Genomic DNA, 122034 nt, shown 5'->3' with positions numbered 1-122034 from the left:
AAGCTGTAAGGTTACTTAGACGGTCCGTAAAATTATCGCCACAAGGTGGAGATTTGCAGTTAGTGTAAGCTCGAGGATTTTTTATGTGATAACAGGTGAGGCTTGACCGCCAGGTTTCCTTGTAAGATAAATGTATTGAACCTGTATTTAGGATTTTTTAAACTTAGGATTTAAGTTATTCTGATTTCTATGTGTTCCTGTTTTTCAGAAGTGCACCAATTGGTTATGAAGAAATGTTTTCTAATGTGTTTCATGGAGTCAAATGAGTCTATTTCAAATTAATATTTTGTTTTTATATCTATGTAATGATATAAAAATCTTGATATTTGAGTTGATTGTCTGTTAGCATGATTTTATTTGAAATGGCAAAAAGGCCAGTTGTTGAATGAGTGACCAGTTGACTTTGAAGTGAGAACATTTGTTGTACCTTTACACATTAGTGAATACTTGAATTATTCAAATAATTTAGTTTTGGGCAATAAACATAGGAACTGGTACACTGCTTTTATACTAGCTTACAATAAAAGGACCATCACAAAAAGATGTTATTGCTTGCTCGTTTATTTCTTTTTCACAATTGACACATCAGACAAAAACATCATATTTTATGATTTCTTGACTTGTGTTTCAATCGGTTTCATGTTCACTCTTCAGCCTCCTTTCCCTTTAAATCAACAAGAAGCAGTAACGTATTAGAGGATCGGAAATGCTGAAATCATTACAGTTAAAGTGAAGATGAAATGCAGCTAAAGATCATCATACCCTGCCCATTTCGCGGCTCTTGGCCCGCAGCTTGTTGACCTGTGACTCAGCGATGTCAGCTCGCTCCTGGGCCTCCTCCAGCTCATGCTGGACCTTCCTGTACCTGGACAGATGAGCGTTGGCCTGCTCCTCCTGGAAAGCACAAAGTCAAACTCTCAAATCGTCTCTGCGGTTTGCTCTCCGGATCATTTTTCATTATGCTGTCAATAGTCTGGTGTTAACACATTTTGAGTTAGGGTGTTGTTGGTGTAACACCTATTTATTTCACATGTCGAATACTTCACACTCACAGCGTCCTCAGATTGACGCTTGTAGGATTTCACTTTGAGCTGCAGCTTGTCCACCAGATCCTGAAGACGGGCGATGTTCTTCTTGTCCTCCTCAGTCTAGAAGCAGTGCACAGCAGAGTCTGTTCGCTTAATTACTGCTTGTTTTGTCAAAAAAACAAGTCTAAAACTGATTCAAAGAACACTTAATCCTTCATTTATCTTATTAAATAAACAAAGACCAACAAAAACAAAAAACGACAATATGTGTACGTAACAAATAGAGTAGACTTAATAAGATTAAGTCTACTCTATTTTTACCAAAGTTTATCAAAACAGATCATTCTAAGCAGCAGAAACATGGTTTCATGATTTTTCTACTTTTTCATACTTTTTTTAGGAATACTCTAAACATTTAAGAAAAAAAAAATTGCTCAACATATTCATGCAATACTCAGGTATTTCCACAAGTTTTGAAACAACATACCGCTGAACGTCTTCAGATTCATTTTTGGCATCTGAATTCAATTAGATCATTTTGATTGAAAAATCTATGCTAATCAAAACACAGTTGAATATTTGTGATACCTTTATTCTGTTTATAGATATAAAAAAAGGTGTTTTAGTTTAGTTTGTTTGGCAGAATCAAGTTAGAACATCCCTCAGTTCAAGAACCACAGCTCAGGTTTGATACCCTGATTTAAAGTGGTCTGTAAAAAAGTGAAAATGAAGAAGGATTGTTCACAGCAACAGACAAATGCTGATTATGTCTGCCGATCCCTTAAACGGTGAACCCAAGTTGTGACATATTAAAGTGAGTTAAATGAATGTTACTTACACATACATCCATCAAAAGACACTTTATTTCTATCTATATTTTATATTTTCTCATAGATAATAAAATAGACACTAGGGTGTGCAATTTCACACATTTTCTAAACCCAGTTTAATTTTTTTATATTTATCCAGACTTTCAGAAAGGTTTTTGAAAATTCAAACAAATGAAACACCAAACTATAAATCTTTACAGATGACATCGGGGTGTTTACTTTTAGTTGTGACCACCTTAAGCACTCTGGTAGCCAAAACAAAACGATTGTGACTCATGCCCCCTATGGGTCCTAAACGTATTCTGCATGTCTGTTCAGCAGAAAAAACCAGAAGCTGCAATTTTCACATAAAGCAGAATTTATGTTGTTTGCCTGTTGGAATGCATTTCTAGGCAAGTCAGAAAAGCAAAAATAGTTTAATCTTACCTGATAGGTGAGCTCCTTTACTCTGCGTTCATACTTGCGGACACCTTTGATGGCTTCAGCTCCGCGTCTCTGCTCAGCCTCAACCTCCCCCTCCAGCTCACGAACCTTCCCAGAAGAAAAAAAAAATCAGTGAGATGTTGTTTTCACATTTCAACTGAGAAAATAATCTACATATACATCACTAGCAGAGGCACAATAAAGCAAAACAAAATCTAATATTATGTAATAAACATACCCTAGCTTCCAGTTTCTGGAGCTGCTTCTTGCCTCCCTTCAGAGCCAGATTCTCGGCCTCCTCCAGACGGTGCTGCAGGTCCTTCACTGTGACCTCCAGGTTTTTCTTCATCCTCTCTAAATGAGCACTGGTGTCCTGCTCCTTCTTCAGCTCCTCTGCCATCATGGCTGCCTGTAATTGATACGCATTGAAGATGTTGAGATTTTTAGACAGGTTTGACAGAAATGCTAAATTTAAGTTTAGCTGTGACTGCAGGACCTCCTAAAGCAATCATTAGACACAGAGAATACACATTTCATGAATAATTCAATTTAGTTGAACTAATGGAATGATGTAGCAATTTACAAAAACTGACTTCTACCCTTCACTTGAAATAAATCCCATTGCAGCATCTAATGCAGCATTGCTATAAATTTATCTGTTCTTTGTTGAGGGATTTGTCATATATCAGATTCGTTCTACTCTATTCTTAATCTGTTCTATCACACTTGTACAGTTGTAGAGTTGAGCTTCAGAGTTTATATTTTAAAATATAAACTTGCTTTCTTCAGCCCTCAGAAAAAATCTGACATTACCAAAGAATTACAATTATCTGCAGTCAGCATGAATAATTTAATAATGTATATGAAGTGAATCTGATGTCTTTAGTTGGCTCCTACTAAAAGATGAAGACATGTGGCAGCAGTTTATACATTTGCCACTAGGTGTCAGTAATAGCTCAATTCCATCACTAATCATGATATAAAACTAGAGAACTCACATCAGTGATGGCCTTCTTGGCCTTCTCTTCAGCATTTCTCGCCTCCTGAATGGCATCCTCCACCTCACCTTGAACCTGGACAAAGTCGGCCTCCAGCTTCTTCTTGGTGTTGATAAGGCTGGTATTCTGAAATAACACGAAAGTAAGCAGGTTCAGTTTATTTGTCCTCATTTATCCTTTCACAAGCATAAACATGCAGATGAACTTGTAAAAAGCATACTGTGTAGCTCAGAGATGTAAAATTTCATCCAAAGAGACCAGATGTCACAGATAAGAAGCTTTTTAGGTAAAAACCTGAGAGTGCAGCAGGGTAACACGCTCACTAGCATCCACCAGCTCCTGTTCAGCCACTTTGCGGCTTCTCTCTGTTTGCTCCAGAGCAGCTCTGAGCTCCTCGATCTCAGCCATCATCAGGGTGTTTCTGCGCTCCACCATCGCAACCTGCTCTTTCATGTCATCCTGGCCTCTGAGGGCTTCGTCAAGATGAAGCTGTGCATCCTGAATTAAAAATGTTAGATATTAAGAAAAGTTTTAAACACTTTTAAAAATGGGTTCTGTATCATAACTTTCTGACTGGCTGTACCTTAAGCTGTCCCTGAACATTTCTCAGCTGCTTCTGGGCTTCTGCCGCCTGCCGGTTGGCGTGGCTCAGTTGTATCTCCATCTCATTGAGATCTCCCTCCATCTTCTTCTTGATTCTCAGGGCATCGTTCCTGCTCCTGACCTCAGCATCCAGAGTACTCTGCATGGACTCCATCACCCTCTGGCTGTTCCTCTTGATCTGCTCGATCTCTTCATCCTTTTCTGCAATTTTTCTATCAATTTCACTCTTGACTTGGGTAAGCTCCAGCTGGACACGGAGAATCTTAGACTCCTCATGCTCCAGGGTGGCCTGCACAGAAAAGTAAATTATGCAGTTAAAGAGTTCCTCACTTTGCAAACGTGCTATTTCATTTACCTCAGCTTCCTCCAGGGCTGTTTGGATTTCTACTTTCTCATTCTCTGCTGTTTTCTTGCCCTTCTCCAATTCATGAATGGTCTTTCCCGTTTCACTAATATGTTCGGTCAAATCACTTATTTCCTCTGTTGAGGGATCAAAATCCAAAATGTTACAATACAATAGAAAAAGATAAAATACATAACTCTTTATCAATTATCAACAAAGCTTAGAGCTATAACTTTGGCTTTTTAGTCTTGTCAGACACATGCATGCTTTTTGTCTTACGTTGCAGGTTCTTATTCTCCCTCTTCAGAGTCTCCAGATGGTCCAGAGCTTCTTCATAGGAGTTTTTCATTTTGAACATCTCTGTGTTCAAAGAACGAGCCTCCTTTTGAGCTCCTTCCAGCTCAGCCTGGCTCTCCTCATACTTCTGCTTCCACTCTGCAAGAACCTGAAAACATAAATAGATCAAATATTTGTTGCCGATTGTTGACTTTGTGTCCCTCCGTAAGAACAGGACTGAAATGACAAGAACAAAACCTTGTCAAAGTTCCTCTGCTTCTTGTCAAGATTTGCAGCCAGAGCATTAGCTCTCTCCACGTCGATCATCAGGTCCTCCACCTCACCCTGCAGCCTCTGCTTGGTCTTTTCCAGTGAGGCGCATTTTGCATTCACAGCCTCAATGGACTCTTCTGCATCCTGAAGACGCTGGGCGAGCTTCTTCCTGCAGAGAGTATGTTGGATTTAAAAAACTTTAAATCCGTTGCAATTTCAAATCATCATCATAAGAGTAAACGTTAGACTTACTTGGCCTCTTCCAGCTCCTCAGTGCGCTGAATGGCATCAGTCTCATACTTGGTTCTCCACTGAGCCACCTCGCTGTTAGCCTTGGACATAGCGCGCTGCAGCTCAGCTTTGGCCTCCTGCTCCTCTTCATACTGCTCTCTGAGCAGATCACAGTCATGACGAGCCGACTGAACCGCATGAGCCAGAGCATTCTTGGCCTAAATGGGTCAAAACAGAACATGCAATATTCGTTATTCTTGACATATGAATTTTTTTAAAATGAAAAAACAAAGGAAGTTTTATTACCTTAACCTCTTCCTCAAGGTGTCTTTTGAGCTCCTCAATCTGATGCATAAAGGCTTGTTTTCCTCTAGTAAGCTGGGAAACAAGAGATTCTTTTTCCTCCAGCTGACGACTGATTTCACCTGGATGAAACAAGCAGAATAAAAGTGGGTAGAGGATGATTGGATGGATGCAAAATGTTCCTTGTGTTTCTAAAAATTTGACTTTAAATATTCGTCACTCACCATTCTCAGACACCAGTCTAGCTTTATGAGAATTAATTTCATTAAGTTGACGAATATGCTCGTCATTCTTGGTCTTCACCTCACTCAATTGATCCTCAAGAGAGCGGCACAACTTCTCCATGTTAGCCTAGAAGACATCCAGAACAATCAAGGTTACATGTTCTTCAACTTTTAGTTCTAAAAAAATAAATATTAATCAATTTCACCTTTGCTTTTGCAGTGGCCTCCATGTTGCTTGAGAGGTCATCGATCTCCATCTTGTATTCACTTTTCTCTTTCTCCAGCTTCTGTTTGACTCTCTGGAGGTTATCAATCTGCTCTCCCAGCTCCGCCACGCTGTCGGCCTGCTTCTTACGGAGAGATGCGGCCGTGGCCTCATGCTGCAGGGTGGCCTCTTCAAGGTCACGGCGCAGCTTCTGAAACTCAGCCTCGCGCTTCTTGTTCATCTCGATCTGAACAGATGTGGCACCTCCAGCTTCCTCAAGCCTCTCACTGATCTCCTCGAGTTCCCTGGAGAGATCGGCCCTCTGCTTCTCCACTTTGGCTCGAGCAGCTCGCTCAGCCTCAATCTCCTCTTCCAGCTCCTCAATACGAGCCTGTAACGCAAAAATGGAGATGGAACATTGAGTCATCAAAACTAATGGCAAGAAGATCTTCCTGGAAGCATTTTAATTGCTAAATACTGTATCTGATGTAGTACAAATTAGACAGCATAGTAATCTCGTTTTCTAAAGTATTTTGTTTGAATGGCAACAGTTTTAGCAGTCTTTAGTTTTGGGAGGAAACACACAATATGCTTCATGTTGTAAGCAATAATAACAAATCACCACATTCAAAGTCCTCAAACTATTTACATCTTACCTGTAGTTCCTTGATCTTCTTATGTAGCTGAGAACCGATGGTCTGTTCATCCTCTATCTTGCTGAGAAGCTGACTTATTTCAAAGTCCCTCCTTTACAAAAAATCTTAGATTTACTGCAGGAAATCCATTTATCTTCCACATAAGTTCAACTGCTAACATGTAAATTTTATATTTGACTTGTCTTTTTTTTTACCCACTTCTTTATCTTCTCTTCAGACTGCTGCTTGTCATTCTCCAGATCCATTACGGTTTCTTGAGCCAGTTTCAGATCTCCTTCCAGCTTCCTTTTTGCTCGCTCAAGATCCATACGGAGTTTCTTTTCCTGCTCCAGGGAACCTTCAAGCTGGTGCAAAGAGAGAATCATAAGTCAGTGATTACATGTATTTAAAAAAACAGAACTGTTGGTGACTGAAACAAAACACTGATGCTTACATCGTCCACTTGCTGCTCCAGTTTTGTCTTGGCTTTTGTCAGAGTGTTGACTTTATCTTCCTCTGCCTGCAGATCATCCAGGATCTGCTGATGGGCCTCTTGTAGGGCTTTTTTCTCTTTTGACAGCTTAGCAATGGTCTCATCTTGAGAAGCCATTTCCTCTGCCAGGTTTTTAACCTGCATTGACAAATAAATTGCTTTAGTAATTTGGTCAAATTGCATTTAACAGTAATGTGATTCATAAACTCAAACCTTGTTTTCAGTGGCATGTTTCTCCTTTTCCACTTTAGCCAGAGTCAACTCCAAGTCATCGATGTCCTTCTTCAACTCAGAGCATTCGTCCTCGAGTTTTCTCTTCTTTGCTGTCAGCTCAGCATTGATCTCTTCTTCATCCTCCAGTCTCTCATTGGTCTCTTTGAGTTTGGCTTCAAGCTGGATTTTTGCTTTGATGAGCCCCTCACACCTTTCCTCTGCATCAGCCAGGGTTTCGCCCTCCTAGATTCAAATGAACCGCAGGTATTGTCAGTGTTAGTGACCTAGCATTGTCAAACAGTAAATTGCTCTGGTCTTATACATACCGACTGAATCTGCAGCTGCAGGTCATTCTTTTCCTGAAGAAGAGAAACCATCTTCTCCTCCAGTTCTTTCTTCTTAGCCAAAGCCTTTGCCAGCTCCTCTTTGGTCTTGGCAAAGTCTTCTTTCATTTGGGCCATCTCCTTCTCCGTCTCTGCACTCTTCAGCAGAGGTTTGATCTTGAAGTACAGCTTCATCCATGGCCATGTCTTGACGTTCATGAATGAACGGATATTGTACTGGATGGAGTAAATGGCTTCCCTTGGAGAATAAAGCAGATAAATATTCTTATGCTCAGTCTTGTAAAACCTAAACAAAACAACAGATGTCTGAAATGCTTTTCACATTACCAAAAACCTAATCCTAATCTAAAAAACCCAACATAAATAAAAAGTCAAGTTTAATAGAGATTAAACAAGAGTGCTACGAATACATCTAAACAGGGCAATACCTTTTCTAACAGAAAACATTGAACTACAATGTCCTTTTAAGAAAATACAAGCTGTGCACAGTGTTATGTTTTGTTGCTTTTAGCGTTACTGCATTTTTATCCAGCTTAGGCAAATCTACCTTCTTTCCATCATCTTTACGAATTCCCGCCTCATCACGTAACCTCTGCAGAGAGCCTGGGTCATTGTGACCAGTTCAACCAGTTTCTCATCCCTCATCTCCTCCAGTGTACCCAGCAGTCCAGCCTTAAAGAACACCTGAGAGGTAAAACAGCATTAGATTAACATTTTATTCAGCTTTCAATTTTGATTTTTCTGAAATCTGTTGATTTACCTTGGTGTGGCCAAACCTATACTGAGTGTGGTCAATATTGATGGATCCCAGGAGTTTCTCAGAGGCCTTCTTGTTGTCAATGAACTGGCCTTCAGGAATAACACTAGCGTTCAGTACTTTGTACCTGCAAAAGGTCACATTAATCCGATTAACAACACAACTGAGGAAATTATAGTAACTTAATAAGTACAGACACTGCACCTCTGCTTGAAGTCACCATAGATGATCCTGCTGGGGAAACCTTTCCTGCAGATCCTGATGCCTTCCAGCACACCATTACACCTCAGTTGGTGGATAACCAAGAAGTTTTCCATCAGACCTGAAATAACAACAACGCATGAATGGTAATTACTGTGTAACTTAACCATGGCATCACGAGAATCATCTGGTCCAAATAAACCACAATCATTGGAAACAGAGTTCATCTGAAATTTCTTAACTCATCTTTATTTGGTCCAGGCAGGTGATTCAAAAATCATTGTTTTTGAATCATTGTTTCAAAAACAATCATTTTGAAACAAAATCATTGTTTCAAACGTTGGACTTCTACTGACAATTCATGTCACATGTTTATAAGTTTATAAACAATTAAATTAAATAGAAATTTTTCCATTTCTATGATTACCTAACCCCATAAATGATCAAAACGGGTGGACAAAACGTCTTATTTTTGGTACAAAACAAGTGTGCTCAAAATTGGAGTGTACATTTTGCCGATGTATACTTATCTAATTTGTATCTATAAGTCTTGAACAGTTATTGTCTTGGAGACTGACCTGGGGTTTTGGATTCATTAGGAATGAGACAACGCACGAAATGTGGATGGGTGCTCCTCAAGTTGGTCATCAATTTCCCAAGGTTTTCCTATAAAAGGCCAAACATAATATTTTAATTTCTGTTAACTGGGAACTTTCACCTTCACAACACTGGAAGCCATTTTATAGAACCGTGACATAATTATACCACATAACACAAAAGGAAATTCTTCACACAACAACAAGGAATTGGACCAGTTAGTAAAGAATGGTACACGAATAGAGAGAGGCAAAACAACCTAGAGGAAACATATTTTGATTTTGCAAAAGATTTTATGCTACACCTTTTACAGGCAAACCTTACCCAGGAAGTTTTTGAAATTTGACACTGTGCAAATGTCTATGACTACATACACTTGAGTCCAAAAAAGAAAGTTATGAAAAAAGAAACAAAAAAAGATAAAAGACACTTACAGAACTATAGGGAAGACATAAATGTCCGGTTTTACATACTGTTGATTGTTCTACATCAAAGAGGATTCATACTTTGTAGACTGATGACCTTAAATCTACATTATCAATGATGCACTTTAGAGTAGCTAAGGGAAGGCCTATAGAAGGACTAAGAATTAACAACTTATGTGTTCATTAAATACACTGCATTATGTTATAATCCAAAAATTAAAATATACCCTGAAGAGAGCTGAAACAGTTTGGAAGGAACCTCCCTTCTTCTTGCCTCCACCTTTCTTCCCCCCTTTGGCATCTGCAAAAAAAATACACAGGCGTAAGTAAAGAGACAGACTATTTGTGCATAAAACGATGCAGATTAAACCAGATTCGTAAGTTCTAAACATGAGACATAACATTCGACACCGTAAACATATAAATGGTACCATCTGATCCTGCATGGGAAGCATAGAGGTGAGTCAGCAGCTTCGATGAAGACTTCTGGTAAAGCTGTACCACAGAGTCATTCAGAGGGTCCTTGTTCTTGTCTAACCAGCCAAGAACATTGTAGTCCACAGTGCCAGCATAGTGCACCAGAGAGAAATGAGCCTCAGCTTTGCCTTTGGCCGGTTTTGGTTTCTGGAAGGGAGCACTTTTTCCTAGATGTTGGTCATACAGTTTGCTCTTGAAGGTCATGTCTGTTGCCTTGGGAACAATACACTCCTCTTCAAGCATGGAGAAGATGCCCAGAGGCTGTCAGGATGGAAACATGCAATTAAAATCAAGACATTTTGAGGCATCTAAATGATTCTCTGTGTTGGTCAGTATGTGTCTGAGCTTGTTGCTGACCTTCTCAATGAGCTCAATGCACGCAGCCAAGTCCATGCCAAAGTCAATGAACTCCCATTCAATTCCCTCCTTCTTGTACTCTTCTTGCTCCAGGACGAACATGTGATGGTTGAAGAACTGTTGCAGTTTTTCATTGGTGAAGTTGATGCACAGCTGTTCCAAGCTGTTGAACTGTTGGAAGACAGACTCTGTTAGATATTTACTGTGCTGGTTCACTGATTTAAAGGTTAATCCCAATATTACTGACATCAAAGATTTCAAAACCAGCGATGTCCAAGACACCGATAAAGTAGCTCCTTGGCTGCCTGGTGTCCAACATCTCATTGATTCTGACGACCATCCATAAGAACATCTTCTCATAGACAGACTTGCAGAGAGCACTCACTGCATTGTTGACCTGAAGATAGAAAGACATGCTATAATTTAAAAAAATTCTGTCAATCAATTTAACCTCATAAACTGGAATTGTCTGTTACCTGTGGCACAGTTTGACCTTTGACCACCATTTCATTCCCAACCTTCACTCGGGGGTAACACAAAGCTTTGAGCATGTCAGCAGAGTTCAGGCCCATCAGGTAGGCGATTTTATCGGCCACTGACAAAAACATAAATACAAGTGCATTTACAACATGGCAAATTACAAAACTATTCTGAAATCCATTCATCTGGCATGGGATTTTAATTTTGAACCCAGTCACCAGAGCAAGTGGGGAGTCACGCTGTTTTATTAAGAATGCAATAAGACTGCATTCTTAATGCAGATGAAATGCAACATTTTCTGGTTTGCTTCACAGTTCTTTTAACATTTCCTTTAGAAAACAGTGGCACCGAATTATATTTATATTTTTTTATGACTCAGGCTTCTTACCCTCAGTGCCATCAGGTTCAGCCTGCTCTTCCCGCTGCTTCTGCTTGAACTTCATGTTTCCATGATGCATCACAGCTCCTGTTAGCTTGTAAATGTTAGCTTTTTCATCTGCAGTGAAACCCAGGATGTCGATGGCAGTCTGAAGAGTTGGCATACAAAACCATAGATTTATCATTCATTTCTCATACTTTAGATTTAAACAAACTTGTTTTCTGAGAGTGGTGTCAGCCGCTCCAGAAATCGTGCTTCTCATCACATTTTACTCACATCAGTGGCGATGAATTCTTCAACGTCATTGATACTCTTGACAGTGATTTCTCCCTGACTTATCATAGGAAAGTCATAAGGGTTGGTGGTGATGAGGAGACTCTCTGAAAAAAAACTTCTATTTTAGTATCCAGACTCTGGTGAATCATTACTTTGTGTACTGTGAGGCTACATTTCTTACCAATTAGCTCAGGTTTGTGGCCTGTTGCGAGCTGGTAGAAGATGTGATAACTTCTCTCAGCAGACAGCTGGAATGTCACACGAGACTTCTCCAGCAGATCTAAGAACAAGATAAAAATGGTTTTACAGTTTGTCTTTTTATAAAATCTCATGGCAGGTTTTGAAATCTAAAACACATACATGTTTCAATATCAGCTGAAGCCAGCTTTCCAGTTGTTCCGAAATGGATTCTGATGAATTTACCCTAAATAAGAACAAAGTCATTAGTGTTGGTTACCATATATATATATATATATATATATATATATATATATATATATATATGTATATATATATATATATATATATATAAATTTTCTTTAAACCAGATTGATATGTGATGTGGATCATACTGCGCACTTACAGCAAACTGCATGCCGTCCAAAAATAAAATATTAGCAATCAACATATAGGCATTCATATAGGCAATGAAATGCAGTGCTTTTTAAAAGAGCAAGCAGACATAACATTTTTGCACTAGTTTAAAAATGTGAAAACATTTTTGCACTAATTTAAAAGTGTTAAACTTAATCCAACAAGGATTAAGTTATGAAACCTCCTTAAACTGGAAAAACTTTGGAAACTTACAAAGCGAGATGAGTTGTCATTTCTCACTGTCTTGGCATTACCATAGGCCTCCAGCAGGGGGTTGGCTGCAATGATTTGATCTTCCAGCGACCCCTTTAAAGAAAGTTACAAAACACATATTTGTATTCTGCCATTCATGTCTTCAGTTGTATGAGAGATATATAGAAGACTTTTCCTGCTCACCTGCATTTTTCCAGGAATTGGCTCAAATTTCTTTCCACCAGCTACTGCGATTGTCGCAAAGTACTGGATGACACGTTTGGTGTTCACAGTCTTTCCTGCACCAGATTCTCCGCTGGTTTGAATATATAAAGTTTAATTAGAGGAGTACTGATGCAATTAATGTCAGTAATCCCTTATATCTGATAATACTGTATGTGGGACTTACGTAATCAGGATCGACTGATTCTCACGGTCTGTTGGAGGAAAAAAAAGCAATTTAAAGCCATACAACTCAGTATTAAATTACAGCATCTTATACCCTGCTGCCTCATTGAAGTAAAGTTCTTAGAAGGTGAATTTGTCCATACAAATTCAACTGTGTCCACAATTCTGTCCGAGCTAAAAAGATAACAGATACCTTGGAGCATGAACTGATAAGCGTTATCAGAGATAGAGAAGATGTGGGGAGGAGCCTCAATTCTCTTCTTCCCTCTGTATCCTGCAACAACCATTGCATCGTACACTGGCAGCCACTTGTAGGGGTTCACAGTGACGCAGAACAACCCAGAATAGGTCTGTGAAAGGCAGTGAGGCATCAAACAAATTTAAATGGATACCCAAGTTAACATCTCTAAGTTGGTCCGTAAGCTTCTCCTTGTTAGCCAATTGAAGTGGTTAAGTAGCTGCATGAAATCTGTTGAAATAACATGAGCGGAGCAATAAATGTCTTTTGCCCCAATAAGGATTAAGTTATGAGCTGCTATGGGTATAACAAAAAGTGCTACAAGTCTTTAGCTTAATTCATAAAATGTTCTTACGTAGATCATCCATGCTGCATATCGCTCTTTGAGGTTATACAGTACAGAGGGCTCACTGAGGTGGGTCATCATGGCCATGTCTTCAATCTTGTCGAACTTTGGAGGGTTCATAGGGAAGATTTCATCTTCCTTTACAGTGTAGCTCTACAACAAAACAGCATTGCATGTGAGTAAAGTTTTAGTTTCTAATAAACATCGAACAGATAGATCTATCATGTTTCATCAAGTGTACTTAGACATCCACCTACCTTTCCACCCTGAACTTCTACCGTGGCTTTGCCACCCTCCTTCTTCACTAGTTTACCCTTCAAATACATCTCAGCAGGCTCTGATACAAAGTAAGCTGTTTTGGCATCAAAGGGAGTGTTCTGAGCCTCGATCCTCTCCCTTTCTGGTTTCCGGAGGTATATGGCCGCCGGGCCAAAACACTCCATCTCCGGTTCCAAACTCATGGCTCCACTGTAAAAATAAGTAAAACCAAAACATAATTCCTTTTAAAAGTACTTGGTTTTAGCTTTTTCTGGTGTTCTGGCATGGGATGTATGGAATTTACCTTGTTTGTTTTTTAGTGATGCACTTGGTGTGTGGATACTAAGAAAGGTTAGAAAGCATAAAAGAAAAAACTCAAGGTCATCAGACTATCAAGAATTTTCACGTATAAAATAAATTTAAAGCACAAATAACTTCGAAAGTGTGATTGAAGACTCACCTTTTCAGGAAGCTGGTCAGTCCTGAACTTCAGAGTGAACTGCGAGCTCTTGTTTTATACTGAAATCTCTGGCAGTCAAGGAGGAACAGCTCTCCTTTTAGGGTTACTTATCCTTCTCCAGATACATGATCTCAGATGTCCTCTACATCTCTCCATCACCAGTGGTGTTACCATATCCGATGTAATGCCAAAACAATTATTAACTGAAACCCCAAGTCAGAAACCACAAAGTGCTTTACAAAATATAAGATATAAAAACACAGAAGATAAAACAAAAGGAGAGATAAAACAGAACACATGTGATATTAAATAAAATTAAAAAAATTGAAAGCCAGTCTGAACAAATGTGTCTTCAGCTGCTAGCATCAAGAGTATCAAGGCACAGTCTGGGGGTACAGCCATAAAGGTCTTATCGCCTCTGATCTTAGAATGAGTTCATGGCACCATTAACAGCCTTTGACTGGAAAATCTCAGGCAGAGAGGAGAGGATTAGGGCTCTAGCTGCAACCGAGACTGGGAGGGAAGACTGTGCATCTCTTAAGACCTTTACTTAGTGTTCTAAGAAGAAATTATTCAAAAAACTCTGTGTTGCTGAGATAAATAAAGATTTTTAAAATAAAGGAAGATAACATTAATGCCATTACTTTTAACATACGCAGATACTATATTTTCCATCTTCACATGAATAATTCTTTAAGCAACCAAATCTTTGGCAGTGACTCTGTTCAAAGCAGCTCTTAAGCCCAGGGCTGAGGAGTTTACTTAAAGCTATTTTAAGAAGCCATTATGGTGCATTATACTTGGAGCAGATCTACCATGTTATAAAGCAGTTCTCCAGAGGTATGATTATGTTGCAACAAAAAATAACATTTGATATGTTTGGCCTTCTTTTACAGTCTTATTAGGACTTAAAGCAAATATAGCTTCTCCCACACAAATGCCCAAGATCTTACTACTGCAATGGCTAACAAATGCTTAGAACGCCACTGTTAATTACATGTGAGATAGTTTTCAGCATCTTGTTACATCAGTCCTGCTCTGGGAAGGTCCATATTCTTTAATACATTTATTGTGATTTAGTCATCAGCTCATTTGGTTCAGTTGAACTGGGTTCTGAATCCTGGTAAGTACACTCCATCGCAAGATGGTTGCTGTGTTTGTTTCTCTGTAGCTTAGATCCTAAATGCTAATAGTCAATGCAGTGACATTGTGTTATATTGTGACAATGATGATTGGTCTTTTTTATAGTTTGAAATTTGGAATAAGACAAAAAAACAACATTCATGAAGACAATTGTGTATGTGTTGCACTAGTACAATAATTTCAGTCATACTAAGCAATCCATATAATTGCTGCAGTTTCAGTCGTCTTTGCAGTATGGTGGGCACGAATGTGCTAAGAAACACCTGGGTCTGACTTTTTGTCTGAAAGAAGACATTAACTATTTGTTTATATAATGAACCACCTGTTGGCTTCTGGTCAATGTTGTCAACACATCTGAGAGGCAAATACTGTTTTTAAATTCTTGAGGAATGATTATTCCCCGGTGTGTGATAAGTAATACATCTCTGAGAACATGTCATCAACACTTTCTGCTGTGCATGCACATTTGTTTTGACCAAAGTTAAAATAGTAAGCAACTAAGGAGAGGAAAGATAAAACTAGGTGTGCTTTATGACTTGCATTTTTTACTGCAAACAAATTGAAGATCAGGTAAGTTGTGTATGTTTAGGCATTCTCAGGTGTTCATTTTTTCTTAAGCTCTGGCTGGCAAGTTTGCTATAAGTGCCGTTTGTAAAGCTACAAAGTCAAAGAAAGTCAATAATTAACTGCATTATTGTTATTTAGCCAGTCATAATATAAAAAAAATGGGAGTTCATTTTTCAAAGTCATATTTTGATCGTGTTATTTATTCGTTTATACGTGTCACAGTTTAAAACTAAATATTTAATTACCAAGCTATATATTTAGCTTATGCCAAATATTTAGTTAGCAAACTAAAAAAATATGGCTTTGAAAAATTTGAAAAAGGCCTCGATTTTTTTCTCTTATGACAAGCTAGATAATAATAATACAATTATTGCTGTCAATATTTGACTGTGTAACTTTACAAACTGCACCCTATAGTTTGCACATGCAGGCATGTTGGCAGTTATTGCACTGAATCATTCCTGATGCAGGTTGGTTGTTTTGCAGCATGAAGCTCCTGTGTTTTTATATGGAGTTTTCATGTTCTCCCATCGGGTCCAGTTGTCTCTCGGCCTTTCTGACTTCCTCCAACAATATGAAAATATGCATATTAGGTTCTGAGTGTTTGCTTTCATGGTTAGTTTGTCCTGTATGTCTCTGTGTTGTGAAGGACTTCCCACCTATCCAAAGAGCGTATCCCTCTTCTCGCCCAACAACTGCTAAAAATAGACAGCAGCCCCCCACAACACCCCAGCAGAGACAAGTGAATACAAACAATGGATGGATGGATTCCTGATGCCATGGTATATCAAATAACTAGGGTGATGTATTTATATATACATGTTTTGTTGACTTCTCTTATAAAGTTTGATTGTTTGTTGCCATTAAAATCAGGAATGTAAAGATAAAGTCCTGCAGGGCTCCCTAAACTAGTGGTCAAAACTCTGCATATATGTATCTTTTGCAATTTTTCCAGAAACACATTTACAAGGTCATCCGTTGATGTTGGAAAATAAGGTCTGACTCACATTCTCCAGTCTAATTCATCCTAAAGAAGTTATTTTGTATAAAGTCATTTTTCTGTAAAATATAATCAAGTTCTTCCACATGTTTTTATGGAGCCTGTTTTGTGCACTAGTCTATGGTCACATACAGATTTTATTTTTCTGAATGTCACTTCCCATTTGATGCAAAAAATGGTTATTGTTCATCACTGGAATATCTGAAGGATTTTCATTGGGTGTATCTTACACCCTTCAATTCATATCTTGTATCTCTTTTTTGTTGAAAATTCATATTTAGCTTGTGTTTAATGATGTTTCCATCCATACATTCATCCAGCCATCCATGGTAATGTTAATATAAGTGGTTAAAAAAGTTTGGATTTTACTCCTGCTTTTATTAGTTACTGCTTTTTTGTGAAATAGCATTACAAAATTCATTTAAACAAAGTTTTTCACCTCTCATTTTTGCAGGGCTTCCCCTTTCCTCTGCCTGAGGTGTATATTATTGTCACCATGTTGCACTTCCTGTGGAATTGAAAAATTAGGATGCATGAGTGAATTGTTATAAATAGCTTACAAATGGCATGATGAATGTGCAATACCATATTTCAGAAGCATCATTGATTCTCCACAGAGTTCTTCTGGACTGTGACCAAAGCATGGTGGGATCATTAAAAGGTTTCTTCCTAATTCAACGAAAAGAAAAATCATTACATCTCCAAAACAAGGCTGTTGAGACAGATAATTTAATATTTAGTGTTGGCAACAGTTCGTGATACCGTGTAATGTTAATGATGAAGATGGTGGTGACGATGATAATGACAGAGAGGCTGGTAACACAAGCAGCACATTTGCACCTCTGCAACCTGAGGCTCCTTCTGGTGTTTATACGGAGCCAATGACCCCAGCCGTCGACGGCTAAGCACTCACACGTGATAGTAGTTAACACCAGCAGGGTCTGACAGCACATGAACTTAATGTGGTGGAGCAGAGAAATGTCCAAACAGAATACAATTTAAGAACAGCAAACACAACGTGCAAAGTTTGTTGTGTCATAAAAGCTCATTTGTAAGCTTTCTAAGAATCTAAAAATTGTTTTAGTCTTACGATAAACATAAACTTCATCCACCACTAAGTGATGCAATTAGCTTTTAAAATTTCTCACTATCTCTAATCCTATTTGTCGTATTTATCGTATACAAGACATGCAAGTAGCCAGATATATATTCAAACTGGACAGATGTTGCCAAAAACACTTTTACATGGAGGTCTCCACCCATATTCAGGCACAGATTTTTAAAAGCATGCATTAAAAGACATAATTTACAAGGTTGTGAAAAAAAAACTGGTTTGTTTTGAAATTGCTAACATAAAAAGATAAATAAAGATAAGTATGTTCAGAAGCCAGTCAGGACTGTGACCCAGCGCCTGCCTCTAAAGTTGCATAAGTTAAAAACAACACACATGGATGTTGAAAAGATTTGGTAAACATTTTATCTTCTTTAGATACAATTCAAATTGTTCAAAGAGGCAACTTTAAGATAATTTTCATAGCTGTGTGCATCTCCACCTCTTCAAGTCTTAACTTCACATCCCAAACCTCCAGTAGTACAAAAAGTAAAATAATAAATACAGATTACAGACAAAATTTTCTAACAAATATGCCTTAAATGCACTAAAAAGTACTTACAAATCTGAAAAAACGGTGCTGCTTTTTGTGTAAGTATATATCCGTGCTCTTTGTTGCCACTCAATAGACTGGAATGTTACTCAAGACTCACCTTGGTTTGTTCTCCTGATCCTAGCTGTTGCTCTTTGACAAATACAGAAGCTGACACACCTACATCAAAGGTTATAAAACACAATATGTCCCTTGAGCATGTGGTATTTTCCTTGAGCATCCACACAACCTAGGTGCTATATTTGAAATCTGTCCTTATAAGACAGAAGACTTCAATGTTGGCATCATGTCACTTATCTTCACTGAATACAGAGGTCTATTATATCTTCTAGGTAACCACTTTAGAATTTCTTTTCATTATAACAATGTATCTTGATCATATTTCCAGGCTAACAGTGGCTACAAGCTCCTTAACCCACACTTACAAAACTTGTCACCTATGTCGGAAGTCTCTGGCAAAAAAAGTTGGTTTTTAGTAGATCCTTTGTCAAGCAAACAAACAATAGAGATGAATGTTTTCAACATGTTTTGACACAAACATCCGTCATTGTGGGGTCATTTATAAAACCACAAGAAGAGCAGTAACCCATCCCTCCCCTGCTCTACATTTAGCGATTGTCTCAGCCTCCCTTGTGTATCCCTTAAGAAGAAGAATAAGAGCAGCTGTTGGCACTGTTGTGTAAAGTAATCCCTTTGGCAATCCCTACTTTTCTTTAAAGCCCTGTGGCACTCATTTTATTTTTTAATCATTTCTGACCTGTAAGGACTCTGAAACTTGATATTGATGACTTTTCAAAGCCTTACAGAAAAATAGCAAAGGGCAGCTTTTGTGCCAGAGGGCATTGAAAAGATGCTTTAGTCACACCTTTGGTATTTCTGCAACTTCTGATTCAACTTCACATGAATTTAACCAACACCTGTAGGTTTATTCATATACATGGTATGACAAAGAAAGAATAAACTTGCACATTGCATGATATACAACCTAAATAAGCACACTGTTTTAAAAATTTTTTATTTTCTCACCGCATTTTTTGACAAGAGTCCGAGGAAACAAAACAACTCGAATCAGATGTGTGACTTATAGGGATTTCTAAGAAATACCACAAGCAAAAACAAAATGTATTCTTTCTTTTATTGGGGCATTTATGGAGATCTATCTATTGTCTGGGATGAATGGCATGCAACAACCACAAACCCTTTTGGCCTTCGACAGGCACTTCTGCAAAAGTGTAACGACAGGCGACATGACCAAATACAGCGACAAACATGTGATAGGCTCCCATCAGACAATATAAAAGGAGCAGCAAACAGCACCCTCGAGAGCCTCTCTGCAAAGGTAAGTTACTAAAGATATTATTACATCCAAATCTGATTCAGAAAATGGCACAATTTATATAAAAGATTTGGTCAATTAAAATTTGTTCAACCAATTTTTCGGCGCTTCTTATTTTAAAAGTAAGTACTACAAACTCAGCAAATATTATCAATAAATGTAATTCATCTGTCTTGTTTTTAGACCTCTGTTTTAACATCTGCTGCAATACTTTCTGCTCAACTGGTGTGCTACAAGGTATGAAGCTATGATTTACATATTTTGACCACTTGTGTGACCCGGAAATGTTTTATTATGGTGAGATAAAATGTTAGAGTTTAATATATATATGTATATATTTCTTTATTTTGGGGGGAGTAAGTTCATTTTTATTAAATGTATTTCCTTGAACATGATTTTGGGAATATGTGTTTTTACAGCGGAACCATGGGGGATTCGGAAATGGAGTGTTTTGGCGCGGCGGCCCCATACCTCCGCAAGCCAGAAAGAGAGCGTCTTGAAGCTCAGAACACTCCCTTTGATGCCAAATCAGCATATTTTGTGTCTGAGCCCTCTGAGATGTACTTAAAGGGGAAACTGGTCAAGAGAGAGGGCGGCAAAGCCACCGTGGAGACTCTTACTGGGAAGGTGAGGATGCAGCACTGGAGATAAAACTCCTCCACTTTCCTTTCCATTCACTTATCCAATTTTTTTTTTATCTCTGAAAGAATTTGTCTGAACTTGAGTGAAAAAAGTATATTTACCTGAACTTCTTGATCATCACACTAACATTTTCTTAGATTTTAAGAAGTCATGTATGCACACCCTGGGACAAGCTTTAAATAACTCAGAGGTTTTGTCTGTCTTAATGTCCGAATTGCTCTTTGTTAGATCCTCAGATTAGACTCAAGATGAAGGTGGCAGAAAAAGGATCAATTATGTACTAAATACACTCCTTACACTACAAGTGATAAAGAAGGGTAAAAAAATACATGCTTAAATCTTCAATCAAATGTGAAACTTCTTCATAAAGTCTGAAATTAGTTAGTAGGTTACCCAAATACTCAATAAACTAGTTATGAAGTAAAACAAGATTTCATGGTGGGTTGATGTCAAAGAGTTAATCATTAAATAAAGATATATTTTACTATGTTGAAATACAGAAAGGGGTAATCACAGAAAAAGGACACAAAAAACAATTATATTTAAATATAGAGAAACCAGTCAGTCATTTTCTGATTCTGCCACACTGGACATCTGAAAATAAATAAGTCAAGATCAAGCGGTTCTGGCCTACTAAACATTGACTTGGTTGAACAAACACACCTTTTTGTGTTAACATTGTAACTTTTTACAAGAATAACACTGTTTACTTGTCTTTGCACTAATTTCTGAGTGATAGCAAAAGGAGTCCTAGGGGAAAGAGACTTGGTATTTTCAGTGATGCTCCATTTTGGATTGTTATTAAGGTTAATGCTTGGTTAATCATAAGTACAAACCGAAAATTTAGCAGAGCTCAGTAAACATAGCTATTCTGTCTGTTTGTGTTTGTTGAACACGACATCAGAGCATCACCGTGAAGGAAGATGAAATCTTCCCCATGAACCCTCCAAAATTCGACAAGATTGAGGACATGGCCATGATGACCCACCTCAATGAGCCCACTGTGCTGTATAACCTCAAAGAGCGATATGCAGCATGGATGATCTACGTAAGTTTTCCTAAATATATAATGTGGAAACAGATGATGACTGAAAGAAAACATGCATCATGAATGATCCTCTGTGACCCTGCAGACCTATTCTGGGTTGTTCTGCGTCACTGTGAACCCCTATAAGTGGCTACCAGTGTACGATTCAATGGTTGTTGCAGGATACAGAGGGAAGAAGAGAATTGAGGCTCCTCCCCACATCTTCTCCATCTCTGATAACGCCTATCAGTTCATGCTCCAAGGTAACACACTTTCTATAATCAATACATAAATACAACTGTTTCACCTCAAACATCCATCTGACATTTGTGCATCATTTTTCATCTTACAGACAGAGAAAACCAATCTATCCTGATTACGTAAGTGCCAAATATTTTGAGGCATTTCATCATTAAATGCATCGCTATTTTTTAAATTAAACTTTATATCTTCAAACCAGTGGAGAATCTGGTGCAGGAAAGACTGTGAACACCAAACGTGTCATCCAGTACTTTGCGACAATCGCAGTAGCTGGTGGAAAGAAATCTGAGCCAGTTGCTGGAAAAATGCAGGTCAATGACATTGCTAAGCAATAAAATGATACAAACACACAAACTGGAACTGTTCAACTAATGAGATGAATGTCACCTCCAGGGTTCACTGGAAGATCAGATCATTGCAGCCAACCCACTGTTGGAGGCTTATGGAAATGCCAAAACTGTGAGGAATGACAACTCTTCCCGTTTTGTGAGTTCAACTTGAAACTGTCTCTTGTTACTTTGGTGAAAGCAATCAATATCAGCATTTTAAATAAAACACTTTCCTGTTTCCACACAGGGAAAATTCATCAGAATCCACTTTGGGTCAACTGGAAAGCTGGCTTCAGCTGATATTGAAACTTGTAAAACTTTCTGTTTAAGTCTTCTTACACATTTTTATTTATAGTTAAAAAGAGATTTTTTAAAATTGATCATGTAAATCTACACAGATCTGCTGGAGAAATCTCGAGTGACATTCCAGCTGTCTGCTGAGAGGAGCTACCACATCTTCTATCAGCTCACAACAGGCCACAAACCCGAGCTAATAGGTTAGAAACAAATGAATACTGCAGTTACTCCACAAGTTAACAATGTCTTACCACAGGCTATTTATATAGAATAAGTTTCATAATTAGTTTATTGATATTTACCGAGATTTGCTTTGTGTTTTCTTTAGAGGCTCTCCTGATTACCACAAATCCCTACGACTATCCCATGATCAGTCAGGGTGAAATCAGTGTGAAGAGTATCAATGACATTGAAGAATTCATTGCTACTGATGTAAGACATTTTCAAATATATTTCAATGTAGCTACCTAGGGTTGGTAGATACAGCAAAGGCATGTCATATTTTCTTCTAAATGACAAATGATCTGGAACTGTTTTGCTAAACTCTATGAACAAAAATAGACAATGTCTCCCTCTGTTTTGACAGACTGTCAACAGGTTCTTAATCTTCAAGATCTAACGCTGCCTTATCGCCTTCTTGTGTAGCCAATATATTCTTTAATATTATACACAGTGCTACGAACATCTTTTAAACCTAATTTTTCACAGACTGCCATCGACATCCTGGGTTTCACTCCAGAGGAAAAGATCAGCATGTATAAACTAACAGGAGCTGTGATGCATCATGGAAATATGAAGTTCAAGCAGAAGCAGCGGGAAGAGCAGGCTGAACCTGATGGCACTGAGGGTATAAAACAAACAATGAAGTTTCAATGTTTTCCAGATTTTGTCTCGAAGAACGTCTGAGTTGTTTTCTTCTTTCAGTGGCCGATAAAATCGCCTACCTCATGGGTCTGAACTCTGCTGATTTGCTCAAAGGTTTGTGTTACCCCCGAGTGAAGGTCGGGAATGAGATGGTGACCAAAGGTCAAACTGTTCCCCAGGTGATCAATTCAGATGATCTACAAATTAATGATTGCCAAAGTTTGTTAAGTTTATTTTATTCAGGTACGTTCATTTCAAGTCAACATCTAAGTTAATGTGATGCATATTATGCCTAAATTAAGGTCAACAATGCAGTGAGTGCTCTCTGCAAGTCTGTCTATGAGAAGATGTTCTTATGGATGGTCGTCAGAATCAATGAGATGTTGGACACCAAGCAGTCAAGGAGCTACTTTATCGGTGTCTTGGACATCGCTGGTTTTGAAATCTTTGATGTCAGTAATATTGGGATTAACCCTCAAATCAGTGAACCAGCACAGTAAATATCTAACAGAGTCTGTCTTCCAACAGTTCAACAGCTTGGAACAGCTGTGCATCAACTTCACCAATGAAAAACTGCAACAGTTCTTCAACCATCACATGTTCGTCCTGGAGCAAGAAGAGTACAAGAAGGAGGGAATTGAATGGGAGTTCATTGACTTTGGCATGGACTTGGCTGCGTGCATTGAGCTCATTGAGAAGGTCAGCAACAAGCTCAGACACATACTGACCAACACAGAGAATCATTTTGATTATGGCATTAATGTGTGAATGTGTGCTTGAATGTGTGACTGACCGAATGTAGCGTGAAGCGTTTTGAGCTCCCTTAGTCTTGATAAGGCTCTATAGAAGTATATGTCAATTATCATTCACCTTGAAATCTCTTTTTTTATTTGCATGTTTCCATCCTGACAGCCTCTAGGCATCTTCTCCATGCTTGAAGAGGAGTGTATTGTTCCCAAGGCAACAGACATGACCTTCAAGAGCAAACTGTATGACCAACATCTAGGAAAAAGTGCTCCCTTCCAGAAACCAAAACCGGTCAAAGGCAAAGCTGAGGCTCATTTCTCTCTGATGCACTATGCTGGCACTGTGGACTACAATGTTCTTGGCTGGCTGGAAAAGAACAAGGACCCCCTGAATGACACAGTGGTCCAGCTTTACCAGAAGTCAGCGGCGAAGCTGCTGGCTTACCTGTATGCATCTCATGCGTCGACAGAGGGTAAGAAATATATTCTTAGTTAACTTTTGAGTTTGTAGTTTTTAAAGCAATCACATATAATAGTTTCATGACGTATAAGTAATCATCTACTTTCACCATATTAAACCTACTATATTTTTTATATGTTACAGCTGAGGGTGGTGCAAAAAAAGGTGGCAAGAAGAAGGGTGGGTCATTTCAGACTGTGTCAGCTTTGTTCAGGGTAAGATTTACTACTAAATGTTACTATGACTCGCAATTAAAATGTTGAGAAGCAATGAAACAGATCAATTCAAAATATCCACATTTGAATTTCCAAATTTTCCAGGAGAATTTGGGCAAGCTGATGACCAACTTGAGGAGCACTCATCCACATTTTGTGCGCTGCTTGATTCCAAATGAATCAAAGACTCCTGGTGAGCTCAATCCCTATTTGGAGTTTGACATAATCCAAACATGTGAAACAGAGAAGACTAATTTTATGTGTATTTCAGGTCTAATGGAGAACCATCTGGTCATCCACCAGCTGAGGTGTAACGGTGTGCTGGAGGGTATCAGAATCTGCAGGAAAGGTTTCCCCAGCAGAATCCTTTATGGTGACTTCAAGCAGAGGTGAATATTGAATTTACAAATTCAATGCATAATTTACAGATGAATAACTCAACAATATTTCTACCTTTTATCAGATACAAAGTGTTGAATGCCAGTGTCATCCCTGAGGGACAGTTCATTGACAACAAGAAGGCTTCTGAGAAACTCTTGGGCTCTATTGATGTTGATCACACTCAGTACAAGTTTGGACACACTAAGGTAAACTTGCATTCAACTGAATTTATGTCTAATTGGCCAATTCACAACAACTCTAATTCATTGAAAAACAACTCTGTTATATTATCTGATTCAGATAAGTCTAGCGCAACTGAATGCTGTGAGTTACTGTTCTGTAAGAAAAAAATAGTTTTAAGCATCAAACGATACTTCACAACAAATGTTGCTGAAAGAAGCAAGTAGTGTTGCTTTTCTGGTATTTTAATGTGTTAACAATGTCATTTCAGGTGTTCTTCAAGGCTGGTCTGCTTGGTCTCTTAGAGGAGATGCGAGATGAAAAACTTGCAATCTTGGTCACAATGACTCAGGCTCTCTGCAGAGGCTTCCTCATGAGACGAGAGTTTGTCAAAATGATGGAACGCAGGTGATTTATCCACATTGTCTCAAACATAAGAGGCAAGCTGCAAGTATTAGGCACCCTAAGCAAATCTATTTGAATCAATATTTCACCATTTCCAGGGAAGCCATTTACTCCATCCAGTACAACATCCGCGCATTCATGAATGTCAAGACATGGCCATGGATGAAACTGTACTTCAAGATCAAACCTCTGCTGAAGAGTGCAGAGACGGAGAAGGAGATGGCCCAAATGAAAGAAGACTTTGCCAAGACCAAAGAGGAGCTGGCAAAGGCTTTGGCTAAGAAGAAAGAACTGGAGGAGAAGATGGTTTCTCTTCTTCAGGAAAAGAATGACCTGCAGCTGCAGATTCAGTCTGTATGTTTACGAGCACAGAGATCTAATTTTATTAGATACAAATATTACTATATTTGACCACACTCTTATTTCTTCTGCAAACCTAGGAGGGTGAAAACCTGGCTGATGCAGAGGAAAGGTGCGAGCAACTAATTAAAGCAAAAATCCAGCTTGAAGCCAAACTCAAAGAGACAGCTGAGAGACTGGAGGATGAAGAAGAGATCAATGCTGAGCTGACAGCAAAGAAGAGAAAACTCGAGGACGAATGCTCTGAGTTGAAGAAGGACATCGATGACTTGGAGTTGACTCTGGCCAAAGTGGAAAAGGAGAAACATGCCACTGAAAACAAGGTTTGAGTTTATGAATCACATTACTGTTAAATGCAATTTGACCAAATTACTAAAGCAATTTATTTGTCAATGCAGGTTAAAAACCTGGTTGAGGAAATGGCTTCTCAGGATGAGACCATTGCTAAGCTGACAAAGGAGAAAAAAGCCCTCCAAGAGGCCCATCAGCAGACCCTGGATGATCTGCAGGCAGAGGAAGATAAAGTCAACACTCTGACCAAAGCCAAGACAAAACTGGAGCAGCAAGTGGACGATGTAAGATTGGTTAACTGAAGCTCACAGCGATTTAATTAAATATTTAAATTTAATAAATGTGCTTATTTTGTTTTAAACAGCTTGAAGGTTCCCTGGAGCAGGAAAAGAAACTCCGTATGGATCTTGAGCGAGCAAAAAGGAAACTGGAAGGAGATCTGAAACTGGCTCAAGAAACCATAATGGATCTGGAGAATGACAAGCAGCAGTCTGAAGAGAAGATAAAGAAGTCAGTAAATCTGAAATTAACATTAACAAAGACTATCAAAAAAACAGTGAACCCAACAACCTAACGAGTCAAAAATTTCCCTCAGTTGCAAGACAACTGATGCTATCAGAAGTTGTATAAATTCAAAGCTCTACCTTAAAGTAACATATTGCTTAACACAAAACAATTAATAACTTTTCAACACAAAACCCCCTAAATATTATATGTCTATATTGTTTGTATTTTTGTGTTTTTGCAGGAAAGACTTTGAAACAAGCCAGCTTCTCAGCAAAATTGAGGATGAGCAAGTGCTTGGTGTTCAGCTTCAGAAGAAGATAAAAGAACTTCAGGTTTCTTTAAAATGTTGTCTTTTTTAACCTAGCTTTGTTGAATGCATTTCTCGTTTATAACACTCAGCCCTAAGTAACGCTTTTGTGTTTCTTGGAAAATCTGCAAGGCCCGAATTGAGGAGCTAGAAGAGGAGATTGAGGCTGAGCGAGCTGCTCGGGCCAAAGTGGAGAAGCAGAGGGCCGATCTCTCCAGGGAACTTGAGGAGATCAGCGAGAGGCTTGAGGAAGCTGGTGGAGCGACTGCTGTTCAGATCGAGATGAACAAGAAGCGCGAGGCTGAGTTTCAGAAGCTGCGCCGTGACCTTGAAGAGGCCACCCTGCAGCATGAGGCCACGGCCGCATCTCTCCGTAAGAAGCAGGCCGACAGCGTGGCGGAGCTGGGAGAGCAGATTGATAACCTCCAGAGAGTCAAACAGAAGCTGGAGAAAGAGAAAAGTGAATACAAGATGGAGATCGATGACCTCTCAAGCAACATGGAGTCCATTGCAAAAGCAAAGGTTGGTTAAAGTAGAACTGAAAAACTTCACTTATAAAGATGCACTTTGTATCAATGCACCTTTTTCTAATTAAGGCAAACCTTGAGAAAATGTGTCGCAGTCTTGAGGATCAACTGAGTGAGGTGAAAACAAAGAATGAAGAAAATGTGCGACAGCTGAATGACATCGGTTTACAGAGGGCAAGACTGCAAACAGAGAATGGTAAAGCGCTTGACCAATATTTTGGTATTTGCAACTTCCTCAGATATTTTTGTTGCCATGTCAGTTTGTTTTGCTTAATTAGGTGAAATCAGTCGCCAGCTGGAGGAGAAAGATGCCTTGATCTCTCAGCTGACGAGGAGCAAGCAGGCTTTCACTCAGCAGATTGAAGAATTTAAGAGGCGTATTGAAGAAGAAGTTAAAGTATGCACTGTCAAACTGCAATTTTTTTAACTAACTAACAGATGAACGCTAACACCTCTCACTCTTTTAAGGCCAAGAATGCTCTGGCTCATGCGGTTCAGTCAGCTCGTCATGACTGTGATCTGCTCAGAGAGCAGTATGAAGAGGAGCAGGAGGCCAAAGCTGAGCTGCAGCGCGCTATGTCCAAGGCTAACAGCGAGGTGGCTCAGTGGAGAACCAAGTATGAGACTGATGCCATTCAGCGCACTGAGGAGCTGGAAGAGGCCAAGTAAGTCTAACTTTTACTCTTATGATGATGATTTGAAATTGCAACGGATTTAAAGTTTTTTAAATCCAACATACTCTCTGCAGGAAGAAGCTCGCCCAGCGTCTTCAGGATGCAGAAGAGTCCATTGAGGCTGTGAATGCAAAATGCGCCTCACTGGAAAAGACCAAGCAGAGGCTGCAGGGTGAGGTGGAGGACCTGATGATTGACGTGGAGAGAGCTAATGCTCTGGCTGCAAATCTTGACAAGAAGCAGAGGAACTTTGACAAGGTTTTGTTCTTGTCATTTCAGTCCTGTTCTTACGGAGGGACACAAAGTCAACAATGGGCAATAAATATTTGATCTATTTATGTTTCCAGGTTCTTGCAGAGTGGAAGCAGAAGTATGAGGAGAGCCAGGCTGAGCTGGAAGGAGCTCAAAAAGAAGCTCGCTCCCTCAGCACTGAAATGTTTAAGCTTAAGAATTCATATGAAGAAGCTCTGGACCATCTGGAGACCTTGAAGAGGGAGAACAAGAACCTGCAACGTAAGAGCAACTTTAGATTTTCAGTCAAGTAATGAAACTAGTGACAGTGCTTGTAATTGATAAAACGTTACAGATTAAAAGGTGAATAGTATCTGAACAATCATGGGAATGCATTCATACATTGTTCCATATCTTTTACTGTTTTTAAACTTGTGTAATATTGTAGACCATTGTTTAGCAAATCTCAGAAAGTACCATGTACTCAATATGTACAGTGTTTAGCAAAAAAACTATTTGATTTTTTTTTTGCAGAGGAAATTTCTGATCTGACTGAGCAAATCAGTGAAACTGGAAAAACCATTCACGAACTAGAGAAATCAAAAAAGGTTGTAGAGACAGAGAAGACTGAACTTCAAACTTCTCTTGAAGAGGCAGAGGTATTGGATTCACCAAACTAATTTGAAAATGTTTACTGTTTATTGGAACTCATAGTTATTAACAGGCTAATTTCTTTTCTTAGGCCACCCTGGAGCATGAGGAGTCTAAGATTCTCCGTGTCCAGCTGGAGCTTACCCAAGTCAAGAGTGAAATTGATAGAAAAATTGCAGAAAAGGATGAAGAGATCGAGCAGATCAAGAGGAACAGCCAGAGGGTGATGGAGTCCATGCAGAGTACTCTGGATGCTGAGGTCAGGAGCAGGAACGATGCCCTGAGAATCAAGAAGAAAATGGAGGGAGATCTCAATGAGATGGAGATACAACTGAGCCACGCCAACCGGCAGGCGGCAGAAGCCCAGAAGCAGCTGAGAAACGTTCAGGGACAGTTTAAGGTATTTGCACTTCACCGAGTAGAGAGGTTCTTGCCAAATATTAATCCGATTACATTGCTTATTTGTTTCTATCATTTTTAAGGATGCACAACTGCACCTTGACGAGGCTGTTCGAGCACAAGATGACATGAGAGAGCAGGTTGCGATGGTGGAGCGCAGAAACACCCTGATGGTTGCTGAGATCGAGGAGCTCAGAGCTGCTCTGGAGCAAACGGAGAGAAGCCGCAAAGTGGCTGAACAGGAGCTGGTGGATGCTAGTGAGCGTGTTACCCTGCTGCACTCTCAGGTATTTGATAATCAAATCAGCACGTTCAAGTTACCAAACATACAATTATTGAATATCATTTTAACTATTGACTGTTTAGAATACCAGCCTCATCAACACCAAGAAGAAGCTGGAGGCTGACTTCATTCAGATCCAAGGTGAGGTGGAAGATGCCATTCAGGAGGCAAGAAATGCTGAAGAAAAGGCAAAGAAGGCCATCACTGATGTGAGTCCTGCTGAATTTTGTCTATATGAAAGTCAGGTTACCATAACAGACCACGAACGTTTCAACAAAGCTGACTCCTAAAAATTTCAGGCTGCTATGATGGCAGAGGAGCTGAAGAAGGAGCAGGACACCAGTGCTCATTTGGAGAGGATGAAGAAGAACCTGGAGGTCACAGTGAAGGACCTGCAGCACCGTCTGGATGAAGCTGAAAATCTGGCCATGAAGGGAGGCAAGAAGCAGCTCCAGAAACTGGAGGCCAGGGTATGTGAAAGGGGAACACTCCTCGCAGGTCTTTTTTCCCCAGTTACGACAATGTATTTATGTGTTTACTATCATTTTACTTTTCTTTCATTAAGGTTCGTGAATTGGAGGGTGAGATTGATGCTGAAGTGAGACGCAGTGCAGATGCTATCAAGGGAGTACGAAAGTACGAAAGAAGAGTGAAGGAGCTGACCTATCAGGTTAGTGGCTGTGGCCACAACCAATATAACACACATAGAACATACAATATTAAAGAGTTTGAGAAACTTTTGATTTTGCACTGCAGACAGAGGAGGACAAGAAGAATATTGCTCGACTGCAGGATCTGGTGGACAAACTGCAGCTGAAAGTGAAATCCTACAAGCGGCAGGCTGAGGAGGCTGTAAGTAAACGAAACTTATTTGTTTTAAAATCCATTTAAGCATAGAGAAGTTGACTTTATGGTGCCTTGTTGAACAGGAGGAGCAGGCCAACGCTCATCTGACCAGATACAGGAAGGTGCAGCATGAGATGGAGGAGGCTCAGGAGCGTGCTGACATCGCAGAGTCCCAGGTCAACAAGCTGAGGGCCAAGAGTCGGGAGATTGGCAAGGTACAAAAGCAAATCTCTGACATAACTCTCATTTATGTAACCTTTTGACTTTAAAACTGATGACTCGGTACTAAGGAGTATCACTGTTATCCTGCCATTTCAGTCCAAAGACTCAGAGGAGTGATGAAGAAAACATGCCTCCAGTATGTGGTATCAAGGGATCATACAATATGAGTAACTTGCTGCACACTGACTTTAGCATGTCAAGCATGCATGACTATTGTCAAATCAATAAAAGTAGCGGAGTTTGATGAATTTGTTTTCTTTCTTTTTATGCCTCACTGAAACACAGAAAATTCAAAGCACATCAAACACATCTGCCTGCAATGCATTTACATTAGCATATGCTAATGGGTAATGTAAGATATTATCAACCAATGGGGATCATTTGAAAGGGATTCTTATACAAAACTGACTGTTTTGAACTTTATATTTTTATTCCCTCATTAAAAACGTACCTGGAGTGTAGATTATTTCATGCTGAGCTTCTGGCCCCACACAGCAGCCCGGGGTGCACCTCCCCCACTCAGCTCTACCAGACTAGCGGCAGCAGTAATTAGTAAACATCTGGTGGACCATGCAACCGCTGAACAGTTGTTAATGGCATCAATGGACAGCCTGGAGACGTATTGTTGTGATGACGTACCGAAGAAGGAGTAGATGTAGGAAGAGGTAGAAAATTCTTAAAGAGACAGAGGCCAATTTCAATAAATATGATCCAAAGTCTTTTTTTTTTTAATTATTATTTTTAAAGCATTTTTATTACAACTGAAGGTAACATAGTTACTTTTGAACAGAAACTTGAAATTATAACTTCAACTTCACCATTTACAGAAAGCAGCAGCTGCAATGACAATTCAAGCACAGAGCAGCTACTGTACTAAACTTATTGTGTCAGTGTCAACTAACTGTAACATAAGCCAGTTAGCTAATATCACCAATTAGGTTATTTTTCGTTTCCAAACATCTTTGAATAGGAAACTTTTGCACTGATGCAAATACAAATATTCATGAGCAGATATACTGTGCTCACTAAACAAGGTTGTACAGAATCACTATGTATTTGAGTTTCTCCGTCTGCAAAACTCACCAGTCTACGAACAAAAGATTTGTAGTTGATTATTGCAACTACAAATCAATCAAAACCGTCCATGCTATTCATTTTTGCTGCTATAATTTCTTGATTCTGTCTGTGAGTGACAAAATTATTGTCACCATTGCAATTATCAAAATAAAAATGTCAATTCAAGGACACAAAAAATAAGTACATTTTTGGTCAAGATGTTTAGAACCATTTTTGCTTAAACTGTGGTACACGGGCTCTCTCTAGTGGTGCTGTGTGGACAATTTGGTGTCACTTGGCAAATATTAACCAGAGAATTGAAAGGCAGTGCTTTTGTCCCACCGTGGGGTAATTCAGGTGTACCAGAAGCAAGAAATAGGAAAACAGAAAATAAAGTCAAATTTACAACATATATAAAAAATACAGTATAGATATTAAATTTATCATAAAGTCCAAAGAAAAATTAAAAAGAGAAGGGTTACTTAAAACATTTACAGAGAGTGTTAGTTTTTGCGTAGAAAGCTCCAACAAACTATTTACAATGAATAAAATATACTGTGCAAATACAGCAGGGACGTGCAAAAAACACCAGGGATGTGAACACTGATTGAGTCTGTAGTGAGCAGTGATGGTTGTAGATCCTAAAATTACCATTAATAATGCTCCTTTGTGCATCTAGAATGCATCAGTCTGTCACTAAAGGAACTCTCCAGTTCAGCATCAGCTTCATGCATGGGGTGAAAGACTTTATTTCAATCAATCAATCAATCAATCAATCTTTATTTCAGACACAAAAGAGGTCCATAGTAAAACAAAAAGAAACATGACAGTCACTGAGCCACAAATAAATGATGTTGTTTCCACAATCTTGAGAAAAATCTCGCTGTACTAAAAACAGTCAGTGAGGTTATTTTAACCAGATTTCTTCTGTCTCCCACCCCCTCCCCTGGGCCAAGGGGTCGTCCTAGGACAGAGCTGGCCTCCCTGATTATCTAATCACTTCCTCTTAGCTGTAGATAAGGTGCTGCTCCTACAGAGATCACCCCAGAAGATGGCCGACGCCTCTACAGAATCAAAAAAAGGTGCCCCCTGCACTCAGTAAAGAACTGACAAACATATGTGACCACACCACAATATGTCACAGAGAGCAGCATCTATGCATATAATGTTGAAGATCCATGAAAAAAAAAATCCCTTTTGAAAAAAAAAAAATCACCCACAATACTTCCCACAGTCCCAATAGAAGCTATGAAGTTTAAGGTTGAAACATATTTTGGAAACGTGGTGAAATGAGTGACGGGAACATGCTGCTGTTAGTTTAGGTCGCCAGGGGTCAGCATTGGACGGTAGATGCTGCTGTCTACAGCGGGAGCTAATCGGTGCCGTTATTAATCAGGTGAAGCGCAGACTGTTTTGTCGAGATTTCTTGCTTATAGTTTTATATATATATGTATAGATATATTCTTCAGCCGTTCTCTGCTGGTGTTCATGTGAGGAGGAGGTGAGGTGTTATCCACTGTGGCTTGGGATGCGCAGTGCGCTGCTGACTGCAGTGTAAACAAGACTGTCCGAGCCTGCGGAGCTGCAGATCACCACGCACTTCTTGACAGCTGCTTGAAAGACACTGTGTTGATCAAGAAGCGTCTTTTTTTCCTGTTTTCCGATCTCTGTAAGCGGATAAGAACCTTAATTTAATCGGCGCCTTTAAAAGGATTTTCTGCGCCTTTTCAAATTAAACTCCACATATGTCACTCAGTGCATCTACTACTTCCGTGCAAACACCACTCCCAGATTGCCCTTTAAACACCTCAACGGTTTTAGCTGCAACGAAGCAGTCAACTTCTTGGTTTTTTCTTTTTTTTTTAATATTCCAAAAATGACGGACAACCAGGAGAACACCGACGCTGAGGACGCGTCTCCGTCGGGGAGCCCGACCTTGCAGCTCCGGCCGCCCTGCGATCGTCTGCCCTGCCATAAGAGCAGCGTGTGCTCCCGCTCCTACTTTGTGGTCGTGATGGTGTTTTTCCATGTCTACATCATTAATGTCATAGCGCTGCTGTTTTACGTGCACTACAGCAGCGGGCAGGAGGACGCCAGCTCAAGCAGCGATGCTCCCAGCGGAGGTGGCCAACCCCAGCGCTCGGAAGCGCGACGTCCGTCGCCATCGAAGCCCGACTTTGTGCGGGATGTTTCCCTGACGAGAATCGAGGGGATACGGGTGAGAGATATGTGATGATGAGTCTCTTTTGAGTTTTTATTTGACCTGCTGCATGTAAACTAGCGCTGATGTATGTTTTTAGGTGGGACATGTCCAGAAGGTGTCTCTGGTGCCAGGCAGAGTGCATGAGATGAAGACTTTGAGCCTGAAACCGCTGCTGTTTGGTGAGAAGAACAAATACCTATGGGAGTCTCTAATAGCCGAGCATAGAGCAAACATCTGTGTGCCTATTGCAAACCTACAGTTGCTAAAAGTATTGGATCACTTGCCTTCTCAGAGAACATTAGGGTTTAATAAGATCTTAGTCCAACCTTTGCAGGTATGCTTAGAAATTTCTAGGAAGGCTTTCCACAAGGTTTAGGAGATTGTTTGTGGTAACACTTTACCCTCCTTCCAGAAGCTCATTTATAAGATCAGACACTGATGTTGGGCAAGAAGGTCCAACATCAGGCTCAGACTGAGCCTGATGTTTGTTGTTTTAACATTTGTTTTGTAAGGTCTACATTTTTTAATACTTTTAATTGGGTGTGCATTAATCCACTGCAGCAAAACACCATCGTAGCAAAAAATCTTAACACAAAATGTAAACCACCCTAAATTTATTTTAGAAATATCTATGTTTCTAAGTGTGTGTTGTTGTCTTATGCAGAGATCCCTGGGTTTTTGTCAGAGGACGAGTGCCGCGTGGTGATGCAGCTCGCTCAGCTGAAGGGTCTGATGGAAAGTCAGCTGATGGTACAAGAAGGCCAAGAGGAGCTGGCTAAAGAGCTCGACCTGAGCCCTGAAGAGATTTTTAACCTTCTTGATATCAACCAGGATGGACAGCTGCAGCTGCATGAGGTGCACGTCAGCTTGTGGATTTGAAAGTTATTTATTTCTTCTAAGAGTGAAATATCTTATGCCGTCTTTCCTGCTGTGCCTCAAAGATACTGACTCATTCCAGAGTGAGAGACGGCATCTGGCTCACTCCAGAGAACCTGCGAGAAATTTATGACGGGCTCAAAGCCGATAAGGATGGCGACGGTAAGAAACTCTGTAGTACTTCATCATAACTGCTGGGTTTTACCCAAAATGATCTTTTTCAAACCAGCCTCTTCATGATAGCAACAGTAACAGTAAGTAAGCAACGGTAAGTGCAATAAGGTAGAGACTGAAAGCATTTTTTTTTTTTTGCAAGGATATGCAAAATTAAATATAATCATTGAAAATATATTTATATCAAAACATACTTGAGCTTAGAAAAAGCACATAGAAGTACTGCTTATACAGTAAAGTCAAACTGTACGGCTACAGGTGAGAAAAATGCTTTTTTCCAATTCTTTTTTCAGCCTCTTGTTAACCAGAGATAGAATTAGGTAGAAACAGCATTGGTTTATCAGAGACAGAACTGGACCCGCTTAAGGACTTACACAAGTTTGTACTCAAGCCAGTTATTGTATTCAAATTTGGACTGCTATTGTAAAGGTAAAGTTGATGCTGCTGTACTCGTAGTTCGCACCAAAAACTACTACTTTGTGGATATGTGGATTTTCCCTGTGAATGATTGGCAAGAGCATTTAGAAGAAATAGAGCTGATTTCTGCATGAACTGATTATATGAGGCTCTTCACCCTGAAAATATTTTAAGTTGTCCATCCATCTGTCTGTCCCTCCGTCCATCCATCCATCCATCCATCCATCCATCCAGGTAATTCATATAAAGCAGTTTTATTTTTTATCTTTCTTTGGTTGTAAAACTTTGCAGTCATAAGGATTTTCAATAGTTTTTTTTCCAGTTTGAAGCCTTATGGAGGTTTGTTGGATTCATCTATAAGTTCTGTGGAAATGTGTTTAGGTTAATTACTGTTGTCATGGTGACAGGTTTGCTGAACCAGGAAGAGTTTCGGCTACTGAGCAGCGACGCCTTCCAGCGCTTCCTGCTGGAGCGAGGGGTGAAAAGGAGTCAGCTGGTTCGGAACAGCCGGCACACCTGGCTCTATCAGGGCAAAGGAGCCCATCAGGTCCTCCAGGAAATCAAAGAGAGGTGAGCAAGTCTAAACTGCAGATGATGATTCAGAAGTTTCTGCTTACTATATGTTTAAAGGTGGCTCTTCTTCCATTAAAGGGTGACTCGCCTCACTCGGCTGCCGGCCTCTTTAGTGGACCTGAGTGAGCCGCTTCAGGTGGTTCGATATGAGGAGGGGGGCCACTACCACGCCCACCATGACAGCGGGCCGGTCTACCCTGAAACAGCATGCACACACACACGTCTTGCAGCAAACACCTCCACTCCTTTTGAGACTTCTTGCAGGTGAGGCACTGACAGAACGTTCAGCTGGGATTTCATCTGTCTGATGTCATTACTAAACTGTGCAGTGTGACAGCTGGCATGCTACGTTTGGTGACTCGACATTGTGCGTCTGCTGCTGGTTTGCTAACTGTTTGTACATGCATGTGTGCGTGTTCGTTTGCATCATACGTGTGTGTGTCAATTTAAACCTGTGTTGCACACTTAGGTACATCACAGTTCTCTTCTACCTGAACTCTGTTGATGGGGGCGGGGAGACCGCATTCCCTGTGGCAGACAACAGGACCTATGATGAAGTGGTGCGTAAATGTGTCCGAAGAGAGTTGGAAAAAGTGTACAGTGCTTGGGTTTCACGTCTGTGCTAACTCACATGTTTGTCAGCGAGTGGTTGTGCTTGGCATGAGGGACATTGTTCCACTTAGTTCCAGTTTGTGTTTTAGTCTCTGATTCAGAATGATGTGGATCTGATGGACACCAGAAGAAACTGTGACAAGAGCAACCTCAGAGTGAAACCCACCAAAGGGATGGCTGTTTTCTGGTACAACTACCTCTCCGATGGAAGAGGTGCGGAAATTATAGCGCATGCTTTTTTGGAATAATTTTTGCAATGATTCCATTTCATTTCAAATGTAAGATTTTAGTTTCAAAAGTGATGTTTTCCTTGTTGAAGTCAGGTGTTAAAACCATACAGTGACATTTGTTTATTGAATGATTTGTGCTAGATTTATGACACAGGCAGAAAGGGTTGATTTGTCATTCTTGCATTTTTCACATTCTAAACCCAATTTTATTTATGTTTTTATTTATGTTTTATTGTCCACAGTTTCAATTTGATATTATAGGGTAAGGGTTTGCCCAAGGCTTCACAGAACTGCATCTAGTTGCATTTTCTTCCTTAACTGCTTGAATTATTTTAATTCAAGCAGTTAATTCACCACTGCTCTTACAGATTCTAAATTAACGCATTTGTACATGACTTGTCTGTTTGTAGATTTTTAAAATGTCAAATCCAACAAGAGATGTTAGTTGTTTTATGTTTTACAAAATGGCTATGTGTTCATTCTCTATAATCGCCTAAATATTAACTATGTATCAGAAAATATCTGATGGTGTGCAAAAGTCTCCTAACATTCCACATGTTCTTATTCCTGTACTAAATCCAGACTTTCTTGTAATACTAGTTTAGAAAGCAAAGACAAATACTGATTAAAATTGTTTTCAAAATTTTTAGGAATATCTTTTTCCTTGAAAGGATGTTTTATAGTGTTTACATCTGTAAATGTAAATCAAACATCTCTGTTTTTGTTTTCTTGTCAGGTTGGGTAGGAGAGCAGGATGAATATGCTCTGCATGGAGGCTGTGTGGTCACCCGCGGCACTAAGTGGGTAGCCAATAAATGGATCAATGTTGATCCAGATTACCAGCGCCAGGCTCGCTACCAGCAGTTGGTTTCACAGCTGCCAGATGATGAGAATGACGATGATCTGACTTCGAATGCAGACATACAGAATCCCAGCATCCATCAAGATTTGTAGCTCCGACACCAATACATTCATATGTTTAACAACAATATCCTCCACCTCTTCCTCTTTCCCATGCACAGCATTTTTTGGACCAGTTTGCAGGGTTGAGATTTATTCAGGGAATGAGTTCACTGTGGGAAATAGATCCTTTTTCTACAACAGTCTGTTTATTTTGTGTATTATTCTATTTCTATTTCCCACTGTAGGAGTGTTGCAGTAGAGCCTGTGGAAGAATTGTAAATTTTAAATGTTTCAAAGTGTGTAGGGTTTAGTGACATCTAGTGGCAAAGTTTCCAAGTGCATGCTGTTGATTTTTTTTCCCTTTTTGAAACTCATCTTCCAGACCCTGTAGGTCAATATCAGCAGCTGTCAAAGAGAAAAAGTATTTTTTAAATTATTGACATAGCCAGGGTTTGTCTGATCCACTATAAAAATACTGCAGGAACCTGCAAAAAAGCGACTTAAACAATCTCTATGTAAACATCTTTTTTTTTCTTCAATAATAGCACAGTGTTTCTTATATTATTGTGATATCTTGCCTTTCTGCCAGTAGATTCCTCTAAATGTTACACACGTGAACTTAAAATGACACATTTCTTTGCATGCATAATTTAAAAGGTTTTGCTGTGGCTACAAGCAAATATTTGCACTAGAAAATTGTGACAGCTGCCGTTACCAAAAGAAGCTCACACCTCTCGGTGTGATGCATGATGCCTTGTCTATGTCTCTTCAGTACAATACTACTGTTTTCTTCTAGAATGCACAATGAATGAAAATGATGTCCAGAGTTAATTTTATTTATTTATTAAATAATTACTGAAAATGCACTCTCTCGCTGTTCCTGCACCGAATAAAATGTAAGAAACTCAACAGTCCTCTGAATCCTTCTTTTCCAACAATACTTTAAATATGCTTAAATTACATTTTAACATGACAATAAAATGAAAACAAAAACATAACCAAAAGTACAATGAGGTGCAAAGGATTTAAACTCTCCTTAATTTGTTTCTATTGAGGTGACAGACCTTCTTTTAATCTGTAAAACTGCTCTTTATGATCAAATTTTAGACTTTGGCTGCTTTTCATATGTATTCTGACCAGTTGTACCTTATAATGACAGCTTGTTCTGCACTGTGTGATCTTCAACGCCATCATTTGAAAGTCATTATCTTTAAGAAGCAGGGAAGATTTGATGCCGTATCTAAAAGATCACTTCATCATTTACATTATAACAAGTTTTCAGCTTGCAACACTTTCTAAATTTCGGATGAAAAATGAGATAGGTACAATTTCATAAAACATATTTTTCAAAAGCATAATGTTGTAGTTTTCCAACAGCTGCTTTATAAGATCTTTTTATCTTGTCACTGCATGCAGTGACAAGATAAATGTTGGTCTGGGCTTAGTTGTTAATGTTTGACATTTTAAAGTTGTTTTCAGGAGGCGCTAATTTGCTCTAGCAGTTATTTCCTGATTTAAATGAATGGCATGTACTTCATGATATCTATGCGCCAGTAGATGCAATTTTCCCATTTTGATGAAGAATGGTTATGGGTCTCATCAAAATTAAAGCCCAGGGAAGCAGAAAATCATGAATTTAATGTTAAAAAAATTATCAAGCACTTAATTAGACTTAAAGAGTACCAATTTATTTATTATTTATTTTTAAAGTTGCTACTAATTGTGACTTTTCCATTTTGTAAATAAAAAAAATTCTAAGTAAATTAAAGGCTGGATTAAAAAAAATCATTGTGAGAATATGCTATTGCATTAAAATCTACTTTAACTTTTAAAATTATTGTAGTATTTTTTTTCTTTGCAGATTAATGTTGAATTTTAAGAATCATACCATCGGTGCAAAAATAAACATGTTTTGTGCAACATAGCAAACTTGTAAGATTTAGAAATATGAACAAATGTGTGAAAGGTTACTGGTAACAAGATGCCCAAAGATCAAATCTAAAGCAGGTTCAGTGTTATCTGTAACAACAACACAGGTTCATTCTCTCAGTTCTGAAGGCTATTAGAACAAAATGAATGGAGTTAGGAGTTTGATAAACAAAACAATTCCCCCAATAGACAGATACTAAACAGAACATGAGTTCCAAAGTCCAAAAAATCACTAAAAATCCACCAGAAGACTTGGAACCATCAAGTATAAAGGATTAAAAAAGTCAAACCAAAGAAATAAACGTTGACTCCTGCACCACACTGTACGTTTTATATAGCTAGTTCCTAATACCTGTTTAAACTTCATTCTGCTCATGGTCATTCACCTCCAAATGAAATTTAACAGCTTCTTTCACATTCATTTTTTTCTTTTCGTTTGATATCTTGTTGCCTTTAAAATGTTGTGCCGCACTGCAGGGCCTGTAACAGAAAATTTTCAGAAAGTCAGTACATGAAACAAACATGGGTGTGACATCAGAAATTTGAATTCAATAATAATAAGAAACTGTAATTACTGTAAAAAGCCACACAGACAATGAATGGTGAGATATTTGTGTGTTATTTCTGGATTCATCGCATGTGACTTGTAAATCAGCCTCTTTTACTCACCGGTGTTGGGTCGTATCTGGGAAGCGATGCTGCCCCACGATGGTTGAGGCAGTAGAGTACAGCATCATGAACAGACACAAAAACATGTTGTTTTCTTAGAGTTTCCGAGAAGAAATCACCACGCTCCAGTTGTTCTACAACGGACGCTGTAAAGAAGGAAGGGAATCAGGGGATGACAAAATGTATTTCTTAAAGAGCAGCTTTAGAAAAGTGAGTTTCACTCACCTTGACATCCAGAGAAGTAGATATCCACATCAATCTCACTGAAGTCCTGGAAGATCTGTTAACACAGAAAAAATATTGTTCTTAAACAGTAGGACTGTTTGCTCACACTGTTGTTCACTAAGTGGTGAATCTGTGAACAACTTTCAGAGATGCTACCTTTATACCCAGTCTTGACGCTCGCTTGTTTTCAATGAACCTGTTCACATGTGGAATGGTCTAAATACAAGGGGGTGGAGGGTTACCACTCCTCAACTTTACCAGTTTTCTACTGTCCCAACTTTTTTGGAATGTGCTACAGGCACCAAATTCTAAGTGAGTGAATATTTAAAGATATGCAGTAAAGTTAATTTGTTTGAAAATTAAATATCTTGCCTATAAGTTGAATATAGGTTGAAAATTATTTGCAAGTCGTTGTAATTTGGTTTCATTTATGTTTTGCACAACATCCCAACTTCATTGTAATTGGAGTTCCAATTAGGCTGAGAAGCACTGAGTCGGGATGTGGCAAAGAAAAACAAACAAATTGCACAAAGTCAGCGTCAGCAAGAACTTCTTCATTGCTCTGCCGAGGAAAACAAGTACTAGTACAGACTGAACTCAATTTATCTTTTATTGAACAAGAAAACTGGCAGAGTGAAGTTGATTGCTGAGCAAGAACTCAGTCAATAAACCATTCCAGTAAAGGGACATGACCAGGTCCTTTTATTTATTTATTACTTACATTTGTCAGTGTCTGTATGGCCACAGTGTCAATGAAGTTGGCCGTGGATAAGTCAAGGATGATGGAGTGAATGTCCCATGTCCACTTCCCAAGAGACCCAAGAGACACCTGTTCTAAATCCCGACTCAGAGTGTCCTCGCTGCTGGAGCCCAGAGTGGTGGTGTCCCCGTCCTGCAGCTCCGACATCCATCCCAAACTGGTGCTGTCTGGATGTCCTCCTTTGAGGTACTCCCACCTGGAGCAACCGTCGGGCGTCCGGGGAGTGGTTGGGATCACAAACACTGTCCCGTTTCCCCTCTCGGCCCGACTCTGTTCCTCCTCCTCTGCAGCTGTCATGTCTACGTGTGTGTCTCTCCAGTCGTCAGCCTCGTCTTCCTCCACTGAGATCTCTGGAGGCCCAGAATGCTGTTTAGCTGCTTTCTGTGCCCGTTTCTGAATAATTAGAGAAAAGGAAGTAGTTTAAGCTTTGGTTACATCAGTGTAGAGCACAGATATTATGAATGTCTTGTTTTTGCATTTAAGTTGTCATAAACCTCACAGTAAAAATTCAAATATTAAAACTGAACAAAAAAAAAAGATCATTTGTGCTTTATGCTGGACATTTCCCACCTCTCCTTTTGCCTGCCTCTTTGCTCGTCTTTCAGCTCTCCTTTCTCTTCTCCTCTGTTTGGCCTCCTGCCTCCTCTTATAAATAATCATTTTACCAATCTCAAGCCCACTCTGGAAACAGGTAAACATTAAGTTAACATCACAGTTAAACAACAGAAACAAGAAATGGATGCTTTGGTAAACTTAGTATGCTATAAAATCTCCCATAAAATAAAAAAGATTAAAGTAAACATCTGACATCCGTTTTTATCTTCTCCCAATTTTTACTTCAAGTTGTTCATTCAATATTTAGGCTTCTTCGTCACTTTTCATTTAACCACCAAGTGTTTGCAGTGTTTTAACTATTATTAAGGAAGTATTTTTTATTAAAACTTTGAACAAAACGTTTGGCTCGTCTCTTCCTTAACACAGCCGGGTTCTTCTCGGCGAGCAGCGGCCAGCTGTAAAACGAAACTAAACAAAGCGTGTTCACGTCACAGATCACAGAGTTTAATTCCATACAAAGCAATGAACAACAAAGCTGCAGAAATACAGAGATATGCATTTTCTCACAAAATAACAACACACAAGGAGAGACAAAAACAAACACGAAACACACAGACAGACAAAGGCGCCCACGTGGAGAGAAAAAGATGGAAAAAACTCTCTTTCTTTCTCTTTACATGTCCTCTTAATACAAAAGGGGTGTTTCCGTATTTTAATTTATGCAACGAAGGCGTTCCGTAGTTCAACCAATCAGAGAGCCACCTTGGAAAAACGTCAACCTTCCCCTAAGTTTTAATGACCAAACTCAAGAGTCATTTTAGTTGTTAAAGTTATAAGTTAATTTCACAAAACCTATTTTACTCTTTTGGACTCAGCATCTCCCAAGATTTGAATCTTTGCCTTATCACGAACAGTATTTAAAAGGTGTATCCGAAATTAAACATAGATGTTTCCCAGATTCGAAATCTGTGATCCACTCCAGATGCAGCTCAGAGCCCCTGGGAAACCCCCCAACCTCCGACCTCTAGGCAGGGGATGATATTATTTATGGCCTGCTAATTTAAAGCCTTTCAAGAGAATAGTGTTTTGTGGCTGCTCTAAGTTACAGCCCTGCCAGAAGAATGTTTATCTCTGCTTAACATTTGTCCAAACAGGAATGTTTATCTCTTAAACGCACATGGCATGAGATTAGCCATATTAAACACTCACCAATATCCATATTTCCTTAACACTATCTAGGCTGATTTAACTGGTGACTCAAGATGAAATGGTTGTTTGCCTGTCCCTTAACCTGGAGGAAATATGAGGAGATTTACAGCAAAGTAAAGAGAGAGAGAGAGAGCACTCTAATTTACTCCTGCTTTTTACAAAATCATACCACAAAGAATTGTTTGGAAACAATATCATCTCAACTATACCTTATCTTTAAGGTATAGTGTATTGTTGACTGAGATGTTGTCACAAAATATTTAAAACATGCCCCAGAAAATACATGTCAGAGAAGAAACAACATCTTTTAAATAAAATCTTATTGAATTCTGGTCTTTCACAATAAAATAAGTAATTATTTTGTCAATATAAGTAAAAAAAATAAAATAGTGTGAACAAAAATATGAAACACTTACAGTTACCAATATATTGTAATACTGAAATGTTTAATAAAAGGATAATTTAACAAAAGAACAGAAAAAAAGAGGACCAACCTTTTCTTTCAGGGCCTCCAGGTAGAGTTCAGCATTGGCAAAATAAACTGTAGCAGAGGAGCGGAAAATAGTAACACCTGGAACCTCTCTGGCCTGTCACATACATAAATATCACCAGATTATTTTGCAGTCAGAGCAGAAAAAACCCCCATCTATTTTTGGCTTTCTGTATGTTTATCTCACCTCTCTGTGTGTCTCTATGTCCACATAGAGTTCTGTACCAGGAACATTTCCCAGAACAGAGTATGTAGGCCTAATTAACAGAAGTTGAAACATGTATTTATTTGTCATTTGTCTGTGTTGTGGGACAGTATGTTGAAACTCTGATAAGGTGATGAAGAATCTTACATCTGAGTCCTGAAGATAACTGTGAACAGAGAAAAGACGATGGACGCAGCCAAACCCAGGTCCAGATTCAGCAGCATTGTTGACATCCAAGTCACTAACCAAACCACCTGGGGGTCGCAGAAATCAAAAGGTCCATCATGATGGCACTCAAACATTAAAGTCCCTGTCTAATCGCAACATCTCACCAGATCGATTTTGCTTCTCCTCCACAGTGTAACGACATCAGAGTACTGCTTGAACATGGCCTTCAAATTCACAAGAACAATCGATGCGAGGACGGCCTAAAGCAACACACTTAATTAGACCTAAACCAGAGTGTGACCTAACGCTTGTGTCCTGGATATGAACTGTCATTGTAGTTGTAAAAGAGAGGAAAATATCTGACCTTTGGCAGCTCCTGGAACAACATCCCAAGTTTTAGTATCGTCACCAGTACGATCAGACCAGAGGCCATTCCAGCCATCTACAAGAATGACACCAGAAGTTTTAGTACATGTGTATGGAACATATCAGTCAGTTTGGTCAGAATAAATTAGATATAGTCATATAGTAGGTTGAACAAACAAAATGATTAATAGATTTGAATAAATTGCTGATGCTGACATTTACAGTACTTATTTTAGAACCATTCAAGTTAAAACAATCACTTTTACTCTTAATGTCATTCAGTAAATTTAACTCATGACATGCTTGATTTATATATTTTAGGAAAAATACAATTTGAAAGTGAATTATTACATTTAACATACTGAAAACAGTATGCAAAATTTCAAATGGTAAAAACAGGTAATGAATATTTTGTATATTTATGGAAATAAATAATTTCCCATTTCCACTTAATGCATAATGTAAGATGCTGTATTACAAGTAAAATGGTTTGCCTTGTAGAAACAAGTAATATTTACAATCTCATGTCATTTGTTGCTTTAAAACTATTTCACTTTGTTCCTTATGGAGAAGCTTTAGCAAACAAAAGTGTTTCTAAAGTTCTTTTAAACATGTCTTGTTTCATTTGTTTACGTGGGTTTTCTTTTGACTTACAACTAAAAGTTTTCTTTTCTATTTCAGAAACTGCAGAATGACTTAAAATGGGAAAACAGAGCTAATTTAAATCTTGTCTGCTGTTGCTTACTCACTTGAGTTTTTCCTCCAGTGGTCTCCTGGACAAGACTTCGAGACATGGAGGAGCAAACAGAGAAACACTGGAAGAAGCTTCCCACTGCATTACTGAGACCCAACGCCACCAGCTCCTGCACCACGGTGGAGGAAAAGAATGAATCAATAATGCAGGAAAATACAAAAGACGAATAAAAGCAGATAGATTAAACAGCCTGATGTGAGAACATACTCACCTGGTTACTGTCCACCTTGTATCCATGCTTCAGTGCAAATGTTTTCCCAAGTGAAATAGATACAGCATAACCAACAATGGCCAGAGCAAAAGCGTCACCGATTACGTCTCCAAAAAGACTCAGGTTGGGCATAGAGGGAGCGCTTAAACTGGGGAAGAAGAAAAATGCAAAAGTGGTGGGAAAAAAGCCTCAACAGAAATAATAGCAGCCTAATCTAAATCCAAAACACTCACCCACTCGGGATCTCTCCAACAACTGAAACACTGTAGTTGTTGTTTAGGTGTATAGTGGATGATAACAGAGTCGCTGCTACAATCTAAAGAAATTATATGACATGAATTAAAAACAAGGATATTTCACAACACTGTTCCAGCCCTAGACATTACTCATTGAAATATAGTCAATCATGGACCAGGTGTAGACCTAATTATTAGCCATATATTACACATTTCTGCGGTGAAGTGCATAAATGTAGGAGTCTTTCCATTACTGCTGAATCAGCTGCTTATTTCCACTGCATCTATGCTTCTTTTTTTTGTGCTGCATCATCAGCAGCACTGAGCAGTGTATACACCCCTATACACAGTGTTAATAAAGCAAAAAGAGGCCAAAGAGTGTATCTTTATATCCACTGACTGTGATGAGTTCCACAGGAATGGGGACCGGCAGCTTTGTGCTCAGAAACGAGTTGAGCTCCTTCGCTCCAATCAGGAGAACAATCGTTACAGAGCTGACCAGCAGAGTGGGAAGATGAGTTTTTGGCAGCGAGAGGCAAAGATCCACCAGAGTCTGAAAATTAAAAAAAGACAAAGCAGAAGGAAAGTTAGTAATCCTTTAAATTGGGCCCTAAAATACTGAAACAGAGGTCTTTAATGTTGCTGTATACTTATCTAGAAGCTGCTTCATCGTTATTGTGATTTATTGTAATTCGTCTGAGGTAAAAGTTTAAAAAAAGCAACTATTTTCTAAGTTAATGCAGCACTCTCTTTTATTCAACACTTTCCTTATGTAACAAAAAAATCACTCCCACTGTTCTCTTGAACTAAAGACCAATATCAGAACTATAATTTCTCTCTAATCTAGAAAAAGTGGTCCTTATTAAGCTTCAAAGGATTTTAGAAACCCATGACATCCGTGGGGAGTTTCAGTCAGTTTTTACACCACAGCACTGATACAGTTAGCTGAACAATTTTTAATTACATTCCTTTTGAACAAAAACACTTCTGCAAATGCTTCTGTTTTTGTGTTCTCAGACTTATGAGTACCCTTTGAGACCACACATCATAATAATCTGAAATTTATAGGGGAATATTTTGTTGGTAACCAAGGTACAGGTACATCCTGGTTTAACTGGGGCAGGCAGGAGTTTTTCAGTTTGTTTATGGGGTCATTTCTATTCTGCAGTCCCTTCTCACTTTGGGGTCCTACAGAGATCCATACTGAGTCCACTGCTTTTATTTTTGAACATGTTGCCTCTTGAGTTCATCTTTAGGAAGCACAATGTTGCTTACCAAACATAACTTTGAAGCTGTAAACATACTTTAATGTATTTTTGTAAACTTATCCATTTAAAATTACATACGTTTGTATTTTATCAAACATTTGTACAGAAATTTTGAAAAAGGTACAGAGCTGTAAAGAACTCGCAGACTTTAAAAATGGTTTTAATGGCAGGTAGTATTTTGTGAGATTAGAAATAAAGTCTGACTTGTCAGTGTTGTTTATTGAACAACATATTTTTAGCTTTTATTTTATTTTACTTTACTTTTTTTTTTTTGCATATATGTTGGAATTGTAAGAGTACTCATATATGTTGGCTCAAATAAGCCCAGTAAGCCAGAGTGAGCAGATGATGATACTCACATAAACTTGCGACAGAGGCCCAGTGAAGCGCTTCGGGGAAACTTTAAATAAGTTCTTGAGTTGTGCCACTACAGCGTGTGCTGCTGCAGCTGATGTGTAAGCCCGCACCAGAGGTTCAGACAGATATGTTCCCACGAAGCCAAACTTTATAACACCCAACAGCACCTACACAAACACAGTCATTTATGTGGTCAGGAAGGTGCAAAAGCAAAACCTGAGAGTTTCTCATACTTTCTGCACTGTTTGCCAAACCTGAATAAGTCCTCCAAGGAAGGTAGTAACGGCTGCCACCTGCACCCTGTAAGCGTCCCGGGCTGCTACGTCCATTTCTAAAGTTAAATTGGTCCCGTTTGTTTTCAAGAAAAACTCATCGGGAGCGAGTCTCTCTGTCACACTGCCCACCATGATGCTGAGGACAGTAAAAGTACCTAAAAAATAAATGAACATATATGCAGTGACATAAACATTTTCAGCAAGAAATGCATATTTAAATGACATTCAAAGCTAAGAAATTTAATTAAGAACTTTAAGAATTGTTTGACATTTTTAAGATTTTCTCCAATCCACACAGGCTCATAAATACATATGTATTACATGTATTTACCTAAATCTCTTACTATTTTCCACAAGAAGACCCAAAAACTCTCCTTCAGATGACAGATTAAGATGTTTAAACCTGCTGTGAACTGGAAACTACAGAAAATCCAGAGGCACTGCCCAGTAGAGTCATTTCTACACCAAACTGACTGAGGGACTAAGACAGAAGCCCTTGATCTAAAATCTTCAGCTCAACAGAATTTCAAAGTAAATATAATTGACAAACAAATGATTTGTGAAAAATCTTTACATGCTCAGAAAAATTAAAGATGTAGCTTTTATGCCAAAAAATCTAAAACTGAGATCATGTATGGATTAGAGAAATCTGATAATAAATTATAACCTGTACAATCAGTTATTGTTTTTTAAATTAATTTAATCTGAACTTTAAAAAAGTGAGATTTTCAACAAAAAAAATTAAAAGACCCAAATTAATTTTACATTCATTCTGAGAGCTTGTAAATCTCTTATTCTAAGGGTTTTATGATTGAGACTGTGCTCACCAATGGAATTATGGCGTGATGTCCCGAAGAAGAAGTAAATTAAAGCTGGATAGAGAGATGTGTAGAGCCCAAATACAGGAGGTACAGAAGCCAGTAGTGCATATGCCATACCTGTGAAATGCACAATAATTTTAGCTCAATTTAAAAAATAAATACAGAAATACAGTTTAGCTAAATGTCAAAAATAATATCAAGTTAAGATCATTTTAGTCACTGCCTCAATCACTTGCAGCCAAGATCCATCTACTCATTTTTAACAATTATCATACCTTGTGGCAGGTGCATTATCCCCACACTGATCCCTGAGACCAGGTCAGGCATCCCATAGTCCCACACTGAGTACTTTGGTAGCCAGTACAGCACAGGACAGCTGCTCATTACACTTCGCTTCAGTTTTGGCAGAGTACATCTACAAAAATAGAAATGTTCATTTTCAAAATCATTTTTCCCGCAAAAAAATTGAAAGATGTATTTTAAAACAGCAAGCCCTTTACCTGAAGGAGTCTTTTAAACGATCAGTCAGAGGTTTGTGGATTTCTGAGAGTGTTTTTCTCTTTGTTAGCTCTTCCAGACTCTGCTCATCCAAGACTTGCCTCTCCACTCTATATTTCCCAGATCCTGCTCTTGAATCCATTTGAGCATCAGATGCAGAACTTAGATCTATTTATTATAATGCATAAAAAACTACAAGCCATCAGCAAAAGTCAATGAACCCCTCGATATGCCCAGAGCACAGCTGGATCTGCTCTTATATGCAGAAGTGTGTAATGGTTAACTATAGACAGGACATTGTGGACAGAACCATTGAAACTAATGAATGATCAGAACAAGGAACGGATGTTGACTCTGTTGATTTTAGATGACTTTGTGTTTCCATTCTGGCTAGATTTCTACTCAGCAACAAAAAGGAAGGCTTCCTACATTATTACAGGAAGCCTCTATTGAATAATTAACCTTAAAGTGTGTCTAATTCAAAAGTGTGTTCTCTCTTGGATTTGAAGACATTTATTGCAATCCTAGCAGCCTAAATGATCAGGGCTACAATTTATAGTTCAAGCTTTTAAAAAAAGCTGAGACCTGTGAAGAAACAAGATGTACTCAGTTCTTAGGAAAGCGCTGCCATGAAACCTGACTCTGAGCTGAGAGCAAAGGTTTAATCTCTTCTAGGATAGCATGCACATGGCAAAGATGAAGAAACTGGAAGAAGAATTATGCCCAATAAGTAGGGATACAAGGCAAATAAAGCAATTTATAAATAAAAACAAATTTGATCACATTTGCCATCCCAATTGCTTCAAAATATGACATTTTATATACAACTCAAACTCCTTTGACCCACTTACTGCCAGCAACAACACTGTCTCTATTTTTGGGCCAACCGCTCACAGGGCAGCAGCACCGGAGGGGGTTACATACCTTGGCCATCGAGTTTGCTCAGATCCCTCTGAGCCTTCTGACTTGCACTTTCAGCAACATCAACAACACGTGTGGCCTGAAGAAAAACATGGATATTTACCGGCTTTCATAGACCGACGAAAACTCAGTGAGTCAAGAAGAGCAGATGACTTTGGTAAGATTTTATCACAAGCAAACAAACTGTAACACAACGTTCTCATCTGCATGTTGACTTTACTTTATGTAGAATGCAAAAAGTTTAGCTTGACTAATTTGCACATTAGATTGATTACAATGAAAAGATTAATTGTCACAACTGATTTTCTAACCTTTTTATTTACATTTTTGTCAAATATTTTATTAGAATTTATCCCAATTTTGTAGGATGAAACTTGATATTTTGATAGACTGTAAAAACAGTTTTCTATAAAATTATCTAATGACAGAATAACCTTGTGACTAATTTACTATATTAACTATCTAAAAGAGTAATCCAATCGCATCAATGCAGCATGTTATTTTTTTTTAGTTAAGAAATATGTATTTTTGTAATTGGATATAAATGTTTGTGTAAACAGATTGGGAAATCTCAACCAGAACCTTCAAGCAAAACATTATATCGGAGAGGAGTAAAAAAATAAATACGAGCGATATATATTCCTACGAAACCTGTATAAATTGCACATACTATTTTTTAGTAGAAAATTATGTTTAGATTTTATATCAGAACATGAAACTGAGACATTTTATTTTTGGAAATAATACTTCACATACATTTTACTTATTGTATGTTTTAAAGGTGATGAATTATTGTTCCATTTATGTTAAATATGTTGGAAAATATTTATCCAAAGAATTTTCAAAAAATATCTTCATTTATTTTATTACATGCTTCTACTACATCTTTACGAGGGTTAGAAAAAATGGGAAAGGCACTATATTGAGCTAAATGGAAAGAAATACATCTCCCTCCTTAACTGTCATGTAAGAGGCAGTCATTCAAATCACAAATAATACATTTGGATTAATAATCAGAAATGGTTTATTTTTGGAGTAATTGCTTAAAATATTTTGGTGTGCATTGAGCACCTGCATACACTTCAGTATACTAAAAAACAATATAATGAACTGAAATCTCTTTGTGTTTTTTGTCTTTCAGAAACCACTACATTTACTACTTATTCTGGTTGTGTAAAGTTTCCGGTGTTTTCTTGTAAATAATCAGTTTCCTGATAAATTTAGAAAAGAATGGATCTTACATCCAAACATGGGTTGGTGCTGCTTGAACAGCTCAGGAAGATGAGAGAGGTTGAGCATCTGACGGACGTGGTGCTGGTCGCCGAGGGCATCAGCTTCCCCTGCCACCGAGTCATTCTGTCCGCCTTCAGCCCTTACTTCCGCGTTATGTTCACGTGTGGTTTGCGTGAGTGCAGTAACAGGGAAATCTTCCTGCGTGACACACCTGCAGACAGCCTGGCCCTCCTCCTGAACTACATGTACACATCAGATCTTCCTCTCACTAATGACAATGTGCAAGGTATATCAATTGCAGCTTTTCTCCTGCAGATGGATGAGGTCTTTGCACACTGTCGGCAGCACATGACTGAGAACATGGATGCTTCCAACTGTCTCGGTGTATATTTCTTTGCCCGTGACCTTGGTGCAGAGGAGCTGGCTGATCACGCTCAACGCTTCCTAAGGCAGCACTTTGTCCAAGTCTGCCAGAATGAGGAGGTTCTGGAGTTGGAGGCCCATCAACTTGGAAAGCTCCTGAGTTCTGATGATCTCAATGTGACAAGAGAAGAAACTATCTTAGATGTTGTCCTTCGCTGGGTGAAGTATAACTCCCTGATGGATGGAGAGCTCCGTGCTCGGCATCTACCTGAGCTCCTGAAGAAGGTCCGTCTGCCGCTGGTAAACCCTGACTACTTAAGAGAGGCCATGAGGAGGAACACAGCTTTGCTGGCTGATGCTGAATGTCTGAAGATGTTGAATGAAGCCCTGGAGGCTGCAACCATGCATCCATCTGCTGTGCCACGCAAACTGAAGCTCAGGTACGGAATGGAAACCACAGATCTGCTGCTTTGTGTTGGTAACGACGGCGGAGGGATCAGGTCAAGGTATGGCAACTACACAGAACGAAGCTTTTGCTTTGCCCCATCAACTGGCCGAACCTACTACATCACCTCCCCTCGCTATGGAGACGCTCTGGGATATGTGTGTGGTGGAGTCGTTACTGAAAGAAATGACATTATTGTAGCAGGAGAGGCAAGTGCACGCAGAATGGCCCGACAGAAAGACATGAACGTTGAAATCTACAGGTAAGAATAAGGTGACATTGTTTCCAGCTGAAAGCTTGTTTTTTCTCTGAGAAACTAATTGTGGTGTGACTGGGTTTGCAGGTATAAAGTAGAAGCCCAGGGCAGCTGGGAACACCTAACATCTGCAGAGTACCGGGATTCCTACGCACTGGGGTCTCTGGGAGACACTCTGTACCTCTTGGGGGGGCAGATGAAGCTAAAGAACCAGTTTCTCATCACAAATTGTGTGGAGCGGTGGTCTCTGCAGGGAGGGCCCTGGCGGAGTGCAGCACCTCTGCCTTTGCCTTTGGCCTACCACAGTGTGGTCAGAATGAAAGACTGCCTTTATGTGATAGGTGGACGCACTCCACAGGTACTATTAACATCTATCTTTGGTTATGTGAAACTTAGAGCTTTACACTTTTGCCAGCAGCTTATTATCGTGTCTGCACCTGCTCTGCCTTTTCATTCTCTACCCCACTTGAACTTCCAGTCATACCGTATGGATGATGAGCCGGACCGTCTTAGTAACCGCCTCCTGGAGTACAATCCAAACACAAACAAATGGACTGAGCTCGCTCCAATGAAGTACTCCAAGTACCGCTGCAGTGCTTTGGTGTTGAATGGGGAAATCTTTGTAATAGGTAGGTAGGTTCTGGACTAGTTAAACTGATAAAACTTAGGAATGATTACAATGCATTTCTCTTCACTATTAGAACTTTCATTCATTTGACAATAAAGTAACATTAGAACAAAAAATAGTGACATTTGGAAGGACAATGCTCCTAATGTGATAAACAAAAGATAATTAACTTCCCTCTTCAGATTCAAGCCACTCAGCTAGATCACAAACACCAAGATCCGATTCAGTCAAATTTAAACAAAATACTTCTATACACACTAACCTTTTCCACCCAACTCATGCAGCACACATGCTGTCAAACGATCAAGAAACTATCTCTTCTTTCAACTGTACACTCTGCTCTTCATGGCCAATGTGGAATCAACTGTGCCCTCCTGGGTGCAGAAACCTTACAGCAGCAAAAGAAAATCTCCGACATGCACACACTTCTGCATTTAACAATGTCTTATAACTAAAAGCTTGAAATGTTAACCTAATTCTGCTGCAATCTTCTCTGCAACTTTCTCTCTGACCCGTCTGCTGTATGTTGTTGACCTGAGTTAATCAGACACAAAAAGGCTCATAGACTTACAGGATGAAAAAGTATTATGTGGAGACATACCTGATAACAACAAAAAAACAAGAAAGTCCGTAATATTGCTAATTAATTACAATTGCATTGATTTGGTTATTGGTGCTTACGTGTTTTGCAGGGGGAATAGGATGTGAGGGAATGGACCGAGGGCAGTCACGTCATTGTCTGAGTGCTGTGGAAATCTACAACCCAGATGGAGATTACTGGAAGGATGGACCTCCTCTCCCGTGCCCCCAACTCTCACTGCGTACTAATGCCTCTAATGCAGGAACTGTGGGAGGAAAAATTTATGTTTGCGGATATTACAAAGGAGCAGGTACTGACAGGAAATTTGCACTGACAATTTTCTTTTTTAATTTAGTTTCAAGATGCAACTAAATTTCTTTCTGTCAACTCCTTCATCTCAGATCGTCATGACGATATAACGAAGGACATACTGGAGCTGGATCCATGGGAGAACCGGTGGACAGTGGTGACCCGGCGCGCACTGATGCATGACAACTATGATGTCTGCTTGGTGGCAAGTCTCAATCCGAGGGGACTCTTATCCCCACCCTCAGACGTAGTCAAACTGTGATCCACAGCTGTCAGTCAGAGTAGAGTTTGGATGCGAGAAATCGGCAAAGGAAATTAAGCAGTGATGCACTTATTAGTCTGAGTGGAAGAAGGTATGCGCTTAATGACTTGAATGCACTTTGGTAGGCAGAGTTGTGATTTGTAAATACTATTTTGTGTGTATTGCTCCTGCAGAGAGGATTTCCTGAATCTTGCAGACTCAGTGAATATTTAAACCTGCCTATTTTTACAAATATAAAAAAAGTGATTCCCTTTACATCTATCATGATTAATAATGACTTGTGTTTCTTCGATATAACATATAAACCCAACTTGGACTTGGACATCCCCAGAAAAGATTATTCAGTTTTTGATGACTACAATTGCAAAATGGTACATCATGTACAGGAAGCACCTGTTATAGTTTTATAAATTGAACATTTTACATCGTAGTCATTGAACTGTATTTAGTATGCTTGCTGAAGCTGAATAAAAATGTAATTGTTTTGGAAATAAATATACACTTTATTTGGAGCATTGATGCTGTAGCTTGATTATACACAATAATTTTTTTAAATCATTATTGCATAAGGATGTTGTTTTCAGGGTTTCTACATATTTCTCCTCATAGGTAGGAGATGAATGAGGGGGATGAACAGAAAAGAAAAGAGAGGGTGGATTGTGGGGAGGAATAATGGAAAAAGTGATATGTGGAAACAATCAGGAAAAGCAATGAACCACTCATGTTACATTATTGCAACATTGCAATAAAGACATTAATATGTACTTTAAATTCAAACATAGATCATAGAAATTATCAGCTTTAATCAAGTGACACAAATGTTTAATTTGTTTACCATTTTATTTTCACTCTGAAACTGGAAATATAATTGAACTAAATGATACAGCAGTGCAAAACTTAACTACAATGTTTTAAGTAAGCCATGAAAAAAATTCAACAAGACTACAGTACAGACCAAAAGTTTGGACAAACCTATGTGTCCAAACTTTTGGTCTGTATTGAGTACAGACCAAAAGTTTGGACATATAGGCGTGTCCAAACTTTTGGTCTGTACTGTATTTCAATAAGATTGTGCAATACTTTGAGGATCAGTCTGCACTCTTATATGCTACTACAGTTCTTATATTAAGCTATATATTCTTAAACTATTCTTGAGTTCAGACCAAATCAGGAAAGTTTTCCAACATAACTCTAGTAAAGTAATAATAAATATTGTTTTATGTTAACAGATTTTACTCATGTCACCTATAAAAACAAAACTAAGACTGCTTAGGACTGTAGATTTTCTCTAAAAGTCAAATTCAGAATCAAACAACTCCCATAAGTCTCCTTGTTTTACTGGGCTGAGCATCTCCAGGATGGGTTCGATGGCAGCGAGGCACTCTGAGCTGTTGCTGTCCTGGGACCAGGAGCTCGGCGGGTTCATGAAACATCCTGCGGCCATGGAGGATCTACTTCCTTTCTTCCCTGGTATCAGGCTGCCTGAACCGAGGTTCTGCTGGTCGGCCAGGATGTTCTGATCATGGTTCTCATAAAGAGGTCCTGATGTTTTCTGTGACTTCTTACAAGGATTTATAGGTTTGGTGTTTTCATCTGGGACAAACTGCTTCCTACTCTGAGAGAGCACCAGTGGTCTCTTTTTGCACCTTTGGCCCTTCAGATTGAGTCTTCTCTTTCCGAAGACGCGCCTGCAGCCCTGTGTGGAAGTTTCACCCTGATGTTTAAGGTTGCCTGGCACATTTGGAAGCTGTGTGCCTTCACTTTGACTGCTCTTCAGAATGTTGTGCGCTGACATCTCCCGCTCTGGAGATGTTTGAATGGCGCTGTCTAACATTGATTTAGGACTGGGTTTATCTGAAGGCTTAGGAACAAGAGAGTTGAGCAGCTTCAGAGCCTCCTCCAGCATTTTTTGTTCTCTTTCCTGCTCCCCTCTCAGACACTCCACATTACTCTTTAAGCTCTTTAGTTGTGTTGCAAGCTCTGATGTGGCTTCCCCATTCTAAACAAACAAACATTTATGCTCATTATTGATCAATGATCTGTTTCTACTGCTGTCAAAAATTAGATACCACCATAAATTGCTAACCTTTTGCAGTTTTTCCTCCAGCTCTGCCATTACTTCCTTCTGAGAGCTTAATTTGTCTACCCAAGTCTCAAACATCTGGGAAATGTCTCTCTTAAGGCTCTCCAAACTAGTTTTCACTAAGGTGATAGTGGAAAGACAGACATCGTAACTTACCCTGCAGTCGGTTCAGTTTAAAATGAATACAAGAATCTATATTCTTGTAGCTTCAGCATCAACTCCTTTTATTTGATGTTTAAATCAACATCAAAGGAGTTAGATGTTTCTTATAATCTTACAGAATGATCTTGATCAATAGTTAGCAGTGCTTTATGAAGGCCTTAAAATGTTTTTTGGGGGGGGGGAAATAGCAAATGGACAAGTTGGGGACCAAAAAGTGTCAGGTTAAAAAAATTATCAACCAATGTTGATCAGTTTCTAAATGTTCACCACACAACTGGTAAAAAATCTGAGGGAAGCATCATTTTTCATTTCATCATGTGTTTCATGCCAGGATTTCAGCTAAAGAAATCAAGTTTGACTTGATTTAAGAGCTTGATTTAAACGAAAAGCTTAGGTTTACTTGAAGAAAGTCAACTTTCTTTAACTTTTTGTTAAAGTTAACAAAAAGTTAACTATTAAATTTGGAACCAAATCCATGGACGGATAGATGGATAAATAATAATAAGAAGAAGAAATTCTGAAAAGACAAATATTTTATTAAATTCTTTTTCCATTTTTCCCAGTGTATTATTATTTCAAACAAATTTCCAATTTCCATACATATAGGAAGGCTGTTAGTGTTTTTCATATAATAAAATCAGTGTTTGCTAAGTTGTCTGTTGCATATATGTAAAAAAAAAAAAGAAAGGTTAATCTTTTTAGCTTTAGGAGCTTATGTGCCTGAAGATTTAATATCTAAGTGCTTAGTGACTTGAACAAATCACAATTTCTCTAAAAATGGTGGTGCACTAAAGACAAGTGAAAAAAGCAGAAAAGCGCCAGAGACAAACTTTGCAGAACCTTCAGAAAGCATGTAGAAATGTTGATCAAGACCACCTTAAAACATTACAAAAAAGTCTGGCTCCTCTGAAGTAAAATGTATAGAAATAAAGGTGACTTGGGAGTTTTATACTGTATGCACAAATTGTAATAATAGGGCAAACAGCACCACACACTGGAGAAAGCAAATGTTTGCTGTTGTAAATTATTAAATGTATTGTAAGATTTTACAATACATTTATTTTATTCTTATTAGTGTAGTGGCATTGAGTGAGACACATGATGTATCACAGATAGGAGCCAACTCAATTCTAAAGTCAGCATTGAAAACAAACAAAAAAAAAAGGCATTAGGCGCATTTTAAAAGAAAGGAGGTCACCCAACCCTGTCTTTGTTGCATCACATAAATCCATCCCAGAAAATGCAGAATCAACTGGCGGAAAACTTACGTGATGATGCAAAACTGTCAAAATTTTCAAAGATCGTTTGGCACACAGATGTGTTTTTCTCAGTGCCAGCCACCAGTTGCTGAATCTGAAAGAAGTTATATGTTTTAAACATCTAGAGGACAGAAGTCAGTGATGAACACTGAATGACCGTCCATGTCCACTTACATTGATGAGAGTTTCTCTAATATGTTGGGATTCTTTTAAAAAGTGGTCACTGTTAAAAGAAAATACAGGGATTGTAGATGCAGTACACAAACATTTTTAGGCAACCTGTTTGTAATCAAATGAACTGATTTAAGTTTATGGTTCACAGATTCACCTGTCACTTCTCTCTTTTGCTTTTTTCCTGTCCTCTTCAAACTTGTCAAGCAAGCCTGAGGTTCTCGTTTTGTCCTTCATGTCCCCAAACAGAAGAGGTTTAGAGGTATATCTGTTTAAAATTGTTGGGTCACTTCCCTGAAAACAAAAATATAAAAACATCTCATGTGTGACTATCAGTCAGAGTGTAATTAATCATAATGTGTTTCATTGCAATAAATTAACTTTTTTAATAACATACTAATTTATGCAGGAAAGAGACTTACCTCCTGCGAACTTTGCTGGGAGTTTCTGGATGACAGACTCATTTCCTGAGACATACCCTGGGAATGTTCATGCCAAAACTGCGAGCCAAAGAAAACCTGGGAATCTGTCAAACTGGGATGTCCATTGGAGCCCACATTTCTGCTCATTAATTAGTCGCCATCATGTAGTGTGTTGAAAGAAAACAATCAAACACAAATTAACTAAAAAAAAAAATTTGTATATGAAAGGGCAATGTTAAGTATAAATATAATACAAAATAACAGCTTATTTATCCACATTGGGGGCCAAGAAACAATATTTAAAAATATAGCTAATTACCTGGTTCCAGCTGGTATGTTCAACATTTTCTTGATGTTCCTCAAATAACTCATTGCGTCTTGTTTCCTGCTTGAAAGATAAACAAGTTAGCTCAATATAAAAATTTTTTTTAAAAAAGTTAGCTTAAACATGCTAGCTCGCTATTTCAGTCAAACAGGGAAGGATTTAGCTAAAGAATGCTACAGATTACATATGTAAAGTTTAAAATCTAAACTGTAGGTGACATGACTACACTAATATAGAAATGTATCAACTCACAGGTCGCTTGGACTCGTCCCTGGGACTTATTTTCAAATAGCTTAAGAAAACCTTTAGGCTATTCAGCTGTTTTAGATTTCCCGCCGTTTAAACCTTAATTGCGAGGCGAGGTTGCGTTTACTGACCGTGGAAAAGAAAGCTTACACTCGTAAAGATATATGAGAAAATAACCGTTTTAGATTGCTATTTGTTTACTGTTCACTTAGTAATCATGCTCCTATTAATACCTTTTGGAATATTTACTCTTATGAAAAACAATATGGACTTAGTTTGAATTTAGAGACAAGAGATCTTATAACATGATAATCTTGAAGCAGCTCGTTTACTGTGGATTATAGAAGAGAAGAAATTGTCTTAGCTTAGCACCTTTGGTTATGCTGCACACTTGCCCTTGTTAACAATTAACCTGTTAACAAGACCTGCAGGGGTCTTACCTGTTTTTGTGAATATTACAAGTATTTTTTTTTCTGTATTTGAGAGTTATTGTTATTTTTAGGGTTGCACAATGTTAGATAATCTTGCACTGGCAATAAAATTTGTGAATATTGTCATGATGATAGTTGCCCTCCTATTTTCTATTTTCCTCTCCTTTCCATTTGTGACACTATCACTCTGTGATCTTCAACGTTGTGGGCAACGCCAGGTGTGAGTAGTATATACACTGCCATAACACTTCAAAACAGGCAAAATACCCTGAACACACCATCTTTATCTTTCAACATGGTCAAGGTACCATCATGCTAAGGGAGGGCCTTTCTTGAAAAAGAGACATAAACTGGTCAGAACTGATGGGGAAATTAAACTAAGCAATGAAGGAATGAAGAAACCTTGCTGGAAGTTGTAAAATACCTGAAGGTATGTGAAAGTTAACTTCAACAACTCTATATAAAAGTACAATGGAAACATTTATATAAAGATCTATGTGCTATTTTGGTTCAGTCAATGCGCAGACCTTAATATATATGCACGTTTATTACATTTTATTTATAGAGGGGCCGAGGGAATTAAGAGAAACAGGTTCTTTCAGGGGCAGAGAAATGTTGAGCTCCACCAAGAAGAAGCAGTCGGTGGCGTGTGGACTTTATTTTGAAAATCGCTCCCGGAAGTCAGCCTGCCACATTTTTTTAAAACGAGTATCTCCGAGTCGTGGGATTATCTGTCTGAGACAGTCACAGAGGTGGATCCATGACAAATCCACCAACGAACACCAGTGACTGTGTGGTAACAGCCCTGCTGCAGACCAGACCTGCGGCTTTTTAACCCATACAGGTGAGTTCGGTCAGGCCGAAGCCTGCCGCCGTATGGCGCGTGAGTTTAACTTTCTTACGTTTCAGCACGCAGCAGACGGTTCTGTCTCTGTAATTCAAACTGATGAGATTAAACTAATTCAAGTGGATTTTTAGATGTTCTTATGCAACACTGGTTTAGATGTTTCGGTTCTGCCTGCTCGTACCTTTTGGTTATTATTTCACATTAGGGCAGGTGCTAGCTAGCTCAACACCTGGTGCATCAGCCCGCTGACGCTAACCTGCTGCTCCTCTGTTTACATTGTTACTGTACACAACAACGTGGCTGGCAGAGATGCAGATGCAATCAAAAGAAACGCAGCTTATGTTTACTGTAGCCTTGCAACATGCATACTTTTTTATATATATATATAAAAGTGGCTAGTTTAAACAAGTTGAACAAGCATAATATGAATCATAGCTTACTCATTGAAACTCCACCACTCATAAGAAAGTAAAAAACAAAATATAAGAAGAAAAAAATCATTTTACAATAGCTGTGCTGTTATAAAAGTACATCTTCATCATTTAAATAAGAGTTTGCTGACCAAAAAAAGGCAAATTTCTCTTTCTTGCATTGGTGATTGAAATGTCAAGCACTGAACAAGCTGACTTCTTTTTCATTAAAATTGACATCTATTATTTTTAGAGTTTCTAAATGCATCAGTTTATAATAGTTCCTTGATTGTAAAATTAGAGAAAGCTAGGCTAGAAAATGAAATCTGAGGACCAAGATAGGCGGATATATGTTGAAAATGAAATGCATTAATTTGTCTTTGTTTTATTTAAAAATATTTGTATGAACATTTGAACTTTTTTTCCAGTTATTTTGAGGAAGAGCAGTTTAGTTATATCATAAACAGAAATAAAATGCAGGATATAAAACATTAATAATAGTATCTACATGTTTTTCTTTATTCGGTGTAACCACAACTGTCTGTGCTTCTTAATAACACCAAAATAATGTTGGTCTTTTTTGTCACTGTAAAAGAAACTGTGCTAGAAATAATCAATTCTTCCAATTTGAACTGAACTGGAGATGGTCAAACTTGTTAAATTTGTTGATTCTGATTGACAGTATTTATTGTAATGACAATAAAAGATATTTGCAAAAAACAACTTTGTTTTTAATATCCTGCTCTGCATGTAGTCAGAGCTCCTCAAGCAAAACTATTTCTCAGTAGTGTAAAAAAATATTTCTTCTGCTGTCAGGAAGAAACTGTAATAGAGAGAAAGAGTTGGAGGTAGAGGGAAAAGAGTAGAGCGCGCACAAGGGTGATTGACAGCGCTAAGACCTTCCTCCTGGATCTGATTGGTTGTTCCCAGTTAGCACTGGGAGAAGGCAGAGGAGCTCGTTTTTTAAATTTTTTTTATTTTAAACGCATCATCTTTCTCATACCATACTGTTACGACATGCTGACAGTTTCAACAAATGTCTAAAGATATATATATATGTATATATTTATAAAAGTTACACTCTGCAGCTTTAAGAAGGCACTTCTGAGTTTTAGCTTTAAAGCTAAACTACTTTGAGGCTAGGTGAGATCTGTTTGGTGCCTGAAAGAAGCTGTCTTTATGTGTCACCATGATTATTTCCACAGGAGAGTTTATGAGTTAAGGTTTTATCTCGCTTTGGAACATTGATTTATGTCTAAATTAAATCTGTTTCATCTTCAAGGGTTCAAGTATGGGTTTGTCATTCCTTTTGGTCTTGGCTGCCTCTGTGATCCTGATCAGACCGGAGACGCCTGTAACCAAGGTACAGAACGGATGGTAATCTGCTTTTACTATGTGCAGTTGAGGTTGTGCAGCTTTATTAATCCAAGCCTGGTTCTTTGCTCACAGGCCCTACATCATAACTCTGTGGAGTGCTGTGGAGAGAAGCAGAAAGTGAACAATTCGTGCTCTAATGACACTCACTGTGAACCGGGTAATGTGGGAGTGTTCATAGTTTTCCACATTCCATCACATCACAACCACAATCTTCAATTAGCTTTTTTTTCTTGGGTTTATATGTGACCAAGTTGAGAATAATTGTGAACTGGAAGAAGAAAAATACCTTTTTTTTTTTTTCAAATAAAATAAGAGTGTGTCGTATAGTTTGTATTCAACACCTCGTGTTTGTAATTTGTTAAATCACCTTTAACTTTTGTTACAGTTGCAAGTCTTTCGGATTATGTCTCTATCAGCATTGCACATCTAAAACTTACATTCTTTGTAAAATAGCTCAAGCTCAGTCAGATTTTTGAGTCTGCAGATTCTCAGTTACATCTAGGTCTGGACTTTGACTATGCCATTCTAACACATAAATTGGATACAAATCATACTATTGCAGCTCTGGCTGTATTTTTAGAGGTACTGTTCTGCCAGAATGTCAAACTCCACCTCTGCCTTGAGTCTTTTGCAACCTATATCAGGAATGTCAAGTTTTCTTCCAAGATTTCTGTGTTTTCACTCCAGACTTCTGTTCCATGTCCTGGCAGGAAAAGAAAGCTACTGACATGTTTCCGCTTTGGGATGTTAATTGTGGTGTTACTGCTATGACCATATGTTGTGTTGAATTTTATTTAGTGGCATCACTTAAACAGGCCTCAGATTTTTAACAGGTAAAGAAATTCAAGACCCCTTTTGCTGTAACTACCAAAAGAATATATTGAAGCTTGGTATTCAAGGGGTTTGAAGATCTTTTTTAATATTCTTTCTTGTGCTTGTGGAGACTTTAAAATTTTAACAACATTAAAGCAAAAACTTGTAGGGTAACGTTAGTTTGAATATTAGCTTATTATAATTTATTCTATTCTATTTGATTTATTATCAAAGATACTAAATGCTGAAATACTCACTGCTTATCTTCTGCAGGTTGCTTCTATCGTTTGCTGGAGAACAGCAACGTGGTCTGCATATTCTGTGACTCTGCAGCTGTGGATTTGGAGAATGTAACCGTTTGCACATACAGTAAGAGCTTTTTAATTCTAATTGTTCAGAGTGAGTTTTAATAGATATATATATAATTTGACTTTTGTTCTTCTAGACTACACATTGGAGCGTAAAAACCACACAACAGTAACTACTGTCATTCCTAAAATTGGTAAGAAAGGTAGACTAAAACCCGTCTCCCAGGTTCTGAGTTCTGGCAGCGTTGTAAGTGGGGGTTGTTTCCTGTTTTTGTGCAGGAGGCCCAGGCGTGGCGGCCTCCGTTCTTCTGGGAACTCTGTTGATCAGTATGTTTCTCATTCTCACTGTTGCCTCCTTTTTCTACCTCAAACGCTCCAACCGGCTGCCTGGTTTCTTCTACCGGCGAAACAAAGGTGAGTACAAGTCTGCTCAGAGGAAAGACTCTTATGAATCGGCTCTTAGTATTTTTTTTTATCTTATGTATACCTTTTTTACTATTTACAGCTTTTATATTTCAACCAAGTGAGACGGTAAATCTTTCTTTTTTCTTCCAAACATTTTAATTTAACATTAGAAATCATAAAGAAGCTAATGGCTTTTTTGTTTTTATCCCTTACAGGCAGTTATGATCCCTTCAGGTAAGATGACTGTCTGTAAAGTACCTGTTTTAAGATCTTGCTCAACAGGTTTTAATGTTGTGTAGCTATTAAGCAATGCCTAAAATGTTTGGCTACAGATGTTTTGCAGCAGTTCAAATGTTTTCTTTTTGTTAAGGTTGTGTCAGTTCCTGCACGACTGTTTTCAGAAACAGTCGTGCAGGAATCCAGATTACGTAGCTTTAACTCATGTGAGGGTTCAGTCATTAAAATAATGAGATTGCTCATACGGAGCCTCGCAAAAGTTTTTATACACTTGAAGGTTTTCACATTATACTTGCAACTTTGCAGCGTATTTTCTGTAATGGGTCAACAAAAATACACTTCCCTTTGGATGTCCATCTTTCAGAAAATATTTAGCTCCCTCCAACTTCTTGTCAGCTCTGATCAGTTTCTGGTGGGGAAAAAAACTTCCCATCTAGAGCTGCAGAATTTAACACACATATATCTTCATCATCACAGCATCAGTGTGTGCAATAAATAATATAAACGAAACTTTGATCTGCAGTAGTTGTCAGGAGCTCACATGTAATATTTACGTTGTAATATTCACCTGTTAATTGAGTCTCATTAAATGCCAACACCGGACATGAATTACAGAACCCAAAATGCTGAAGGTCACGAATGGAGGGGAGAAGAAAAGTTGGACTAATCGCAGCTGATATCATCATCCTAACATTTACCAACAATATCTCAACTTGCTTTATTATTATTTTAAATAAGGCTCAGCTCATATCATCATCCTAGGAACATCCATGTGTCCCGATTGGGATGGTGTGTTTGCAGTGATGTGTGTTGTTACTTTTTGCTAGACATGGCCATTTTAAATGTTGCCCAAAGTTTTATTTTAGTTTAATCTGACCACAGCACCATCTTCCACCTGTTTGCTTTGTCCTTAACGGTTTGTGGCAAAGTTTATGCAGGTGTTCATATGACCCTCCTTTGACTGGATTGATTCTTGCCACTGTTTCTTAAGGCCAGATTTTGTGGAGCACAAGATTTGGCTGTTCTGTTAACAGATTGTCTCAACTGACTCTAGCCTTAAGCTGTCGTGTTCTTTGGTCTTCATGATGTTGTTCCTTCACCAATCCTCCAAAGCCTTGCATTACTTTAATTTAACAAATTATTTTTATGATGGTCTATTTCATGAAATCCAAATAAAACAAATTGACTTTGGTGTCTATGTGACAAAATTTGGACAAATTCAAGAAATGCAAATAAATTTTAAGGAGAGTTTTGAGTACATCACACAAGAAACGGAATGCCTTTAAATTAAAAATGAGCACTGCAATGACATTCTTTTTTTAAAAAGGTTTCACTGGCTCTAGTGGCCTTTATTTGATAGTTAATTGACAGGAAAGTGATGTAATGAGAGAAGGGAAGACATGCAGCAAAGGTCTCTAGGCTGGGAATCGAACCTGCGACGGTCGCGTTGAGGACTAGGGCCTTTATATGTGGGTTGTGCTTAACCCCTGCGCCACCACAGCACAACCCAACTTCAATAACGTTCTAAAAGTCTTGCATCTTTAGATTGTCACTACTCCAATATGTTTGCTTCAAGTGATTAAATCGTATCACTCCTCAGCCTTTCACCTGGTTCTGCAGGACAATGCAAATACAAATCTGTTTAAATTAGTCATGTTCAAGCTGAGCGACAACTTTAAATGCTTCGATTCAAAACTCCTAAGGTCAGCAGAAAGTCCTCTGATTTCAGAGCACATTTAATTAAACGCATTGTTTTCCTTCTGCAGGGAGGAAGCAAAGATATGTGAGGAGGGAGCGGCCCTCAACGCGAAACATCACCACGATCCCCACCTCAGCTGCCACTCAGGTGCATAATTTGTAGGAGGAGTGATGGGTTTGGTGCAGGTAGGGAGGAAAGCTCAGGAAGGATCTGAAGGAAGACCAGCTGACTCTGGGAATGTTGGCTAAATTAAACTACTGCTGCTGCTCCTGCCTTCGTATCACTAAGGCTGACACTGTTTGTGTTTTTAACAATAACCTGTCGCACTGATACTCTGAATTCACTGGAAAATCACTTCTTTTTTTTTTTTTAACTTTTTCTTCCAGTGAAAATCTTTAGAATGACTTCAGTTTTTAGTTGACACACTGTTTCCCCAATTTTATTGGTTCATCCCTACTTCCCGATTCTTTTTGTTCCCCCAGATCACTATAATAAATTAAGTGCCAAGTATAGAGAGGGGCATTGTAGACCCTTTTTCAGAGTTGGCTAGTTGTGTTTGAAATGCTTGAAATAGTTGAAAATTAGCTGCTTAAACCAGAGAAAAGCCTGGTGTGTTGCAAACATAGAAAAACTTTTCTATGTTTGCAACACATTTTAAAATAAGCTGTTTTTAATCTGCTGCTTCTGAATATGAGCTCAGCAGCTCCATCTAAATAACTTGGCATATAATAGTTACATTTTTCCTCTAAAAGGGTTCGGCAGCTGCAATTTTTGTGAAGCAAACTGACTAACATTCTTTTTTCTTTTTTTTTTTCTTTTTCTACTGATCCTGCTTGTTTTTGCTTCTGTTCTTGCTTTGTGCACTGATTTTTATTGCTTATATAAAACCAATATTGGTCTTCTGGTGGGTCAGAATTCATCAAGGAAAATTCCAAGAGGCACTGTATGGATCAATATTTCTATCTTTTAATTTTGTAATTTGCGTTGTTGACATTGTATTTATTTTTGTAACCAACTGAGGTTTATCATGTATTCTAGTTGTCATGAACTGCATTCCACTGGCTTTCATAATCATAATATTTATAAGGATATTTATTGAAGAAATCATTGTATCAAATTAAACAACTGAATTTGTTCTGCAAAGTTCAGTTTAGACTCAAACTTATATTTTTAAAACGTAACCTTTGTTACGTTTATGTGCACTTTAAGGTACCAAGCTTATGATGAAAATGTGCTTTTTAATAGAAAAACTCCAAGTATCTTACCAAGTATAGCTGTTTTCTTGTTGTTTTTTCTCCAGGATGCAGCAATATTTTTTCCATCATGAATTCTGTTTGCCTAATATTTAATTTGCCAAATATCAGAAGGAAATAGCATGATAACATTACTGTGATAATTGTGCCATTATGAGCTTTAAACACAGCTGAGGAGCTTTTGATGATGATATATCTGTGATGATTTTGATTTTTGAATAGTATCCAGTGGCCTTTACTGTATCTCTACTCCTCATCTAAGTCTGCTCTGTTTTATTTTGACAACCCTATGGCAGCCATGTGTTTTACTATTTCAAGTCACACAATTGCAGTCGTCACTCCTTAGCTATTCATCCTTTTTGCTACTTATGGCATTTGTTGTACAGTAAAACAAAAGCTTGATATGTGCATATATTGTTTTTATACAAATGGAGTGTTTTTGTAATGTCCTTTTTTTGTTTTATTGCCATGATAAAAGTTCAGAAGATGTATAATTTGCAAAAATAAATCTTTCTCTAATCAAAAGGCTGTATTTTATTTTTTAGAGTTAAATATGAAGGTTCCCTGATGTACATGCAAAGAAAATAAGTTAAGTATTAATGTTTGTATCCACTTGGAAATCTTTATAGTTGTGAATCTAACTTAGGTCTTCTGAAGGTGTAAAACGACCTGATAAATGCATTGTATTGGGATTTCATTGCTCTTTTCATTAACTGGAAACCCTACAAAGTTACATTACACAACTTGTCCAGTTGCAACCCAAAATCTCCAATGTGATTATGTGACCTTCATCCCCTAACAGTTTTTTTTTTTGGACAGGACTATTATTAAACTGGCAAACAAGCCTCATCTGAACACATATTCTGATTCATTGATTATGACTGTGTACTGTCACTTCTTGAACGAGAGCTGTGACACACCTAAAATCTTACTGGCCTGATTAATTTCCTGGTCTAGCTTCTTGAGGTGCATGGAGGAGAGGCTATGTTACCAAGTTGTTATATTAAAAGAGAGAACACCCAGAACATGACTTGTAAACAATGGTTATTGTGCATTGACTCACATGAAATCTTTTTTAGTCAAAAACAGTTATTGTTTGCCACCAGCAAAAATAAAATAATAGTGTACCTTCTTAAAAATATCACTAAAAAAAAATTCACTTCCTTTTTAGAGACTCAACATCATTGTTAAATTGTAGAATTGTCATTATTAGTAAGTAATTACTATTATCAATTATTAGAAGAAGTAAAATGTCACACCTCTGGTGAGCATGGAAAGCTACATGTGACAAGGACACGTTACTCTATTTATACCAGCGGAGTGGAGGGCCACGGAGGGACATGTGCAAGGACAGATGGACATCATAGTTGAAATGTCCAGCAGGAAAACATTGAGAGCTCTTTCACACGGGATGACTTGTCCATCTGCAGCAGGTAGGATCTTCTGTACTGCTTAACACATCAATGAGTTTATAAAGAATATTGCATGTTTCATGATTAATGTAGAACAGTGTGACCTTGCTGTGAGAGCTGAATAGGTTTGTTTATATGGATCTTAAGCGTATTTGTCCCACAGATAAAGCTCCCCGAGTTGTAAAACATGAAGAACATAACATTTAAGGCAGGATTTTTTTAAAAAATGAATATGTGTAGTATCTGTGTAATTTCTTTTGCCCATATCTTGTTTGTTAAGCTGATCTGTTGGACCCCTGCTTTCTTTGCCCCCCCCTACCAGATCATGTAACTTGTTTTCTAAGAGTGGAGCTGTGGGGGTATTTTGGGGTTTGGCATGTGACTGCATTGCTTTTGAATTGGTTTTCTGCTTTACTATTAACAGTAAAACAGGTAATGTTTGCTAGTTTCCAACATGGCAGGTGATAACAACCAAATGCTCCTGTTCTAAATTTAGGTCCATTGTATCAAGCAAACAGCTCAGTCAGAGATCCTCCATTGTCTGTGTATAATTTAATACAGGGAAATTTCAGGTTTAGATAATTATGGAAAAAGAAAACACTTTCATGTCAACTCTTTATTTATCCAATTGTTTTCAGTAGCCTTGTGAAAAATAAGTTCTGAGTTTTGCTGCACTTCATTATATTGCAAACAAACTTATTGTGTTATTAGGATTTATTGTAATAGATCAACACAGGAGTTCATAGTTGTGAGGGAGAAAGACACCCCTAAAATATTCTGTGAAACAATTTGCCTTCAAAGGTCTCTTAGTTAGCAAATAGACTCTATTACCTGTGTGTAATTTAATTCTTGCATAAATTCAGATGAAATATTATTTTCTTTCCACTTTACAATTTTGCACTGCTTTGTGTTGGCCAATCACATAAAATCCCATTAAAATGCAGCAAAACTTGTAGTTGACAGGTGACAAAATGTGAAAATGTTTGGTGAACACCTTTGCAAGGCACTACTTTGCCCATCCATCTACTTTTAAAGGTTTCGTTTAAAAACCCTCACCACTTTTGAAATGTATGTCTTAAATTATTGATAAACATTTCTGTTTATTGGTTTAAAAAGGGCTGAAAACCTTTGGAAATCTGAACCTGGAAAGTGCATATAACCCCAAAGAGCAGTTGATTTCCAATCAGACTGAAACTACGTTTTTTCATTCTCTTTGTTTTTCAGAGTAATGTGAACCCTCAAGCATGGATGATTTGGATCACAGCATTCACATTGCAGAGAATGACTGGAGTAGCTTCTACGATGACAGCGAGGAATGTAATCTGCTGCAGGCCTCGCTTGCCTACCCCGATGATTCCAGCCTCAGCGACTCGGAGGATTCAGGAAACTTCAACACAGGCCAACCGGAGACAAACGGGAGTACAGATAGCAACACTGCCGAGGAGAGCTGCACAGGTGGCATACAACTATTAGGGCAGCTTTTTCAAAGTGATGCAACATGTATGAAACAGGGGGAAATAGGTGTCAGCTGTTCAAAAAGAAACACAATCTCCACAAAGTCTGCACACAAAGATATTGCACAAGAAATTCTGGTCACGACAAGTGACAGCAACACTAACACGCCACAAACAAATCCACCGAGCAATTACAATTCAGAAGGGAGAGGAATGTTGTCAAGAGATGGAGCTGCACAAATGACAAGTGACCTCAAATCCAACAAGAAACCTGACCTACTTTCCTGCAAACAAGCAGCGCCGAGTGTGAGCGAGCCAGACGCCACAGGCAGAGCGGAGAAGGAGCGCTGGTTCGTGACTGTGAATGACAATCTGGCATGGCGGCGAGGGCGTTCTACCTCTGATAAAAAAAAACTCAAACAAAACAAACCTGGTGAGGGAGAAAATTTTCAAAATTCAGATATCAAACGAGAGCGTGAACAATCAAGAGGTATTCAGTTGAACCAAAATAAGGAATCTGGAGATTTATCAGAAGAACCGCTTATTTCTCGGTCAGTTGCAGCAATGAACAGAGACAAATGGGAGCCAGGGAGCTCAGCACACACATCCTATGACAGCTTTTCACCCTCACCGACAGCGTTGGAGTGCTTGCGATGTTCAGAGCTTCAATATGGTGCTGAATTTTCCTCCACTGGCAGCTGGGATTCTGACAGCTATTTGTCAGCTGTTGAATCGGTGGAGGAAGCTCAGCATCCTCTTGAAGAGCATCTCATTAAACACAGCCCTCTGGAATGGCCATTATCCCCAACATGTGACAACCAAAACTTCAGCTTGACTCTCTTCAATGATGCAACAGCAGCAAATTATGATGGTTATGCCACTCCGGAGCCCCTTTTCACTCCTCCATCCCCAGAAATACCAGATGAAAGCTTCACTTATGGAAATGACACATGTTCTGAAACCCACCCACCACCTTCACCATCTGGTGGCTCCCAGAAGGATCAGCTCAGTCCAGATTCAACTCAGTCACTTTGCTCTGCAGCAGACAGCCCAGAGACATTCGCCAAAGCTGCAGGCCAGGCTCAGCCAGTGTATGCAATCTCTGCGTTCTGGGATGAATTGGAAAAACTGACTATAAACGATATTTTGCAGATCAGAATGGGGAGAAGCAGTAGATTAACAGAGGAAACAGCAAGGCCCGACGCAAGCAACCTTCCTACAGACCCCAGCCAAGTTGATCCTCTTGATAGCTCAATGATGGACACATCTGACGCCGCAGACTCAGACTACTTCACACAGCCAGATGAATCCAAGCGTGATTGGTCAGTTTGTGAGTTTTCAACCTCAGATTTTGAGGAAGAGCCCTGGCAGTTTGCTAATTTAAGTAAAAACTCTAGCCCTGACCTTCAAAACAAATCCCAACAAAGTGACTCTGGTCTTTTGTTAGACGAGGACGACTCCACTGATTACGAACGAAGAGAAACCCCCGTTGCTCTAGACCAAAGTCTTGACTGTCAAGATTTCCAAAATATGATCTCCTGTCAAAGAAGGATGACAAAAAGCAGAAGTATGTACAACATACAGGCTCTCACCACAGAGGACGTAGCTCCACTACCTTCTCTTAGTATTGACCAGAACAATTTGCCTCTTAGTGCGGCTCAACCTCTGGAGGCTTTTTTATCCCACACAGACTTACAGGATTACAGAATATCCTTCCCGGAAATCTTTGAGTATTTTTTCACAGAATATGACGACAGCACATCATCACAGTTTCTTTCTGTTCGTGATCCTGAAGAGATATTCGTATCTCGTGTCTTTCACTCTCCTCTCTGTACCTTCAGAGAAGATCCATGGACCTCTCCTTTCCAGTGTAGCACAGAGAAACCCATCCCAATCTTCTCTTGCTCTCGTCCTGCTATCCAAGACCTCACATTCCCAAATCCGCACGTTTTCCTGAGAACAAACTGTGAGGAAGTGGACAGAGTGTCTCCAATGAGACTCATATCTCATTCGTTTTTTCATGGCAGTCTGAACAGATCCTCAGGAGCAGCAGGTGTGGGTGGATCCCACAGTTGGAAAAGTTTTCTGTCTTTGAGGAAAATTCGCTTTCCAGACAAAGGCAGCATCTGCTGCAGCGAGTCAGGTGCCTGGATTTTTCCTGTTGACACTAAAGAGATCCGGATGGGGAGTCAGAATCAGGCAGTAACATCATTCAGTGAGAGGAGAGCTTGTCTGGATTTTTCTCAGGAGTTCAGAGAGCTGGATGAGCAATGCTGGATTTCGGAAACTATATGGACAACAAGTAAGTCCCAGCATGCAACGCTGTCATAAAAAGCAGATTATGTCAGTTGCTTTGAATTTTTTTTATAACAAGCATCACTTCTATAAATACCAGGTTTTCCATGAACTCGCACATGAAAGACATTTAATTCCATAAAATTTTCAGTTTTCAGTTTTGAAATGTTTCAAAACACACAAAAAAACAACTGATCCAATTTATGACTGAATTAGATACTGAAATATGTAATCAGTTAAATCCAGTTATATTGAAAGATTTTGAAATGTCACAGACACATTAAGTGCTCGCAAAAAGTTAGGGAATTTTGACCTTTGGGTGAAAATTGTGGACGTAGTGAAATGTTCATGCTAAAGTGATAATGCGCTGCAAAAGTTGAATGATTAGAGTGCCATTTTTTTTCTTTATTTCAAACATTTTCATGGGGGGGAAAAAACCCATGAAAGCCCAACGTTTTAAATGGTCTAACGTAACTCTGGTGTTTCGTCTCCCTTATATGGATCTGGAGTTTAGTGCCATTGATCATCCAGTTCATCATTAAGCTGTCATCAGCATGGGATGTGGCCAAAGGATTTCCACTGCTATGACTTTCCAGTCTCGGTGTCGCTGTTGCAACTTACTGAGTTGCAACAGATTATGATGGTTAGACACTCTGACAGTCTAAGCTCAGTGTCAACTTCTCCATTAGTGTGTCCTGTTTTAAGCCTAACAATGGCAAGATACACTTCAATGAATGTTAACTGCTTTGTTAGAGGATACCATGTTAAGCAGTTAATTGTAAAATATTGAACAGCTGGGTAAATGCAGTCTAATCAGGATCACCTATAAAGGTGATGGTGTTTTTTTTTTCACCTTTAAATATGATTTAGTCTTCTCAGAGCATTCACATAAAAATGTGATACAAAAAGGAAATATTTCATAATGAACAAATAGCAATGTTTCTGCAATGAAATTTATAAATGAGACAAAAACAGTTTCATTTTTTTAAATCACCAATACACAAATAAATTCTTGAGAAAATTTTTAACCTTATTCTGAAATTTCACCAAGACCAGTTCAGTTGGCCTTGGTGAACTGTAGGCAGAATTATGCCTAATAATGCCCAGTTTGGAAAAATAAACAGGAAGTCCTTAGAATTAGAGACTTCAAGTGGAAATTTGAAGGTTCTCGTCCACCCTGATATCAAAGTCTAATTTGGCTGCTACCACATAAATTACAGTAATATAGATGTTATTTTCATTTGAATATTTCCAAAGGAGTACACAAGCTGTTAGTTAACATGTTCCTGTGGTGTCTGAATGCGAACGAGAAATACATCGTAATTAGCTTTCTTTGTCAATTTTGAGCCTGGCTCCTGAGCATGCTAATAGTTTTCCACATTGCAACCGGAACCATGTGAACTTGGAGATAACGTTGTTCATATACCCAATTTCTCACGTCAGAGATTAAAAAAAGAACATAACATGTGGAGCCACTTGTTCTCTGCTGCTCTGTGTCGCTTCTACTCAGTAGTGGCATTTGATATGGGCAACATGGCTTACTGCCCAGGGTGGCACTGATGCTGTCTGATTTGATGAGAGGAAAATTTGTGTTTTGGAATTATTTAACAAGTGTCCAGACATTATCCCGACAGAAAACATGTTCAAATTAAGTCGAAAGGTGCTTCACCAATTTATTAAAGCTCTGAAGATTTACCTTTAATACATTTAATTGAAGATTTATTCAACCTTGTTATTTCAAGATTTAGTTTTTTTTAAATCTTGGACTTGTTTGTTTATAAGTTAATTTGTCGAGGATAAACATCACATTATGTGGAAAAGGTTTTGAAATGGTTGATCATAGACTCTGTTTTTGCATTTCTAACACCTGCCTTGGTTAACAGGGGTGTGCACACTTTTGAGAGTCACAGTATACAATACACTAATACATCAACTCCATAATGTTACATTTAATGAGATTAAAGTAATTTTCAAATCTCAAATTGATTGATTTGCATTCCACACATGACAAATCTCTCTTTAAAAGTCTATTTTATTCCTCTGACAGAGCGAGAAGGCCTCTTCTCCAGAGTGAAGCAGTCAGACATGTGTTTAGTCTGCATTGCTTTTGCCTCTTGGGTGCTAAGATCTTCTAATCCAGAGGCTGCAGATGCCTGGAAAGCAGGTATGAACCGTTTCCTTTGTCATTCTAACAACAGACAAGTAAATGTTATTAAAGAATAACATTTAGCTGAGATAAAATAATTTTCTAATACTATAGAATCTACCTATTTGCTACATTTTTCTTGATTTTACTGTTTATCAACTACACTGTCATTCTGAGGCACATTGAAACAACCTGCAGAACTAAAACATAGTCATACCCAACAATCCACTTTTGCAGCTGAAAAACATTCTAAAGCAAATACTGACATTTTCTAGGTATTTAGGCTGCAAAAAATGTAATTAGAAGATAACAAACACAGGGATGGATATCAAACTAAATTAACACTTTTAAACTATTGTTCAGCTCTTCTAGCAAACGTGAGTGCACTGTCTGCAATCCAGTACCTGCGGCAGTACATGAAGATGAAGAACCCTCCCAGAGATGACCTCTGACAGGAACACAAACAAGAAGAAACTGTAAACATTCTCACTTGGGTCCACGTTGATTAAAAACACAGAAAACATTCACAATTAGCTACACAGTAGCTGGAGGTTGGTGAAGTAGAAAGGAGGAGTCTGTGTGGGAGAGGAGTCTTTCTGTGAACACCCCATAATACTAAACAAACAAACCAAATAATCAGTTTCAACTACAAGCAGGATTCAGTAAATTAAAAATCTGAATTAGTATTTAATGACTAACCAGTGCTGGCAATGTACATCTCTGCTCAAAATAACATAAATGTGTTAAAAAAAAAACAGTCAGCAAAGCTCCAAATACTTTTAATAACTTTTATGTCTGTATTGGTAAACCATCTATTCCAAATCAAAACATGAAGAAAATATTATTATATGTGTTAATTGTTTGCTGTTTAAATAATTATTTTTAAAACAGATAAAAGTTTGAGCTTTTATCTGAATCACTAAACTAATATTTCACTTTATAAACAGTTTCTGAGAGCTGCTTCACATCTACGTTGACCAACTTTGGTCACCTGTGAGCATCTCGTTGTTGCTCTGTATTTCTTGGTTTTACCTCAGGAAATGCACATCTGATGTCACCCCACACATTTTCCACTGGACTATGGCCTGATTGCTTCATAAAACTGATATTGTGGGTCTGGAACCACAATGCTGCTCGCTTGCTGATATGTTTGGGATCACTGTCTTGTTGAACACACCTGAGCATTTGTTCGTTGACAAAAGGCAATACTTCTTCAAAATTTCTTATGAATTCAAACAAATCCACAATCCTTTGTATGCAAGAAACATGCCCAACACCATAGCATAAGAAATATCTCCGTACCCTTGATATGACTTGACAAAACTGTCTGCACCTCCTGGACCGTAAAAGAACAGTTTTGACTTCAACAGTCCAAAAAAAAGTTGCTATGATTCTCTTTAGGTCAATCAACATGTTCTTGTAACACTTTTCAACTGTTTTTTTAAAGACTGCGCAGAATCCCTGTAAACAGAAATCTTGGAAATGACAAAGGGTGTGCTTTCTTTTCACCATAACAGCCAACAACATAATGACTTATATTATTGGTAATTCTTTTACAATATTTGCAACAACACTTTCTATATTATATTTAAAATGGCCAAAGCTGTTACCGTATTTTCTTTAAACATATTAGTGCATATATTTGTAACGGTTTTGTTGCTGGATGTGTAAAAAAGATAAAAATCAGTTCAATGGTTATCTCAATACCTTCTTGTTTTAAAAAAATGATTTTCCACATATAACTGACCTATGTGACTATTACTGCAATAAAATGTTGCTGAATCAAATGACTGGGCTCTACAGAGCTGGTTTACTGATGAGGAAATTCAACTATTTGATTTGAAGGATGCACCTAAATAATGCAGGACGGTAGCTCTGGACCTGGACACACCTGTTGTAGAATAATTTGTGATCTGATGAAACCACATTTGAACTTTTAGTCCACAAAAACAACATTGAGAATCACCAACTCACTATGCTTGCAGTAAAACATGGTGGTGACACCATCATGGTGTGGGGTTATTTTTCTTTAGGAGAAACAAGGGATTTTGTTGGGGTGGATGAAATTATTGAGTTACAAATTGTAGATGGCGGTATCTCATTTTTGAGTTATTTTTGCTTTTTGTGAAAATTAAATCTATCGATCTTGCTTCACATCTGAAGAAGTCAGATGTTTTATTTTATAAGTATGGTAAATAAGCAAAAGTATGGTTTCACTGTAAGCAAATAAGATTTTAAATCCGATAAACTTAATTAGTATGTGCCATGAACAAGAGATGTCCTCACAGACAGAAGGTTAAGTTGATGTAAAAATGCTGATAAACTCTCAAAAAAGACTGAATGCTGAAACCTTTTGTAACAGCATCAGTTATACAAGCAGGCATGCAATTATTTTGTTAGTTGTTTACATTTGTCATTTAACAGATTAGTTTGTTTTTCAGTTAAATGGTAGATATATATTACACTATAAAGGTGGAAAATGTTACGTGAGAATTTATTGTGGTCTCATTAAATAACATTCTAAAACCTGGAGTTGTAAAACCTTTATTAATTATATGCCATATTCACCCAATAAAAATATATGAAAGCTGCATATTATTAAAGCTTAAACAAATGATTAACTTTATAAGCATCATTAATGCCTTGGAGACAAAAATGACAAGAAAATTGTATCATTGGAGAAATATTTATTGAAATAAATATGGTATGGATACAGACTGATATATATCACATAAATACTGAATTTAGGCAGTATTTTTTATTTTTTTTTAGAAAAACTCCACCCAAATGTTTAAGATTTAGTTTCTATCCAGCTGTGACATTTTCAGGAAAACAATGTAAATAGATTCTCCTAATAAAACCTCCTGTCAGTAAACAGACAGGCAGGTTATGGTCCAAGTATTTAGCACACTTTATAACACTACCTTAGGATTTTATTGTTCTCATGCTGAATCAAGTGTTTACATCTACTGATATATCAATAATACTCAGTCATATAGATTATTGTGAACATGTAGTATTTACATTCTCAAAAATGAGCTTCGGTTATACTGTGAAAAGATATATTGATATATAAAAATTTAGGATTTAAAGATACATTTCATCTTATTTCGGATTAAATCCAGTCCCCTACGGTGCTTTAAAAGCCTACCAACACAATACAACTTCGATCTACTATCTCAGTGGAAAAACTGAAGGGTGAGTCATGCTAGGTCATATCTATCATACACACATGGATTTAAACATTATTCTGTACAGTAACTCTATTAGAAACGATAAACATATTTAAAGTCAACACCAAAATCGGTCTATTTTCATTATTCTTTAGCAAACTCATATGACTGCATAAGAAACAGTTTAATAGTTGGTTAGAGAGGAAACCTGTCACTTTAAGTCCCAGTTGGTGGGACTGTTCATTAATTGGATGATAAAACTAGTGTAAATTCTTAAGGAAAATCTCAGGGTTTCATGATGCGCAGAACACGAAACACACTTTGAGTTCCACCACTATTCTTCTAAAATTTATCAACACAAACAAACAGAAGACAGCACACAAAAATACATTTAGAGTGTTAAAAGTACACAGCATTGATCTGTAGGAGCTCAGAGCATGCACCACCTCAAGACGGCTTGTCACCTTCTTTCTTCAGGCGGCTTCAAAAGTTAAAAACAGTCACAATTTATTTAAAATCTACAGAATACTTTTCAGTCCAATGTGATTCAAACAGAGAGAAAAAAACCCAAAGATAACATAAACACTACCCTGAAGATCTGTTTATCTTACTCTGGTACTTGTACAAAAGTAGAGTATATCCAAATTAAAGGTGATCAGTGTATTATAAGCCTGGCGGACCACCAGGCTTTACTTGTGCCCCCACCAGGCTAAGTATTGCTTATTTATTTAAGTCTTTTTAAAATGTTTGCATTTTTTTAAGACTTTTACATAGTTGGTGTTCAGGTATTAATCTTCCAATCTCTCATTAAAATAATTATCAAGTGACTTTAAACATTTTTTAACTCAAAAACACGACGGGACACTGGATGAATGACCTTCCTAGCGCCCATCCACCGGGCTTAGCAAGTTTTCTGGGGGAAACCTTGGGTGATATTTCAAGTAGAGCTGAAACGATTAATCAAATTAGTCATGAAGAATCAATTATTGAAATAATTGTCAACTAATTTAGTGATCAATTACTTGTTTACTAGAGTATACAACCTCAAATGGGGCCATTATTTGCAGTAGGAGCAACATACTAAGAGCAGTAATTAAGTTAAAACTGAACAAAAATATATGCATTTTGCACTTGAGAAAATAAACCTTTAGCTTCACCTGGTTCAAACTCTGTAAAAGAAAAATATCCAATAAGCAACTTTTGCTATCTAATTATTAATTGGTTAATCAAAAGAGTCAACAGTTTAGCCCTAGACTTAGGCTGAGGTTTTCACATCTTGATGTTAGAAGTACCTATTGTAGCTGCAGATGCATCCATGTAACAAACTGAAATATGTTATTGAATTTTATGCAAAAAAATATTTATTTTTCATTTATTAAGAATCTGCAGAATGTGTTAATTTTTATAATAGATCCTTAAAATAATCAATAGAACATTGATTACCAAGATAAGAATTTGTTGAAACACTAGTTTCAGGCATTCTTTTTTGTTGATTTTGATATTTATGGTTTCCAGGTAATAAAAACGTAAAGTCATGTTTATTCAGAAGGTTAGAATATCAAGGGAACACAGGCTGATCGCCTCTTTCCTACATCACAGTAATTCATGTAACCATGTACCAAGTCTATATACTGTACTGTACATGGACAGACTTTGCTTTTCAGTTGCCTCTGCACCTTTTTAATGACATTTTTTACTTCCACTCAAGTTTCCATTAAAAAGCTTGAAACCAGCTTCCAACAGACACCATCCATAGCAACAAACTTCTGTGGCTTATTCACCATATGGAGGAAGTCAAGAACTGAACAACTGATAACTCAGTAGCTGTTTTCTTGATTGCATAGACCATAAAATGACTATATCATATCTTCTGAGAAACTGAAAGACATAATTCAAAACTCAGCATGTAATTAATCTATATTTAGGCTTTGAGTTTCACTTGTTAAATTAAATTACAGGAATAAAGAATCTTATTCTCATTTAGTGAGATGTATCTGTAAATTAAGTGGTAAAACATCAAGGATTTTTGATGGTATAAAATCTGCTTAAAAATGCTCACCTGTAATAATCTTCCTGACTTGGCAGAGTGCCTCCGTGCAGGTGATGCCACTGCTGCTCCATTGCCATCCGCTGCAGCTCTGCAGACTGAGCATGCATGGCCTGGAGCTGATGTGAGGCAGACATGTGAGGAATCGGTCCCTGAAGCTCTCGAGGATATGCAGCTCCTGTAAAAGAAAAAAAAAAAACACTAATTAAAACCAGCAGAGCAAGGGCTGCAAAAAGAGGTGAAATTACGAACCAAATAGTGGATGGCGCAGCATCTCATGCTCATGAGGGAGATCAGCGAGTAAGGGGTTTGGGATTGGGCCACCAGGGAAGGGGAATCGAGCCAAACGTGGTCCGGCAGCCAGTGGGTCGACAAGAGGATGAGGACTTGAACCTGAAAGAGGGTCACACATGAAAAGAACTACGTTTCAAACCTTCGAACAGAAAAAGTGCCAACAACTCGACCTCACCTTGACCAAGGGGGTCCTGCTGGTGGAGGTGCAGGTGGGAATGAATGTGAGAGTGCTGGTGATGATGAGGGGTGACGTTGAGCATCTGCAGCCGGGCGGCTGGATCAGTCGCCACAGAGGCCATCCTCTCAGCATGAAGCCGTTCCGCAGTCAATCTCTCGGCGTAACTCAGCTCTGGGCGCATCTGAGGCCCAGCAAGCGCCAGCCTCTCGCGCTCCAGGTGGCTCAGCCCCGGATGGAAGGGAGCAAAAGGGTGGGATGGTCCGGGTATGTGGGGCAGAGCCAGCGCCCCGTGTCTAGCAAAGTGCTCCAGGTGGTTGGCTGACGGGTGAAGGGTTTCCAAGTCTGGGGGTTTGACCTCGAAGCCGGGCTTCATTCGTTCGCGCAGCTCCCGCTCCCTGAAGTTCCTGAGCTCCCGCTCTCTGAGGCCGGGGTCCGTGCTGTACAGGCCGGGCATGTGATAGGCCAGCAGGGGTTCGCCTGGGCTCAGCGAGACGTAGAACGGATGGTTGCGGTTGGAGGGCGACATGACGTGGGGCCGAGCATAGTCGTTCAGGCTGCGCATGGCAGGCGTGTCGGGGCCGATGTACGGGGGCACAGCCGCTACAGTGGTGGGGGGCTGGTCAAAGGAGGGCCGGCCATGGATCTGAGCCGTCATCTGCACTTCACTCAGGCGACTGTCATGGGAAGAGCTGGATGCCCTCTGAAAAAAAAAATACAGTCAGAGAAATGTTTATACTACTAATTAATCCCGACAGCAATGAGACTTCTGTGTGTTTATGTCCTCAAAGTGACCCGCAAACACAAAGAAGAACAATTTTAACGTTTATTCAGCAACAGGAACTGACAGTATCAACACAAGATCATAGCAAGTTGACGGGAGTTAATAAAAAAAAAAAAAAGAACTAATAGCAATGGCCTTTTGTGAAGCATAGTTCTGTAGGGAAGGCTGGTCTGATGTGTAGTCAGAGCCAGTAGTGGTGAGATTGAGATGCACACTTCACTGACAGTGATTTTCAGCCATTGTTTACGCCCTGATTTACTGCGTCTGGCTTTATCTGGTGCAGAATTATGACGCCAGTCTCACATCAGTGACAAAAAAGCTGGATAAAATGCAACATGACCATTGAGACTGCAGACGCTTTGAAAACAATCGAATGCATATCCGAATTAGTATCAAGTATGGAAATAGCACAGATCGTAATTTTTGAGGAGTAGAAAATTGGAATTGGGCCAGTCAGATTGCTATGAATAAGCCAAATATAGGTTGCATACAAGCAAAAAAAAATAAAAATTTAAATTGAGTTAGGTCGCATTTGCCAACTGCGTGACCATAGTCTAACTTACAGAGTTTCTGTCTTTCTCTCTCTCACGTTCCTGCCGCGTGCCGAGCTCAGCCTCCCTCCTCATCCTTTCTACGGCCTCCTCCCGCTTCTTGGCCAGCTTGGAGGAAGACAGCGGAGTAAAGAAAAGGTCCGTCCTTGCACAGGAGTTGTAGCCTCGATCCAAGTGTTTTATAAACCTGCAAGACAAAGTAACAAGAAGATTTAATGAGCACACAGCATCAATATTTTTTTTTTCTAAAGCACTAAAGAAGACCTATTATACAAAATTCGCATTTTGTACGTTTGTACTTCCATTTGGGTCTCAACTGTTTCTAAAAGCAGCTCAAGCACTTAAAAATAAAAACATCCAGCAGTTTTTTGGGAATACGTTAATGTAATTTGGTGTCTGGAAATTGAGTAAACTCATAAACCTCCCATTTGTTAAGTCTCATTTGATGAGCATTGTGCCATCACCTAGCAACCCAAGCAGAGCTCAAGCACATTTGGCAAAAACAATGATTTTGTGCAAAAGATATAATGAACATCCTAACATGTTCAAATATGCATAATAGGTTGCCTTATAATGCCTGCAACAGTTTTGCCCCACATTTTTTATGTACTTTATTGGTATTTTATGAGACAAAGCTGCATTATTTTTCTCAGTTTACGGAACGACTCAGAACATACCTTGCAGACTGACTGGCGTGGCTCGCCATGTTGACAACAGTGGGCTCTGGTGAGGGACTCCGGGGAGGAGACGGCGGGCTCTCTGGCTCCTCTACCTCATCCAGCGGCTCTTCTTTAATCTGAACTTGTGATCCTCCGGCAGCAGAGTTTGGAGAGGGTCTGGGTGGGAGCGTTGGGAAGGATGGCTGCAGGGTCGGAACGGGGCCAGCAGTGGAGGATGTGAGAGGGAGCGGAGCCGGAGCCGCTGGGAGGGAAGAGGTCCCACTTTTCCCAGGGTGGCTCTGCACCTGAGACGACGCTGGAAGTTGGGATGGAGCTGAGTGTGGAGGCAAAGGATGAGGCATGAGCTGCAGCGGAGGGGGAGGGGCGCCTGGAGGATGCTGGTTGGGGAGAGAGTTCAGAGGCTTCAGAGCAGGAGGTGGTGGGAGATTAGAGGGCATCTGGGGGAAAGTTGCTGCAGATGGGTGAGGCACCTGTTTGTGTGACGGTGGGATTGGGGTTGTTGGAGGGGGCTTGACTTGAGGTGGGTGCGGCAGCTGAGCATCCCTACAGAAGGGCACAGAGCGCGGCAGGGTTTGAGGGGGGGAACCGTTCGGCTGCGGGGGCTGCGTGGAGCCGAGAGCAGGTGAGAAGTGCGACGCAGGAGCGAGAGGCGTGTCCAGACCCAGCGCTGCTGGCTGCGGCCTTGGACAAGAGACCGGCGTTGCTCGGCAACCTGAGCCGGCTGTGGCTCCACCCTGTGGAGGGTCTGGGGAGGATGAAGGGGGGCTCTGAGCCGGGTCAGCGGAGGCTAGGCTTTGTGACGGTTGAGGAGGAATTTGAGGGTCCTGAGAGGGGACGGCTTGGAGGACCGGGGCGTCCGTCAGAGTCGCAGCACCGGCCTCAGCTGGGGCCCCGCTGGGCTGGGCAGAAGAGTCTGAGTCGCTCTCGTTGCCCTGTTGAGGGCTGGGGATGCTGGGAGAGGAGCTGCGGTTGTCCTGGTCGATGTCTTTGGTGTCACTGCCGTCGTCCTGAGTGCTGCGGCTTTCTGAAGAGCTTTCCTCCTCTGCCTCTCCCTCTGACCGGGACCCGCCTCGTGGCTCCTTCAAGAACAAAAACTTGATTCATATCAGAGAACAAAACATCAAAGCAAAAGTCCATGTAAGGTTAAAATATCTCCTCTCATCTAACAGCTTCAAGGGAACCAATCAGATGCAAACCAGGGAAGCAAGTCAAGTCAAGTCTGGCAGTCAAAGGGAAATTGTGTCTAATATTTTCCCTGCTATATTCTTTAGAGACATGAATGTAAACAAAGATGTACAAACCATCAAATGCGTCAAACTTAAGGCCTGGGGGCCAAATCCGGCCTGCCATAGCTATTTATGTGGCCCTCTAGATTCTAGAGCCACATACATAGTATCATTAAGTTAATAATCATGTGCTTAAATATTGTTTTATCAATCAAATCAAAGCAGTTTTTAACTAAATACTGCCAAATTACATCAATTTTAAAAAAAATTCCGCATTTAATTTAAGTCATTGGATGCTGAGAACAGCTATTAAGTAATATTATAACAAATAGTTAATAGGTGTTTTTTAATACGTTCTGCTACAATTGAGAAGGAAGGAAGGATAGAAGGATAGACAAACAGAAGGACTGATGGATAAATAGTACATGAAAGGTTATAATATTTAGACAGTGGAATAGGGAATAATGTGTTAATATACAAATATTTTTTTACGTCCTGTTATTTTCTGTTTCCATGCTTATCCAGACCTGAAAAATCCTGAAATTAAATTCGCTGAATCTGATCTCCAGCCTCGCATAATTTGTTCTGCTGATGATGACATGGTGCGGAATGGGGAACATTGTGGTGAGAAAATGAAATTAATCATTCAAACCTTAATCCCCCTGATATGCATCAAGGGTGCTGTGAAGACATAATTTTGTCGTGATAGTGTAATTTCTTATCAGTAGTTAAAATGAACGACTTTCTGCTTTTATCTGATTGAACTACAGATTCAGGCTATTCTACCGAGCCTGTAACTGTCTCTTTGTTTCCTGTAGTTAAGAGAATAAATTTGAAGTATGAAACACCTTGATCTGGTGTGTTCTGTGTGCTGCAGAATTTACTTGTGGAAGTATTTCACCTGTGTCTTTGGCCTTTTAGGTGTCATCTTTTCAGGTTCATCAGACTCCAGAGCAGGACTTTCCCGCACACGTTTTGCTGTCTTTGGCGCCGTTGCCTCCTCTTTTATCTTCTGCACAAAAAGCAAAATTACACATAATTACACCAGTGTTATCAAAGAGTCTTCACTGCTAGTTCTTGCTCTCATAAAACATCCCCTCTCAGATTAAAGAACTTTCTAAGCAACCTGTGTAGCCTTATTTAAAAACACAGTAATACAAGTTTTGCAAAAATAAAAACAGTCAAATCAGCTTATTTCTCTTTCAAAATGGTGATGTATGGTTAAGTTTATCATTTGGATATGACAACACGATGCTCACCTTGTTTATTTTTTTTGTGGAGTCATTTTTATGATCCGCGGAGGATCTTAAGGAACTAGAGATTCCTCCAGTCGGGAAGTTCTGGTTACCGGACTGTGAATCCTCCGTGCTTGGAGAGCCAGTGAACCTCCTGAGGCCACTTCTTAACGATGTCAGCTGCTTTAAAACACAACCAACAGTAATTATTGTTTCAAACAACAGCTGAAGCCAGATCACTTATAAAATGTTTTTTTTTTCTGTATGAAAAATATTTGTTATAAAGTTTAAATTGTGCTTCAGTTGCACAATTCAGTTGCGATAGTGAGTCAATATGAAGACAAGAGCTTACAGGTGCTCTGCTCTGCCGAGTCCTCATGCCATGCTTGTTGTTCACCTCTTCTTCCACTTTCACAGGTTTGAACATAAAGGAAGCGTTCCCAGATTTAGAAGCAGGCGGCAGACATCCGTGTTTGTTTTCGTATGTGCGGCAAGTTGTGCAGAGCAGAGAGTTGTCTCTCCCGACCTGGTGCCAATCCTTAGAAGCTGTTCAATAAACACCGGCTTTAGATGCAAGTTTCAGAAGCTGGTTAAAGCTCTTTTCTTCTGCTGAACAACCTACTTGTTGTTCCACAGTGGCTGCAGCTCTTTGCTTCCTGTTCGCTGTCTTCACTGTCAACATCATCCTCGCTGGCAGAACTGGCCTCAACTGCGGACGGTAAGCGTCACGTGTGTAAATTCAGGAACATTTTGTGATCAAATTTGTTCCATTCAACAGCATCAAATAAAAAACAGGTGAGAACAGTGCATAACTGATTACAGGCTTCAATATCACTGGTTTAGGGCTTTTTAAAAACACCTTTGAGCAGCGTGATATATGATGATACAACAAATAACTATAATGAGGGTTACAAAATACAATTTGGTTAACAAGTATAAAGTTATGATAAATTTTCTCTAAAAATGTTCAAACTTAACTTTATAGCTCCAGATATATGGGCATACACCCTATTCAATATGCAGTCTACATTTCCAAACTAAATTGGAGAGAAAAACACTTTTTGCAGCCATTAACAAGGTCATTTTTTCTTGCTCGTGCCTTTGTGTATGCTTTGACTATGAGGTTTAGAGAAAATCAACAGGAGATATTTAAAAAACTAAGTTAATACCAGAAATAAAAAACAAAAAGCAGTCAAATTTGTCTCGAAAATGTATCGCTGTGATTAATGTATGCAAACTTCTCACCGGCACAGTATAACCACAAAGTGAAACTGACCTGAATAGTTTCGAGATGGAGGGTTGACAGTAGCCGCTGCAGATCGAGTTTTTGCTTTGCGAGAGGACGGCTGCCGGCGTTGCTGTCGATAAGCTCTGGTCCCGGCGGCCTCTGGGGTTTTCTTCCAGTGGTAATAAAATGTGATCAACTCTCCCTGATAACAAACATGTTTATTATTAAAACATTGTAATCATTATTCACATATCAGTAACAAAGGGAAAGCATGTAATATATGTCAAGACACTAATCCAAACCACACACTTACAGTCTTCTTGCTGGGGAGAAAGTCTTTTCGGATGCGAAAGAAATTCTTTCCATACTGTCTCAGACCTTTGATGAAGCGTTTCTGGAAGGCAAACAGGAAACATTTTTAATTAAATCAATTTCCTCAACAAATCACTTATCTGAACTGAAATGATAGTGAGTTGATTCTGATGACAGAATCAAAGCAATTAATTAAAACAAATATTATAATTATGACTGCATTAATTTAACATTTTAAATAAATGCAAAGAATATTTTGAATATTAATACAGTTCAATATCCAATGAAGCTAATATTATCAATGTTAACTGTTATCTGGTAGCTATAGAAGTCTGAAATTTTAATTACAAAGTATCTTAATTAAGATTATTGATTAACTAATGGTTTATCAAATGTCTGTAGGGTTGAAAGAAGGCTGGTGCCTATCTTGGGTGAGAGCCAGGCTTTAGTTTAGATAGGACGCCTGTCCATCGAGGGGACAGATCTTCACACACAGAGACAAACATTACAAGCAACCATGCAGACACACTCACACCTTAGGACAGTTCAGATATGTTAGCCTCACAGTTGTGTTTTTAGGCAGAATTAGGAAACTGGAGTACACAGAGAGAACCTATGCATGCACAGGGAGAACAAGTAAACTCCATGAAAAAGTCTCCAGGAAGCCCAAGACTTTCTCACTGCAAGAAAATTTCTAAAATTGAACCATTTCAAAAAGTTGTCTCACCACATCATCTTCTGACCAGCATTTTTCAATCAGTTTGGGTAGTGGCCTCTTGACCAGACGCTGTAGAGCTTTGGCTGCATCATAATGGCTTGCATGGAGCTAAAATTGAGATGGGAACAATGTCAACAAAATTTTTTGCATACCTGCTCTGAAATCACATCATTCACACAAAGTTACACAATACAAATTTTGCTCCGCACCATGTTGAGAGCGTTCAGCGTGGTATCGTCACGGGAAGCTGCCAAACATCCATCCTCTGTGGATCCACCATCACACATCCCTGCAAACGCTGCCATGCTCCTAAAAAAGGGTCAAAATCATGAAATATTGTGTGAAATGCGTTATTGAGAATATGTTTTAATTAGTAAGCTTATAGTTTAACGTGCTTTGGAAACAAAGATGTATGTTTAAAGAATTACGTTGAACATATAGCAATAAAGGTGCACTAAGAGGGCTACTGACCTGGCTGCTCTGAGGTACATGAGAAGGTCACAGTCATTGACTCCAGGTGTCCACATGAGCTCCTCATTGTCCGTCTGGGTCTGTGCACTAGGTGCTGGTCGTGGCTGCAGCTCTGGGAGCTTGGCCTGCAGGACAAACAAAGAGTGAACTGAAAGAGCTCCGACACTTAAAAAGGAAATAAAACTCAAAACCAACATTATTTGGCATTTAAACAACAAACAGAAAACTTGGGATGGTGTTACTGGAACATATTCCGATATTGTGTCTGATTGTATTGAATAAAAATGATACAGAAGAAGCTCATTACACTCGCTTGTGTCCAGCTCTTTCAGTCATTATCCATTCCTCATGGCCATAGATAAGGGTCAGCACCAAAGTGCTCAGAGGAAGCCATGGAAATACTTAGAAAAAATTGCAAACTCAAAACAACTAAACCCCAGCTCAGACTGGAAGCTAGCATGTTCTTACTGGGAGGGAGCAGCGCTAAAGGCTGCTACAATGTGTTGCATAATGGATAACAGATTCCATAAGATGCTGAAGATATTTATGGTAGTTGCCTTGTGGTGCAAATGTACCAATATCATTTAAGCACATTGTTAATAAGAGAAGCAGTCAAGAGGCTGAAGGTAACTCTGGAGGACCTGCAGGGATACACAGCTCAGGTGGGAAGATCTGTTGACAGAACAACTACTCATCTTTCATTTCACAAACTGTCTCTTAATGGAAGTGTGGCAAGAAGAAAGCTAGTGTTCAAAGAAAGCCACAGGAAGTCATGTTTACCACAAAACAAGTAAGGAAACAAAGCAAAAATGTGCAAGAGTGAAACCAACTTTCTGGCACACATGCATATGAATTATGAAAAACTAACACTGCACATCACCCTGAACACGCTGTGAAACACGGTAATGGTGGCATCATCCTGTTAAGATTTTTTTTTATTGTTACTTCTGAAGGGAAAGGAAAATGGATTGAGCCAAATGTCAGGCAATTTTAAAGGAAACCGCCGGGACTGAAAGTGTTTTAAGACTTGAGACTGGGACAGAGGTTTCCCTCCCAACATGACAACAGACCCGAACATGTCTGCATGAATAAGTTCAGACCTAAATCAATTTGAGCAAATGTTAAAAAAAATCCAGTTTTTCCAATGCACAGTATGATGCATGTCAATGATAATATCTGAGCAGATTGCTCAGCTTTAAAAGGTTTTGTTTCTCCAACTTTGCAACAGTAATGAATGCACCTGCAAATGAGGCCTCAAAAGCTAGTTTTAAATAATCGTACACCTGAAATACTTTAAATCATTTTCTTATAACCACTGAATAAGCATTTACAGTTTCATTAAATTTACCTGGTGACTTGGTCCCACTCTTATTTCACCTTGTGTGCTGTTCAGGCTCCTGAAATAAAACATACATTCAACTTATAACAACTTATAGCATTTTAAAGTATATAAAAATGATTTCTATGTAAAAGAAACTGAGTGAAAGCACATCTGTCTGATATGCTACAGTACAGCCAATTCTTATACAGCATATGCAGACAAACAGTATGATCTAATAAGCCTCCTGTATCATCTGAGGCTTTCCTCCCATCGCCTGGCACTGATTTCAGTTACAGATTATCATCCCGCCCCTCGCTCCTGTGATCCAATCTTAGCTCACTGTTTCTTCTATTGCATGAATGAAATCCGACTCCACAGCGGCTGCACAACACTGTCAATCAATCACGCATAAGCTGCTAATTTTTACGGTCACCATTACGAGAACAGTGTGTACTGTTCGCAGATCTTAACAAGTTGGCAGTAAAGCACGCTGTGCGTACCTGTTTAGTGATAAAACGGCGGCTAAAGTGTGCCATCAGTAATAAACCGTAAAGGTTAGCATCCATAAGACGTTAATGTACATTAGCAACGAGCCGCACAGATAGGCGCTTAGCCTCAGGGTGAATTAAACAGCTGGTTCACTAAATGTTTAAACAAGTGTTTAATAACAGACTAATTTAAATTATGCCTCGGGATACAAGTGTTAGCCACATTAAAGCGAGCAAAGAGGCGTTTTCCCAGCGGGAGTCGCTAGCTGCTAACGAGGTAACATCTAGCTTGTTAGCCACACACGAACTTCGTGACCACTGACACTCCGGCTATTAAACACGAACGGCCCTCAAAGTAACGCCGCCGGACACGAAAAGAAGCATTTAGCACACACTGACCACAAACGCAACGCGAATGACAAGTTATTGAAGTTACCTGCGCGGACTGAACAGGTCGTCCATGTCGACGGATGTTTGGTTGGTTGTGGCTTGTTGACACTACGCAGCACAGTGGGCGAGACACACACACTCACATACACACACCAACTGTGCGAATCCCCTATTACATGGCTATTCAAAATGGAGGCGGTGTAGTGTAGAGACTCGCTCTATTTTTTCAGTGCAGTGACCTCAACAGCCACAGCGTAGCGTTCACATTTTATCTGGATGTACATTACTGAGCATGTGCCGCAGACACGCTGGGCTACATCAACACTTAGTGCTGCTGTTGCTGCACAGTCAGCCATGAATCTTAACCGCTTATCATACTGTGTGCACTGTTGCGGTCATTAACATTGTTATGCACGACATTCCTACCACGAATACAACTGCGCTCTTAATAATGTAAGACTTGGTGCAGGCATCTTGTTACACTTTGTCGGTTTTCAAAAGAAACATTTTTATTCGAATCAAAAAAGGAAAATGAGCATTAAAACTTATTTGAATTGTAAAGTTTGCTAAATTTGCGTTGCGTTATCAGTAACGGCGCTACCTGATATAGGGTTAGAGGTGTTAAAACTGCGGCCCCTGGGGTCCATTGTGACCCCAGGACTGATTTTCTGTGGCCCCCGACTGGCATTATGGGTCTAATTTGACCCTGCACTAAAGCTGGTTGACAGATGGTATTTAATTAGGACAAACTTGAGACAAAAAAAATTAGGCACAACACAAAATATTCATCTTTTCATAATCAGCCTCTTGTTTATAACCAGCCTGTTTTTTTAATTCCAAACTTGTGGAGGGCACAACTAGTATTAACATTGGAGTCAATAAACTCTTAACTCTACTAGGTGGTATAGATCTTTTTAACTGGCTGTTGTAATTTCCCTTTCTTTTTCAGCCAGGCTTGTTTTTTGTTTTTCTTAAATGCTGCCTTGCAGGTCCTGACAAGCAGGATAATCAACCTGACTGGGAACAACCCATTGTGTTTCCTGAGAATATTTTTTATGGCCTATGGGCTGGGTTTATTCATCATGCATAGATGAACAAATATTATGGTGCTGATTTCATACTGTAATTATTTTCTTTAGTATAGAATTATTTTTTTCTCATTGCTGTCTTCCTCTTTGGCCAGCAGAGGATCCCATTGGCTAAATTCAGCAGCAATCTCTCTCCTGCTCTGTCACACTCCTTCACTGATTTAGTGTGATTTGAAAATAATCTCCTGGTGACAAGTTTGTAAAGCACTGCAACTTTGAGACATGTTATATCATATTCATTTGGTACTTATTGTAATTTATTCCAAACTTATATCAGTTCTAAAACCAGAATTATGTAGCTTTTGACGATTAAGACATTTCTCCCTTTGCAACAGCTTTTTTTAAAAATTTTTTTTAGCATTTTATGCCATTAGGCTCAGAAAGATGATGAGGTCTTGCTTTTCACCCATTCATTTGTGGATTTACAGCAGTTCTTGGGTTTGTCATGCAGTGGCTTGACCCACTGTGGAGCAACTACCTGCTCTAGGACAGATGGGCACTTTTTGCATTCAGAAAGATTCATAGTCAACTCACTATCACTATCTGCAAGGTGTTCAGATCATAGCTGTCTGCAAAACAACTAACAGCGATTGTACTTCAATCTCTGTGATTGTGTTGATGTGAGACTGATTGGCTGTATCATGTTACTCTGTAAACCAAACTCAATGTAAAATGTGCTCAACTCCTGTTTGAACTTTAACTACTCAATACTTTATCATGCAAAGAAACAAAGTTGGTGTAAGATCTAAGAAAACACTCCTTTAAGTAAAAACTTTATCAGAAAGGCTCACAGAAGTGACTTGATAGCATGACTTACCGTATATTACTGTTTCCTCCCTCCATCTACTTGTACATAAATAAAAAGAGCATGCAGGGCATAGAAAGATCACCAGCAAACATGTTTTCTCCAGTTAACAGTTAGCAGGTATGAACAGGAAGAACAGAAAGGTCTAATCTGGGATTTAAACTCATGGTTCCAACATGCATTGAAAACCTCAATGACAAAAAGAGAAAAATGACACAAAATTTCAAGGTATTTTTTTCACTAACAAAACTTTATTATCTTCCTCTCCAAAGTGCAGGCGTTTGTGGTCAAAACAATATTGTACTACAATCAGAGCTATTATTTCCCTCATCAGAGCTCATGGCTGACATGGATGGTAGTTTTTATGTACAGAGAGAAGGACTTCTACTCATCTAATCGTTAAACTGAAGTGTTCGCACACATTTTTGCATTCACCAGTAAATGTCTCATTCACTCAATCACAGGACTCCTGAAGTTTTTCCCAGCAAACTGAGCCTTGTCCCCCAACTCCTCCTCAATTCTGCCAGAGAGAGGGAAAAAAGCAGGGTGTTCTAAAGCAGCAAACATTAAAACATTTCTGAACTGGCTGTTCAAACTGCAGCGTTAGATATTCTAAATGATACAATAGAGTATTTTGCAAAATATATTTATTGCTCTTTAACTTTATAATGCCATCATACAAATGTAAAATTTAGTGGTTTTTGTGTTTAATATGACAGAACAACTGGCAGAGAGACTCCAATTATAGTTAGTGGGTAACACTTGCAAACACTTTTGCAAGGTATTGTATTTAGAAAGTTTTCAGTCTAATTCTTAGTTCAATGTAGTTGTAAGCAATTATTACTACAAAAGAAGAGAGTGAAATAACTTATTTTGACCAAGTAACAGAAATCATTATGTTTTTCAATGAAAAACTGAGTTCACCTCAGGATCTGGTTGTACTTAGCCAAGCGCTCAGAACGACAAGGAGCCCCCGTCTTGATCTGGATAAGATAAAAACATTTAGTTTTTTTTTTTAGTTTTAGTTCTAATGTATGTTTCCCAGACACATGATTGACTGCTGATGACCAGCTTCAAGTCTGTAACTTATTATCCATTCCAAAAAGGTGAAAGTTCATCATGGATATTATCTGTTTGCATGAATATATGTTTATTTAAAGCCTGAACATTGCTCTGCATATTACCTGTCCTGTGCACAGTCCGACCACCAGATCAGCTATGAAGGTGTCCTCAGTTTCCCCGGAGCGGTGGCTCACCATCACACCCCAACCGCTCTCCTGGGCCATCTTACACCTGCAGGGTGCAGAGACATTTCGTTGGAATGTCACCATCATACTGGTAACTCTGGGGTGAACTGATGTCGACTTACGCCCTCATTGACTCTGTAACTGTTCCAATCTGATTGACTTTGAGCAGCAGACAGTTGCAGGCCTTTTCCTCCACCGCCTTGCAGATGCGGCTGGGATTTGTTACAGTTAAATCATCTCCAACAACCTGGATGTCTGTACTCTCTGTGAAGTTAGTCCAGGCTGCCCAGTCGTCCTGGTCGAACGGATCCTCAATAGACACCACTGAATAAACAGGTTTTCATTAGACACATAGTGTGTGATAGTACAAATAACACCCCATATCCATAAGCTTTTGAAACCTTTTTCAATATTAAAATTTAGGCTTTTTGTCACATGTAGCTGAATCACCTCAGTTAGTTTCAGTGCTACTAAAATATATAATGGCTCCTAAATTAGCCAATCAAGTAATGTGCTTAGGTGTTTTAGCTTCCAAAGCTTTTCTTCCTAATATTTTATGCACTAATAAAGAAAGATCTTCAAATAGGTAAGTTTTCTCTAGATAATTTGATTTTAAGTTCCACAGAAAAAATCAGCAAATGGGTAAATTCTTGAATAATAAATAGGTTAGGGTCCACTGTAGGCCAGAAAGTTAAAATTTGATCCGATCTAACAAGAACACCTTCCACCTTTTTGTAGAAAAAGGACTGTAGAAACTTTAACAGGTAACCTCTAAAGTTGTCTGGTTGTAGTGGATTTTCTGTAGGGGTATCAGAACAAAGTGGGCCAAAAATGAATGCATGACACACTTTTGAGCTCCTTATTTTCTAGTTATGCAATAATTTGCATTTGTGTGTCACATAAAATCACCCTTAAGTACAATAGAGGTTGTAGTTGTAACATGACAAAAGAGAAAATGTCATGTTACAACTACAACCAAGTCATGTCAAGGGGCATGAACAGATTGCATGGCACTGTTTATCCTCAATCATCTTGTTGTTAAATAATTAATCAATCAATGTGTAAAAAGTTACATACCTGGATAATCCTTCACAAAGCTCCTGTAGAGATCAGCCAGCTCATCTGGTGTGATGTAGCGGCTCGGGTCGTCAGGCGACTTGAAGTCCAGGTCGTATTTTCCGTCCCGGTAGAACTCGGACGCAGCTACGTCCATGCCGATCACGACCTCCTCTGTGTACCCGGCTTTAGTAATGGCCTCCTTCAGGAGCTCCAGAGCTTCAGGGTTTCACAGCAAAACGCAAGCACATGTGGGAAAAATGAAACATTTCACTGTCAACATGCTGTTGTGATTTTTCTGTTGCTTTTTGCTATTAAAATGACAAATGTGATCATGAAAGTCTTCAGGGAACTGAATTGTATGTAGATCTATGTTAGTCACATGTTTCTGTAGTTGCACTTTGTCAAAAACCTGTTGGGATAGTATCAATAGTAAGAATGCCCACCCTCCTTATTTTCCAATATGTTTGGAGCAAAGCCGCCTTCGTCGCCCACATTCGTGGCATCCTGTCCATATTTCTTCTTGATGACATTTTTCAGGTTGTGGTAAACCTCTGCGCCGATACGCATGGCTTTCTTGAAGGTGCTGGCACCAATGGGCAGGATCATGAACTCCTGCATGGCGAGCTTGTTACCAGCATGAGAGCCGCCGTTGATCACATTGAAGGCCTGGTGGTGGAGGAAAACAGAAGAGACACGAAGCCTGTGGTTAACTGAATGAGAGGAAACCTGTGAATGTGTGTTTGCTGTTTAATGAAAAGTCTCACCGGCACAGGCAAGATGACCTCAGGGTTACCTGCCAGGTCAGCAATGTGGCGGTACAGGGGAACGTCTTTTTCTGCAGCGCCAGCTTTGCAAACAGCCAGAGAAACACCGAGGATGGCGTTTGCACCAAATTTGGCTACAAGAAATTAAAAGGTTTAATCAAATTCATGCATTTAGATTATTAGTGAAAGCATAGCAGTAAGACAACAAAATGCACAAATTTTATACACATGAGATTCCAGCTAAAATTGAACAAGAAATTGAAGATAGTGATAGGTGAAGGTACACAGAGATGGATTCTTACATTTGTTCTCGGTGCCGTCCAAATCGATCATCATCTGGTCAATTTTCTCTTGATCAACCACAGATACATCCTGAGGAAACAGGAAGTATCACACATCTGATTTACATCAGTGAAGACAAATCAAATACTGGGAACATAACTGCTGTCTTACCTCACTGACAAGTGCAGGGGCAATAGTTGAATTAATGTGTTCAACAGCCTGGGAGACGCCTGTAATGAGGAGTTAATTATGCTCTCACTGCATAATGCACAAGTCACTCAAAGGGACAAACTACAGAACACATTACACCTTTAATGCCCCTAATTTGCACCAAATGTATGAGTGACAATGTTTTAGTTTAATAGAGAAGTTAATCGGAGTCAAAAAAATCCACCCTGTATTGATGCCAGAGCCGATCCAATATTGTACATTAAAATAATTTGATTTGGGGGCTTTCCAGCTAGCATCAACTACTACAGCTTGACTAAAGGTGCATGTCCACTGCAGGAATGTGTAAAAGAACCAACGTATAAGGTATAATAAAATATTTTAAAAAGATAGAAAGTTTTTACTGTCCAACTACATGGAATAAAGTGGAACATTTTCAACATCAAGAATTCTTCCTTGATAACCAACTAATTTATGTTTGTACAAAATACAGTTCCAGTGCAACTAGGGGGCCCCTGCTGGTTTGGAGGGTTTATTATGCCTTCAATTGTCTGATTAATATCCTATTTTGCTCTCCATTCACCACGCACCGATGTATAAATAATTGCAAAACAAAGTTTCTAATGAGATAGTATTTATTGCATAATTCTTTTGTTATTGTTAGGTGAAATGTATATATTATCATATATTTGTTGTTTAATTTATAACAATAAGTGTTACTTATATGATGTTCCTTGATTGTTTTCTTTTCCTTCAACATAAAGACTGTTTCTGTATTGTTTGATCTACTTTATCTCCTTCTTCACAAGAGGGCCTCCCTGAAGAGAAGCAGTGATAACCGTGCTCACGGGGTTTATTGCTCAGCAGGACTTCTTCTTCCTTTGAACTGTTAGATAGCTGAAGAATCGTCGCCTTGAAGATATACGACCTGTTCTGTTTTTACTCTGTGTTTTAATGCAAGATAACATGTGTTTAGTTAGTGATTGTCATTAGCACTGCAACTAAATGTTTTGTCCCCACCCCTTTAGAGCTGCAGTGCTCTCTGTGATAGGGACTCTGAAAATAATAAAAAGAGAGGAGCGGACAAATGTGTTTCAGAGCGGTTGGAGATTTGTAACTGTAAACACATCTCTGTCCGTTCTCCTCGCGAGATCAAAAGAAGCTAACTCTCTTGTCTTTTCTGTGTTTGTTCAATTTGTCTTTAATAGGTGTCAAACCTGACAGTTATCAAATGGACATGAAAACATTGTCTTTAATTTAAAATGCAGTGCATCTGTCAAATAGCAGAGACAACAAAGAACATGAATGAGAGGGAGCACGCAGATACTTGAAATAGATGTAAATATTTAAACAATGATGGAAATAAAGCCTGTTAACATTTTAGGCAAAGGAACAAATTCAGCGAGTTGTTTCCAGCATTAAACAACAATAATGACACACAAACCTTTTCCCAGGAAGCGAGACTTGTCATTGTCTCTCAGCTCCAGAGCTTCATAGATCCCAGTAGAAGCACCGCTGGGAACAGCAGCACGAAACAGACCTGGAAATCATCCAGAGGAGCAAGAACACCAAACACAATGAGTAAACAACTCAAAAAGCTACATTTTCCCTCCAGAAGATTTAATTTTTTAACTGAGCCACACTGGTACTATATTCAAGTTTAGCAGGCTACATGGTAATGGTGGTGACACTACAATGTGCATAAAGTGTGGAAAAGCAGCAATATTATATAAAGTCAGGTTGCTGCTTAACAAGTTTCTAGACAATTGTTTAGTTTCCAGAAACAGACAGATGTTCAGTCATTGTTTCCAGATTTCTTTGCATTATTCAGCACAGGTTGAAAGTCTATAGACGTTTAGCACAAAGGCAATATTTTCCAACTTTTCCTGAAAGGTTTGCAAGCAGTTTGTTGGTAAAGCAATTAAAGTGCTTTGGGGGAGTTCACCTAAATGACGGGTGAGAAACTGGAAGACACCCAAAGTTCAATTATAGTTTATCATTATAAGAATGCATTGTCAATTCAATTTACACTCTGAAATCCTGGAACAAAAACGTATTGAAGTCAAGTGTGCAGGCCTACCTTTGTCAGTGTAAAGATCAACCTCCACTGTGGGGTTTCCACGAGAATCAAAGATCTCTCTGGCGTGAATCTTAATAATAGACATGGTGCACACCTGAAGATGAGACACAGGTACACTTGTTAATACTGAAACAAACAAAAAGATTTAAATGAAGTTATCAGTAGGTAATAATAATTACTGAACCTCTTCCTCTACCTGGAGTACTCAAAAATATCCTGACCTAGCTGCAAGCTTAGGAGAGCCAACAGACAAACTGCTACTTTAATTGGATTAAGCTTGTTCAGCTGATGAGTCACATGGATGGCAGAATAATGAACTTAGCCCATCTGCCAGAGAACTGGAGACTGTGAAGGGTGTAGTTGCTTTTAGAAAGCTTGGGTTTATAGATCTGAATTTCAGCCAAGTCATCATGAAAGTTTAAAACAGAACTCCTGTCACTCCATAGCCACTCTGCAAATAATATATCATGATATCCCTTTTCATTACATCCCTATATACCACTGGCAAGCAGAGAAAAACTACAAGATGTATTTCATGGTGAGTATCAATCAAAACTTTGCTCACAAAGCAGCAGGAAAACAAAGGTCTGGCATTGATGTCTGTCAACTGATGTCTGTCAGAAAAACATATTCCAACAAAAAGTGAAGGACATTTTTGGTCTTCCAGGTCTACATTGTAAACAGCTCCCTTTTACAAAAACAGCTTTCTATAAGTTACATGAATCGTGCTCTGAAAACATGAAGCAGCAGAACATTATGCTCCTAACCTAAATATCTAGCTAAAATCCTTTTATGGGGTCCGGCAGGGTGCGGCGGCAAAGAGCAACACAAGTATGGAGGCCTTAGACCGCCACACTCTCTGGGGTTAGAGTCCAGCCAAAGACCTTTATCGCATGTCTTCCCCCTCTCTCATAAAACCTTTTTGTCTGACAACTGCAAAATAAAGGCCACTGGAGCCAACAAAACCTTAAAAAAAATAATTTTATATATGGAACAGGTCAGTAAAGATGTAGCAAACGGGGATGGTCACAAGGTTCACCCAGTGATGTTTCCAGTATGAACATGGGAATTCCACAGGTAACAAGAAAAAGTCCATAAGGAATGAAAAATGCCCCTGCCAATGCCAATAGATGCTAACAAAAACTGTGAACATGTAGTCAGACTAAAAAGCAGTCTTCAAAGGATGACTTCAGTTATTAAGGGAAAGAAAAAACTATCAAAACTAACCTGACTATGTGAAAGGTTCCCAACTTGTTAAATCATGAGCAGCCACTAGATGACACTGTTTCAATAGTTTAAATAATCTGATACGTCGCAATTAGGCTTAGTGTTTTCATTTTGATGTTTGAAATTTGTGATAACATGTCAATCCAATCTAGGTCATTAGATTCTGCATGCAGTAATTAAAAAAAAATCCTGCAGCTTAATTCTTGACACAAAAGAGACTAGTCTTTGCAATCTTATGGTTTCATATCCTCAACAATGGAAGTCTCTGAGTATCTAGTCCATTTCTCAAGAAATATTAACTGTGAGTGCAAAGAGTAATTGTGAGGTATAGTGAACAGCTACAATTTTAGAGAAAATATTATGTTTCTTACTCCCTGTATTAAGCGTTAAAGTAAGTTTTGTGAAGCCATTAAAAATCTATAGATACTGTACTGTGAAATCCACGATAAAACTCCGGTGTGAATTTGGCTTCTCTGGAAGCCAAAGGGACTTTAAATACAAAACTTTCTTTCATGATCCAGAGCTGACATCAGGCAGGATGGCAGGCTGCCTACACATCTGCAAAATACAGCAGAAATAATTGACTCATGCAGAAAAATAGAGAATATAGAAACCTTACACATAGATTTACTCTAAGTAAAACAAAAAACTGGAACATTTAAACTGTTTTAACAAGGGATGTAAAAATAATATAATAATACTAATTAATAATAATAATAGTAACTAATGATACATAAATTAATTTTACTTACATTTCTTTATTTAAGCAAACTTCAAGGTTTTTTTTACATTTATTTTTCAGTATCTTAACGAATGAAGAACTGTTTCAGATATTTAATTGTAAGACTATACATAATCTATAGATGATTAAAGAAACTCCTGTTTTACCTTGACAGGAGTGACAAGAACAAGGGTCACTCAAAATGACAAGGACACATTTCAGCAAAATTTTCAAATCAACGTGTTACCCAATAAGCAGAGGAGCACAAAAAAAATCTGAAAGCAAAGTATCTTCTCTGAACTTCTATCCAACAGCACAACTGTGTGCAACACAACCTTAGTTATTTCTGGACTCTGCACGAAAAGGTGCAGAGTCACAATAAACACAGTGTCTTGTGTCTTTTTAATACACAAGACACTGATCAAGTCACTGGTGCATCAAAGATTTGAAATAAGAAAACATTCCTGGACTTGTTTGAATAATCAATTGTTTTATCTGAAGCAGCGTTGGTAGCATTTTTAATAATAACGACACCCCTGAGTAGAAGAATGGTAGTTTTTTTTAAGCGAATTTGAATAACATTACCACGCTAACTAAAACTCCTCACCAGTTGGTGGCGGTAATGTACACTGAATAGCTGTTTGCCAACCGCCTTCCTCCAGAAGAAGAAGACGAGGAAGAAGAAAAATAAACATGTGTTTGTGTATGACTTTTACCACCAGAGGACAGTAGACTTTAAACATCAAGAGGACTCGACAGGAACTGAAAGAAGAAGACTAAAAGCCGCTCCAAGATCGGTTTGAATGAACAACCAGCTTCGATAGTTTGTTCATTTGTTTTGTCCAACTGGTTTGTTTGGGTTTCTTGGACTTGTATCCTGCTGTGTGCCGTTATAATGTCCGGGATACCTCCAGACACATGGCAGCCGCCCACCGTGGCTTTGGAGACCACGTCAGTATGAAAACACTGCATGCTAAACTTGCTAGCTTTAATTTTTGTGTGCACGGAGACGTGCTTCTGAATCCAATTGAAAAATTAGCGTACCTATGTTAATATCATAACTTCATATTTTCACTACGAGGTGGTGCTGCAGAGCGTGTTCTCCTTTTAACAGATCGACACTAATGGCAACGATGATGTGTTTTTAAGGATGGGGACGGTTCTGGTGGAGCTTTACTGGAACCATGCCCCAAAAACCTGCAAGAACTTCGCAGAGCTGGGCAGGAGAGGCTACTACAACAACACCAAGTTTCACCGGATTATCAAAGACTTCATGGTGCAGGCGGGGGATCCTACAGGAACAGGTAGGATCCCCCTTTGATTTAACACAAAGCAGCCTAAAGGAAGGAAGGAAATTATGCACGTCTCTTTACAAATAACTTAAAACGTTTGGAGTGCTTTAACCTTTAACCTCCATTATTCTGATGCTCCTAATTAAAATCCAGTTCTGCCAGGTCCATTAAGAAGTTAGCTAATTCAGAGAGTCACTACCAGTCGATAATCTAATTTAAGTACAAATACAGACAATTGTAAAAAGTTTTTCGGGAGAATTAGTGGACAAACCGTATCATGAAACCCAAGAATCAATGCAGTAAACAAGAACAAAAAACTACCAAGGATTGGTCATCCTGTTATCTTCCTCAGCTGACAGGTTGAGCAAAGACGGCTTTTATTGGAGAAACAGTGAAACATCATGTTGAACACAACACCTGAAAGAGTTGAAGGTGAAGGGTTGGGTTACATTTCAACACAACAACCCAAAACATGCAGCCAGAAATACAGTGCAATGATGTAGATCAGGGGTCAGCAGCCATTTATGTCTTTGCTCCAACTAAACAAAATATGTTCAGTGCCACAAAATGCAAAATGTATCTATAAAATAAAATATCTAATTGTTACATTATCTACAATAGTATGTTTGTTTTGACTTTTAAGCCAAAAGAGAGTTTACTTATATTTTTGGGTTTTAAAATCAAATCAAATGTTTACATTGCAAGATAAATAACTTTTCTGTTAGCAGAATGTTAAAATTTAAAAGAAAATTATGTAAAAAAAAAAGAAAAAACATAGTTTGCAGCATAAACACAAAATAATTACTTCACAAATGTATTCATTACTCTTAACAATAAATGAACTGCTAAGTAGTTTTTATTTTTTTATCATAGCACTTTAAAAGATCGCTGAGAAGATTTTAAAAGATTCTCTTTAACAATGTTGGTAAAAAAAACAGTTTGAGAGCCACAGTGGAGGATCTAAAGAGCCACTTGCAGCTTATGACTGCTGGTTTAGCTCAATATGTTTTCATCTCTTAGAGAGTCAGGGAGCTCAGTACAGAAGCCTGTTTTTTAAAAACTCTACACCAACTGAAACCTTAAATTCAATCAAATAGTGGAGTTCATTTAGCGCCATGAAAAGAGGCACCTGGCACCAGAGTTAGCCTTATGCAAAAAATTTTGTGCATAGGTTTTGTGTGAGCTTTTCACATAAAATCTGATATTTTATAATGTAGGATTTTTTTAATCCACCAAATACAGGCAATCAAATTCATTATTTTATTTTTCTAAATTTAAAGTGTCAGATTATGGTGCTGCTGTTAGGCTCAATTTATTTTAAAATGTATGTTTGCTATATTTTTAGTAAATGTTGAAGTGATGTATGTGATTTTTATTTTGGTTGGTTGGTTGGCTAAATCTGCAGCTACTGATCTTTGTTTTGACCTGTAGGTCGAGGCGGTGCCTCCATTTATGGTAAACAGTTTGAGGATGAACTTCACCCGGACCTGAAATTTACAGGTAATCTCAGGGACAAAAATATGTCAACACATAGGTGGATTTTATCCACATTCAATATTTAATTTAGAATTTTAAATCAATAAATGTCTTTTTTTTTTTGCTATAATTTATCTTGTGACTGCCCAAAAGTGCATTGGTTTTTCTGTTAAGATATCTGTATCTGTGAACATCAGAAAATCACCTCTTTTCTTTTTTTTTTTGTTCCAGGCGCTGGAATTCTGGCCATGGCCAACGCGGGACCAGACACCAACGGAAGTCAGTTCTTCCTCACCCTCGGACCCACGCAGTGGCTGGACGGGAAGCATAGTATTTTTGGAAGAGTGTGCCAAGGCATGGGAGTGCTAAACCGGATTGGGCTGGTGGAGACAAACAGTCAAGATCGTTCGGTCGATGATATTAAAATTGTCAGAGTCACTTTACCTAATTAGACTCTTTTTAATTTGTATTTTTTTATTGCTTTGGAAAATAAATATTAAAACTTCACAAAAGTTTTTATTTTTTGTCCTTGCAGTGTTAATGCTTAGAGATTGCCAATTACCAATAGCAAGAAAAATTAAAACATAATATTCCCTCTATGTCAACGCAACAGAATCATTTGACATGTTTTCACCAGCTTTTAAAGAAACCAAATGAATTGTATATTCTCATCCCCATTGACATTTATCTACATCAGCTGTCCTCTGGGAAACTCATGGATGTCTTTCTTTTTATGAAAGTCAGGAAGCATTTAAGCTCATTAGTACTTAAACATCTCTGAGTTGTTTTTTTTAACTAACTAGACATTTCTTAGATGAAGAAATGGAATTTCCTATGTGTAAAATTAACTCTGTCACTCATGATCGTGCCACTTAGAAAAGCAATTTTTTAAAAATTTTACATCCACTGAAACAAATACAATCAAATAATTTTGAGTTAGTTTAGCATCAGGGAAAAAACACATTGCACCAATGTATAATGTATATTTGTACTAATGACTTAAAACCAAATATACTATAAAAATCAAAGAAATATTCAAAGTTACAAACATCTGTTCCTGGTCAGACCACCCATTATCAATTTACATAAATTAGTAAATTAAGCACTTTGCTGTTTGGCGCAGCTATTCACCATCTCCATTAAAAAATATAAATAAATCCCTCCTATGCAATATTATTTTTCTTAAAAAGAAATGAACACATTTCTTTCTTTGAAACTCAACCACCAAAGTGCTGTCAAAGGACTTGCGGGAGGAGGCAAAAGATGGATTCACCAGGCCAGAATAAAATCAGAGACTTGATGAGACGATGATAGCTGTTCACATATTGTCCCACAGTGGACGATATGTGAACAGCTTTATCTGTTCGACATGAAGTGGGGGAAAAGTATCCCTTAATTGATTTAATTTGTTAGAAAATTTCCAACTTGAGATCATGCTGTCTGCATATGTGCTTCAGATATGCATGACTGACTATCTGTACTGTGTGCCTGTTATATTTGCAAGCCTTTATGTTTTTTAACATTAAACATTTTTCATAAACAAGTGCTTTTTTCATCTTTGGTCATTTTATGTTTTTTTTTCTTTTTAAAAAAAACTGAACTGTCACTCACTCTACAAAGACACACACAATAACAATGAACAAAGTTATCTTACCCCAGAAAGTATTTTATTGTACAACTTTACAGCCATACAGAGAAAAGGCTTTATTACAGTTTAAAAAATATTTTGTGCCAAAAAAGATATAAGGCTCTGTAAAAGTTATTTTGTAGCTTCTTAAAAGTCGTAAAACATGTTTACTTGGTTCATATAGTGCATAAAATATATATATCTCATGTAAAAAAAAAAGTCAGATAAAAGCCATTATAAGTAGTCATATCAAATTAGCAGTGGTCAAAAATGTCTTTATAGTATACTGTCTTGCCTGCCAATGGATAAAAATCACATCATAACAGTTTGGTTTGGCCACAATCAGAATAAAATGCCTGATATGGCTCTTCTCAAATGTAATACACAAATTTAGCACCACAAAGTCATTAAAATATATTTTCTTCCCAAATCTAAGTTTAGAATGGCCTTTTCCAGAAAAATCTTATTAGCTTTGACTTTGAATGTTTTTCTTTACACATTTCAGCATTGTGATGTAAATACTAGTGATACTACAACAATATAAAACAGCTTTAATGCCCTTCCTCTACATTAAGAGATAAAGTTACTGTAAAGCTATATGCATTTGTACTAAAAAAGTTTCCTTTGACAAAATGGTATAAGATAGATAAGATAAATCTTTATTGTCATTGTCACAAGGACAATGAAATTTAAAACGAGAGAGCAATGAGCCGCTGCAACTGCGTACACCGCCATCTTGGCGTATGAGGTTCCACATATTGTTTTAGTGGTAAATTGCTACCCTGCAGCCAAATTGGACCATCCTGAGTCTTTGTTTCGCTGAATAAATTAAATCATAAGCACCTAATCTCAAGAAGCATGTTCCCATGGTCAAATATGAAGGATAAAGACTTGCACAACAGAAAACCTCTGAGGCAAAATAAGGAACCAAAAAGACTAATGCATATTGGAATATGTAGACTTAAATTTATTCTCCAGGCTGTAAAAGGAAACAAAGACTAACTTTAAAAGTAAAGTGAAAACAGAGATGTGATTAATTTTGAGAACTGTGTGCTTAAATAACAAAAAAGAGGCTTAGTTTTACTCAATAAGAAAAAGTATCAATGTTTTGTTGATGGAACCTTTTGTAAAAGGTAAATAAAATAAGTTTTTGTATGTTTTAGAGGAATGTGGTAACCTTTGAGGTCCTCTGTTTTAAAAAAATCACAATAAATTATGTATATTATTCAGGTTGGTCACTCAACGATGGAGTTGCTGTGAAGCTTAATTGTTCTCTATTTCTCTTGTACAATTGTTGAATCATTGCTTAACTCAACCTCTGCTTTGAAAGTGTTTTAATTTCATTTCATTATTGATTTAAATAAGTTCTACTTTAAATATTCAATACTAAATACAAATCAACTGATTTTAAAAAGAAACATTTCTAAAATAATAACAAATGCCACATATTTAAACTAAACAACCTCCACAAGACAAACTATCCTCAAAATTAAGAATATTTGTGTTTGGTCAGTTATTTCGTTCTTGTAACAATTCTTCTAAATTGTATCCCATTTACAGCTTGTTTATTTCTTTTTAAATAACTCATTTGAAATAAAAATATATGTGTTGGCTGAGAAGCAGAAATAAAAATATGAAAAACTATCACACTGCCTCCTCCAAAAGCTGTTTGGCAAAGGCAGGATTTGGAAAGTTTTTCATGGCCCACTCTCTCAACTAACAAAGTAACTTTTCTTACAAATGTGTCTTTAGATTTTGTGTTGTTTATTTAAAAAAACATTCAAAAAAACAGACTTAATTGTTGGTGTACTCTAATTTATAATTCCTACAGTCTGTAAACTCAACATTCAAACTTTACCTCCAGGAAAAGGAGAGTTGAATGCAAACAAATGAGACAAAAGCTATTTTTCTATTGTTCTACAATAGTTGCATCCTGCAATACGAATACATTGTGAACACACCCTCACAGCTCTGCAGAAAGGTGCTATACTGCAATATTTTGATTCATTTTTGCAGGTCCTTCTCTACTCCCAATGTGCATGTTAATGTAATTAAGCCTCATTTATCCAAAATGCCTGAGCAAGACAGCAAGCAGTTATAGTTAGGTGTGGGTAGTTATGTATTGTGGTCTCTATATGTTTATCGTGTCTTTACACTCTTATTCTAGGGCTATTCCGCCATTCCTGGAAGGTCATCTGCAGGCTTGGAGGTTTTCTTAAATCGCTGAAGAAAATATAAATAATGTGATAAATTCTCCCTAGAGCCTCCAGACATACACTAAATAACAGACTTCAATAATGTTAAAAACTTTGAATGCTTTATTATCTACTGACCTGCCAGAGAGAGCCTTTTTCTTTAGCCAGCTTGAAGATCATGGTAATTGGGATCATGGACAGCGATGACATGGCCAGAAACCAGCCAATCCAGTAAGTCCACCAGGGATACACATATGTGTTGTTGAACTTCATTGGCGTGTATCTCAGGAGCAAAAATACAAGAGTTGCCTTGACAGGAAGAGAAAATAAAAAATAAATTGTTTGAATCAAAGTGAAAGATTAACCATACAGACTACACCTATTTGGCCTCTTACACTGCAAACAAGAGGGGTGATGTAGAGCCAACAGTATTTGAACAGCGGCAGAGGTTTGTAACCAATCATGTCTTCGATGTTGTCACTAAAGCGCCCAGCACCTAGAACAAAGATATGTCGCTTTACTAAAAGAAAAAAGTGTACAAAGGCTGCACACCATCTGCAGCAGAGAACAGCAGAGAATGAGACAAATTTGAACACCCAGGTGGTGGGAATGGTTTTCTTCTGCAGAGAAGCAACTCTACAGAGATGCAACTCTGCATTAGCAGAGAAAGTTGGGTAACCTGATAAACCTGCATCAACCTAGATGACCAAGGCTGGTAGCAAATATACTTCAAATGACTTTCAGCTTTGTTTTAAGCAAAAATAAAAATCAGACACCCATGTCCTCTTCTTCTTCCACCTAACAAACATAGCATACTTAGGTGTTCGTCACATAAAACCTCAATATATAATTTTGACATTTGCTAAAGGACAAACTGTAGAAAATCTCAAGGGTTATGATTACATTTGCAAAGCACTGTTTAAAAGAAAGAATGGCATTCAGTCATGTCTAAAGTTGGGAATTAACTTTCATAAAATGTGCCAATAATCCACATTTGCTGAGAAGGTAAAAGACACATTTCAGTGTCTTTGCTTACATAAAGTTTCAGTCACAAACGTATGTGTAAAGGAAAACTAATTTAATAAGATATACTAAAGATTTAGCTGTATGCAAAGAGAGCTAAAGCACAACAGACTAAATTGTTGGTCTATACATCATGAGAGAGGGCTTAGTTAACAAAAATTGTGTTTAAAGCAGGCTGAAAATAGAGTCTTAACAAAAAAGAAGGCAAGCAGATATTAGAGTAACAGGATCCATGATGTGTCCCTTAGGACCAGGTGACAGGCCTGACTGCCAATGCTTACCCTGCATATCAAGATTAAAACAAGTTAAAACACATTTGTCATTGACAGCCAGACTAGTTTTGCAAGGCTGCTTAACCAACTGGGACAGAGATCATAAAGTTAAATTGTTTTTAAAAATTGCATGTGGTCTTTTACAAGACATTTTGAGAGTCTAAATGTTACTGCAACTTCATTGAACTAAAACCTGCCTTACCATAAATCCATCCGATGATCACTGACTGGAAGATTGCCATTAGAAGGAGAGTTGGGCCGCTACAAACATAATGATCAAAGATCTGCAGAATGTATGCACCAGCCTAAAAATAAGACAGACAACAATTGAGGTTTAGTGCATTTTTTCCCCCCCCATTTTGTGAAACAAGTTTTAACAGTTACAGTTGCAACTAAAAAGAGTCAAGCAGTTGTTTGCAATAAACGAATTAAAAAAGATTAAAAAATGCTGTTTATTTGCTAACAGTTTTAAAACTGTTCAACATTTTTATGGTAAGCATTTTTGCTACACAGGAGAGAATCCTTTTAGTGTTATGACAATTTTTAAGAAGTCTGAATTGTTCTGCATCTAACTTGCCTGACTTTAACTTTTTGGAAAAGTTGAAGTCAGGCAGAATCATTCTCTATAGTATCCAGGATGTATTTTTAAATGAAGCGTTGGATCATTGTCCTCTGTGAAGGTCCAATGATGCTCGAGCTTCAGCTTTCTCACAGACTGCATGGCATTTTCTTTTATGATATCCTGAGAGTCGATCAAATTCATCGCATCAGATGGAACAAAGCTTATGTGAACTAAGCCTTATGGCTGTAATTATTGTGGATTTATTGCTCATCTTTAAAATGATGTCCAAGAACTCACCTCTGTGACCAAAAACAGGCCAAACAAAGAGCTAACAATACAGAACAGCAACAGAAGAAGCTCCCTGCGGTATCCCTTTCGGAGGTAGGAAGGGTAAAGATCTGTTAAAGATGTCATGTTGCTTTCAAGCCCTGCAAACTGCAATGAAGCAACATAATGGGAGCTTAATACAGACACTGCAAGAGTAAAACTTAGAACAAAGCTTAAAGTTATAAAAGAAATAATTATGCTGACCTGTCCATCAATTCCCAATAAGATGATCATGAAGAAGAAGCACACAGACCAGACCTGAGGCCACGGCAGAAGAGTTACGGCTTGAGGATAGACAATGAAGACGAGTCCAGGACCTACAAAAAATACACAAAAGAAGTCATTCAAGTTGCCAAAACTTTAGTCATATGAAATGGTTGTTTGTAAACAACACATTACATACTATTGGTAGACTGCTGTCCAAAGCCATAGCCATATCTGCAATGTACTAAATTAAATGTAGTAACAAATAACTTATAAACATCTAGCGATCCTCTTTTATCAATCACAGTGTCATTTAAAAGGAAAATAAGGTCAATTTCTGGAGAAAAGAAGAGGCAGTTTACAAGCATTCATGCTGGCCTGGAGCATCTGTACCTGATTCAGCAACTGCAGAAATGTCAACTCCCTGTTTTGTTGACATATAGCCCAGAACGGAGAAAATTGCAAATCCAGACACTATGCTGGTCCCACTGTTCAGCAAGCAAAGATGGAAGGAGTCTCTGCAAATCAGATGAAATATTACAATTATTTGCTGTTATTCGTGATTATTGTGTCACAGCACAGACATCTTCACCGAAGTAAACAATTGGGATGACTTATTATAGTGCAGAGAATGCCAAGTAAAACTCTTTTTGTCTTGTTGAATTTATGAAGCTGTTATTTTTAGTTAGCTAGTGTAGAAGCTAGCTAAAAACTAACTAATGTGTGCTCAGAGCATACACCCCTATTTGCTGCCCAGTTATGACTATGAGTTTGGTGCCAGTGTGGTTACTATTGGTTCTCAGTTTAATAATTTTACATGCCATTTTGATTAATTACAGCAATAAATAGTCAGCTAAATAAATAATCTCTTGATGGTAAACTAGTGAATCTTTCAGACACTTTTTCCCCTCCATACATTGAATTCAGGTGTTACAATCCCATCTATGGTCACATGTTTTTATAAACCCAAAGGCTTCTTAAATATTTGTGAAACAATATGTGTGATATTATGACAAAACCATGATGAAGGTTGTTTATGAGTTGGGCTCAGGTCTTAGTTCCGGTGAAAGAAACTCTTAAACTGCAGAAAACCAAAAAATCCTGGACTGTTCCAATATCACTGCATATGGAGCACAAAACAAAGTCTATTAGGAGGCAAAATAACACATTTAATGTGGAGGAACTTGATTTGTCTGTCTAGGGTCTTGACCTCAACATTATAGAACATTGTTGAGATGAATTAGAGATGAGACTGGCAGTGAGGCCATCATGTCCAGCATCAGTGTCTGACCTCACAAATGTTCTGGAAGAATTCTCATAAAAAGATTCTTATTTGTATAAAATCAAGAAAATTATAAAACATAAAAGTTATGTTAAATAAAGCACCAAGAATTTGCACAGAAAAGGTTTTGAAATACAACAAGCAACTTGTATCTTTTTTGTAGAGAATTGAATTAGAATAACTTCAAACTTTTATTTTCAAATAAAAGCTTTTTACTTATGTAAAATAATATGTCCATCATTCCCTCACCTGTAACAGTTGTTGTTGTATTTGTTGTAGCTTCCAAATGTGGTCATGTACCCCAAGCAAATGGCATAGGAATAAAATATTTGTGTACCAGCATCCATCCAGACCTAAAGAAGTCAAAATAAATTTTTTTTAATAATGTACCATATTTACTCGTGCAAAAATATTAAATGCTAGTGAGATGTACAGCCATGTCAAAATTTAGGACATGGCAACAGCCGTTGTGTTTTTCTGACATATTTGGACATGTGGATGTTTAGTATCAGTCTTGACTTTATACAGAAATTCAATTAAAATATGCAAATAATAATAATTTAAATAAAGCACAATGACTGTAAAATTTCTGGTTATTTGCTTAACTGTAGATGCATTTGTACCTGTGGGTCAGCGAGTCGTGAAGGATTAGGGTATAGGTAGTATTTGATACCATGCAATGCTCCAGGAAGTGTCATTCCTCTGAAGAACAGCACCACCAATAAAACAAAAGGGAATGTGGCAGTGAAGTATGTAGCCTGCATAAAAAACAAACAGAAAACCCCCCTAAAAACATCTGTAATAAATGAATGCAATCAGAGGAGACCACCAAATTTTGAAATTTCACACCTTTGGCAGCTTGGAAATTCATAAATACAGTTTCTAAACTGATGAGACAAGATGTTATCCAACAAATCAGCAGATGTCAAATGTTGAATTAGTAGCAAAACTCCCACTGTTTTATTTTCTATTTACACACCTCCTCTTTGAGCATTACAAAACATATCTATTCATGTGTGACAGAAGAATTAGCTTCAGGTTACCTTAGAGGCGCCAATGATCTCTAAGAGTTCAAGTGTCAACTAATGTAATTTGATCCACAAGCACTGAGGAAAAATACTGTTGGATCTGAGTCAAGCACTGTAGGCTTGACTCAGATCAAGCCTACAGTGCTTGATCAGTGCAAGATACATCCTTACTGGATGTATCTTACGAGATACATCCACATTTTCTTTGTGAAATACATTCCGATAGCTCTGCTGTGTGTTGTATTCTGGTTGATAACGTGTCAAACTACCTTTACCTTCAATTTGAGCTCCAAACACCTTCACAAAATAATTACAATGAATGGGTACACAGTGAACTAAATCATTCCACTCCATTACCATCGTTTTCCATGATGTGTAAAAATACTTATCCAAGAAAAAACAATTGTTAATGGAAAAGATGAAATGCCCATGCATAAATACAAAATGGGAGGCCGGGAGGGATTTAGTTGTCCAAGAGTGAATCGATCCTCCTTTGTCCAAAAGTTTATTTATTTTTGATTTTTTGTTTTCAGTATTCTGTACTTAGCAGGTACTGGTTAGAGCCTTCAAATGGAAGTATTCATCCTTCAGATTAATTGTGAGAAGTGATGACACTTAAAATATCATTCAATTATCTTCTGTCTGAATGAAAGGTGTCCATTCAGATTAAAGCCTGCGTCACATATGATGCACATTAATTTATTTCAGTCTTACCTTCCCTGTGGATCTCACTCCCTTCCACACACAGAAGTAGCAGATGACCCAGGACAGAAAAAGGCACAATGAAAGGTCCCAGCGAATGTTTCCGATTGCCTCTATACCCGTGGAAATGTTTAACACCCGTCGCCTGCAAAAAGTATGTGAGGTCAATATTGATAAACAAATATTTACAGATCTATGCATGCTCAAACTCAACATAATCTGGAAAAATTACTTTGCAAAGGAAATGTACAGGATCAAACAATAAAAGCTTCCAATGAGCCAGACTTTCAGGTAACCATTTTTAAAGGCAAACTTTTTAAATAGATGATGTTTACTTTTTTTTACTCATTTTATTTTAGCTCTTATATCTGAATTATCTGAATCAGATTATTGGGTGTCTAGTTCCGATTAGAGGCAAGTTGCAATGATGGACGATTTGTTTCCATTTCTTTGATTATAACTACAAAAATGTTTTATATCTTAGCTTGATAGTTTTCAAATATGCTTGTTGATTATGTCAGTTTTTGGTGTTTTAGATGCAGCAATTCTAATTGGTGACACAGAAAAAGAATATCACTTCTACAGCTGCAACAAGAGCAAATGAAGACTTTGTTTATTTGTCTAAAGGGTAGTAAAGGGAAATATTAATTGATTCTAAGCCAGACAGCTTTGCTGCTTCTCTCTGCAGGGGGACGGTAGTAATGTAATTAAACCTGCATAATAACCCCAAATCAGCAGGTTTGAGACTGTTGTGGATCTATTCACTCGATCTACACAGATGACTACATCAAGTTAACTTTTGTAAAAATGCTTAAGTCAGACAATTTAATTTAAAAAAAAGATAAAAGTGATGAAAGTGAAAGCTGTCGTTATCTTGCAATATGATGCGGAACAAAATTGTTAAGTTTAGTTTCATGGTGTTTTCATATTGAGCAAAGGGTTTCATTATACTTACTACTAAGTTAATAACTTAGAAGTAAATAATATCTGTTGTTGTTATAACCAGATTATTTGTGTTAGCTATATTTGACTATTATTATTGGGAAAGAGTCAGTCCCAAAGGGGATTAATGACATCTTAAAACATCTCAGCATTCAAAAATGGTAAAGTGGATCATAGTTTTGTGTTATTTCTATTTAGCTAGACATGTTTATTTATTTAAACTGAGGTTAGTCTTGGTCCATGATCTTTTCCAGTAATGGTCCATGTGATACGTATACTGCTGTTGATCATGACCTGGTAAAATAAGCCATAAGGTCTTTCATCGTATGTGTTTTGCAAAAAACACAAACTCAAATTTTTTTCACAGGAATTTTTTGTGAAAGACCCACACAAATGAGTACAAAACTGGAAAGTAGAAGAAAAAGTGACACATGGCCTGTGTGGCTTTATAAATAAACTTGGCATCCAAGAGCTAGGGGACAATGAGCATGTGGATAATTTGAACTGACTATAGGTCAGTTTTTCTTTTACCCCAACAATCAGGTGAAAAATTTCACTGACTGAAGTAAAGCTGACTGAAAAGAGAAAAGGTGACATTGCACAGGCTAAGAAATGAATCCCATGTATGAAAACATTTGTTTGAGTAAACATCTTTAAAAATTATTTGCAATCAACTAGCTTTATCTTTTACTTTACCGTGGTCAGGATCTGGGTCTGTAGTTTTGTTCATTGGTAATCTGTGTTTGGATGTGTTACTCTTGTTTTGATTATATCAGCCTTATTTCTGTTTTACTTTAAATTAAAAAAAAATATTTTCCCAAGAGGCTTTCCAAAAAGGTTTCCTCTATGACTTATTATTTATTGTAGGATTTAGCTGAATAAATTTGACTAACCTGAAATCAGTACAGATGTCAAAAGTGTGACTGAAATTATACTAAATTCTATTGAAAGCCTGATTAAAACTAAATGACGTTTTCTGTCAAAATTAAGACTAATTACCACCATATTTATAATAAATAATCAGTGACTTCTAGAGAGATATACCTCAAATGGAAATGTGCAGCACTGCAAAGTTCATAGATATTGTTCCTGTGGAGACCCACATCCATCCATCCATCCATCCATCCATCCATCCATCCATCCATCCATCCATCCATCCGTCCATCCATCCATCCGTCCATCCATCCATCCATCCGTCCATCCATCCATCCGTCCATCCGTCCAAACCCTCCTTGTCCTGTTCAGGATCATAGGGAGCTCACAACAGTCATCCAGTGAAAGATGGAGGTTGTTGTTGTCCATCGCCTTCAAATCACTGTTGATCTGTGACTAATTTCAACTTAAAGTTAGTCCCATATTTATAAACACTTACTGCCAAAACTCTATAACAGATGACGATGACGCATTCACAGATGAGGTCCAGTTAGCAGTGGTATTATAGTTGTCTAATTCCACACAACGATCTGAAATATATCAGATCTTTGTTAAACATGTAGGCTTATCAATATCGATTTTGCAACATGAGATGTGGATTTGGTTTAGTTTAAACTTCCTATAAAAGGCCGTTATCCTTTATGCAATGAAATAAAATAGTTTTGTAGATGATCATGAAGTAATAAAGTCACTTACTTTTAAGGAGGTATATGGGGGTATTTTTGCTTAATTAAAATAATGTACCTGTATTCCATGTGTTATTGCAGTTGGCCCATGGCAGCTTTCCGGAGAACGAGAAGAAGAAGTAGAGGAATGCCCACGCTAAGATCACAACATAGCTGATGTTTCCATAGAAAATGATCATCTGGCTGGCATATCCCATACCTGGAAATAACAAATCATTTTTTATTAAATTTATAGTCTTAATTTTATATTTGATCTTGCAGGTTATTCACCTTCAAACAAGGGGCAGATCTTTCTCCAGCACATGATTCCTCCCTGACTGGTGTACTGGCCCAGTGATGTTTCCAAGACAAACAGAGGAACGCCGCAGGTGATGAGGAAGAGGAAGTAAGGGATGAAGAATGCGCCTGCAAGTGACATTAGACTATGTAACACTCTTACCAAACAGACCTTTGAATTAAGTATACCATCAAAAACTGTACTTAAGTTTTGAAAAGAACACAGCAGCCTGTGGTGTGGTGTGCGGTGCCTGCAGACAAAACTAAGCGCTGATCAAAAGCACTCCCACTGTTTTTTTTTCAGAACCCTGAGATCCCATTACCAGGGAGGAATGCAACACATTGATATAAGTAGCTAACCTCGGCTGTTCAGAGCAGCAAACAGTCAGAATTTCCCAATTAGACCAACAGAAAAGTCTGTCTCTCTGGAAGCTGAGTCCCGTTGAAAATACAATCCTGTTTTGTTCATAATCTTTGAATGCATACTGTTTTGTCTAGTTTGCAGAATGAAAACATCAAGAGTGACTTTCAGCCTCACCACAATTTAATTCAACTTCTTTATATTGCACCAAATAACAACAAATATCTCTTAGGACATTTTTTAAAAAGAAAAAGCCAGTTCTGTCCAATAAGGCCAAGTTAACTATTTACATTACAAATTATTTACTCCACAAACAGACAGTTATGTCGATATTAAAACTTATTTATTACTTCATGAACTGTTAACTTTAATGTCGGGTTTACCTAGAGATGTTGGGTTAGATATGCAGCATGTTAGTTGTAATACCTACAAGGGAAGTGTTTGATGAGCTTTAAATTTATTCAAACCAAATTCAAAGGAAATGATGAGTGTTTTCATCTTGCAAAATGAACTCACCTTTGTACTGAATGAAATACTAGACATGCCGACACTGGTTTAGAGGTCATGGCCTCAGATAAAACCACATTCCATCATATTCAGGACTGAAACCAAATTTAAACATCTTATTAAGTTAAATTTGCTTATATCCTCTTTAAAAGTGTGTGAGTAAAAAAGGGATCAGTAATAGTCTAATTTAAATGCCCAAATTACCTACATTCTATGTAAGTCAAATTCTTTAATCAAAATATTAGTAACACTTTTAATGCAAAGTTTACCTTCTTAATTGACTTTTCATGCAATTTATAAAGAAGTTTTCCATTAAAAGTTTTACTATTTACTGAATAATGCAAAGCTGACCCTTTTAATGAAATATTTAGTGCACCTTTGCATTAAAAGTGTCATTATTTGCCATGTGACACTTCATGACAACAATCATAAACATTTATGAAGATTCCTTTATCCGTGAAACGTGTTATGCATGCTTATGACAGTCTCATGTCAGTCTTATACACACCCCTTCATATAAAGTGTTACCAAAATATTATTGACAACTTAATTATTTTATCGACTTGATTCACAAAGTGAAATAAATTGTACATAATTACACAAAAGCTAATGTTTCAAAGGCTTTATTGATTTGAATTATGATGATATTTTGCTTACAGCTATGAAAACAAGCTAGCTTAGTGAAAAGTATGTTAAATTCTTGCTTTTCAAAAGGACTAATTTAATCTGATACAAGCTTATCAGAACTCATATTCTAATTTTGTGAAGATGATTTTATACAATTTTCCAGTTAAATGATTACCCACCGAGTATATCATGTGTCTTAAATGTCTGAATGGTCTGAAACCTAATACAAGTTTTCAGTTTTCAGTAAAAGTTAAAAAGTTGAGTGCTCATTGCTTTAACTTGGCTAGGAAAACACATCCAGTCTTTTATGACTAGCCTGTAAATTTGTTTTTTGAACAACTTTTTTAAATATATTTTTTGCATGACTATCCAACTAGTCTTCTAATCTTTTACTAGAAGACTAGTAAGTAAAAATACTCACCCCCACCATTTTTGTAGCAAAGATATGGAAATCTCCACACATTACCAAGTCCAATAATAGCACCAGCCACACTCAAGATGAACTCTTTTTTGGTCTCCCACTTGCCGCGCTCCTCAGCAGCCCGTGAGGCTTTCTTTTCCAGGAAATGGCCCAGTTTGCAAGGAGTGTCTGCAATCCTGCTGAGAGAGAAACTATCTTTTGGGAGGACTGGTGTGGGTCTTTGGATTGCCTTGCTGTGGGAGCTGGTGTTATGGGCTTACCTAAATGGTTACCTAACTTAAAGGTTGTGCTTAGCATGAGCCACAAGATGGTGCTGCAGCAGTGTCCCAAAACAGAAACGTGAGTTTGACATGTCAGAAGTGTGATTACATGACTTTGACAGGAGTGTTTTCATACCTGATGAATGACTAATAATTACAGTAACACACAGTTTTACCCCAGGCATCGTCTCCATTCACACAGATAAGTTTATCAGATTTAAGCAATAATGTATAAATATGCGCTGCCTCTCACGGGAGAGAGCTTTGCAGAAATATTCATAACACTTAGCTTTTTCACATTTTGTAATGATGCAAAAACAAACTTATGGGCTAAAGGATTTTGATTGATTCTATTTTTTTCATTATTATCATTCAGATGAAACTGACGCATTGTAAATGTTTGAAAATGCTCCCTATACAACTTTAAATATTTTTGGGGTGTGAAACTCTCTCTTTCTCTCCCTCTAGAAACTTTATTTATCCAGAGACAGAAACATTTGTCAAATTTTTTTTGCATAACATCTCAAAGTCAGTCAAATTGCATTGGGAGCATGTTTGAACATCTAATTTGAAGTTCTGCCACAGGCCCTCAATTATATTTAATTCCAGACTTTGACTAGGCCTGCGCAAGAAATCAGCAGACCTTGTCCTAAACCATTTTTATAACTCTGGCTGAAAGCTCAGGAATGCTTTCCTGCTGTAGAGTGAACTTCCACCTCAGCCATCCTCCAACAGGATTGCGGTGTATTTAGCTCTGTCCATCTTTCTGTCAAAAAAAGAAAAGCATTTAGTCAGGATGATTCTGCCCAGTTTTTATTTACACACATAGCATTGTACATGTTACATGTTTTGCTCATGTTATCTCCTTTTAAAGTCTAAATTACAACTACTGCTCCAAATAGCCTAAAAATGCACCACTTCTGTGGCAAAGAGTTTTTGGGTTTTTAAAAACAGGCAATTTTCACATCTGGGTATTTTTGTGGGATAGAGCTATATCTGATTATTGTTATTCACCTGGCACACAATGAACTTTGCTGATGTTCACCAGAACAAGTCAGTGTAATGAACTGTAATTACATTGTATGTCAGGAGACATAAATCACAAGAAATAAAAAACTTTTGTTTTATACTTGCACCTCTCAGTATAGAGTTGTCGCAGTGATGTCTTAATCAGTTTCAGGGCTTTCAGTCATTCATTCCTCTCCAGGGTTACTTCTGTTCAGCTCAGGATTTCAACGTCACAGCAGGGGGGACCTCAGGACCATTGCCCCTCCTCCTACCACAATAGTCTACAATGTCTCTGCTACAGCTTGTTGCATGGCAATTTGGGATTTTCAGTTTTCCCACAGGAGCTTTTTATCCCTTCCAGCCAAATGTCTGAATATTAACCAGTGATGGACTTAAAATCATTTAATCTATATACTAAATAATGCTCAACAAAACTGGAGTGAAAGTTTGGGAGGCAATCTCTATTTTTTTTATTGAATGAACAAAGCATTTGCAAATTTATAGAGTTTCTGTTACATTATCATAGCTTGTAACTCTCACAATCCTGGAGTATTTGGATTTTGGTTTTCTTTTGTGCTAGTATTTTGATCATTTCTTGGCGATCTATTATATTGTGTAAGTTTTGTCATATTCTTTTCTGTTCTCTGTAATTATTATTGCAGAGAAGCACAGTGATGTAACATGGTCATCATTGTTCATTATGCGTCATGACAATAATAAAGATCCAAAAATATGTTGAAATTAATACAAATTGTTTAACAAGTCAATCAACATTATTTGATGACAGTCAAGAGAAGGCTAAAAGCTTTCAAATGCAAAAAACAGTTTTTCTTTACACCCAAGAAGCCAATAATTGTCGCATTGGTGATTTTGTTAATTATTTGATAATTATTTGATTTTTTTTCCCTATTTAATTAATGTTGTTAAGCTTAAGGAAGTATCTCTAAACGCAAAAATAAAGAGGAGGTGGCAGGGGAGCCAGTGAGACAAAATGCTACAGCCACAAATGATGAAGCTGTTTAATGGTTTTTACACTAAGGTGCTAACAAGAGCTAATCCTGCTGCACAGTACTTTTTGTAGTCAAGAAATTGCTGACTGGGTCCCAAGTAGAGCAACAGAGTCTTAGTTATTGCAATAAAATGCTTCAAGTGTTTTTAATCAGTTGTTTATATGTAATGTGAAGCATCGGTCTGCTAAGCAGCATGTGATTAACTGTGAGAACAAGGTACAGCTGTGTACACACACAAATTTAAAAATGTCAGCAGTCTCATCACAGGGGATTGCTGCTGGCTTTCTGAACGGTCGCCAGATGAGATGGGGGAAATACTTATTATCCTAGCATTAATATTTCAGGAATGTGAAGCTGGAGATCCAGGAGAATATCCACATGTGGACATAGAAACTGGACAAAAAGTCTTGAACTCCTGTGATTTAAAGCAGAGGCTTTATGCCAGGAAGAGATTGTACTTGTTGATCCATCCTGTTTGTGTGCTGACTTATTGTAAAACTTTCTAACCTTGACATTTATCTCTGCAGTTCTTAAACAGATTATTCTAAGAATTGTCTGTTATGCTTATGTTTCTTCTGGCAGAATAACTTCTAATAACTTTGATACCTTAATTCTTCATTCTTCCTGCACATTTACTAAACTATAATTTCAGCTGGTTCATATTTTTATTTATCTATTCCAACATCCTCAGGGATTGTATTTGACACATTAGGCCACTAAAGAAAACTGAAAATTATGCATAAAAAGGAACAGTAACAATAAAAACAACAGTAAAACAATTATTTTTTTAGATTATAATTTCCTGTAAAACAAAAACGTATCTTCTCCTTCATAGCTTGTCAAAAAACTGCTACTTTTGCTGCCTGATAGTTTAGTTGCTGGGCCTCAAGCTAAACTTTCTTAAGGACAGATGTATTTTACACCCTGTAGACATGGAAACCCATACTACTATTTTTCCAACATTTTATTTTGTCTACATAGCATCATGCCTCTTTGACATAATATGCCAGTCACATTTTATGATAATATACATTATTTAATTTGAGCAACATGCACACAAGGGTGATTGACAACGCTAAGACCCTCTTCTTGACTCTGTTTGTTGATTCTTGTTAGAATTGGGAGAAGGTACAAGAGCCTATTTTTTCATTATGACAGTGACAGTTTCAAAAAATATGTAAAAATACAAATTTTTTTATATGTAACTTATATGAAAAACTTTTATTTTTCATAAAAGTTACATACTGAATCTTTAAAGGCTGGTAGCTTTGTATAATGCGATGCATTTCTTATTATTTGAGGGAGATGTTGGGATGGGGAATGGCTGTGCTTCATAACTCATTGGCACTTTGTTTAGGCAGACAACATTTAGGCAGTAAATCACGTGCACATGAGGTGAAGGAAGTCAGGAGGTTGCAGGAGTCCCCCAGGCTTTGGTGGACTTGTAGGAGCATGAAGTGACTCACAAATACCAGCAAGCTAAAAAAAAACATGGTTCAGACAGCTGAGTGAGACTCTCACTTGGGATCAACAAGATTTTTGGCAAGCCAGGATAAACCTTGGGACATAGACAGAGTGCTCATAAAATTCGATCCTGGTTCTAAAACACCAGACCAGGCTGTTATCCTCACAGTAATATTGAAAAGTTCTTGAGGACTTGCCGAAACAACAGTCATGAACTTGGAAAAAGCCTAACTTGTCTCTTGTGGGGTTTTTTAAAGATTGTGATGTACCTGCTTACTCAGCATCTGGTCCTTGCATTATACTCACTCTTTGCGGTTTTCAGGTTGATGTTCTCTGTCTGTTTTTAGCTCCGTTTCTATGTGCTTAACCATCACCTTCCCGGAGGCGGCTGTTAGCTAAGACATTGCTGCCAATTACTCAGTGTTCTATCTCTGCCGAAGATCCGATCAGCTGAGTCACTCTGATTTTAACTAGCCATTAAAGGAGCTGCTGCAGAAACAAACGACATGTGATCTGTATTTTTTGACCCCCACTGGACCAGTCTGTACCTACTTTTTTCCCCCTAAAACAAAACCAGTAAGAGAGCTACTGCTGATATTAATGTGTTCCTTTTCATAGGAAGCTCTCTGAAAAATATGACTGTTTCTTCCTGTTGTCATCACATGCTTACCAAAGATGAAGGATTGCTGGAATGACAACCGTTTGACCATTTGATTCAATCAACCCTCCGCTGTCACCGCATCACAAATCCTCATTATTTATCACTTGGTCTTTTCATACAATACAAGTTGATCCATTAAGATCACAGCCCCATATGCTTACACAATATGCTATGGGATTATAGGACGCAATGTAGCGTAGTTTGATATTGTGACTTTAATCTCTTCCCTTCTCCAAGTCCTTTACACCGGATCCTGATCTGTAGATCACAGAACAAAAGGCTAAACTAAGAGATTAAAGAATATTGCAAATTTGGTGACTAGATGCATTTGATGAGGCTTTCTTAAGCAACTTATTAGTTGGCATTTTAAATTAAATTTACTGCATTGTATAATAATCATGATTTTATTGGAATGCATGGAACTGAATTTGAATCTGTCTGTATGATCGAACTTATTTACTTATTTTTGGATGTAAATTTGATTGTCTTAAAGTTGTTTGACATGTTGTGAACTGCAACTATATGAATGAACTAGTGGTGGGACTCAATTAAAATGTGTAATCAATTGATTTACTAATCACAATTAACATGTTAATTGAAAACCACATATGGACAAAATAAGCAACATTTTCTATTTAAAATGATTGAATAAATACACATGATTTTGCAAATTATGTTCTTTCCTCATTACGCCATCTATTTTATGAAATTCACCAAGTCATGATAATCAAAAACATCCATTTTAATTTAATCAGACTACAGTGCATCTCCTATAATTTAGTTCCTTGTCCTCCAGCGCATTTGCAAATTGTAATCTGGCTTTTTATGCTGCTTTTGGAGTATTGGTTCCTTTGTCTCTAAATGTTTTTTTAGCCCATGTTGGACCAGGACTTGTGTCAGCCACACTTATTTGGACATTTGACTTGTTTTCCTTTCTGAGTGCTATGATGAGAGGGCGTCTTCATGCTGCTTTACATGCATGTAATTGTTTGATGAGTTGAACATGGTAGTGATTTATTGTAGATGTTGTCTTGGTGCTTGTTACATTTAATTGTAGAAATATAACAAAGTTTAAATAAATGACCTTGACCGTATTATATTGCTAAGAAATAAACCTGAACTCGGTCAAAGCAGGAACTGCAGGTCAGACTTAAAAGAAATGCAGTAATTGAAAAAACAAGATAAAACAGTTAACAAAAAACAAAAAGTCAAAAGTAAAAAATCAAATCAGTAAAATAAATCCAAAAACGAATGCCAACAATTCTCTTTATTTTTTAATAATTTTTATTTACTTTTAAATGTATTCATTCATTTACATACATTTTTGGGATCGTATTAAAAAATGTATAACAGCATCAAAAAGAGAATGCTAATAATGACCAAGTCCTTGGCCATTAGGAACATTGACACATGAAATTAGTGTATTTTTGTTTATCAAAATATCTTTCATATAAATCTTAAAAGCACTACAGCACTGTGCATACATCGTTTACACATAAAACTTCAAAGTTGCCTCTTATGCAGGTTTCAGACCAGATCTGATCTGTAAGTCGTTGTTGCTCGTAATAATTTTCTAAAAACACAAAGCTTAAAAAAATGCCTTAAGAATAACAAAAATAACCATATTTATATCTTTACCAAAAAGTGTTTCACACTTGCATCTCCATCTCAGAAGCACAACTTCCCTTGTATCCACTAACCCCAGGTGTAAGACCGCTGTCTGGGTTCAAAGGGTACCGCTCAGGTTGCTTTGTGTTGCTGTTCATCTTTTCAGGACGGCAAAGCTTCTGGAGTTTCTGTCGGGGCAGAAGCAACTGAGTTCATTCACCAAACAAATGCCCATTCAACTAAACAAACAAGCAGTGCTCAATGGATGGTTCCTGTTGTTCAGACTTCTTCTTCTGACCTTCCAGTGACCTTCTTGTAGTGTTTAGTAGAAAATGTCTTAATAGCAATCAAAAGATTTTGTCCAAATATTGTGCTCCCCCTTTGGGATGGGTTTTAATAACTTTGTGATCTCTTTATTTATCAATGGTAGATGAGGACTTAGAGGCTAAGTTATGGTCTTTTGTTTAAGCCTTAGACAAAAACCATAACTCACGATTGATGGCACAATACTGCGTCTATGCGGTTTTAGATTTAGCTAAATGTTGGACCCACAGTTGGAACTTCAGTATGCCACCTATAAAAGCTGTTTCGGAAAACAAAAAAAGCTATAATACAATTACTGTTTATTGGCAAAAAAATTAATTTCCAAGTTTTTAAACAACTCACAAAAATACAATTTGGTGTTTATCTTGGTTAATGTTGGGGGATGAAGAAATCCAAAGAAATCCAAGCATTGCTCAATGGCTGCTCTCATGGTTTCTTTTACTGCAATCTTTTAAAAAGTAATAAAATACCATTGACTAAAAGCAGATAACACTTTCTAACTATAGGCACCTCCAATAAAGATGTGTAAAAAGCCTAAAAATAAACTGCATTCATATGGAAATTATGATTACTTACAAAATCTCAGAGAAACAGAGCAACACATGTCCCTGACCATACTTAACAATGTCCATGAGTTACTTTTTAAAAAAGTAATCACAGTGCTCAGTAATGTTTAACTGGTGATCTAATCTAATATCTAATTTCTTTTATCCACTGGCCAGATGAAGACCCATGTTTTATCTTGCCTTGCACAGTAAGCAGGTAAAAACAATCTACCTGTCAGACAATGGTGGGAAATCAAGTGTGCTTTGCACCCAGTAGAGGCTCTCAGAGAGCCAACTGGATGTTTCAGAGGCATGTCAGGGTATGACTTCTCTCATGCAGCGATGTTATTATATAGATGGGTGGGTTAAAAACTAAAACACTGCCGTTAGCTAAATTAAAATG

At 38.1% G+C, this 122034-nt stretch overlaps 13 protein-coding genes and 1 long non-coding RNA gene across 18 annotated transcripts in view; 6 read left to right on the top strand and 8 right to left on the bottom strand.

The window, feature by feature from the left end:
* Positions 1 to 543: 543 nt before the first annotated feature.
* Positions 544 to 13954, bottom strand: LOC114134978 (myosin heavy chain, fast skeletal muscle-like). The gene is made up of 41 exons (XM_028001883.1): positions 13868 to 13954; positions 13712 to 13749; positions 13407 to 13617; positions 13159 to 13302; positions 12759 to 12915; positions 12567 to 12594; positions 12362 to 12473; positions 12179 to 12271; positions 11732 to 11795; positions 11553 to 11651; positions 11372 to 11475; positions 11105 to 11243; positions 10713 to 10831; positions 10484 to 10633; positions 10237 to 10407; positions 9834 to 10140; positions 9630 to 9703; positions 8959 to 9046; positions 8384 to 8501; positions 8183 to 8306; positions 7970 to 8106; positions 7405 to 7660; positions 7079 to 7321; positions 6827 to 7003; positions 6592 to 6737; positions 6394 to 6484; positions 5739 to 6128; positions 5533 to 5659; positions 5312 to 5430; positions 5027 to 5223; positions 4760 to 4943; positions 4505 to 4670; positions 4238 to 4362; positions 3863 to 4171; positions 3574 to 3777; positions 3280 to 3405; positions 2520 to 2690; positions 2285 to 2389; positions 1053 to 1148; positions 763 to 894; positions 544 to 664 (listed from the first exon to the last, which is right to left on the bottom strand). Exons 3-41 carry the CDS (start codon positions 13608 to 13610, stop codon positions 644 to 646), a joined length of 5817 nt encoding a protein of 1938 aa, XP_027857684.1. The 5' UTR covers positions 13611 to 13617; positions 13712 to 13749; positions 13868 to 13954; the 3' UTR covers positions 544 to 643.
* Positions 13955 to 19691: 5737 nt separating this feature from the next.
* On the top strand, positions 19692 to 30799 carry LOC114135657 (myosin heavy chain, fast skeletal muscle-like). Its single transcript, XM_028003125.1, has 40 exons — positions 19692 to 19814; positions 19997 to 20204; positions 21124 to 21267; positions 21353 to 21509; positions 21599 to 21626; positions 21707 to 21818; positions 21901 to 21993; positions 22084 to 22147; positions 22235 to 22333; positions 22462 to 22565; positions 22842 to 22980; positions 23058 to 23176; positions 23300 to 23449; positions 23526 to 23696; positions 23910 to 24216; positions 24348 to 24418; positions 24524 to 24611; positions 24690 to 24807; positions 24882 to 25005; positions 25251 to 25387; positions 25483 to 25738; positions 25825 to 26067; positions 26143 to 26319; positions 26400 to 26545; positions 26784 to 26874; positions 26982 to 27371; positions 27446 to 27572; positions 27655 to 27773; positions 27845 to 28041; positions 28125 to 28308; positions 28398 to 28563; positions 28816 to 28940; positions 29024 to 29332; positions 29415 to 29618; positions 29698 to 29823; positions 29914 to 30084; positions 30180 to 30284; positions 30371 to 30466; positions 30544 to 30675; positions 30779 to 30799. The coding sequence occupies exons 2-40, from the start codon at positions 20004 to 20006 to the stop codon at positions 30797 to 30799; spliced, it is 5811 nt and encodes a 1936-aa protein (XP_027858926.1). The 5' UTR covers positions 19692 to 19814; positions 19997 to 20003.
* Positions 30800 to 33060: 2261 nt separating this feature from the next.
* On the top strand, positions 33061 to 38635 carry p4htmb (prolyl 4-hydroxylase, transmembrane b). 2 transcript variants are annotated; one of them, XM_028003377.1, is made up of 9 exons: positions 33061 to 33956; positions 34039 to 34120; positions 34606 to 34796; positions 34883 to 34979; positions 35816 to 35978; positions 36060 to 36245; positions 36451 to 36541; positions 36683 to 36871; positions 37560 to 37696. In XM_028003377.1, exons 1-8 carry the CDS (start codon positions 33615 to 33617, stop codon positions 36839 to 36841), a joined length of 1311 nt encoding a protein of 436 aa, XP_027859178.1. In that variant the 5' UTR covers positions 33061 to 33614; the 3' UTR covers positions 36842 to 36871; positions 37560 to 37696. The 2 variants fall into 2 exon arrangements, with proteins under 2 accessions (XP_027859178.1, XP_027859177.1); XM_028003376.1 differs by having other exon boundaries at positions 33063 to 33956; positions 36683 to 36806; positions 37560 to 38635.
* slc26a6l1 (solute carrier family 26 member 6, like 1) lies at positions 38261 to 48943 on the bottom strand. Its single transcript, XM_028003374.1, has 19 exons — positions 48725 to 48943; positions 48500 to 48639; positions 48231 to 48341; positions 47383 to 47558; positions 47131 to 47295; positions 45904 to 46056; positions 45501 to 45583; positions 45268 to 45415; positions 45052 to 45165; positions 44301 to 44378; positions 44101 to 44196; positions 43916 to 44022; positions 43751 to 43820; positions 43568 to 43660; positions 41880 to 41990; positions 41271 to 41702; positions 40550 to 40604; positions 40325 to 40470; positions 38261 to 40135 (listed from the first exon to the last, which is right to left on the bottom strand). The coding sequence occupies exons 1-19, from the start codon at positions 48862 to 48864 to the stop codon at positions 40109 to 40111; spliced, it is 2445 nt and encodes an 814-aa protein (XP_027859175.1). The 5' UTR covers positions 48865 to 48943; the 3' UTR covers positions 38261 to 40108.
* Positions 48944 to 49649: 706 nt separating this feature from the next.
* Positions 49650 to 54245, top strand: kbtbd12 (kelch repeat and BTB (POZ) domain containing 12). Its single transcript, XM_028003375.1, has 6 exons — positions 49650 to 49800; positions 50785 to 51946; positions 52028 to 52298; positions 52419 to 52569; positions 53261 to 53458; positions 53550 to 54245. The coding sequence occupies exons 2-6, from the start codon at positions 50874 to 50876 to the stop codon at positions 53717 to 53719; spliced, it is 1863 nt and encodes a 620-aa protein (XP_027859176.1). The 5' UTR covers positions 49650 to 49800; positions 50785 to 50873; the 3' UTR covers positions 53720 to 54245.
* A 316-nt stretch (positions 54246 to 54561) lies between these two features.
* On the bottom strand, positions 54562 to 58529 carry ccdc36 (coiled-coil domain containing 36). The gene is made up of 8 exons (XM_028003531.1): positions 58394 to 58529; positions 58136 to 58201; positions 57817 to 57955; positions 57552 to 57688; positions 57398 to 57446; positions 57233 to 57317; positions 55806 to 55921; positions 54562 to 55718 (listed from the first exon to the last, which is right to left on the bottom strand). The coding sequence occupies exons 2-8, from the start codon at positions 58186 to 58188 to the stop codon at positions 55008 to 55010; spliced, it is 1290 nt and encodes a 429-aa protein (XP_027859332.1). The 5' UTR covers positions 58189 to 58201; positions 58394 to 58529; the 3' UTR covers positions 54562 to 55007.
* A 973-nt stretch (positions 58530 to 59502) lies between these two features.
* Positions 59503 to 66692, top strand: c20h1orf159 (chromosome 20 C1orf159 homolog). The gene is made up of 9 exons (XM_028001984.1): positions 59503 to 59662; positions 61358 to 61438; positions 61525 to 61609; positions 62539 to 62634; positions 62711 to 62767; positions 62853 to 62987; positions 63079 to 63104; positions 63194 to 63212; positions 64982 to 66692. The coding sequence occupies exons 2-9, from the start codon at positions 61367 to 61369 to the stop codon at positions 65074 to 65076; spliced, it is 585 nt and encodes a 194-aa protein (XP_027857785.1). The 5' UTR covers positions 59503 to 59662; positions 61358 to 61366; the 3' UTR covers positions 65077 to 66692.
* LOC114135065 (uncharacterized) lies at positions 63591 to 74266 on the bottom strand. The gene is made up of 3 exons (XR_003593534.1): positions 74252 to 74266; positions 68636 to 68637; positions 63591 to 64726 (listed from the first exon to the last, which is right to left on the bottom strand). It is a non-coding gene; the product is annotated as an uncharacterized LOC114135065 (long non-coding RNA).
* Positions 67484 to 75264, top strand: perm1b (PPARGC1 and ESRR induced regulator, muscle 1b). The gene is made up of 4 exons (XM_028001983.1): positions 67484 to 67600; positions 68804 to 71335; positions 73376 to 73492; positions 73838 to 75264. Exons 2-4 carry the CDS (start codon positions 68824 to 68826, stop codon positions 73924 to 73926), a joined length of 2718 nt encoding a protein of 905 aa, XP_027857784.1. The 5' UTR covers positions 67484 to 67600; positions 68804 to 68823; the 3' UTR covers positions 73927 to 75264.
* An 882-nt stretch (positions 75265 to 76146) lies between these two features.
* rereb (arginine-glutamic acid dipeptide (RE) repeats b) lies at positions 76147 to 88781 on the bottom strand. 3 transcript variants are annotated; one of them, XM_028001981.1, is made up of 17 exons: positions 88614 to 88780; positions 87717 to 87765; positions 86369 to 86493; positions 86107 to 86206; positions 85907 to 86005; positions 85181 to 85261; positions 84916 to 85069; positions 84262 to 84348; positions 83992 to 84185; positions 83664 to 83819; positions 83306 to 83416; positions 81176 to 82257; positions 80511 to 80685; positions 79164 to 79866; positions 78947 to 79087; positions 78707 to 78872; positions 76147 to 77128 (listed from the first exon to the last, which is right to left on the bottom strand). In XM_028001981.1, the coding sequence occupies exons 1-17, from the start codon at positions 88637 to 88639 to the stop codon at positions 77095 to 77097; spliced, it is 3483 nt and encodes a 1160-aa protein (XP_027857782.1). In that variant the 5' UTR covers positions 88640 to 88780; the 3' UTR covers positions 76147 to 77094. The 3 variants fall into 3 exon arrangements, with proteins under 3 accessions (XP_027857782.1, XP_027857780.1, XP_027857783.1); XM_028001979.1 differs by having other exon boundaries at positions 83664 to 83822; positions 88614 to 88779; XM_028001982.1 differs by lacking the exon at positions 76147 to 77128 and adding an exon at positions 77419 to 78525 and having other exon boundaries at positions 83664 to 83822; positions 88614 to 88781.
* A 1908-nt stretch (positions 88782 to 90689) lies between these two features.
* On the bottom strand, positions 90690 to 96403 carry eno1b (enolase 1b, (alpha)). 2 transcript variants are annotated; one of them, XM_028001846.1, is made up of 12 exons: positions 96245 to 96403; positions 96061 to 96154; positions 95425 to 95520; positions 93984 to 94042; positions 93833 to 93902; positions 93531 to 93664; positions 93210 to 93432; positions 92785 to 92982; positions 91830 to 92031; positions 91645 to 91753; positions 91385 to 91443; positions 90690 to 90980 (listed from the first exon to the last, which is right to left on the bottom strand). In XM_028001846.1, exons 2-12 carry the CDS (start codon positions 96143 to 96145, stop codon positions 90911 to 90913), a joined length of 1305 nt encoding a protein of 434 aa, XP_027857647.1. In that variant the 5' UTR covers positions 96146 to 96154; positions 96245 to 96403; the 3' UTR covers positions 90690 to 90910. The 2 variants fall into 2 exon arrangements, with proteins under 2 accessions (XP_027857647.1, XP_027857646.1); XM_028001845.1 differs by having other exon boundaries at positions 96257 to 96403.
* A 2331-nt stretch (positions 96404 to 98734) lies between these two features.
* Positions 98735 to 101291, top strand: ppil1 (peptidylprolyl isomerase (cyclophilin)-like 1). The gene is made up of 4 exons (XM_028001733.1): positions 98735 to 98959; positions 99158 to 99312; positions 100732 to 100800; positions 101008 to 101291. The coding sequence occupies exons 1-4, from the start codon at positions 98904 to 98906 to the stop codon at positions 101226 to 101228; spliced, it is 501 nt and encodes a 166-aa protein (XP_027857534.1). The 5' UTR covers positions 98735 to 98903; the 3' UTR covers positions 101229 to 101291.
* Positions 101292 to 103051: 1760 nt separating this feature from the next.
* LOC114135453 (sodium- and chloride-dependent GABA transporter 2-like) lies at positions 103052 to 115402 on the bottom strand. Its single transcript, XM_028002759.1, has 15 exons — positions 115399 to 115402; positions 114752 to 115006; positions 112830 to 112964; positions 112618 to 112758; positions 112313 to 112403; positions 110011 to 110143; positions 108892 to 109026; positions 108518 to 108621; positions 107380 to 107504; positions 106987 to 107099; positions 106753 to 106890; positions 106096 to 106198; positions 104994 to 105094; positions 104737 to 104907; positions 103052 to 104626 (listed from the first exon to the last, which is right to left on the bottom strand). The coding sequence occupies exons 1-15, from the start codon at positions 115400 to 115402 to the stop codon at positions 104573 to 104575; spliced, it is 1803 nt and encodes a 600-aa protein (XP_027858560.1). The 3' UTR covers positions 103052 to 104572.
* Positions 115403 to 120420: 5018 nt separating this feature from the next.
* The window catches only part of LOC114136214 (sodium- and chloride-dependent GABA transporter 2-like), a 24788-nt gene continuing 23174 nt past the window's right edge, over positions 120421 to 122034 (bottom strand). The window contains exon 15 of the mRNA XM_028004066.1: positions 120421 to 120950. Within this exon, the coding sequence (XP_027859867.1) occupies positions 120804 to 120950 (147 nt within the window). The 3' untranslated portion in view covers positions 120421 to 120803. The remainder of the gene's footprint in view (positions 120951 to 122034) is intronic.

Source organism: Xiphophorus couchianus, chromosome 20 (assembly GCF_001444195.1).
Source record: "Xiphophorus couchianus chromosome 20, X_couchianus-1.0, whole genome shotgun sequence".
In the NCBI taxonomy this organism is placed as follows: domain Eukaryota; kingdom Metazoa; phylum Chordata; class Actinopteri; order Cyprinodontiformes; family Poeciliidae; genus Xiphophorus; species Xiphophorus couchianus.
The sequence above is the reverse complement of the archived record's forward strand: the minus strand, read 5'-3'. Positions and strand labels throughout refer to the sequence as shown.

Excerpts from the sequence above, each read along its gene's own strand:
- eno1b (XM_028001846.1), bottom strand. The coding sequence starts at position 96,145 with ATGTCTATTATTAAGATTCACGCCAGAGAGATCTTTGATTCTCGTGGA. Across the intron at positions 95,521-96,060 it reads TGATCTTTACACTGACAAAG|GTCTGTTTCGTGCTGCTGTT; the intron begins GTAGGCCTGCAC and ends GATGATTTCCAG. Across the intron at positions 93,433-93,530 it reads AGGTCATCTTGCCTGTGCCG|GCCTTCAATGTGATCAACGG; the intron begins GTGAGACTTTTC and ends CTCCACCACCAG.
- LOC114135657 (XM_028003125.1), top strand. The coding sequence starts at position 20,004 with ATGGGGGATTCGGAAATGGAGTGTTTTGGCGCGGCGGCCCCATACCTC. Across the intron at positions 24,808-24,881 it reads TATGGTGACTTCAAGCAGAG|ATACAAAGTGTTGAATGCCA; the intron begins GTGAATATTGAA and ends ACCTTTTATCAG. Across the intron at positions 30,467-30,543 it reads AGCGGCAGGCTGAGGAGGCT|GAGGAGCAGGCCAACGCTCA; the intron begins GTAAGTAAACGA and ends CTTGTTGAACAG.
- ccdc36 (XM_028003531.1), bottom strand. The coding sequence starts at position 58,188 with ATGAGTTATTTGAGGAACATCAAGAAAATGTTGAACATACCAGCTGGA. Across the intron at positions 57,689-57,816 it reads CCCAGCAAAGTTCGCAGGAG|GGAAGTGACCCAACAATTTT; the intron begins GTAAGTCTCTTT and ends TTTTGTTTTCAG. Across the intron at positions 55,719-55,805 it reads TGGAGGAAAAACTGCAAAAG|AATGGGGAAGCCACATCAGA; the intron begins GTTAGCAATTTA and ends TTGTTTGTTTAG.
- LOC114135453 (XM_028002759.1), bottom strand. Across the intron at positions 107,100-107,379 it reads TTCTGCAGTTGCTGAATCAG|GTCCTGGACTCGTCTTCATT; the intron begins GTACAGATGCTC and ends TATTTTTTGTAG. Across the intron at positions 106,199-106,752 it reads GCCTGTTTTTGGTCACAGAG|GCTGGTGCATACATTCTGCA; the intron begins GTGAGTTCTTGG and ends TCTTATTTTTAG.
- slc26a6l1 (XM_028003374.1), bottom strand. The coding sequence starts at position 48,864 with ATGGATTCAAGAGCAGGATCTGGGAAATATAGAGTGGAGAGGCAAGTC. Across the intron at positions 43,821-43,915 it reads GTTATCTTCAGGACTCAGAT|GCCTACATACTCTGTTCTGG; the intron begins GTAAGATTCTTC and ends TCTGTTAATTAG. Across the intron at positions 40,471-40,549 it reads CTACTTCTCTGGATGTCAAG|CGTCCGTTGTAGAACAACTG; the intron begins GTGAGTGAAACT and ends CCTTCTTTACAG.
- ppil1 (XM_028001733.1), top strand. The coding sequence starts at position 98,904 with ATGTCCGGGATACCTCCAGACACATGGCAGCCGCCCACCGTGGCTTTG. Across the intron at positions 99,313-100,731 it reads GGGGGATCCTACAGGAACAG|GTCGAGGCGGTGCCTCCATT; the intron begins GTAGGATCCCCC and ends TTTGACCTGTAG. Across the intron at positions 100,801-101,007 it reads CCCGGACCTGAAATTTACAG|GCGCTGGAATTCTGGCCATG; the intron begins GTAATCTCAGGG and ends TTTTTGTTCCAG.
- p4htmb (XM_028003376.1), top strand. The coding sequence starts at position 33,615 with ATGACGGACAACCAGGAGAACACCGACGCTGAGGACGCGTCTCCGTCG. Across the intron at positions 33,957-34,038 it reads CGAGAATCGAGGGGATACGG|GTGGGACATGTCCAGAAGGT; the intron begins GTGAGAGATATG and ends GTATGTTTTTAG. Across the intron at positions 34,121-34,605 it reads CCTGAAACCGCTGCTGTTTG|AGATCCCTGGGTTTTTGTCA; the intron begins GTGAGAAGAACA and ends TGTCTTATGCAG.
- perm1b (XM_028001983.1), top strand. The coding sequence starts at position 68,824 with ATGGATGATTTGGATCACAGCATTCACATTGCAGAGAATGACTGGAGT. Across the intron at positions 71,336-73,375 it reads GGAAACTATATGGACAACAA|AGCGAGAAGGCCTCTTCTCC; the intron begins GTAAGTCCCAGC and ends TTCCTCTGACAG. Across the intron at positions 73,493-73,837 it reads TGCAGATGCCTGGAAAGCAG|CTCTTCTAGCAAACGTGAGT; the intron begins GTATGAACCGTT and ends ACTATTGTTCAG.
- rereb (XM_028001979.1), bottom strand. The coding sequence starts at position 88,639 with ATGGACGACCTGTTCAGTCCGCGCAG. Across the intron at positions 86,006-86,106 it reads CGCTGAACGCTCTCAACATG|CTCCATGCAAGCCATTATGA; the intron begins GTGCGGAGCAAA and ends TCTCAATTTTAG. Across the intron at positions 82,258-83,305 it reads CTAAAAGGCCAAAGACACAG|GAGCCACGAGGCGGGTCCCG; the intron begins GTGAAATACTTC and ends TTGTTCTTGAAG.
- LOC114134978 (XM_028001883.1), bottom strand. The coding sequence starts at position 13,610 with ATGAGTTTGGAACCGGAGATGGAGTGTTTTGGCCCGGCGGCCATATAC. Across the intron at positions 11,796-12,178 it reads ATGACAACTCATCTCGCTTT|GGTAAATTCATCAGAATCCA; the intron begins GTAAGTTTCCAA and ends GTTCTTATTTAG. Across the intron at positions 6,738-6,826 it reads TGGAGCAGCAAGTGGACGAT|CTTGAAGGTTCCCTGGAGCA; the intron begins GTAAGCATCAGT and ends TCTTTGCACCAG.
- c20h1orf159 (XM_028001984.1), top strand. The coding sequence starts at position 61,367 with ATGGGTTTGTCATTCCTTTTGGTCTTGGCTGCCTCTGTGATCCTGATC. Across the intron at positions 61,439-61,524 it reads CGGAGACGCCTGTAACCAAG|GCCCTACATCATAACTCTGT; the intron begins GTACAGAACGGA and ends CTTTGCTCACAG. Across the intron at positions 62,988-63,078 it reads CTTCTACCGGCGAAACAAAG|CTTTTATATTTCAACCAAGT; the intron begins GTGAGTACAAGT and ends TACTATTTACAG.
- kbtbd12 (XM_028003375.1), top strand. The coding sequence starts at position 50,874 with ATGGATCTTACATCCAAACATGGGTTGGTGCTGCTTGAACAGCTCAGG. Across the intron at positions 52,299-52,418 it reads TAGGTGGACGCACTCCACAG|TCATACCGTATGGATGATGA; the intron begins GTACTATTAACA and ends TTGAACTTCCAG. Across the intron at positions 52,570-53,260 it reads TGGGGAAATCTTTGTAATAG|GGGGAATAGGATGTGAGGGA; the intron begins GTAGGTAGGTTC and ends CGTGTTTTGCAG.